This window comes from Natrix helvetica (genome assembly GCF_964273705.1).
Source record: "Natrix helvetica genome assembly, chromosome: 6".
NCBI classification, from domain to species: domain Eukaryota; kingdom Metazoa; phylum Chordata; class Lepidosauria; order Squamata; family Natricidae; genus Natrix; species Natrix helvetica.
Window position 1 is genome coordinate 46,258,736 of NC_138553.1, and position 134,938 is coordinate 46,393,673.

General features: G+C 37.9%; 1 protein-coding gene across 1 annotated transcript; it reads right to left on the reverse strand.

Annotated features, from left to right (window-relative positions):
* Nucleotides 1-6,621: 6,621 nt before the first annotated feature.
* Nucleotides 6,622-70,010, reverse strand: LGR5 (leucine rich repeat containing G protein-coupled receptor 5). Its single transcript, XM_081957328.1, has 18 exons — nt 69,312-70,010; nt 52,167-52,238; nt 46,649-46,720; nt 45,026-45,097; nt 35,113-35,328; nt 33,055-33,126; nt 31,783-31,851; nt 29,711-29,782; nt 29,050-29,121; nt 28,886-28,954; nt 28,267-28,338; nt 23,943-24,008; nt 23,451-23,522; nt 21,535-21,606; nt 20,209-20,334; nt 13,225-13,370; nt 12,726-12,809; nt 6,622-9,167 (listed from the first exon to the last, which is right to left on the reverse strand). The coding sequence occupies exons 1-18, from the start codon at nt 69,515-69,517 to the stop codon at nt 8,077-8,079; spliced, it is 2,721 nt and encodes a 906-aa protein (XP_081813454.1). The 5' UTR covers nt 69,518-70,010; the 3' UTR covers nt 6,622-8,076.
* Between the last annotated feature and the right edge of the window lie 64,928 nt (nt 70,011-134,938).

Sequence of the window (134,938 nt, forward strand, 5' to 3'; positions counted from 1 at the left end):
TCATACAGTGGTATATTCGTTCACAGGAGAAATTTCAATTCACCTTGCATTCAAAAGCCTTTAAAATGGTGTTTAAAACCCAAATAATGCATCAAGCCATTCTCTCAAAGGATGCTATTCCAGAGAAAGGTAATTATACCAATGATTATTAGCAAAGGAGCTAGTATAACATTAAATATGGTCCCACTGTAAGTAAAAAATAAACACCAGAAACTGTTCTATATGTATCTTAATTGAGTTGAAAACTCAGAAAATTTGGTTAAAAAATTCTATTGATTATATTTCCCAAAATTGATATATTTTCTAATGTCCTTTAGAGGTTACCTTTGACATTCCTAACAGAATTAGAATTTCTGGTTTGTTTCAAATTAGTGTAGAAAAGGTATGGAAAAAGTTTATTGAAGATACCAAAATACACTTTAAAAAGTTAAAATTATAAAATAAACAATGGAGTTTCAGGCCTAAGCCAGGACTAGAATTCAGTCTTCTGGTTTCTAGACCAGCACTTTAACACTAGAGCAAATTGACTCTATATTTTTATCAGGGACTAATGATGATGAGGTCTGACATGATGGTCACAAAGAGCCAGTTGGTTTAGTGATTAAGGCACCAGGCTAGAAAGCAAGAGACTGAGTTCAAGTCCCACTTAGCCATGAAAGCCAGCTGGGTGATCTTAGGTCACTCTCAGCCCTACCCACCTCAGCTATGATGGTTACGTTCGCCGCCTTGAGTTATTTGTATCTCTACGTGGGCTAGTTCTTCACATGCTGGCAAAATTAAGCCTATACAATCCAGGGGGAGGGGTGTTAATTAAAATGGGGGAGATCTGAAAAAATTAGACATCACTTTTCAGTCAACTCAAATTACATGTAGTCAGAATAGGTGGGAAAGGTAGAGTCACAACAGTAGACCTGTTGCAATGCTATTTTTGGTTTGCAACATTGTTGGTAATGTAAAAGCAAGTCCACATGCCACACACCAAAATCTGTGCAAGGTGACAAGATAGAAATCGAGCTATATTACCATTCAGGGTTGTTACAAAAAATAGCTGAGGGTTGCTACATACATCATGTTTAGCCCTGTACGATGGAGTACAATCTAAGAAACAAAAAAAATAGATCATTTTCAAGATCACTTAATTCTTTCTGAGGTTTGATTTTTGAATCGCCGGAGAAAACTCAGAATCATAGAAAAGCTGAAAAGAATCCAAGTGCTAGTTTTCAAAAGCAGATTTTCTTTGCCAAAGATAATTCGGGTTTACATTTTTAAAGAAATGGCTGTATTCTGATTTGGGTAACTTGTGAAGATGTTCCAAGTAAAGTAGAAAGATTTGGTGGGCAGGTGGTGGTTTTTTGTTTCTTTTTAGAATTTATTGCACTTGGGGATGTATTAACTCCCGCCTATCTTGCACAATAAAGCAAGATTATTTGTAACTGAAATCAATCTTTGAGCAATTGTTGGCAAGGTCCCTGTGATTTATTTACTTTTCCATTGAAGGGAGTGTTATCTCAGATCATAAAATCCTTTCATGTTTGCACCTGTTGATGCGGAACAAAACTGACCAAGAGGCATTTAAGAGCCTGCCTTTGTTTCCCAGGAGACAGTAGAAGAATTTTAGCAATACTCTTGCAAGTGTTATTTCATTTTTAAAGACATTCATCATTCAAAAAGCAATACTGTATGTGTTGAAAGAAATAATGACTTTATTGTTAATGTAGGATTTATATACTACCCAGTAACTTATTACTCAGCATACAGCCAATGTGAAATGAAAGCACTATACTTAAAAAAAACTGAAAAAAATAAAAATGTATTTCAGATTAAAAATATCTGCAGTAGAAAATCAAAGAAAGCACAGAAAGACAGTATGCTATTAAATATTACAGTTCAAAAATGTAGATTCTCACAAATTTCAAAGCTAGAAAATCACATAAAATGCCAAGCAAGCTGTTCTGTGTCAAGGGGTACTACCAAGACCCTCTTTCCAGAATAGCCTAAGGGACACCTAGAACCAAGATTTTACTTGAGAACGTTTCTTTGATAACTGACTTGAGGTAGGATTAGTATTTTAAAGTGGCCCAAAAAGAAAGAAAAATATAGGGGCTTTCTCAAGAGGAAAAGTGAATGTCTTCAAATTCTCTATAAATTTGAATGCAAACTTTATGTCTGGTTGTTTTCGGATTCATGATGAGAAAATAATTAGTTTTTTGGTCAGAACTTTATAATGCCACCGTTGGCAGGAATAGCAGTTTTCAAATATTTCCTATTGTTAGCTAAAATCAATTCTTGCTTTCTTATTTTCATTCCCTCTCCCCACCCCCACCCCGCTCAACTATGCAGAACCTTTCTAGCTCAAAATGAAGGTTTAGAATGGCATTCGCAGCCCCCAAATTTGAATATTATAGAAAGTGAGGAGATCTAAAACATCAGAGTTCCCCAACCTCTCCAGCTTTGTGGACTGGTAGGGTTAGGGTTAACCCTAACCCTAATAATAAATACGAATAATAATAAAACCCTAACCCTAATCCTAACCCTAACCCTCCTGTATCTTAAGCCTATCTTCAGGAGTGTTGGCTATTCCTGCTACCTTGGTATCATCTGCAAATTTGATGAGTTTCCCATCTATCCCCTCATCCCAATCATTGATGAAGATGTTGAAGAGTACTGGGCCTAAAACAGAGCGTTGGAGTACCCCACTCCATATTTCCCTCCATGTAGATGCAGTTCCATTGAGGACTACACATTGAGTGTGGTTGGTCAGCCAGTTATAACTCCATTTGCTGGTGATGCTGCCTAACCCACATTTTTCTATTTTATCTAGTAGTAGGTTAAGGTCTGCTTTATCAAATACCTTACTGAAGTCCAAGTAAATTATATCGATAACATTCCTCAGGTCCACTAATTTGGTCACTTTGTCAAAGAATGCGATAAGATTAGTCTGGCATGATCTGTTTTTGACACACCCATGTTAGCTTTTGGTTACTGTTAGGGGTCCAAATAGCATCCAAAAATAAAGGCAAAGGATTCCTCAAAGTTCCAATTTATTGAGGGAGCCACATTGGCATGTCTGGGGAAACCCAAATCTGAAAGCTTCCCAGTTTTCCCACCCAGTTCAAAGTTTAAGATCTTGCCCCCACACCCACAAGTCCATCACATGGTCCAATCTTCCACTGCCATGCTGGCAGGTCCACCCATCCAGTTCTGGCCATGTGCAGAGACAAAGGATGACATTGGCTTTCTAGAAAGAATTTTGTTATGGCTACATATCATCCAACTCTGTATAATTCCCCCTCCCATTTTCCCACAATATAAAATGCATAGTAGAATAATGGAAAGTGTGGCAGGCTTGAGATTGAAAAGAAAAGATGGCTGCAGGCTTGATAATTTGTTTGTTTCTAGGTGTCCACTGATTCGTTGCTTATCTTTTCCAGAATCTTCCTTGGTATTGAGGTCAGGTTGATAGGTCTGTAGTTTCCTGGATCTATTTCCCCCCCTTTTTTTGAAGATGGGAACTATATCAGCTTTTTTCCAATCATCTGGCAGTTCCCCAGTGCTCCAGGATCTTTGAAAGTTATAGTTCAGTGGTTCTGAGATCTCGTCTGCCAGTTCCTTGAGAACCTTGGGGTGTAGTTCCTCTGGCCTTGGTGATTTGAACTCGTCTAGAGTAGACAGGTGCTCACTTACCATTTTCTTCCCTATTTTAACTTGTGTTCCTAATCTGTTTTTTGTGGTGCTCTTTTTGATAGGTTGGACTGTTTTTTTTCCTTTGTGTAAAGACAAATGCTAAAAATGAGTTAAGCAGTTCTGCTTTTTCCCTGGTACTTGTCATCTTCTTGGCACTTTCTCCGAGCACTGGACCAATTATTTCCTTGACTTTTTTCTTGTTTTTAACATATTCGAAGAAGGTTTTTTTGTTATTTTTTACTTTTGTCGCAAGCCTTTGTTTGTGAGCCTTAGCTTTCCTCACTTCATCTTTGCAGGCTCGGGCTATTTGCTGATATTCTGCCTTAGTTATGTGTCCCCCTTTCCACTAGACTGGGCGTTTATAATCTCACTTTTCCAAATTTCCCAAGCTTTAATTGTTTTCCCCTTGAGGATTCTCATCCATGGAATCCTTCCCAAGCTCTAAGTTTATTGAAATTAGCTCTCTTAAAGTCCAAGAGACTAGTTTGACTTTGTTCTATTGCTTGTGCTTGCATAATGTTGAATTCCAATATATCATGATCATTCACCCCCAAGGTTCCTGTATCTTCAACACCTTCTATCATTTCACCTCTGTTAATTTAATTTAATTTAATTGTCTATACCTACCCTCTTTATGCTGGTCTATTACCATAATAAAGATTTGACATGACTGGTACTGCAACCATACATTCCTGCTGCCACCCATAACATTCTCTTTCCAGTATGACTTCACCCTATCCCAGCACCTGGAGGAAGAGGCAGGTCTTGAGTGCTCTGTGGAAGGTTAAAGGGTTGGGGCTTGTCAGCCCCCCAGGAGGGAGTATTCCATAGGGTAGGAGGATGCAACAGAAAAGGCATGTTTTTTCATATCAAGCTACTGATCATTTTGTTCTCTGACAAAATTGTTCTATTGTGCTCCCAATGTGGATTCTGTAATTTGATTTTGAGCAACGTCATTATTCATTTTGAAGATTTGAAGTTATTAACCACTTTGACAAAGGGGTGTAGACAACTTTCACGCAAAAAGGTATGGCTTCTTTTGTTACTTCTTTAACTTATTGGTCTCACTGATGCTAGGAGGAAAGCAATTAAATTCTGAAATGCTTTGTTTTTGTACTCATAAGATTTCTAGAGGCAAAAAATCATGGACTGCCACTTTTCAATTCACAGATATTAAGAAAAGTAAGAATCTAAACCCCAAGATTGGACCACTAGTTTTACCCCAAAGGAAAACTCTTCTTCCCCTGCAGCATCCAGCAAGGACTATAGGACTGAAGCCAAAAAATAGAATAAAACTGTAGACCAAAAGACATTGAATTGAATCATGAATGGACTTAGATCCCACTTTTCAAAAGATGGTGTACTGTAGTGTGCAGTGACGTGCGGTGAGGTTTACAGCTGGTGAGGCAGCAATTTTTTTAGACTTGTGGACTTCAACTCCCAGAATTCCACAGTCAGGCATGCTCAGTTGCGACCTGCCGCCCTCCGCCCTGGGATTCGGCCACGGCACCGCCTGACAGAGCTGCGTGGAATCCGGGGCGCACTTGTCGGGCGAGGGCAGCGCAGATGGGGAGCGGACGGAGCGGAGGAAGCTTCTCCCCCCCCCACTTCCCACACCCAAAAGAACAAAGGGAACCTCTGTCGCCGCCCGGGCAACCTGGCCGGCCTCTCTCGCGGCGGCTCTCTGGTGCCGAGCTTGGGAGTCCCTGGAGGAGCTGGCGGGGGCTGCAAGCACCGCAGGCTGGACTGGAGCCTCAAGTCTAGGGCAGCGAGTCATTCGATAGGAAACTTGCCTCTTGGAAGGAATGACTCGGCTTGGCTCCTGCTTTGTCTCTCCTGCCTCTTCACTTCTCCGTTCGGTCGTTGGGCGGCAGATTGAAAGCGGGAGCCAAGCTGGGTCATTCCTCCCAAAAGGCAAGTTTCCCATCGAATGACTCGCTGCCCTGATGATGAGAGGTTAGGCTGTGCCTCACTTGCCTCACCTGACTGCACGTCACTGGTAGTGTGGCCTCCTGCCGTTTGTGGTTCAGATAAATATATGTGCTTTTTCCAAATGGAAAAGTTTTACATTTTCATTTGTTTTTCTAGTGCCTAGAAATACACATCTGAACAGAAATATCATCTCATGTAAATACAACAATTACACATTTGCTTAATGTCTAACATAAATGTATAAACTGAGGCATTTAGAAGATGCAATTATGCACATGTAGTCAATCTCCCTGCACTGAAGATATCCATGAATATATTAATTAAGTCAAGAGAATGTTGCCTCTTCAGAAGCCAGGTGGCCTGTTATGCAGACCACAGGCAACTAAGCAGGGCAGCACTACAATGCAGTTGTATTGCTGAGGAGATTGCGAACATTTGAAGATTCTGCTCATTTTCAGGAAGTTTAGAATTGTTGTGGAGCCTTGGCATTGAAGTAAAAATGTGAGGGATAAAGGAAGATAGGTTTCCTTGCTTTTGAGAGATTCCAGTCATGTACTGGGGTAGTGTACAGGTTGGCGGTGTCTTCAAGGAAGATGTGATACGTTGTAGCATCTACTTGATCAGCACGTTAGTGAAGACCAACAACCTGTACTAAACTGAAACAAGCCCAGCTAAAGACCAATCAGAAGTGAGGTCATCTACTTATAAAAATAGGCAAATCAGTCCTTGCTCACTTGCCAAATAGACCACCTTGGCTCTGAAGATAACACAGTTGCCAGCAGGAAATCCGGTTTCCAGTTATTAAATCCTCAACCTCAACCCTGGCCAGCAGATATTGGCTGTGAAAATCTACACATGTTTATACTAAGAGAAAGCTTGTATTATTTCTTCTGATGGAAAAAGAAATCTTACAAACTTCATTTTGCAATTAAATTACAAGAATGTCAGAGAATACTCTGGAATTGCTGCGAAATACATCTGAGATTTAAAGCACTAAGTGATCCTTCAAGAGTAATTGCAAATTTTATTACAAATTACATGTTTAAAACATCAGTAGAAAAAACCAACAGTATTTACAATCAATAGAAATTTACATATTTACAGATCAAAAATTTAAACAGAAATGAGCTGGAAATAGAAATCTAGTAATTAAAGCAACATGAAACTACATGCCTTATTCTCATGTTTGAGTATGATTTTACTATAAAGATAAATAATTCTATATTTACACATTGTTTTAAAATCTCTGAAATGAATTTTAATATTTCCAAATTATACTTGAATTAAGCAATTTATACAATATTATGTGTTGTATTCTGATTTGTTATCTACTGTTTATTTTAATATGAAAATAATTTCTTAAGTGTTTTTCTTTCACTTCTTAAATTTGTATAATAATGTGAATAGTCATAAGAGAAAAAATTATATATTACCAAACCACTTTGAACAATTAAATAAATGTAGTAAGATACATTTTCAAAAATTGGCAGATGATCTCTAATTTGAAATGGTTTGAAGAACAGACTTCCAGCTCTAGGCTTTGCTGTTTCAAAATATGATTTAAATATATATAGTGCATAATTTCTTCATATTATTTCCATGGATGCATGTCAACTGGATAAAATTGACACAGCGTAGAACTTCATATATAAGTTATTCTGTTCATATCATTCCTATGACTTTTCTAAACAAGTCCACTAAGTTAATAGATATCTTAAGATTCAACTGAATCTCAGATGCCAACAAGTTATGCAAACATTAGAAGCCATTTCTATTTGGTATTTTCTGTTTTTAGGATTCCTTTATACATGTAACATTCTTGGCTTTCAGACATATCTTAAAAAGAATATTGAAAGCAGCTTAGCTATATACAGATAGTCCTCAAATTATGACCACAATTGAGCCTAACATTTCTTTTGCTATGCAAGAATTATTAAGTGAGATGTGCCCCATTTTATGACTTTTGCCAGAGATCTTGAGTGATTCACTGCAGTTAAGTGAATCATGTGATCATTAAGCGATCTGGCTTCCCCCAGTGACTTTGCTTGTTGGAAACTGGCTGGAAAGGTTACAAATGGTTATCACATGACTCCAGGAATGCATGCCAGTTGCCAAGCAACTGAATATTGATCACATGACCATGGTGATGCTTCAACGGTCGCTAACTTTTCAGTGTTGGGTTACTAACTTATGAAGTGCAGTAATTCACTTAACAGCTGAGGCAAGAAAGATAATAAAATGATGCAAAACTCACTTAACAAACGTCTCACTTAACAACATAAATTTTGGGGTCAATTGGGGTCATAGGTCGAGGATTACCTGTACTGAAATTTCACAATTTCAGTTTTCTTTCCCATAAAATCAGAGTAGTTGGTTGCTTCTCTCTTTATAAGCAATACATGCACGTTCATCTATTTTTTAATTTGTTTTGTAAACCTCACCACTACCTCTGAAACGAAGTTAGTGGCATGGGACAAATGTGATGGATGAAAGGTTACAGCTTTCACTGAATTCGCAGGATGATGGCACTACTGGATTGCTGGGAACAACATCGTATGATATTCTGGCATTTGCAAAGGTTACTAGAGCTTGAGTTGAATTACACGACTGTTTCTCTGCATCCTCTGAATTGACAGAGACCAAACTAGGATGTTTTGATGTTTTCCATCCAAATGAAAGCTTTTGAAACCTCCTCAAGTCCTTCCTGAAATGAGGATTAAAAAGTATGTAGAGAAGTGGGTTTAGACATGCAGGAAGGGGAACAATCACTAAAAGAATTGGTTTGATGACTTCTGGGCCAATAAAATGAAGGTTCAATAATGAGGAAAATGATAATATGGCCACAGGACAATAGAGAATGCAGTTAATAAAAAGTAATAAGGCTATGTGTTTGATCATGGAGCAATCCAAAATAATATCCATTTCTCCCTTGTCCAGACTACAGTAGAGTTTTGTGTATGCTACTGTCATTACAAGAAAACAAAAAGAGTTCATTAAGACCATTGCTACTGTATAACCCACACCTGATGGTCTTCCAAAAGGTAGTGGTATGCATAAGGGACAACCTCCATATTCACTGTCACTGAGCACTGGAATCACAGCAATTATTAAAGCCAGTACAAAACAAAAGACGATGGCTCTTTTTATATTAGCTAGAGTGTGTTTGGTTTCAAATTTTGTTCTATATTTCACAGAGAACACACGCTCAACAGTTGCTAAGGTGAGCAAGAAAATGGAAGCCTCTGAAGCAAAGACAGAAAGAATTCCAATGATATGACAAACAATTCCATCTTCCCACCAAGTTCCATATTGAGCAAAGACTCCATAGGTTACTGCATCCACACTAGCAAGCACACTGCTAGACACAATCATGAGAGTATTTACAATAGCTATTAGTCCAATTATAAACTTTATGGAAGAGATGAACAGGGGAACTTGGAAGACTGTTGCAATCACCAATATATTGCAAATAAAGGCTAAAAGTATTAAGGTCCAAACTCCAACTCTGATCAGCCAACTACCAAAGAGGCAATCACAGGGCTTGAAAGGTCCTACAAAGAAAATAAAGAAAAAGTAAAGTCATGGTAAGCTCATCTACGTCCAGTTTTCATTAATTTTTGTGATGAGTGCACAGACAATAGACTACAGTGAGTGTAATTAGCGAGAGACAGAAACAGCTTCACACTTGTCTATCTTTTGTAAAAGTGGGATGGGGTAGTGCATCCATCCTTATATTTCTTGACCTGTCACAGGCCTTTGATACCATTGATATCCTTTGGGGTCAGCTGTGAGATCTGGGGCTCGGCAGCGCAGTCTTTTACCGATTTGTCTCCTTTCTCCAAGGATGGTCACAAATGGTGTTGATAGGGAGCGAGAGGTCCATCCCAAGGCTGCTCCTTTGTGGTGTAGTACAAAGTTCAGACTCTCTCCACTCCTTGTTAACATCTACATGGAACTTCTGGGTGAAATCATCTGCTAACCATGGGATGAGGTACTATCAGTATGCTGATGATACTCAACTTTATATTTTCATCCCTGGTGACCCAATAATGTGTCACTATTTTTCCATTGTGACTGGAGACTGTAGGGATCTGGATGGGGGACAATAAGCTTTGGATGAACCCTGGTAAGACTGAGTGGCTTTGGGTGAATAAGGTTTCAGGATCTGGAACATCTGTAGTTCTGGATGGGTGATACTGCCCCAAACAGACCCTGAGCACAATTTGGAGGCTTTCTTGGACTCTCGATTCTTTCTCAATTAGCAGGTGGCAGTCATGGCTAGGAGAACTTTTGCACAACTTCGTGTTGTGCACCAGTTGCACCCTTTCCTGGATCATGAATTCCTATGCTCAGTGATTCAGGCCCTGGTCATTTCATGTCTGGACTATTGCAATGTAGTCTACATGGGTCTACCCTTGAAGAGTATTTAGAAGCTTCAGCTGGTACAGTATGAATAGTTTGTAGGGCCTATAAAGTGGTCCATGTAACACCATTATTGTGCAAGGTACACTGGTTGCCAGTTTGCTTTTGGGTCAAATTCAAAGTGTTGGTCATTTTCTTTAAAACCCTTTTAAGGCATCAGTCCAGGTTACCTGAGGAACCATCTCACTCCAGTGGGATTATCCTGTCCCATCCACACTGGCAGAAAGAGCATGCTGCAGACCTCACCAGTCAAGGAATTCTGGCTGGTGAGATCTGGAAGAAGAATCTTTTCTGACCTGCCCTCTGGAATATCATTCAGTTCAAGGTGGCATACCACACTCTTGCCTTCCATAGGGGCTATAAAATATGGCTCTGGCAATTCACCTGGTGACCCAATGGGGGCATGTCATACTGGTGGTGGTTAATGGACTGAAGAGGATTCTACCTCCACCCCATTTGTTCTTTCTTTGTGAATGTCAATGTTAATTTTGTTAATATTTATTATCTTAATTTTTAAATATTTTCTCTCGTTTTTTTTTCTTGGTTGTAAGCATCCCAGAATCACCTCTGGGTACTGTTAAACAGTTTCAAGCCTTATCTATGCAATTGTACCATTTTTATGCTGCACATAAGAAGTTTTTTGGCTAAAATACATATTGAAACCATATATCATGAAACACCACCAAATAAATCACAATTAAAAGTAAAATAAACCAACTGAAGAATCATTAGATATTTTAGGATATTCTAAATCCAGCACAGCTGGTTTATAGAAATAACATTAGATCTATTTTTACCCTCATTTTTTGAGAATCTAAATTGAAGGTACATGCTTAGAGGTAGACCTTGTTATCTCTTTTTCATCGAGCTTAAAGACAATTTGCTATTTCCTTCCTTTTGAGAATGGTCCCTGAACAGAAATAGCATAGGCAATGCTTTTATTTTATTCCTTACTATGTACTAATGGGAAACTAATCTTATCTTTAGGCTGCTTTCAAGTAGATAATAGGAAAAGGTTAGGTAATATTTCTCCAGGAATTCAGTTGTACTGAAATATCAAGCACTGTACCTTGGACCTTCTGATTGAAACTCTTTGGTAGTGAAATTTCCAGATAGTAAAAGTTGCAGTACTAGACTAGGTTTTCAAAGGTATATGAAGACTTTTAAAATTACAGTTATTTAATTATCTGGAACTTCTGTTTTGATACTGCATTTAAATGCAATTTTTTTTAAAATTTTGTCTTTTAAATTCATTTTAATTTATGCTTTATGTCATTATGTTTTGGTTTATTTTATTCATAGCGTAGACAACTAATACTGAGGAATTGATTTTTTAAAAAATAAATGAATCAGTAATAAAAATGTATCTGTTAGTGACTGGTTCTCTGAACTAATGACCAGCTGTGTAGGCGTGGCTTGATGGTCATGTGACTGTGTGGGTGTGGCCAACTCAATGTCACTCAGGTCGATGGGCGCTTCACTTTAGCTGTTACAATCTAAAGTGTTAACCAGAGAGGCAGTTTCTATAAGCCGGGCAAAAAAGATTAGGCTAGAAACAACACCAGAATGTTTCCTTCCTGCCTTCCTTACAGGATTAGCCCTGTAAAGTGGAAAAAAAACAAAACAAGATTTCTTCCAACAACCAGTTCTCCGAACTGCTTAGAACAGCGATGGCGAACCTTTTTTTGGCTTGTGTGCCATAAATGGGGGGAGCGCAGGGGGGTAGTGTGCAGGCATGCCACACCCATAATGCGATGCGCGACCCCCCCAGTGCGCATGCACACACTACAGGCGCTCCCCCCATTTTTTGCATGCTTTTTTTTGCCCTCCCCAGGTTCCAGAGGCTTTATAGGAGCCTGGGGAGGGCGAAAGCAGCCTCCCCCACCCCCGGAAGCCCTCCGGAGGCTTGAGGAACCTTCAGGACGCTTCCCTGAAGCCTCCGGAGCTGTCAAAACGAACCTCCGAGCAAACCAGAAGTGACTTCTGGTTTGCTCGGAGGGTCGTTTTGAGCGCTCCGAAGGCTTGAGGGTCCTTCAGGACACTTCCCTGAAGCCTTCGGAACAGTCAAAACAAAACTCCGAGTAAACAGGAAGTGACTTCCGGTTTGCTTGGAGGGTCGTTTTGAGCGCTCCAAAGGCTTGAGGGACATTCAGGATGCTTCCCTGAAGCCTCCGGAGCAGTCAAAACAAACCTCCGAGCAAACCGGAAGTCCGTTCCCGAACTTCCGGTTTGCCCATAGGGCCAGTTTTTTGCGCTCCGGAGGCTTCAGGGAAGCTCATGAAGCCTCCGGAGGGCCTTGGGGGGGGGCTCTTTTCGCCATTCCCAGGCTCCTATAAAGGCTCTGGAGCCTTGGGAGGGCGAAAAATGGCTTTAAAAAAGGGTGAACTCAGCTGGCCAGCACGCACATGCGCCCTGGCCAGCTGACAGGGCAGCACCTCGCATGCCCTGACAAATGGCTCCGCATGCAACCTGTGGCACGCGTGCCATAGGTTCGCCATCACTGGCTTAGAAAGTTAACAACCGGTTCTCCCGAATAGCTGAGAACTGGCTGAATTCCACCACTGTGCATATCCAAGTACTCCATGTAGCTTTCAAAAAAAAATTTCCCTTAGAAAGTATAATAAAATTTCACAGGAAATTTTTTTTCATAAATACTCACAATTCTGCTCAAACAATTCTATTATTACCTGGAGAAGGAGAACATCGAACTGAATGATAAGTTTTCAGATCTTCATTGAAGTCAAGAGAAAAATCCTCAAAAGCCTGTTCATCTGTAGGAAGGAAAATCACAGTATTTAGTTACTAACATTGATAACAATATTTAATATGTAGCTATAGAGAGAATTAAGAGTTTTTAAACCTTAATTAAACATCAAATTTGTCTTCTTCACAGATACTTAGAATTATAGAATTTCAAGGGTTATTTAGGTTACTTAAAATAATTCTTTTATTATCAAGCCATATATACATTGGGGGAAATAAAAATATTTTACCACCTCAAGTTTTTTTGCAACATGATTAGAATAAAAATTTAAAATATAGATTTACAGGAATTAATGGCATCTTGTACTGATATTCACAAATTAAAATGGTAAAATTAGAACATTTGATCATCAATTTTGATAGTCTCATTCTAACCAAATCCTTTTAAAAAAATATGTTTTAATGCATGTTTACAGTGCTTACCATTTGTATGGAAATTGCTACTATCTTTCCTTTGAAATTCATCAGCACTGCCATTCTCAGCTTTGTTCAATTGATTTTGGATTTTATAGTAGTTGTCATGGGCTCTAAAGGCACAGCATTGATAAGTATAAGGCATTTCTATCACCCTAAAGAATAACAGACATATTTGGTTACACACATTCATTTTGTTATTTTGATGTAGACCAAACTGTTTACATATATAAGCATGTCTAAATATATACTAATAATTTTTATCAAACTGATATTTAATATTACACTGAATCAACATACACTCACAATTTTAACAGATATATTAAATTTAGTTAAGCCATTCATTCTTCCAAATTCTATGCTTCAGAACATTGTATATATGTTGTCATTATTATTTTCAGTTTTGCTGCTATTGTTTTCACTGTTCTTTTGCCTCTTTCACACAGGATGAAGCTACCCCAGGCTTGAGAGAATCACAAAGTTTAATGTTATACAGAGATTGTTTAAAAGAAAAAAGTAAAGTGGGTGATTGGTCAGAAGAGAAATAACTACACTGCATTATCATTTGCTGACTGACTGTTAAGAACAGCTTATTTTCCGATGGTCACACAAGATTATGATGTTTGGCATTCATTTCCCAATATTTATGAACACATTTTCTTTTATGATGATTTATGTTATGGCAGATGTATAAGACACCTTTCCATGTTAGCTAAATATCCCTCATTGGTTCTGGATGTAGGTGTACTCTAACACAGTGTGATCTTGTGGTCTTTATCAACAGTTCTAAAATATGGTTAGTGTTGTGGCCCAGCAGGAGCCGTTGGAGTTGCCACCAGACTCCGACAGCGAGGGTCCCTCTGAGTCGGCTCAGGAGGATGTGGAGGACCCTGGACAGGGTTCCAACTCTGAGCAGGGCGCAGAGAGGCTGGTTGGCCACCACGAAGCGCCTGAGGCATGGAGCAGTGGTGAAAGCCAAAGGAAGGGGGCTCCTGATGTCATGCCTTGGAGCAGTGGGGAGGAGTCACAGGACAGTGAGTCAGACATCAGCAGTGAGCTATTAGATGCTCGTTACCGGCGTGCTACCCGGTGAAAGGAGCAATTGAGCAATTACAGGAGGTAATTGCTCTCAGCTGCTGATCATTAGACTCCTCTCCAGACTATAAAGGCACTGCTTGTGGACATACCCTTTGCAGGAATCAACTGATCATTGGAGTTGGAGAAGCTCAGATCTGTGTCGTACTTTGGCAGGCTGGATTGCTGCCAAAGGATTTACCTGGATTGCTGCCAATCTGTTCCCTGGACCTTGGCAGGCAGGAGTGCTGCTAAGGTGATTATCTGGAGCTTGGTAGCTGGATTGCTGCCAAGGGGTGTCGCTGTAGCTGGATTGCTGCCCAGAGTGCTATCTTGACCCTGGCAGGCTGGATTGCTGCCAAGGTGGAACCTGTATGTCAATAAACATCTTGAAGAGACTTTGTGTGTCTTGGAGTGTCTTGGTGACAAAAGGGGGGGTCAGAACAGGTTATGTTATATAAAATATGCTATATATTCTTAGAAACTGGGTCTGCTCAAAATAATAGGGTATGAATAATTTCTATCACTTTTGATTTAGTTATGACAGATTTTTTTAATTAAGTGAATATGACAAAGTATTTTACTCCTAAGAGTGAGGCAACTATATAAGAGAGATAGTTTTATCTAATGGTTAAGGCACCTGTTGTGGCCCAACAGTGGCCGGCTGAGCTGTTGGTGGAATCTGACAGCAATGAACACTATGGGACTGCCCTGGAGGCTGACGAAGACTCTGGGGGGTGCTCGGAGTTGGAGCAGGGACTAGAGAGGCATGTTGGCCACCAGATGCATCTGAGTCAGGGAGCAGTGAGGAAGAACAGAGGGAGGCTGTCCCTGATGTACGTATGCATAGGCCTGCGAGGAGGAGGGAGCAGCTTTGGAAAAAGGATCACAGAAGGAAATAGGAACAGGTGGCTACTGATTGGCCCCTCCCGGAGAGCTTATAGGTGGGGCGACGGGAGGGGAATTTTGCAGGAAACAACAATTTACTGATCCAGCTGTAGAGAAAGATTGGGAGAATTTTGTGAGTTCAAGCCTTGTTTCATAGAGATAGCTTTCTGGGCTCCCAGCCAAGGGGTTGCTTATCTCCCTCCTTAGTTGTGGCAGACAGCCAAGTCTTCATCCGTATATATTGTAGAGGCTTGGGACAGAACAGTTTGTTTCCTGCCTTTTAAAACAGATTTAAATATAATTTAAAATGGAGCAGCTTCATGCAGAAAACGCACAGCTCATGCAACAGGTAGCTGTGCTTGTCTGCCCAGGTGGCTCAGCTCCAAGTTCACACTGCTCCACCACTGCCTCGGAGGAAATGCCCGGTTGCAGTGCCTGATAAATTCGATGGCAACCAAGTCATGTTTCTGGCTTTTTTGGGACAATGCCAGCTGTTTATCAGTTTGAGAGCAGAGAATTTCCTCACTGACTGAGATAAAGTGGGGTTTATGATTAGCCTTCTCTCCAGCTCCGCAGCTCGTTGGGCTACCCCACTGCTGGTCCAGGCTAGCCTTTGCTGGATGACTTCAGGGGGTTCTGCGACCATCTCAGGTTAATGTATGAGGACCCCATTAAGAGGAGATGGCTACCCGACGTCTGAAGACTCTGAAACAGGGCCGGCGTTCCTTGCAGGAATAAATCAGTGAGTTTAGGCTACTTAGCCAGGATTCAGCTTGGAATGAGGCAGCCCTCATGGACACATTTCAGGATGGGTTGTCGGAAGAATTGCAGGATGAGCTGGTGCATGTGGATAGGCCACCGAATTTCAACACACTGGCTCATCCGTGTCTCCAGATTGATGCTTGGTTGCAGAGGCGGGGAAGTCGCCGCACATCCCAGGAGAACAGGGTGGTTCCGGCCATGCGTGAAGAGCCCATGGAATTAGGTGCAGCGTTATCGCTTGGCGATAACGGAGAAAAACAGGTGGTGCTCAGGGGGGTTGTGTTTTTATTGTGGGGAACCTGGGCACATGGCAACCTTTTGCCCCAAGAAGAGACAAGGGGCATCAGTTACTGCACCTACCCCCCCCCAGCCCCAGAATATTTTGTTCGGAAACGCCCCAAGCTCAATCTAAGGGAGACCTTGGGTTGGACGCACACCAATTCAGAGCCATGCTCAGACAGTGACTTGCGGGCCTCCCTGACACCTGATCCTGGCATCGTGAATAGTCCTGTCCAGTAGACTACAGGGGATTCCAACTGGTTGACTCCGGGGCTACAACAAACTTCATGGACGAGGCGTTTGCGACCAAGTATGTGATCCCTCTGTGTCCGGTAGATCCTCCTATGCTTGTGGAGACTATTGACCACAGCGTGCTTCTGTCTGGGCCAATCAAGGCCGCCACGCAACCCTTGCCCCTGATCATCGGGGCTCATGAGGCAGCCATTCAGTTCTACATTACCTCTGGTCTGCATTTCCCCATGGTCTTGGGCTTGGCTTGGCTTCTTTCCAGCCTTGAAATGTGTGAACCACACCCATCAAGTCTGTGCAGGCCAGTTGCTGAGTCCACCCGAGGTATCCTTGCCCTCCGACATAGTAGATTTTGCAGACGTGTTCAGTGAACAAGAAGCAGACCAATTGCCACTGCACGGGCCATATGATTGCTCCGTCGATTCGATTCCAGGTGTGCTGCTCCCCGAGGGTCATTTGTATTCAATGTCAGACCCGGAGTTGACCGCATTGCGGGACTTTTTGGACAAATACCTAGCTCGGGGTTTTATCTGACCCTCATCTTCGCCACTGTCTGCCCCGGTCTTGTTCGTCAAAAAGAAGACTGGAGATTTGAGACTATGTTGTGACTACCGTAAACTTAATTCTATCACGGTGCACAATCAATAGTGTTAGGGATGTAACCCTAGGCTTGGCTTGGCAATGTATATTAAGCTATGATTATGTTACTGTTACTTTAAATGTTAGAGAAATGTAATTGGCTTGTTACCTCAAGCAGCTATAAGAGGGAGCCAGAATGGCTGTTAGCTCTCTCTCTGTTTGTTAGAAGCTTGTCGATGTAAAGTGAGTTATTGTGGTTTATTACTGTTAGTTACTTTGTGGGTTAAACTGAGAATATTGTTAACTGACTGACTGAACCGTGTATGATTTGGACTGTTAACCGGACTCTGAATACTTCTATATTTCTACATAGTAAACTACTATATTTTTATACTATTCAGTTTCTCTGCATGCTGGTTTGTGCGTGTTATTCCATATCACTTTCATTACGCTTCTCTGCATACTCGCTCTTCTAACGGGGAGCTTAATTACAGATATCCTCTGCCTCTTATTCCTGAACTGTTGGAGCAGCTCAGAAAGGCTACGGTTTTCACAAAATTGGATCTGCGTGGAGCTTATAATCTTGTCCGGATCCGACCCGGAGATGAATGGAAGACGGCATTTGGCACTAGGTATGGGCATTTTCAGTATACAGTCATGCCTTTTGGGCTGACCAATGCCCCTGCTGTCTTCCAACATTTTATGAACAATATGTTCCGGGACCTTTTGGACCAGTTTGCTGTTATTTATCTAGATGACATTCTAATTTACTCATCCTCCTGGGAGAGTCGTCAGCAGCACCTATGCCTGGTCCTACAACGGCTCCATGAGAATCGCTTGTATGTGAAACTGGAGAAGTGCCAGTTTTGGCAGTCCACCATTGAGTTCCTGGGGCATTGTATCTCTCCTGAAGGCATTGCGATGGAGCCAGGCAAGGTGGAGTATTTGTGTAGTTGGCAACTTCCTTCCTTCCTTGGTGAGTGAAGGATGTCCAGCGATTCCACGGGTTTGCCAATTACTATCAAACTTTTATCCCCAGCTTTGCTTCCCTGACTGCACCCCTCACTTGGCTCCTTCAGAAAAAAGTTCCATTTCATTGTAATGCCCCTGAGCAACAAATGTTCCAGGCTTTGAAGCAGGCCTTCATAAAAGAGCCCATTTTGAAGCATCCTGACCGCCACCGTCCGTTTGTAGGGGGGGGGAAGCATCAGATATCACTGTTGGAGCGGTATTACTTCAGGCTCACGCCTCTTACATCACTTCTTGTATATGGTGTCGGCAGGCCAAGTCAGCGATGGGAGCACCCCCAGGACTGCTCCAGCCATTGCTGACACCCGAGAGACCCTGGGGGGCCCATTTCTATGGACTTCCTGACAGACCTGCCTCCGTCTTCTGGATTTACCACGGTGTTCGCAGTGGTAGACATGCTGACGAAGATGGCGCATTTTATCCCATGTCGGAGATTACCGACAGCCCGCACCACCACCCGCATGTTTATCCAACATGTTTTCAGGCTGCTCAGCCTACCTGACAGGGTCATGTTGGACAGAGGAACACAATTTACAGCCCAATTTTGGAATGGGCTGATGAAGGCCTTGGATGTAAAAATCTGCTTGTCCTCAGCGCACCATCCAGAAACCGATGGAGGGTCAGAGAAAGTGATCGGGATCTTGGTGCAGTACCTGCACTGTTTTGTGAACCAGCAGCAAAATGATTGGGCGGACTACCTGGCAGTGGCAGAGTTTGAGTTCAATAACTCGCAGCACACATCCATGCAAACAATGCCTTTCTTGGCCAATGTAGGGTATCATCCTCGGTTCTTTCCCCTCCACCAATCGACTCACCGGTCCCCGCAGCTAAGGACTTTCTGTTGGAACTACAGGCGATCCATCAAGTGGTGTGATGATATCTGGATAAAGCCAAGGAGGACTATAAGAGAGTCGCGGACAGATCTTGGCGCGTGATGCCAGCGTTGACCGTAGGGGATCGAGTGTGGCTGTCCACTAGACACCTTCCATCAGACCGGCTTAGACCACCGTTACTTTGGCCCGTTTCCTGTTGAAGCAGTCATCAATCCGGTCGCCTATCGCCTGACATTGCCACGTTCGATGCAAGTCTATCCGGTCTTGCATCAATCTCTCCTTGTTCCTGAATGGCCAGCTTGTCCTCTTCGCCAACCAGATCATCCCCAGCCAGAACCTCGTGACGATGAGGAGCTGTCCGAGTATGAAGTTGCCAGTATCCGGGATTCCTGATGGCTGAAAGGATGGTTCCAATACTTGATTAAATGGAAGGACTATGGGCTGGAAGATTTTACCTGGGAGGATGTGATCTCCATGCATGCACCTGCTTGGTGCAGGCCTTCCATGAGCAATTCCCATCTAAGCCACACCCTGAGCATGAGACCCAGGGGAAGGGCCCTGCCTATATATTGTAGAGGCTTGGGACAGAATAGCACCAGGCTAAAAACTAGGAGACTAAGAATTCTAGTCCTCCATGCTGGATGACTTTGGGTCAGTCATTGTCCTTTAGCTATGATGTCAGGCTCCAGTGACAAACCGGTGGGTCAATTTCTGTCACAACCAATGGAACAACACTATGCTGATCTGAAAAAGTGGACCCTGCACTTTCAGGAAGAAAGTAAAGAAAAATGAACTATCTATATAAGCCTTTCCCCCACTTCTTCTCATGTTTTCCATTTTAAAATATTTGTAGTTTATGAAATAACATTTAAGGAGGGGGAAGCATTCCAGAATAGAATAGAATAGAATAGAATTCTTCATTGGCCAAGTGTGATTGGACACACAAGGAATTTGCCTTTGGTGTATATGCTCTCAGTGTACATAAAGAAAAATAAAATACATTCAGCAAGTGTACAATATAATATATACAAAGTACTTGCAAGTATAAATATATTTGGAAGTACTGCTGAAAATAGGTGTATTTTAGGATAAGAAGCTACTAACTAGGATGTTCAAAATCAATTACATTTTCTCAAGATAAACAAGAATAATTTAAAGCCATAATTTTTGCCATGTACACCTTAGTTTGACTGTTGTGTATCAAATACTTCAAATAAGAAGTAACACACATTATACAGTCACACTTCTTCCATTGCACATGAGAACAACTGTGCCCTATTAATTGTAATGAGGTACTCACTTGAGTTCTGGAAAGTTTTCAGATGATATCAAACTTTGAAGTGGATAATTTCCTGTTAATTTTAAATGAGTTAAACCATGTAGACCAGTTATAGGAAAAGAAGACAAATGGTTGGATGACAGATCCCTGCAAAATAACAAAGTAACAACCAAAGAATCAGCTTTCAATGCTAGAATTTCCCCCCATATGTTTTTATCTTTTTAAACCAACAGAAATATTATTCCAGACAAATATATACTACACTTTCAGAAAAAAATTATCTGACAGTTTTTTTTCTGTCCCCCGTTTCTTTGCCAATAAATTCCTAAAGTCTCTAAGCCTCAATAAGCCTTCTCTCCCAGATCTCACTGCAGATTCAGTCTAAGAGACATCCAGACTCTGAAGTATATAAGCCTGCAAAGGTGATATACAGCAGCGGTAGGATTCTTTTTTTTTTTACTACTGGTTCTGTGGGTGTGGCTTGGTGGGCATGGCAGGGGAAGGATACTGTAAAATCTCCACTCCCTCCCCACTCCAGGGGAAGGTTACTGCAAAATTCCCATTTCCTCCTGATCAGCTGGGACCCGGGAGCCAGAGAATAGTTGGGTGGTTGAGGCCAGTCAGAGGTGATATTTATCGATTCTCCGAACAACTCAAAATTTCTGCTATCAGTTCTCCAGAACTGGTCAGAACCTGCTGAATATCACCTCTGATACACAGCACATTTAATTGCATCCAGAAGCTTAGTGGAAGCAATTGTTTTCTTAATAAAGGTGTTACTTATGCAAATATAGCCTATGATTACTTAGGGCATCCCCCCCAAATTTATTCTTCCTAGTTCTTATTCAATTTTTAATTAGTACACATTTGAGCACTCACAGGTTTTGTGGCAGCTCTCATGTAGAAAGTTCTCACGTAGAAACATTTATGCATTACACTTACACTATTAAATAGTCAATTATAAGATATAAAATATCTTACCATTAGCAGAGAGACAAAGAGTTTTTGGAATTTTTGGAAACAACCTATTGTTTGGCTATCAAAGATTTCATTTAGTTTGGAGCATTTCAGTTTGCCCTATCATATCCTAAGGTTCCTCCCATTTAGTCTTCATAAGGAGGGTATCAGTTTAATTACATCTCAAAAACACAATTTAAACATAAAAATAGCAAGTTGATGCTGACACTTTCTGATGCAAGGTTCTGATGCAGCACTAACTGAATTAAACAGCAGGGTAGAAATATAAAATTATTGTTCAGTTATAAAGAAAGAACTGATTACATATTATATTGTTTTTCTATTTTACAGTTATTTAGGATCAAACATTAAAATATGAAAAATACTTACATTTTAATAAGGGACAGTAAAGAAGAAAATGCATTGGCATGAATAATAGAGATTTTATTCCATGCTAAATCCCTACAAGAAATAAAATGTCATCTGCTTAATAATGTATAGTTTGAATATTTTTATTAAAATATTAACAGAAAGAAATTGCTTCCAACAATTGATTTTAAACTTTCAGAGAAAAATGTACTTAAATTAATGATGATATGGATTGAAAGTAACAAAAGCTTGTGAGAATAGATTTTTAAGGCACTGGCTTATCTATCTATCATCTATCTATCTATCTATCTATCTATCTATCTATCTATCTATCTATCTATCTATCTATCTATCTATCTATCATCCAGTGCTGCAGCCCTTCAAAATTATGTTTCCCTGTTTGTTTCTCTCATTTGGTTTTCAACCAAATTTTGGTTTTCAATCAAATTTTAAGGTGATCGATCAAATGCACACATTCTTTTCGTATTTTACACCCTTCCTACCAAATCAGGAATTGATGGGCAATCTCTACCCTAACTGCTGCTTCCTATAAACCACGCAAAGAAATCACAAGCTTTAGTCCTCACTCCTTCCAATCATTTTCCTTTCATATCTCACACATCCATGCTCACAGAACACTTTTCATTTACTAAATCACCTTTCTCTCTGAACTGAAAATATCGTTTAAGTACTGCTTACTTATCTGACTTGGTAGCCAGAATCAAAGTTATGATGTGCAATTATGGTTCACAACTAGTGTTATCCAGCTAAGATCATTAGTAAACCATGCAGGAGAATCAATGACAGGCAGCGGTGTATGTTATTTTTCAATAAGGCAGGTCTATTGATATTATCCACTGTTTCTGTTTCTCATTTTGGTCCATCTGTTTCTCTGTCTATCTCTGCCAATTTGATCCAATCTACTCCTATTTGCAACATTTTTTTTCACAATTTTTTGGACCTACCTCTATTATACACATGCTTATTTGCAGCAAGTTTACATTATTATAGGCATTCAGTGACATAAAAAGTCTACACTCACCTGTTAAAATGCCAGGGTTTAGAAAGGTGAAAAAATCACTTCAGAATATTTTCCACCTTTAATACAGGTAGTCCTCAACTTACGACCATAATTGAGCCCAAAATTTATGTTGCAAAGTGAGACATTTATTAAGTGAGTTTTGCCCCACTTTACAACTTTTCTTGTTACAGTTGTTAAGTGAATCACTGCAGTTGGAAAGTTAGTAACCTGGTTGTTAAGTGAATTTGGCTTTCCCATTAATTTTGCTTGTCAGAAAGTTACAAAAGGTGATCACATGACCTTGGGACATCGCAACAATCATAAATATGAACCAGTTGCCCAGCATATTAATTTTGGTCAGATGATCATAGGGATGCTGCAAAGGCTGTAACTATGAAAAATGGTCATGTCACATTTTTGAGGGCCTTTGTAACTTTGAATGGTCTTTAAACGAACTGCTGTAGGTAGAGGGCTACCTGTATAACATATAAGCTGTATAATTCAACTGAAAATCAAGCTAAAATATTTTATGGTGAAAAATAATAATAAAAAATTACAATACAAAGTCTATTCATTCTGCAATTTTATAGTCTGAAGAAAAGTTATTTCATTTTTCTATTCATTCAAGTAATAATAAAAGGTTTTACATGAATCATTCAAATTGCTTATTCTTCAGTGGTGTCTACAAGTTAAATCTACTTCAAGGATGCTTTTTTTTCTTTGATGTATGGCTGTGTAAATTCATTGCTGGAAATTGTCAATGTCAGAATGTTTGTTTCCTTTTGGCAAACCAAATGCAGCAATTTGAACAATCAAGGAGGAAAATATATGTAAGATCGAGCAGGCGAAAGGAATGTCAGCTTCCATGCCTCTCAATATCAAGTAATGTAAAGAACGATTTTATGGTGAAACTCACAGGGAACGGAGGGCAACCAGCTGCTGAAATGTACCGGCGTGGATTTCGTATATTTCATTGTGATGTAAAGCACTGAAATGGCAAAAAATGAATTTATAGACAAAAAACTTTTAAGAAAATTTATATTGATGCCCAAATTCCAAGAGTAACTATTATAACTACTAAACGTTAGCATATTGCAATATTGTTTTTGAAAATTCGCCTCAGGTAAGATAAAAAGAATAGCTCCAATATTAAACTCTTTCTCAAACACTTTTCTGACATACAAAGCTCAAAACATTGGAGTTTTTCCCCTTAGAGAGCTTATACTCAGCTGTACATGCCCAAGCAGTGACAGTTTGGTAGGCTATTCTAATTTTTAAAATATCAAAATCTGAATATAAGCAAACGAAGATTCAGATTACTACATCCATAGATAAATTCTTTCTACTGGAAAAGATAGGGAATCTTGCTCTTTCTGGGCATAAATACAAAACATTTTAGAAACCTTACATTTTCTGAAGTTTTTCACAAGCTGTAAAAGAGGGCAATTCTTCCAGATGATTATATGAAAGGTCTCTGAAAAACAAAGTAAAAATCAAAAATGGCATTTGGTTCTGCTAAAAATTAAAAACTTATTTTACAACTTCTTTTGCAGAGAGATTGATATTAGAAGACTATTAGATGCAGTTTTCTTATAAAACACACTACTTTTAATTGTTTTACATAACCTACTTCTTTTGGTTTTAGGACTATCCCATATTTTTAGCAGCAACCAAAGCAAAATTTTAAATTTTTCCCAGACTATACTTTAAATTAAGCAATCTTACATCCGACCTTTAGAATGGCTATATCTTGAGTTGAGAAAAGTGGTTAGAGAACTAGAAGTCACTTTGAAAATCAATCATTACAAGGGGGTGGGGGGAAACTCTTCAAATGTTTTCAGCCAAAACCTAACAGATTACAGAATAACTGAAACATCTGGACTCATTTATGGTATAATATAACTAATCAAAAACAAGCCATTGTAATTTTCAGAAATTGTAAAAAGAAGAAAGAAAAACGGGGAAATAGATTTGTATCCTGTACTCCTTTGTGAAGGGTAACCTCCTATAATCTTTAATAAGACATTTGTCTCTTTAAATTAAAAAATGAGAGTGGATATAGGAATATGCCTATTGTTTCCTTTTAAAGCCATATATGCTAAGATTTTATTCCTATACTAATTTTTAAATGATAAATGCAGTTGTCCATGCTTCAAATACCTTAGATAAACATTGTTAAACAGCAGTTATTTTTATACAAATGAAAACATTTTACATTTCCCTTCCCTTCTAACAAGATCCAGGAAAAGACTATTGAAAGAGACTTACTTAGTGAGTTGAAAGTGAGAATAAAAAAACCAAACCAAAACCGAACCAAAAATCCATACTTATAGAACATTACAAACTTTCACACAGGTAAATATTTCAGAAGCATGAAGCCATAAAGAAACACTTGGGGAATGCAATCCAGGGTGAGTTACAAAAATGGTCAATTCAGTAAAATTGAAAAGAGCATTAAAGAAAGGAACTCCTATTACTGATTTCTATATCTTGGCAGGAAAGACTGGAGGAAGGGTGTCGTTTAGAGCCTGGACAAGTCTGAGATTATGCATCTTAGTTCACTTAGAAAGCCAACCAACATCTATTAACTGAGACTTGGATACCTTTTTGACTAAGGGACAGGTGAGTAGGAAGGACTAACTCCAATCAATACAGTAGACAGATAAATGTGTAACATGTACAAATGGCTGATCTCCCCCCCCCTCCCTCTCTCTGGCATTTCAATAATACAGAGACATCTAGCTAACAATAAGTAATGTAGTTCCAGTAAATTATTTTCTTTTCTCGGAATTGTGGTTTTGTGACATATTTTGGGTGTATATTATAATTAATGTAGCTAGAATGTTGGCTGTGCAGACTAGTACCAGATACATTCATCATGATGTAATGGTAAACGGAAAATATGGTTGGCTGATTCACAAAGAATCAGACAGAATGATTATTTTTTGATAGTGATTAAACTACCTCCATAGATTTCTTGAAAGTTACAATATACTGGTTAACCATGATATGAAAAGAGCTCTCGCGGAGCTACTATTTGATGTTCAAATTGAATAAATATAAGAGGAAAAAAAAGTTAAGACCATGATGTTGCAAATGTGGACTACTTAATAGCATATCTAAGCAAGAACAGAGTGTGCACTTTATTTCAGTGTAAACATGTATTGACATGTTAAAAAGTATCTGTAAAGTATCCTGTCCTGTAAAAAAGATTTTGGAGTTTGGATTTGATATAAGGTGAAGAAAATAGGATATTCCTGTTATCCAGGGTGCTTTCCAAAAACTGATGACTTTTAAAAATAATTTGAAAAATAGGAAGAAATTTAAAAAATTGGTAAAATCATCAATGTACATATTCTTAATTTTTTCCCCTTAAAAACACTTATAAAGTAAATCAGGTTGTTAGTTCTAATCTGAACTCTTTACAGTATTGCTTGTTTATCTTGATCTACTAGAAGTATCCAATTCTAGTATTTGTTCTACCCTATAATACAGTGTTTCCCCAAAAATACAACCTTCCCAAAAATAAGCCCTAGCCTGATTTTTTGAGGGTGGCCCTTACACGCCCTCCCCCCCAAATAAGCCCTAGTGAAAAGGTAGTGAATGGCCAGCACAGGAGGCAGCCCTTCCCTTCCCCGGTCACCTCATGCATGCTCAGCCCCTTAATTTGGGCCATGGATCAGCTAGCATGTGAGGGCTGTGAGCTGCCTCTTATTCCTTCTCTCAGGGCACAGCCTGTCCCTTTCAAGCGATCAAATGTCACTTGAGAAAAGGATGCACATCCCAGGATTGCAATGCTGAAAGCTCAGGATGTCCATCTGTGCTGAGATTGAGAAAATGACGAGAGGCAGAAAAATCCCCCTCCCCATTTTCCTGCCAATTGCCCAAAAGTTTCCACCCCAAGCTTTCAGCATATTCCAGGATTGCAACGCTGAAGGCTCAGAATGGAGCCTTTTTTGGCGAACGGCAGGAAAATGGGGAGGGGGATTTTCCTGCCTCTCATCCTTTTCTCAAGCTCAGCACAGACTGAGAAAAGGATGAGAGGCAGGAAAACCCCTCTCCCCATTTTCCTGCTGTTCACCAAAAAGGCTCCATTCCGAGCCTTCAGCGTATCCCAGGACCCTGCAAGGCTTGTTGTAGTGTTGCGTATGCAAGCAGTGGCATCGCTGTGAGGTTCGTCACATCAGTGCAGCCTCTTGGAGCAAGACCTTGCAAGAATTGCTGTGCCATTGTGTGCGTGAACGGTGGCAGTGCCATGAGGTTTGACATATTGGTCCAGCCGCTCGTGGCAGGACACCAGCTGCACCAGTGTGATGAAGCTAGCAATGGTGCTGCTGTTTACAAGTGCAACACCACAACAAGCCTTGCAGAGTCCTGCTCCAAGAGGCTGTGATGGCAAAACGAGCCTCACAAAGACTAATTTCTGGCAGAGTTTGGGGGAGACAAAGAAGCCAGAGTCTCTGTTTCTGCTTTCCTTGCATGAAGCCACTGAGTGTGCACAAAACACCGAGCTGAAGACCGGGACTTGGGGGAGGGGTGGTTTCATGTGGGAGACAAGGCGTTGCAAGGGAGCCCATTTCTTGCATTGGCTGGAGGGGGAGAGGTTCAGTCCCCTTATCCAGTTCCCCTCGGCTGTTTCTCATCACGTGTGTGTGTGTGAGAGAGAGAGAGAGAGAAATGACAGAGAGGAAACCCTTTCAAACAGTGTTGTCTGCAATTCTTGTTACTCCCTCTGTCCTCTGTCCCCCCTCCTTTCTCTCTCACACACAGAGACATTTGATTGCTTAAAAGGTATAGAGTGCAATTTGCTTCTACTGTAAGCACACACTTCCCACAATCTTCCAGAATTATTCTTTTCTCAAGTAGCAGCAGCGGGTACAAACGCAAACTGTGGTTGCTACCTGCTCCACAGCCACAAGGTGAGCTACGGAAGAGGGACCCTTAGGCAGGGCTGGGGATAGCAAGAGTGCACTGGAAACATCTCCAGGCACCTGGAGAGACGGAACTCCCAGCCCTCGCTGCCTCAGCCGTGGTTTAGGAGCCCAGCAGCCATGAGGTGACTGCGCTTGCCACCTCCTGCACCTCAAAAAATAAGACCTCCCCGAAAATAAGCCCAAGTTCTTATTTTCAAGCCTAAAAGAAAATAAGACCTGGTTTTATTTTCGGGGAAACATGGTATTAACTTAATTTTTAAAAGCATCTTTTAAAAAGCATCCTAAAATAACACCCTCCAAATGGGTAACGTTCCCTAGAAATTTCTAAGAGTTATGGTATGTCACATCTTATCAGATAGTTCAGATACAAGACATGACAAGCTAAGCTAATTCTACTTCTACATTAACAGAATCTTGCAAGTCGAAAAGTACAATTTTCCTTCTGTCTCCTTTATAGTCTGAAAAACTAGAGAATCCCTTCTGAGCCTCCTGCCCTGTCCACTCTCCAGGTGTAGGCTGTGCCATCTCTTATCTGACTGTTCCCTAGGCCATACCTCTTCACCCCATTTTACAAGATCTTTCCCAATACTAGTACACATCTGGACATTACAAAGTTAGGGAGGATTGTTTCTTTATCCAATTTAATATAGTAAATGTATGGCTAATTTCAATCCAGATTTCCCTTAAAAAAAGTCTTTATACTATTGATATACTGTATGTATTGTATTGTATGTATAATACCGTATGTATTCTCTGAATTAATGGTATGATTTAACATTCTCTCTCCACTATACTTACAGTACTTGGAGATTAGGAAGGTGCTCACAAATTGATTCTGGAAGAGTTGTGATCTGAGCTCCTGTAAGGATCCTATTAAAATAATAAATTTGAAATAATTAATAACTGCAATAGGAATTAACTTAGTCCATAGCAGATTAATCTGAAGTCCTGAGTGATATAACTATTCGGTGCTATTGGTCTAATTCATAAGAATTAAGAAATGTTAATTCTCTCTCTGTTGAAGAACAACATATCTAAACCTATCTATAATCAATATTATGTGCATACATTTAAGAGGATAAGTACATAAGGCTGAGAGATAAAAGAAAACCATATCAGGAACATATCTCATGGATTTTCACCTGGTTCTCCACTATGCAATCAGTGAATCAACCAACCAACCAACCAACCAACCAACCAACCAACCAACCAACCAACCAACCAATAATGGCTTAAGCATATATAGATCAAACCATAAGCTAATTTAAATCCATCACAAATTTAGTATCAATGATTTTGTATAGTGGGTTACAAATATATTACTGATTAAAAGACAAGTCCTTTAAAGGAACTAGACATCTAAAATAATTGTTACCATCTATTTTTAAAAGTAACAAACTATAGAACTAATACTTACAAGCTTTCAAGGCTTGTTGCCCCAGTCAAATCAGGAAATTCTGTCATCTCTGAAACACCATTTAATGTTCTATAATTACAAACACAATGTATTAATGTTGTGGTTTAAGGAATGAAAGATTTTTTGTTTGGAGCTAAAGTATTTTTAAAGGTGCAAATACATACAGGGTTCTGAGTTCAGGTAAATGGTGAAAAGTAGACTTTCCCACAGTCTGGATAGGATTATCATAAAAATGGCTGTGAAGAAAATGAATTCAACACTGTAAGATTTAAATCTTCAAATTCTGATGCAATTTACTGATATTCTCATAAAAGGATTTATGACTTGCCTGCAATCTTTTTATTGAATGCTTATCTCCAGAACTATTTGCTTCCCAAATTATATATGCTAAATCATTTAAAAAATAAATAAAACTGAGCAAACAACAATGAGAGGCACCTCCCAGCCCTTGCTGGCTCAGCCAATCTGTGGGACTGCGATTTTAGGGCCGAGCCTCCATGAGGTGACCAGGGAAGGGAAGGAGCCACTGCGACTCAGGGATCGCTGCCCGTGTTTGTGAGGGGACAGGTGGTTGGGCTGACTCCTGTGCTGACCATGTCCATCCCCTTCACTAGGGCTTATATTAGGTGCACACTTTAAAAAATCAGGCTAGGGCTTATTTTCAGAGTAGATCTTGTTTTCAAGGTAACATAGTAAATTTAGTAATATTTGAGAAACATTGTTGAATCATATAAAATACTAAAAAACCAATCTATAATGGAATAAAGTAATTATAGAAAAATAAATAGAAAAATGTTCTAGAAAAAGTAAACTTTTATAACTTACACTGCTGTAAGTAATGGGTTGCCCATAAATGCTTGTTCAGGTATTGACCTTATGTTATTATTATGAAATCCGCTAGATAAAAAATAACAGAAATAGAGTACATGTCCACAATACATAGAAACAAAAATTTCTTTAGAGTTACCCAAAGACAAAGTTATTCTAAATAAATGACATTCTATAGAAAGGTACCAGCTATCACAATATAGGAGATTTTCAGTTCTCAGTAAGTTCCTCAAAACACTATAGTAAAATGTTTACATTGTCATTTAACAAAACCCTCATATAGAAATGCTATGAAAAGCCAGTATATACAGGATGCCTTGAAACTGTACATCTGTTATTCATATTCATTAAATGTTCTTAATTAAAACAAATTAATGGAAGTATATTATTTGCTTGCATAATAATCTAATACAAGAACAAAACACGAAAGTTTTAACAACAATAATAATGATTGCATGGGAAATATTTGTTTTTCCATTGAGGTACAAATAAAGTCACTCAAGTTGAAACTAAAATATTGAATGGTTCACTGTTTCATTGTTTTGGATGCTATTATTAGTGACTATATAATAGCTGTCTCTGGAAATTGATTGCATAAGAAACAATATATCAGTAGGAAAACAAAGTGAAAATGAACAGAGTGGAAGGCTGTCAGCATTTGCAGATACATACATACATACATACATACGTATATATATATATATATATATATATATATATATATATATATATATATATATATATATATATATATATATATATATATATATATATATATATATATATATAATGTTTTCGTAGATTTTCACGGGTGTAGGTATGCTGGTTTTGTTGTATTCGGGTCTTTTTCCGTGTAAGGTTATATTACCTTTATATTTATAATATAACCTTTATAAGGTTATATTAACCTTACATGGGAAAAGACCCGAATACAACAAAACCAGCATACCTACACCCGTGAAAATCTACGAAAACATATATATATATATATATATATATATATATATATATATATATATATATATATATATATATATATATATATATATATATATATATATATATATATATATATATATATATATATATATATATATATATATATATGTCTATTATTATCAGTTTCCTATTCACTTCCTATTGACTTACACAGTATTTTTTTAAAAATCAAATTTTACCTAAGATGATGTTTTTTCACAGACAAATTTTACCATCTTTTTTGCTTTTTCTTTCTAACCTCACAAGCATGCATTTCTCTCTCTTACACTTTCTATGTATGTATGTGTGTAGTAATGTATCCTGCACCTATTTAAACCATTTTCCCCTTAATAGATTCTGTGTGAATGAAAAAACATTGGACAATGTCATTTCAACAATCTCAAATTCAGGTCCTTGCACAGCAGAGACTTTGTAAGCATTGTCAGTCACACACAATTAGGCTAATGGAAATACTATGTTTACTCTTCCCCTCCTCTCCATAGAAAAAAGGAAACCTGGCCTGCTCTATTGCCCCACCACATTAAGCAGGACATTTTGGTGTATATTGTAAATAATGACATGGGGAAGAAGAAGTGAACCAACTTTGACCATCCCAGTTTCAGATATTAGAAAACAGATTCAGTTGGCAAAATATAATTTATCTTTTAAACTACAAACTGTAATAGAGAAACAAATATGCTTTAATAATGTAAATTTATCTAGAAATGATGTTTTTACTGTTTTATCTACTTTTATTTTAACGCACTTATTTAAAGACTTTAATAATTAATAATAATAATCTAATATTTGTATTACAATTTTAAATTGTACTAGCACATTAAGCAAGTACTCCACTATTACAGACAGCATCAGCAACATGTCAGAATGTGCTGCTTTTTTATAATTTATTCCTGCATTTTCATTTCAGACAACTATAATTACCAAGTTGAAAAAAACAATGTCTACAAAATAAAATATATATTCTGAAAAATAGGCAGTGATTTTTGAAATGGGATGATAAATATGTCAGGACTTAAATAAATCAAAATGACTGGAAACTGGGGAGCTGAAGACCAAAATTCTGTACTCACAGTTCTTTCAGGTTTCTGAGGACATTGACAGAAGTGGGAAATTCATTCAGATTGTTGTAATTTAAATCTCTGAATTGGGAGAAGAAGAAAAAGCACCCCACATAAGACACTACTAATCTTCATACTTAAAAAAAGGAAAAACTTTACCTGTTTTGTGCTGCACTTTTAGATGTATCCATTTATATAACTTTATTTATTTATGAAATTTATGTGCCACCCATCTAGTAACCAATGACTCTGGGTGGCGTACAACATAAAAAACATTGAAAAACATTAATATCACCCATTATAAAAACATAGCAGATAAAAACATTGATAAAATTATGTACACAAGAGGAGAGCTGGACACCGAGGGAGGGGGAGATGGGATTTAATTTTAATTAATCAACCACCTCTAGTATGAAGCTTTCCTATGGGGTCCCCAAGCCACCTCACAAAGTCAGGTCTTAAGGCTCTTACAAAATGTTAGGAGGGTGGGAGCCAGTTTCACCTCATAGGATAAGATGTTCCAGAGGGCGGGAATGACAGCAGAGAAGACACTTCTCCTCGAATCCCCCAGCTGAAATTCCTTGGCTGCCATTGTGGGTGGGGTGAGCCAGTCTCAGTGGGGTGAGATTGTTCCTCAAGTAATTGGATCCATGCCCATTAATGATTTTTAAAAATAAATATAATAGATATTTGCATTTACTTCATATTTTATTTATTATTATATTCTGCTGGAATAACTGTCCTCCTTAACTTTAGATCCCTATTTTTGATTAAGTTGATCAGACTAAGTTGTATTTTATTACCTTTATAATTTATGTTATTTACTAAATTAACCTTAAAGGAAAAATTAAGAAAAATGTTTTTTACAAGATCATCCCATGATGATAGACACTGCTAGTCTTTGCAATTTTAACTACATAAGTAAAACCTGTTTTTGCAAATATGAACAAAACTATAGTTTAATTTTGGCCAAATTTTTCAAATATTGATCAAGAATTTAATTAGTCACAGTGAGATATCGATTATTCTCTTAGTGTATATCCATTAGCCTTTTCAAATGCCCATTGTCTACAAAATAAAAAAGTTAATAAATAGCACTGCAATTCTATAAATTAAAGGAAAATAATATAAGGCAAACTGGCTTCCATTTAAATGTGGATTGGATTACATCCTTAAGAATTTAACAATAGAGTCAATATCAATAACTTCTCTAAATCTGCATTTAGGCATTTAAAAAAATGATTTGCAGAATGTCAATGGAAACATGGAAAAAGCTCAACTCACAAAGTTTCTAGGCTATGGAGGCCTTTGAAGCATTTCTTTCCCAAGAAGTTGATTCTATTGTTATGAAGATGCCTGAAGCAGACCATTCAGAATATGAGAAAAAATATGTTAAAAAAATACAGCAAAGAAAACATTTTAATGATTACTCCTGCTCTCCCATCATTTGTGAAAATCATTTTTACAAACATTTGGATAGTACAGAATGTATTTTACCAATTGCGCCTCTAGTTGCATTTTCATTTGGCTCTTAATCTGGTTAAACGAAGATTTCATATTTTTGTGGTTTTTCATATTGCTCATGTTCTTTTCTTACTTCAACATGTGATTACCAGTAAGTGCTTTCTTGTTCTTTACGAAGTTAATTTAGGTGCTCTTGAGTCAGGACTGAATCCCATTCTGTGTACAAATGCTTACATTACTTATCTACAATAAAAATTTCAGTAATCTTTATCTTCCTGTGTCGGCAATTTATCTAAAGTTTGTCAATGTAAAATATTTTCTAGCTCATAATCAGTTCATACTACATGCTCAAAATATGTCAGTTTTTATTTGTTGATCACCACTTCAGGAAAATAGTTTTTATTAGTTCCTTTTGTAGATATTTTTACTACCCTGCTCCAAATCTGTAATGTGAAGGTGGCACTGTTTACAGCTTTAGCATTGCCATACCATCATCTTCAAATGTACTCATGGAAATTTCATCCTCATTCTTATATAGAATATCCTCCCATCAGAGATTAGAATGGCCTGAAATCCTGTTAGCCTTTTGTACGGCTCTAAAAACCTGGCTGTGTTCCCAAGCCCAGGTGCTGAATTTATTAAGTGCCCCATTTCCTGTGTTTATTGCTAACTGGCAAGTAGTCCTCAGCTTACAACAGCTCATTTAGTGACAGTTGGAAGTTACACTTGATATACATTCAGTCACGTGATATACATTCAGATGCTTGTCAACTGGCTCACATTTATGACAGTTGCAGTGTCCAGGAGTCATGTAATCCCTTTTTGTGACCTCCTAACAAGCAAGGTCAATGGGAAACCCACATTCATTTAACAACCATGTTATTAATTTAACCACTGCAGTGATTCACTTGACAGATGTGGCAAGAAAAGTCATACTGTAAAATGGGGCAAAACTCACTTAACATTTTTTTTACTTAGCAACATAAATTTTGGTTGTAAGTTGAGGACTACCTGTATATTTATTTTGAATGCTTTGTACTATTTAAAATATTTTTATTGTAATATATGTTTTGAATTGCAAGCAGCCCAGACTGAGATGGGCAGCTATAAAACTGAGTGCAGTGAGTGAGTTGAGTGAGTGAATGAATGCATGCATTTTGATTTTTGTACACGTCTGTGTTCCTCAGATCCAATGCATGTAGACTCAGGAAGCATGATAAAATACAGATTCCACAAGTAACTTAGGCATAAAAGTCTTCAAGTCAAGACAAGAAACATGAGGATTCTTAAAACAATCCTCATGTTTCTCCATAAAGTTTCATCTTTAACTATTCATTTTAATTTTACTCCCATTCTCACTTTTTTTAACATGCAGACAGGACATTCCACTAAAAAAAAGTTAATATCCCTGCTCCAAGCCAATGCAGTAACCCAGACTAGGTTGATCCTGATCACATCAGTTCCATTTAACAGTTGGAATTCTTCCATTCTGCACATTTACAGAACTTTTTGGTAGGCTACAATCATTTTTGAAATAAAGTAAAAAAATGGCAAAGCTACTGTACCCCAAAATATTTACTTTCAAATGCAACTACTCTCAGGTTTAAACTGGCAATAAAGCTTATTTATATAAAAAAATTAATGCTCTACATATGGCCAAAATAAAATATACAAAAATAAACACCAGTATTATCAGCTTCAGGTTCTTTTGCCTCATAGTAGCATTCAATTGGCTTCATTAACCAGGTTTTGGACTTAAATATTTGCTGTTCTACTAAAAGAACTAGGTGTATATTAAACATATACTTTCATGAAGTCAGCAGCTGAAACTCTTGAAAATTAATTAAATTTTTTGTCTAAAATCAAATACAAACTTACAGCACTACTAAATTGGAGAGATTTCCAAAAGCATAATCTGGAATATAGTCGATTTTGTTGAGTGCAAGTGTCATTGCTTGCAGTGCTGGTAAACTTCTGAAAGCTTGCACTGGAATTTCAGTCAAAGAGTTATCATCTAGCCACAGATATCTAAGTGACATCAAGCCGCTGAAACAGTTGGAAGGTATGAAGCTAATATGGTTAGCATCAAGCCGTCTAAGAAAAAAAAACAAATATATAATGTCATTAAAAAGTGCTTCATAAATAAATGGACTTAGACAAAAGTAGTATTTTCTGCATTTTTTTTAAAAAAAAACCTTAATTATAATCAGTTCTATTGCTGAATCTGTATAATTTTTAATTAAATAGTCTAATTTTCATTTCTATTTCTGTAACTTCTATTTAATTCTTTAGTCATTCTCACTGTTTTTTATAGATTTGGTATATTCAATTGTATTAGGACATGGTTTGTTTAACCATGATTCATTCATAAACTATAACATATTGAGTTCATATAATACTCTAACCCATGAATAAACCACAAAGGCTGGCTTCATATGACATGATAAACCACAAATATATATATTTGGTTTAATATGGTGCATAAACCAGCCAACTGAGGATAGCATGGATTTTTGTATTATATGTTACAGTAACTGATGTTTGCATCCTAATAGGAGGTGGGTTGCCCCTGGTTGGCCCAGTTTGGGCGGACCGGTAGTAGCGGCGGTGGGAGGCTCTGTCCACCTGCCTGAACGCTTCTGTGCATGTGCGCCCAAACGGGTAGTAAAAAAATTGGCAACCCACCATTGGTCCTAATGCATCATCCAACATGAAACCATCTATGGATATAAATTATGCTGTGAGAAGAAGTTAATATGTTGCTTCAGAATTCTACAAGATTTAAAATAAACGTATAGCACAAACCACAAAGGGTGAATGTATATATTCTTTTGCACAATTCAATCATTAAAGGAGCTGTAACTTCTCAGTACTGTAATATATGAGGCAGATGACACAAACACTTTAACAGAACAGAAACTTAGAATTTGGCATGGTGTGTGCAAGTCCCATGGCTTTTTCGTTCAAATTTTCATCTTTTGCTACCATTATTTATATTTTAAAAATTCCTGCACTATTGTACAGAATAAAGACAAGATCAGGAATTACAATCCTGTATTGGCATTATAGTCCATTTAACCAGATCAGGTGAGTATAATGGTTAGACTATTTTATGAAAAGTAAATGTAATATTCCACTAAAAGCCCATTTTATGAATAAATACATTTATGAACAATATTTGTTATGCTATTATTGTTAGCAATAATTATTGTAGTTTTGAATTAAAGGGTAAACAAAGCTGAAATTGGATCAATTAAAAATCCCGAAACTAAACTTCACATTTCTTTCCTTCAAAGTAAAAAATTAAAGGAAGAAAAGCAAAGAAAAGTAACAATACAAAGAGAGTGAGGATGTTTGAGGGACAGTGATTGGTTGAAAATATAACCACAATGTTAGTTTAGATAACATTTCTTCAGAATTTTATCTAAACTAACATTGAAATTATAGATTAATTTTGTTGGCTTAAACTTTGCAGAGAAAAGGATAATTACAAATATGTTTAAATGTTCATTTTCACTGAATTAAAAAGAAAAATACAAGCAAGCATTTATGAGGAATTCTGCAGAAAGCAAACCTTATACATCTGAGAGAAAATGGACTTTGATATAAGCATGTTGATTTCTTTATTTAAAGCAGATTCTTTATTTTTTAGCACATAAATGTTAGGTCTTTTGCTACAGTTTTTCTATTATTGCACAAGGCAAATAACAATGTGCTAGAATGGCAAATAACTGAGACAAGGTCAGTTGGAACAAATTTGTAAAGTTCAGTGTCAAAGCCTTTTTATAAGTATTTTTTCAATATAATAACTGACATGACAAGCCACAGGGACACAGCTCCAAAATAATTCACATTTTGTCAACAAATCGGAAAAGCTGGAAATGTTTAGAAATACCCAGCCTGAATCTTTCCTTTCAAATAAGGGAACATATTTTGTGCTGTGCTTTCAAATAAAATATACTTAAAAAGAAAATGTGGGGTTCTTTGTGTTTAGTCAGAAATAAATTTCTTGTCCGTGTGATGTTTCTGTCTAAACCAAGGACTTTAGAGTTGCACTAGCTTGACAGTTACACTGATTAAAGCTTTTTGTTTTGTTTTGTTTTGTTTTCCTCTTTAATCAGTTCACGTGTTTTTCTTCCTCCAGCAAGATTAACAACTGCCTTGTATATGACCTAGTTCTTGCCACTCTTTCTTTTATCATTTCAGGGTTGCTGCTCATAAAAGATACAATGATCATACCCATAGAAAATAATAATGGCATAATTTATAGCATGGATTGAATGATACAATTTCATAATCTAAAATTAGATAATACATTAAGGAATGCCTGCATCTTGCATGTTGTTCCAGTGTATCCCTAGATTACAGGCTTTTTCAGACATGATGCCCCTGATATGTTCCTCTGATTATAAGCAGCAAGTTATGGTTAGCATCTTCAAGGTATATTATAATTCTACCATGTAATTATTTATTTTTAAATGATGGCCATGATATTCTGACTCCAAGAATAGCCCGAGTTGACTAAAGCTATGGATATCTGAAGTGGAAAGAGGATCTGCTGCTGCTTCCTTTGCAACTGTCTTTTTCACTGATATTTTTTCTTTGGTGGTTGTAATACTATCACACATTCCAACAGGTAGACTCCAACAAGAAATCACCTCTGCAGGAAGATCGTGATGTGATGGACTGTAGTGAGGAGGTGGATTCCCAGGTAAGAAGCAATTCAAATATTCTATGTGAGACAATGAGGATGAAGATAGCCCTTTCCTAATAGTTTACTAGGTATATTATAGATGTAGATAATATAATGCTCAGTTTGGCAAGATCTGTGAAACAATAAAATATTCAGCTTGGAAATATTGTCACATATTATTCTTGATTTTGGGCCCCATACAGGACTACTTTTATTGATATTAACTATAATGACAGACTCTTGCAAATCTGATTCTATTGCATCTTCCCCTATTTTTTTAATATATTTATACCCTATCTTTATTATTTTTACAAATAACTCAAGGAAGTAAATGTAACAAAACACCTTTCCCACAAGAGCAACCCTATGAGGTTGGTGTATTTGGCCCATGGTCATCCAACTGCTTTCATGGCTAAAGTGGGACTAGAACTCACAATCTCTCATTTTCCAGCCTGGTGATTAACCGTTACATCAAATTGGTTTATAGTCCAGCGAATAAGGGAAATATAATAAAGGAAATACATATTTAATTTTACATGTGGTCACAGCAGCTACAATTCCATATGCACAAAACTGGAAATTGATAATATACCTACAGAGGAAAATGTAATAAAGAAAATATTAGAATGTGCCGAAATGGATAGATTAACAATGAAAATTAAGGATAAGGAAGAAACAGATTACTTCTTAACTTGGGAACTATTCTATCAATGGTTAGAAAATAGAAGCAGAAGTTAGAAACTTAGAATGGAGGAGGATATGTAAATAAATGTGTAATTAAATAATGAATATTGAATAACCAGAATAAGTAAACATTATGATTAACAGAATTAGTGGATAACGGTTACAAATGTGGTTCATATGAAGTTTATAATGCCTGATATTATTAACCAATTATAGATAAAACTGAACAGAGTGTTTTATTAAATAATGGAAAATGTTTAATAAGGATAAGTGGACTTTGAGAATAGTAGTTACAGATTGTATGTATGAGGGCTGATACTTGTACTTAAAAGAGATTGTACCCAGACAGTACACTGCCACTGTAGATCTGGAAATTTTATATATAACAAAGAAAACTGTATAAACAACAACAACAACAACAACCATGACTAAGCTTATGTTTTCAGTAATATTTGTAGAACAAGTCTACAAACATTTTTCTTTTGGTGCTTTTAAGTCAATATTGACTTTTTACAACAACTTGGAGAAGCCCCTGCAGGTGTCTGGGCAAGATTTCTGAAGTGGTTTTCCATTGCCTGATTCTTAGAGCTGATAGTGTGTGACTGGCTCAAGGCTACTCAGCTGTATTTTTGCCAAAGACAGAACAGTCTTCCAGTTTTTAGTCTGATGCCTTGACAGTATATCAAACTGGTTCTGTTCTAAGAACATTTACACAAAAGCCCCACTATATTCAAATCTGCTCACTCTCTTAAATTAGCCAATATTATCTGAATTAGGATCTTAGTTCAGAATTTCTTACACATGACATGAAGTATTTTTAAATTGTCTACAAATCTAAAAAAGTCAGGAAAGAGTTTAGATATGTATACTACTTTTAAATTCATTTTCATGATGTTCATCTTTTACATTTAAAAAACCAGTATATGACAAATGTATATTGTACATTGATAAAAATATAATAAAGTTACATTTTATTCAAATCCAGAAGAGTTAATTTTCAAAATACCAGGCTAAGAAGTTACAATAGAATATATTACAAAATACATAACTCAGTTATGTGATTTATAAAAGTACTCTTAAAATTTATTGCCACAAATGTTTTCTGTCTATCTGATCTTTTATTTTATTCTTAAGAACATTGTTCTATTTGTAGATAGTAAAATATTTAATTAGTGATTGTGCTTCCTATCATAATGTAAATAAGGCATGCCAATCTCTAACGCATGCAACAGAACCTTAAGTTTTCTTTCAGTTATTTTAGCTGAGTTGATCAAAGTTTTGGCACTTTCAAAACTAAATCCATTAACTCATAAACAATACATTATATGCAATTTATAATACATGGCTGACATACAGATAGTTTAAAAGCTGTGTTATGTGCCAAAGACAAGCAACTTAAGAATCCAAAAATATTTTAGTTTTTTATAGATAGCATATAAAAGGGAATATTACATGAATTTTTTCATGAACTCACTTAAAATGCCCAAATCATTCAAGAAAAAGTCATGTAGTTTAAAGAATATAATCCAACATAATTTTAATAATATATTGTTAATGTTTTGACCATATATTCTATAGCTTAATAAAATATATCCCTGAACACTTAGTACAAGAACAGTCAGTATTTTAATACTAGATATAAATGTGGTATCTAGGATGAAAAAACACAAATTTATTGTAGTACAGCATTGCAATGTTTTTCCTGAAAATAAAACCTATCCCCAAAATAAGCACAAACATATTTCACATGTACGTAACATAAGCCCTACCACCAAAATAAGCCCTACTTGAGAGCCTGTGCAATTGCTTGCAGTGCTGCAACCATGAGGTGAGGTGAGTGGAGCTGCCCCACGGACCCTTCCCCAGCTTACCGCATCCAGTTTACCACATCCAAGCCATCCATGCCCTGACACCTTCACCACAACAGCAGCATCAGCAGCCGGCCACTTCTTCTGCTTGCTTGCGGCTGCAACAGAGCAGGAGTCCAAGTGGTGTGCTGGTGCCAGGTCCGTGAGGTGAGGCAGGTGTTGGGGCATGGATTGCCTGACTGCAGAGACTATAAAATAAGCCGGTGCAGCGCCTGTGGGGCACACTCCATCACCCCGCCTACTCCTTTTGTACATGCATAAATGTTGCACACCAAGGCAAAAGGTGCTACTATAACTGGTATGTTGATTTTTTGATATGCCACCCCCCTCCTGAGAGTCTTTTGTTTATAAGAACACACATTTATTATTGTTGGAAGAAATTACCAAAATTATGGTCTTAAAACATACAAATTACTTCAAATTATCACAAAGAAAGTATGCTTGTTGCTTTAGAATACTTTTTTAAAGCCATGCTTCATTTTAGTTAAAAGACAATAAGCAGACTAGTAAACATATGATAACCAATTATAATTCTTTGTAGACTGGGCTGCAGACTGAATAAAAATAAACAATTAGTTTGACAGCCATTGCATATGCCACATTAAGCAAAATTCTTCTGAGAGAGCATCAAGAGGCCTGGGCTTTTACATGCAAACTGCTCTTATTTTTACTACATGCAGGATCTATGCAGCTACAGCCAACTATCTATTAGGACTTGTTACTTGATGACTGCATACTCCTACAACAATAGCATTATAACAGTCTAAAGCTGGAAAATTCAGAGTATAAAAATTTGTTTCATGCTGTACAACAAATGAATATGGAAGGAAATAGTTTCCGGGCAAACACCAGATACATTTACAGTAGAAAGAATAGTGTGCAGTAAAAAAGCAGTAAGATTAACTAGACAACAGTAAATTCATTTATTTGCCACTGAATTAGATAAAGTGGTTAACAATATCCAGACCAAATGAATACTAATTATAAAGCTTGTAATTTCTTGAACAACCTTTATTTTGTAAGCTGATCTAATTGATTTTTATACAACTGCTATTTCCCCATGGTTTCAAAGTTGAAAATTAAAAAAGAGGAACAAACGTTTGAATTACTTTTTAAATAGAAAACCAAGACTAGAAGCAGACTATGGAAAGAAAATTACTAGGCTATACAGAACAAGAAACTAAATCTCAACAGACCTTTTCCAAGCTCATTTACAACAAAATAAATTGTTCTAATTCTTTTTGTTGAAGAGGTCGCATTTGCCCACTATCTTCTTTCAAATGGATAGTCCCTATTCTGCACATGAATGTATCACTTTATCTGGAGCCTGATCCACAGCTGTTTAAAGTTCCTGCTGACCACTCTCATTCTCTTTTTATTTTAATTCTGTTACCAAACACCAGTGCTTAGCTAGGGTCCCCAACTCCTCTGTTTTCTTACTTATTTATCTTTCCTACCTTTTGGAAAGATATTTAAAACCAAGAATAAAGGACAGTGAGATAGTTATTTAGAAATGGAACTGAAGTTTTAAGTATCTCTGCCTCAATAAAGGGCCCATTGTTTATATGAGCTATCATTACTACAGTCCATTTTCTTCTAATGGCAAATGTTAGACTGAAGTTTACTGTCATAAATGATCAGAATTTCCACTTCATAATTAATATAATTAAGTTTCATGGTTACTTTAGTATTTTCTTGCCGAATCTTTTCAGATTCAGCAGTACTTTCCTTTAAAAATTACATTGAAGAATAAATGGTTGCCATCACACATAAACATGCATAACTGTGATTTTTAGCCATCCACAGGTTATTTTAAATGCAAAAGAGTTATTTCTAAATTCAGAAATAAAGTAGTAAAATAGTAAAATAATTACATATTATTCTCAATTTGATTTAAAATTGTAAAAGTAGTTTTCCACATAATGGCTGAGCACTGGGATGACTTTTTCCCCCCCTGCCAACAAACAGTTGCTGCCAAAGCTGGCCCTTTGGCACCAGGCTCTCCAGATTTGAATGGAAGAACCAGGAATGACCCAAGATGATCCTTAAATGACCGTGTATTTGTCAAGGAAGAGAAATCTAGATGATTGCAATTCTTGGTAAGAGAGGTTGGAAGATTATCTTTTCCTGTCACTGTTTTTTTAAAGATACACCTTGGTTTTAAACATCAGCTTTTGAACCTTTTTTTTTTTTTTTTGCTTTTAACTTACATCTTTAATTCATTGGCTAGTTTAATGCTGATTTATTTTATACCCCTCTGCAGGACATAAAATGTAAATTTTACCCTTTTTTTACTGCTTTGCTTTGGAGTTATGAAACACTTTTGCTTTTGCTACATGGACACCAGTGGTGGAGAGACTTTCTCCTTACTCATGAAAGTGATTTGATTTACATTTGCATCAGATTTCTACTGCAAGGATTTTGTATTTTACTTTTAAAAGAACTTTGCCATTTTATTTTTCTTTTATATATCTCTCTGCTCTTTTTTCTTTTTTTTCTAAAGAGATTGGAATTTCCCTTTCTTTTCTGTTTACTCTCTATTATGGGAAATATTATTTTAATTTTCCTGTGGTCATTCTGTTATGGAACATGTACTTCTTTTGTCCTTGAGAGGACTTGCCTATGCTTGTTGTGAAAGTTTGGTTATAAAACAAATTTGGATTATATTAAAAATGAAAATAATAATACATTAAAGATATTGAACATTATATATTATATACTCTTAAGAATGCCCACAAAAAGAGACATAAAAAGGCTAGAGCCATATCAATTTAATGTCAAAGCCTCTGAAAACAAAATGCTTTTCAAATTATAAGCTGTGAATGAAAATTTCGATAAAAGGTTTGATGATTTAACAACAGTTATAAATCAACTGACGGATGACACTTGGATAACAGCAGCTAAATCACACTTAAAATTGTGTGGATTGGAAGTCAATTTATTGCTGATAGAATTGAAGGAGATTTGTTTGAGAACTGCAGGCTTGTTGAAGAAGGCTGAAAGGAGAATGAATTTAAAAAGCTTATTGCATATTGTATTGTGAAATATAATAATAGATTGCTAACAGAGGGCTTTCAAGTTTGTTTTTGTGGTTGGGTTTATCTGTTAAATGTTTTTTTTAAGAATAGATAGAAGGTCAAATCAACTGGGGAAATAATGATTTAGAAGATTGTAAATTGTAGAGCTGTTTTGCAAGGGGAACTATTATTGTTGAAATATATTTATTAAGGTTCAACTGGGGGGGCACTTTATGTGTATGTTTATCTCTTTATGCATATTTTTGTCTTGTTTAGTTTTGCTTTGTTTTTATTTCCCTTTTTTCGATTGAAGTTTGCATTTTAACTTTGAAATAACATTTATTAAAATTGTACATGTCTAGTCATCTGTAGTGGGCGCAGGGGGGCAAGTGACAAAACATGTGGCAATATCACACTGCAAATTCCATGATTTACATACTTGGATCTGATGTCATGATGCATTTACACAAGAGTGGGTCTGGCACAGTAATGAACCATCTTTAATATTTTTTTTTATTTTCACAGTTAATAGTGGCCACTACATTTAAATGGAAGGATTTGCCATATTGAAAAAGTTATATCAAAATGTTGAGGAAAATAAATTATTTATTTATTTATATTACATTATTTAAGTATTAAGCATTACAGTTCTGGGAGAAAAATATATCCCTTATAATTCAGATGAAATTTATATTTTTACAACTTCAGATGCAATTTTATTGATTTATTGAGTTGAATTATTAGTGCCCTAGTTTCAATGTTATTTTTTTTTGCAATTTCTTGAGTCTACAACTGCAACTGTTAGACTTACAGTAGGTTCTCAAAGAAGAAATCTAATAATAACTCCAACTTTGTATCCCACCCAGCCTTCCTTGTGGCAGAAATGCCACCATTAGGGAATTCAAAGAAGAGATATAACAGGAATCTTCTGCAACTGGTGCCTAAACCATTCTCCCCCCCCCTCCCATCCCTCCCCAGCTCTCTGATGTTTCTTAGACTCAGCAGATATTTATTTGGCCTGCACAGCACCCTAATGTATTACTTTTATGAAGCACCCATTTGATAGGGCCCAGTAAAATGGTCTCCTCTTTCTAGGTATTGCACTGGGTCACAGAAGCCACTTCTATAAAGTGAGGTAGTTGAACAAAGTTATTGAAGACAGTGTGGTTCTGTGAACTGAAGTAGCAAAGCTCTGCCAGTGATAACTCTATTGTTGGATTAAATTTAGAACAGATACCTTCCCTTTTGTTGTAATGAAAAGGAACAAAACCAAAGCTAAACAAAAAGGCAGTAAGAAGATAGAGCATTACAATTATTTCTTCATGTTTATATATTTCCTGCTATTGTAGGCAGAAAATGAGAACTGCAGTCAGAACTGCAAAGATCCAAATGTACTTTTCTACCACCTGAGCACTCTTCAAATATGTCAGCACAAATGGAGGCTCCAGTTCTGAAGATAGCTTGAATAATATATTTTGGGATTAACTCTAAAAAACACAAATTGACATAAAAAAAATGTGTGTACTTACAGAGACTGGAGAGAATGTAGGTTCTGAAGTGCTTCGGAAGGAACTTGTCTTAACAGATTGTTCTGAAGCATTCTATATTAGTACATAAAATAGGTAAACCAAAAAGATAGTTAATTTTGTTGTCTTATGCTAATTAGAACTACAAATATAAATTACATTAATAATTCCATAGAAAAATCTTGCTAATTACTGCTATACCAAACCTGTATTTTAGGTTCAATAACTGTTTTGGTATTGTGATGTACACTTTATTCAAGGGTTAGAATATTAGAAACCTAGATTTCAAGTTTCCACTGTCATGAAACTGTTTTTAAAAACTGCATCTGCTTTATCACTCAATTTAACCTTCCCTACAGAGCTGTAAGTAGCCCTCAACATTTTGACCACCAGGTATCAGTTCCTTGGAAATAGGTTTTTCCATAGACTGGAGAAGGCATGATTTTGTGTGCTGCCTGCATCCAGTGGATGGGGGTACACTTGCTTGAGTGGACCAGTTTCTGGCATGCTGCGGACCAGTGCCAGTCCATGGACTGTGGCTGGGGATTCTTATTGTAAGAGAGTTAAATCCAGTAGCTTTCCATTAGCTGGGTACAACAAGACTGTAATTACTGAGGAACCTGACTTGATTAATATTACCAAGAGCTGGATTGATTAGCTGCATATTTGACCTAGCTTTTGCTCATCTGATTTCTCAATGTAGGCTTTAGAATTAATGATCAAACGAAGTGATCCATAAAAATATAATCTTGCTGACCAGGAAAATTTGAGGCAGGCTACAATGGCATTTTGCTCAGCTAGAAAACTGAACCTAGAGGTTTTTTTTAATCGATCTTTTATTTTACTCGAAAGATTACAATAAAAAATCCAAAATATATATTTTAAAAAAACTAGACAAAAACATTGCATCTTTATTGTTATCTAGTAAGAAAATTGAATAGTGGTCCCTTCAAAGATCTGCTATGATAGATTTGTGAGATACATCTGAATTCTGCATTTGATATAACATTTACCAAGTATCAAATATCCAATGCAATTTATGAGATAATCTTCAGTAATGCAAGATACTTGTAATTGTTAGGTCTACATGATTTTTTTCCTTCTGTATTAGGTTAGATTCATAAATTATGACAATCCTAGGAAAGTGAAAAAATATTCTATAGCTTTAAGCAAAAATAACAATATTTTTTCCAGATTGAATGCATCTATAAAGAGAAAAAAGATACAATCTGTAAATATTAATAGTTACTATATAATAACTATGTTATTAATTTGTTCATTTTCTATTTTTGCCATTAAAAATGAAACTAGAAATAAAAATTAATATTTTCATCAGCAGAATTATCAATAGAATATTCTTTGGAAACCAAAACATGTCCTTTGTTAAAGTTAAAGAAGCAAGCATTTATATAAAATCAGATTTCCTCTGATATTATACAAAGATGCTAATTTCATTAGTAAATTGGTTTTGGAAAATTCTTTAAGAAAGTGAAGACATATTTTATTATAAAGAGCTGCATCAAAATAAATATTTTAGCTTTAAATACAGTGTGCTTTAATTACCATAAATTCCCAAATTTTAATACATCACCCAAAATATATAAAACAATACTATAATTTACTTACAATACTTTAAGTCTAAAGAGTCCAGCAAATGCTCCTCTGGGAATATATGTCAAGCTATTTCCTGCCAGACGCCTACAGGGTTAAAAGATAAAAGATAAACAGATTTCATCTCATGTGGAATTAATTTGGATGTTAAAATGTTCAAGACAGCAGTGTTGGAACAACCAGAGAGCCAGAAGTAGTTGTTTAAGAGCTCTGTTTTGTCATAATTAATGTTCTGTGCAAAACATCCTGTAACTATACAGTCCATTTACAAGCAGCTGGGCAAATGTAGTTTGCCTCAATAAATCTACTTTATGTTACATGTGTAATTGTTCAATCTGTTCTGCTTCAGTAGCAAATAATTCAACATTCTAGGCTGTGGATGGTCCACTAGTTGTATATCATTATGATAACTTTATAGTTCTTCCACAAGACACAAACATAGTCAGAGGAAGCACTTTTTCTGAAGTAGAAACTTCATCAGCTTTGAATTTACATAAGCAAATGAGCTCCAATCAATATATAAACACCCCCTATCTAACAGGCAGAAAGAGATAAAATTAAAAATAATCTGTTTTTAAAACTTCACAATCACTCTTTTGTTGTCTTTTTTATGTAAACAACACTGCTTTGGATTTGGATTGCCATTCATCTTACAGCTGTTCTTTCTTAATTTCCTAGTTGTTTTCTTTGCTAGAAAATGGAAGTGTGTCTAGTTGTCCTGCCCTGTTGGCCTGTCCTAGGTCTGTCCTATTATCTTCAAATGCCCATTCCTACTACAGTTGATATAACATTAATCAAGTTATCTCATTGGCTTATCTATGCCAAAAGGAGAAAAGTCTTTATGTCTACTTTATGCACCCATAAGAATCGTAAACATCAGCAACAACATTTTAGATGCACTGCAATTTATGCTAGCATGTTTTTAAATTTCTTGGAATAAACTTGATCTCTAGCCCTTGAATAGTTGAATGTGATTTTACAATCTATGGGTTGCAATAGATGTTATAAGAATAATAGCAAGAGTCTCTAGCCTGAAGAATTTTGAGATGTATTCACTTAAAGGCCACATTATCAGGAGCGATAAGACAGGATCTCAGCATTTGTTAGTTAATTTTATATACTGTCAGCTGTCAAATAATATGCATTGTTCACATAATTTTCAAGTATTATGAGAAACATAATGGCTGACCATGATTGTGCTCACAAGTTCCATTAAGCCACAATTGGCTTTAAATATGTTTTATTGACTAAGTTATAACTGGCTGGGTTCTCACAATCCAAAAAGTCAAGCAATTATTTAGAAAACAATGAATCACAGAAAATCAAATCACACTGAACTACTGGTATCTCTTTAAATTTCTCTATTGATTATTCAGTAAATGTATTATATATCGTACATATAATTTTTCTTTATTAGATTTATATCCATTTTTTTTGTTTCAGAGCTCAAGACAGATTATGTGGCGATCTCCCTTCATTTGATCCCAACAATTCTGTGACATAAGATAGGCTAATAATAATGATTGGCTCAAAATCTCCCCATTAAGTTTCATTAAAGGTATCTAGAACTCCTCTGTCTTTGTCCAACATTGGAATGAAATTGTTCTAATTATGTATTGATCTGGTTTCATTTTGATAGTGTTTTCATTTTATTCTGTTCTATTTTAAATTTATAAGATTCCAAATATAACAATGAAGTAAATAAAAGTTTGAAGTTCAATCAGTGTCTAAAAATGTAAACTTTATGCTGAACATCCATGTGTTCATTTCTGTACCCATGTGCATCCTTGAATGATTATTTACAATAGAGTCCTATTTACTTGCTGAGTTCATTATTATTTATTATATAGTAAGTGTTCAGAATGACTGTTACATTTTCTTGGATAAAATTTCATTAACTTTTTAATGTTTTAAACAATGACATAGTGTCCTTATTTGCATTATCAAGTCTGATGTATATTTACAATGTGCTACTGCCTACTTGGGACAGACATATCTTATATATATATGAGTGTACTTTAAAATATAACTAAATATTCTGCGCTATTCTGGTTTACATCCTTTGTAAACCAGAATAGAAAACAATTCATCACTACAGAGAAAATCATACAGTATTTTGAGAATGTATAATCAAAAGCTGGTATCTGCATTATAACCATGTTTATATATAAAAATAGACTCATATCATTCAGGAATCTGTTTTTGTTGTGACCAATTTTAGAATTTTCAATATAGAGAATATTGCTGGAAAATCAATTGTTATTTTTTATTTAGTTCTATAATTTATCATCTGACCACTTGACAAAGAATCCCATTTATTGTGCATTTTATTTATTTCCCACCTGCATTGTTGTTATAGATAACTCAGCGGGGAATATGTTTAATACTCATTTCTCCTACTATTTTTCCCATAACAACAAGCCTGTGAGAGAATGACTGGCCCAACTGGCTTTCATGCCTAAAGTGGGATTTATAAGCTCCTGGTTTCTAGCCTGATGATTTATCCATATTATCTTTTTATAAATTTGTTGCATATTAATTGAATCATGTTGAAATGAGAAGAATTGCTTTTAATTCATGGTAACTTCTACCAAACTCAAAACTGAACTGGCACCTGCTTGGTCAAATGACATTAACTAATTTTAAAAGCCGAGCTCCTTTTTTCTCCACTACCACTGTACTGCAGAATTCTGGGAGTTGAAGTCCACAAGTCTTAAAGTTGCCAAGTTTGAACACCCCTGCTGTACTATATCAAAAGAAAGCTTGACTTTCTTTTTCTTCTGCACTGCTGGAGTTTGTGGCAATCCATTCTTCTGTTGGTGGAAATTCTTACCTGTCCAGGCTATTAAGATCAAGCAAGCAATTCATTTTAAAGCAGTCACTGAAAACACTCTAACAGCCTGGAGCTTTTCATCCCCATTAATCTTTGTCAGAAAGAAGGAACAAACTGATAGAATGCTTCTCATTTTCAGTTTTGCTCTTTTGTTCTGGGCTGCTGTGCACTAAACAGGACTTACAAAGATAGATCTGCAAAACTTCCAAACAGCCTGGATCAATTCCCAGATATAGTTTCATGTTGAATTCCTGGAAACTGTCTGCATGGGTTAGGGCCTTTTTCCTTCTCCCACACTCCCGCCAAGTAGAATATTATGGTAACAGATATGGGACAGCACTTGCAATTACAACCTTATACTGCATGTTATCATTACAGATTAAGATACTTTTAAATGCAATATAGTGAACACGGAAAGCCAGTTGGAACCAGCCTTTCTTCCAAAGTGATGCATTTCTTCCATTTTAAAAGTGGCAGTATATGAAATCACAATTAAATAAAAAGAGTCATATTTATTTTTTAAATTTTTAGTTTTTGTAAACCAGCATTTTTCTTTATTCGGAAATTGTATTGCCTATTTTACTGAACCTAGTACTTCCCTACCAAATGTTGTATAATGTTATGAAGTTTTTTCTTAGTGATGGTCAAAGAAATGTTAAAAAGCACACAAGTTCTTCATCCCACTTTTTTTAATGGCATGAAACTTAGCTATATCAACTGCATTTTAAGGAACATTTGTCACTTACTCTGCACAATGGTTATTATCTAAAACCAGCTGCCAAATAATTCTTTTGGAATAGGGGAGGAAAGAAAGAACAAATCTCTCCTCAAGTGAATTTATCTTTGCATTATTCTTTTAATAGCACCTGTTTTAGTTATTGAATAATAGCAGTACATAAAAAACTGCTTGGACATTTGCCCATTCTGCTTTTGTTTGAGATGGTGATTTTTCAGCCTTAGAAAAGAAATCAGATACGTTTCTCTCAACATTGCCATGACTAGCTCCAATAACATTGCTGGTTTTCTCTTTCAGAATTGTAGAAACAATCATGCCTGCAAGTTCTACAGTACATGGTGTTCATATGCAGTTGTAGGAGAGTGACTGGCAGAATAATAGAATATACTGAGTTCAGCTCCCCAAGATTTCAGCAAATGGCCAGATTTCACACAGGAATGTTACTCAGTGTTCATAGAAGACAGTGAAGGTATTCATGTGTTTTAATGATAAAAATTGTATTATAATAGGATCGGGTGCCTATCTAATACCAGCTGCTCAAGTCTCCATTTGGAGGAAGATACAAAACAAAGCACCTAAAATGAGGAAAGGTAATTCCAATAGCACTCTACTCTTAAGTGAATAAATATTAATTCTGGCATTTTAAAGGGGAAATTAGAATGTGATACATTTGTTTCTTGTAATCAAGATTTAAATTAGAGATGGGTTTTTTGTGACTCATCAGTAATTAGGGATCATAGCTATAGATAATAACATTATGAATAAGAGCTCAGGTTATTTATATATTTATGTTTATTTACAGCCCAAGACCAAGTCACAAAATTTAAAATACAGAACACTCTTAATGCATACATATCTAGCAATACACACACACACACACACACACACACACACACACGGAAGAAACCTTGTAAATTAAACAATTCATTGAAGTTACCAAAAAATTTCTATAGACTAAGGCTATAAATAAAATTTGCTACTGCCTTCAAAACATCTGGATATTGATCATTTAATAAGAATACCTCAATCTTCTGACTATCAGTGGAGTTTATCAGATTTCAGATCTGTTGCATGACTGATCACCTTAAAAGGATGCATGAAACAAACTCAACCTCTGTGTTTGAGCAATACACACTTCATATGGAAGTTTGGCATATTGATCAGCTGTCACCTAATAGGGACAGCATCTATATGGGCTTTGAAGACCCTTCTATGTAGGGCATACAGAATCTTAAAGAAGTAATTAGTGAATATCCAAGGGTAGAATAACTTTTGTAAGAGAGATGAGAAAATTTGGCCCTGTCTACTGAATTTATCCAGAATACTTGTGATATCTCATTTCCAAATTCCTAATTTTATATTTGTTGAGTGTTTTCCAACATTCCACTTGTGATGCTGTGTTTGATTAACTTGGTTTTAGAGCATTTTTTTCCATTTAAGTGAGCAAATCACTGAATGAGAAACCTAAGCTACACAAGGTGCTATGAATGCATAGTTAGCCTTGAGAGATGCTAAAAGCTAAAGAGTAAGGAAACTATAATTAAAAGTGATTACAAGATGACTTAGTAGTCTCAAATATGAATGCCAGTGTCCTTGACAATCAGTGAGTTTTGGTTTTGATTATAACTTTACTTGCCATTTTAATAAACACGAGCCAGCATTCAAACTTTTAATATCCTGCTGCTTAAGTATATCCAAATAGCAATTATGTTTTTTTTTAAACAACTGTTAACAAAATTAATTTGTGGAGCTCTGTCTTCACTTTAAATTTTGCAGCCTCATGGCAACATTTTACCCAGCGTGGGTAGGAGTGGTAAGTGCATTTTAACTAAATGTTTCCGTATGTGTCAAAACTCACAGCTTTTTCATGTCATGTAAACTGATATTCAAAGTAAGTAGAAAAGAAAATCCCAGAAATATATTTAATTTTCAGCTATGCCAGTCAAGGATACAGTGGTACATACAGCTCTTCGAGGAAGCGGAGTTTATGCAGAGAGTTCAAGGGCAGTTTAGAGATATTATTCATACTGAGGTCACTGTAAAGGAAAAATAAAAAAGACTGAAATATAACTGCATTGTTTAGCTGATAAATAATACATCTTAAGGAATATGTAAATAGCAACAAATACAAATATTTCTTATCCTAGAGCTGATAGTATTAAGCTTTTTAACTTAGACAAACTCAATTATTTCTCTGACATATTATGCAAGTAAGTATGTTAAACCTCACCATTGTCCCGGGGATGTCCAAGGAGCTGCTTTCATGTCCCTAGTATATTCCCACCAAAGTGGTACCTTTTTATCTATTTGCATTTGCATGCTTTTGAACTGCTAAGTTTGCAGGAGCTTGGACAAATTGATGGGCTCCTCCTCAGGTTTTGAACTGCTGAGCTGTCAACCTCTCAATGGTTTTCTGACTTAGCATTCTAACCAGGTGAGCCACCGCAGCCCCCTATCTTAGACGGATTAACATAGAAGAGTGATTTTTTATTATATCTACATTTTAAAGATAAAGTGAATTTCACTTTCACTGTATTTTGCTTTACCTTACTATTCCAATCTGTAAAAATAATTCTTTGAGATATATCACACTTGCCATAGTGGTGAATATCTGTAGCTCAGGTGTAGGATGAGGGTGAAGGTTCATTCTCTGAACTTACAAGGGAATTCTGTAAATCATAAACCCTAAACTCCACTGAAGATGTTACCTAGCCTGGTAATGAAACATTTGGAAACAACCCACAAGCTCAGAGAACTTCATCTTCATATCACATTTCTTGGTGGGATTCTGCAGTTCATGTCATAGAAAACCAATAACTTTTTCTAGATCTCTCAACTTTATTTGTATGTAATATCTTGTTTTAATTGGTTTGTGTAGAAATTACTGCTTTTTCTACTGTATTTTAAGAAACAATATAATGTAATGATTAAGTAGGTTTTGTCCATTTAAGGCAAAAATCCATGGCCATGCAACTGAAGAAGCTTCTTGGAGGAAAAGCAAAATGTTTTCAATGAAACAAGAAAGTCCAGTTGGTGTTTTAAGAAAGCCATTTGGGACAACTATGACCTGGATGATTGAGAATCTCCATAGACATGATGGGCACACAATGTTGCAAAATTTACCCTGTACCCTCAATTATACTATAAGCATTCATTGAGGGTCCTAGCAAGTGGTGGGTTGCAGGCAGTACGCCCTGGTATGGGTGTACCAGAGCCTGCCCAGAGCACCGGGTACTGTTCCAGTACGGTGTTCCGCAGGCCCACCTGCCCGACCGTTCTCCTTACCTGTCTTTAAAGTCTTTGGCGCTTCCACGCACGGTGTGTACAATGCCTGCGTGAAGCTCCACTGAGCAGCTGGAGCATCGCAGAGGCTTGTGGAGGTGTCACTGAAAGTACAACATATGTGCGTGCACACGTCCATGTGGACGATGCCAGGCCCATTCCAATCGTACCTATTGGAATGGGATCCTGAACCTACCACTGGTCCTAGCCCAACAAAAGGCCGAATCGATCCGCCACTTTATCTCACCTCTTCTCTCCTTGACAAAGTAAATGTTAAATTTATTGGTACAAATAAGCAATATCTTCAGCAAGGTTTGTTATTGCAGCCCCTATTTTAATCCTTCCATAACCATCACTGCATCATTTTAATCATCGGAGCATCTCTGGAGTGATGCTTTATGGGAACAATAGTTACATTGTGAGCTGATGAAAACAATGGATGTAAAGCTCTTCCCTCTTTTTTTTCATTTCTTTCTTTTCTTTCTTTTTTATGCCACTGATTTCATTAAAATATTGTAATTATTTTAGTGAATGAAGAAAAGAAATTATGTTAGAATTTGGCAGCTGAGTTAATTATTTACATAACAATTATCTGCTTGTTCACTATATGGCTTATCCCTGTCCCAATTTAGACTTCAGATGGTTTACAGAAATTAAAACATACTAAAAATATTAAGAATTAACAATAATAAATTACAATGCAATGCAATACAATTACAGTCATGATATGGAAGTAGTTATGGTCCATCTACTGTAGTGTTGGTAGTGAGATATTCTAATCAGTAAACAATTTTCTATGCCTTAATTAAATCTTGTCTAGACTCTAGTGTGCTGTCCATAAAAGCATCTGGATTTTCTTTTCATACAAAATGCAACAGCTGGGCTACAGACTGGTTTATGGTATCATGATCATATGATAATGAAAGAACTATATGATTACTGATTATTTTCTAAGCTTATTTCAAGATTCTGGTAATTTTTAGAACTCTTATCTTTCTGAGTATGGTAACCCCTGCTGCTAACAACATACGCACAAAAGATATTTTGGTTTACAGCCCTATGTGTCAAAATGTTGAAAGATACCATTTTAATTTCACACTTGGAAAATTATTTTAACATATACATACATTATTACATGTTGTTTATTGAATGAGTGTTTTCTAATTCTGTATACAAGCTTAGAATAAATATATCAGTTATTTAAAATATAATATATACTTTTTAAAAACTCCAGGTTTATTATAGTAATTGTGGGCTGGGAAGGAAATAACCTAAAATGTACTGCTTAACAAGGACTCTCATGTTACAGAAAAATAAAACAGACAGCTATGAGAACGTTGAATATAATGGAGTATCCTTGAAAAGGTAATTATTGGTTAACTATTAGTAGTATATAAAATGAGGTAATTGTTCCAAAGGTAGCGCTGAATCAATTAGGAAAATATTAGGACACTTAATTTTTGATGATGAAATTCTAAAGTTTAGTTTTGTATTTGGGCTTCAAGGCTTGGCAGGTTTGACTTTTATCAGTCATGATATACTGTTAGATTGAAAATTACATACTGACAATAGGAGTTCTCATTGTCATCAGAATTAAATACGATCTGTGATTGCTGGACCAGTACATAAAATACACTGCTGAATGAGGGCAATAAACATAGAATAAATGTAGACAAAATGGAAGTCCTTGGGATGTGTAATTTTCAGAAGTAGGCAACCTATTCTAAAAAAATGCTGCATGTTTCCTAAAATATGAGCTTTATCGCTCAAAGCCAAGGTGGCTTCAGAAGCACAAACTGCCTTTGTTCAGGTACTAAATACATTGGCTATGTATTAACTAACCAAACTAATACATTGACTATGGCACCTCCTGGACTGGTATGCCTAATATGACCAGGAATAGAAAGAAATCAAAGAACTTAATATAGTGAGCAATAAATTATCAAAAAAACAAAACAAAAGAAAATTCATGTGTCAGACTTACATTGTATTTGGGCAATGGCGTGCAAGACATAAATCATGAATGGTCACACAATTTAGTTTTGAGAAAAATATGCAAACTAATTTTACATTTAGTGTTTCTAATTTTTCAAAAAAAGACTATATGATTGTTTAGTTGTAGTCCCACAGGTTGTATGATCTGTCACAAGTGTATGTGCTGGCATTGTTTCTGGGGGCAATTTAAGAACCTACATGTCACTACTCAACCCTTCCAGAAACTAATTTTATACTTCTTTCCCTTTTCTACAAAGGTTACTTATAGGTATCCTCATCTAAGGAAGACGGTAGTTATGTGAAATTTGTCTCATTTTACAATCTTTCTTCTCATAGTTGTTAAGTGAATCATTGCAGTTATTAAGTTAGTAACTTGATTGTTAAGTGAATCTGGCTTACCCACTGACTTTGCTTGTCACTGGGACATTGCAACCATCATAAATATTAGCCAGTTACTAAGCATCTGAATTTTGATCATATGACCATGCTGCAATGGTCGTAAGTCTGAAAAACTGCCATAAGTCATTTTTTAGTGCCATTGTACCTTTGAACGATCAGTAAATGAATGGTTGTAAGTAGAGGACTACCTGTAATTATAGCATAACCAGGCATAAAAAAGTCATAGTGCCAAGGCACTGTGAAAAGAAGTTCAAGGAAGGGTTAGATTTAGCAGATCACCATCACACGGTTCTCATTTTCTCTTCAAATGCTCATTATTCTATGAACTGAAAAATGCAACAATTCCAGTTTTAGGACAGTTTTGGTGAAAATAGGACAATATAAAAAAAGTATTACTTTATTAACTAGATCCAGTAGAAAAAGCTATGAAAGGAGAGTTTACACATTGTTACTACTTTACATAGCAAATATATTATATAAAAAGCAGAAATGGAAGAAAAGACAGGTAGAATTAAAACTGAAAGTCAAACACTAACAATTTAAGATATTACCATAAAATCACTTTATGCCTGGAAATAAAAAATGATTTTAAATAATTTAATATAAAAGTAGAAGAAAAAGTGAAAAATCTAGATTAATGTTTAAGATTTACAAAATAATTTACAGTTGATGGCTAAGAATGAAGGTGGTAGTAATCTTTTCTTGGCTATAGAATAGATTAAGACAGTGAGTTCCAGGATAAATAAAGAAGAGAGTAACCTAGCAAAGGACCGAATGTGGTGTTAAGGTGCTTTACTTGAAGCATCTTCTCAAAATGAGGGACAACTAGGTGCTTTTTCCAGCAAGTTGTTGGACCAGCTCTCTTGCAGCACTAGGCTGTAAAGGGCTACATAGGCTAAAACTACAGGTAGTCCTCTCTTAATGACTAACAAGCAAACGGAAAGCCAGCGGGGAAGCTTGTAAATTGTGGTCACATGTTGTCTCTCAATGATCATAATGATTCACTTAATGACTGGCAAAAAAGGTCGTAAAATCAAGAGTGGTCACATGATGCCTCGCTTAACAATCACACTACTTAACAGTTACTTAATTTTCTGGTTCCAATTTAAATAAATTTGTAGCAATTTAAATTGCATCCAAAAGCTAATAGGAAGCCAGGTATAACATGTGTTCAATTGGTCCATTTATTCTAGCATTTCCAGCTTCTACATTAAAAAAACCTATATCAAAAAGATTATTCAAAAGTTAACCAGGATACCAATCTTTTCTTAGGAACTACTCCATTCAGTTCTCATGGTTAACACAATAGTGGATTGGTATATTCAGTTATACATAAATGTATCTAAAAGGAAACTTACCCTCCCCTTTTCAAAGCCACAGCATTTTAGTGTTTCAAATATGAAACAAAGCTATTGATGAATATGGATGAAATTGTCAGATGAAAAAAAGAAAGGAGGGAAGAGGAACAATCAATGAGATATTTCAGAGCTGCCCTTTCTATTCTGGGGAATAGTTTCCTTTTAAATATTCAATAGGTTATTGATGGTTTTGAAATTTAAATGACATTTGTCAAGCAGCAGTATATCTTTTTTTCTTCAAATTATCCATATCTGGATCTCAATTTTATTGTTGTTGTTGTTGTTGTTGATCCTCACACAATCAGCCAGATATTTAGACTGGATTTGGCATTTGTCTATCTCTCAAATCCTTATCAAGGATCTGGGATAGGCAGATGTGGATATTTTTGATGGTGTTACAGATATCGTTGCAGGATGGAAGCTGTTCCTTTTGCAATTGACTGATGGCAAATTTGTCAATGCCAATGATGTTCAAGTGGTGCTGCAGTTGTTTTGGAATTACACCCAAGGAGCCTATTACTATTGGTACTACCCTTACTTGCCTTTATTTTGGTAGGTAGAGTCTGTCAATATTGCTGCATAGATAAATATTCATTATCAATATTTTTCTGGTCTTTCTATCCAGGGCTTTTAGTCCATTATTCTAGTGGTATATCTAATGATTGGAATTGCCCAGGTGTTTAGTACCTTCATTATATTTCCTCCAACAAGTTTGGATTGTAAGCAGAGATGGTATTCACCTGGTTCTGACCGGTTCTGGCGAACCAGTAGTGGAAATTTTGAGTAGTTCAGAGAACTGGCAAATACCATCTCTGACTGGCTCCACCCCCATCTATTTGCTGCCTCCCAAGTCCCAGCTGATGGAGTCGCAGTTGATCGGCTGGGTCTTCTTTTGTTGCCCTTCACAGGAGAACGGAACTGGAAAGCAAGTTAGTGGGGTAGGGTGGGAATGGGAATTGTACAGTATCCTTCTCCCAAGAGTGGGGTGGAAATAGATATTTTACAGTACCCTTCCCCTGAAGTGGGGTAGAAATGGAGATTTTACAGTATCTTTCCCCCAGGAGTGGGTTGGAAATGGAGATTTTACATTATCCTTCCTCCAGGAGTGGGGTGGAAATGGAGATTTTACAGTATCCTTCCCTTGAAGTGGGGTAAAATGGAGATTTTACAGTATCCTTCTGCTAAGAGGGGGGAGGGAATGGGGATTTTGCAATATCGTTCCCCTGCTACGCCCACCAAGCCACGCCCACCAAGCCAAAGTAAAAATGTTTGCATCCCACCACTGATTGTAAACTCTTCTTCACTCTCTTGAAATATTCATTTCTAATCTTTTACTTGACTCCATTATGTTTGATGAAATTAGCTTGAAGGATGCCCAGATATTTATAGTGATTGTCTTCATCCAGACTCTTGAAATTATTTCCACAGGGCATCAAATAAGCATGGCATATTTGTCCAATATCTTGGCAGTATATATGGACAATGTAGAGCAGTGATTCTATTTCAGATGGTGTTTTTCCATATAGCTTCAAATCATCCATGTAAAGCCTGGCCGATGTTTTTGATGTTTGGGAGACATAGTCTGAGTTATTCAGTATTGTTGACAGAGGAATCAATGCAATGACAAACAATAGTGGTGATAGTAAGTCTCCTTGGAAGATTCCTTTCTTGATGTTAATCTCTCCCATTCTATTACCATTAGCCAGTAACTCTGCCTTCTATTGTGCCATTAATTTTTGCACAGTGCTTCTGATGTTTCTACTGACCCCTGTTATTTCTGGGCACTTGATTATCCAATCATGTATCAGGGAGTCGAATGCCTTCTGTAATCAATGCATGCTGCATTCAGGTTGGTCATCCTTTTCTTGCAGTTTTCCAGAGTCATCTTGTTAATTAGGAGTTGATCTTTTGTTCTTCTGCCATTTGGGTGGTTTCCTTTCTGCTCGGGTAGAAAAGGCCTGACTACTAGATGCTGTTGGACTGCATCAGCTACCACACCAGTTAGTAAGGTTGTTGGTAAGCAGGTAAATGGCTGTAGTTTCCTGGTGCTGCCCCTTTTGTTGAATCTTTCCAACAAAAGGGTAGGTTCTGCCAGATGTTAGCCCCTCTTCAATTTCACCTCCTTGCAGTATGTTACTATATTTAGACCCATTTAAACCTCAGAATTCAGTTCCAGATTGAAAATAAAATTATTGACTTCTGTCACTTCAGTAGACAAAATTCAAAATGGTCATTGATAACTTCCTTTATTTCAGCAACAAGTGCTTATAACATATCAACTGAGTTGAATTAGAGTGCAACTGCAAGATTTTAAGGTATCACTGTTAGTTTTCCATTGAGACTGAAGATGTTAATTAAGATTCAGAGAGTACAACCCTACTAGCCTTCAATCAAAACAGTGGTCACTGCATTTTTCATAAGAAAAATAAATCTAATAAAAGGACACATAACTGACATGCACTCTGATCAGTTTTTTATTGCAATCTTGTCAAATAATCTGAATTTTTCCCATCTTTTAAAATTATTTGGGTTCGCCTGAAAAATAAATTCTGAAAGATATCTGTATGGGTTAAAATGTAATAACAGTTTACTTTACTGTTGAAAATTAATATCTTTTATAACATTAACTTATTTGTCTTGTTAAAACATGCTGGTCAAAACTATTTTGCAAGTACCTCTAACTTTCTTATTTATATTTACTTTATTCATATTTATATTTATTCTTAAAATACATGGCATTTAAAATAATGCATATTATAAATTTTTCAATAAAATATTAAAAGGTCTTATGTAGAGTGATGCTTGTGTTTTAAGTAGTTATATTTCAGATTTAATATAATTATTGTATATTCCATATTCAAAGATATCAGCATGAAGTTATTTTCTTTAATCCAGCATCAAATTTTATTAAAAAGAAGGAAAAAAACCTTCAGCATTGAAAAAAAATGTTTACTCTTGGCTGTCCCAATCAGGACAATACATTAATCCTGCTAGCCAGAAAAAGCTTAGTTGTTGATTTAAATCTAATGAGTTAAATGAATTTCCAAGACAGTCTGCTAAGTTGTCTGGACCATAAACAAACAATACGGTTTAATTTTATTTATATCAGAAACATTTGTACTGAATTCATAGTGAAGTTTCAGAAAACAAAACTTAATGCATAATTTGATAGTATTTATATTGTTTTGGTATAAAACATTAAGCAAAAAGGCTATGACTATATCTAGTGAGCCAAGTATTAAAGAAATACTGATAGTTAATAATATAAAAATAGAAACTATAGACAGCATTTGGGCAGAATGCAAAATTAAACTAATAAGTAAGCTGATATGAAGCTGAAAGCATTTTCAGTCTTTGAAAGATCAGAACATCAGTGTAACTTAATTTATGCAAATCACAGCTCAATACAATAACACAATAGTGATCAAAGTGATATTGACAATGTATTATATTTACAAATAAAATTTAATAAAACAAAATAATTATTATTGTTACAGTATTTCAGATATAATTGAAACAAGAACTAAGATTCTAAAATGTAATCTGTAATAACGATCCTTTTTATAGTACAATATATCCTTTATACCTAAAAACTCTTCGTAACATAAATATAAATAATTATTGTTGTTCATTAATAACTCATGCTTTTGGGGGTAAAATACCTTTCCAACAATAATGTCATATAATTTTTTAAAGTATTCCTGGGTGGTCTTTAGCTAGGGAGTTTGCTTTAGTGGAAAGGCATAAACTGAAAAATATGTTTTAACATGTGGCTGTCTGGTGGTGAAAAAGGTTTGCATTTCTTTTTCACTTTTGGAAAAAACTTTTATAGTCACTAGATTGGCTGACTAAAATAAGATTACAAGCCAAGAAAAAGCAGTGTTAAGAGAATGTTGTGATGTTTTAGTCCTTCATGTATAATAAAAATCAGAACTCTCAAGATTTAAAATTTATGGATAGGCAATTGTCTCTACTTGTCCCCATGATATCATTGGGAAGTACAGCAAGAACTACATTGATAGGGGCTTACATAATATGGCTATGGAAATTATACATGTGGATGGGACATTGGGACTGGATCTTTGGAATTATTTTTTCCCATGGTTATACATTTTATGGCACCTATTTTAGACTTAAGCTTTTTGTATGTTTCCCAGTTCAGAGTCACAAAATGTGTGACACAAAATTATTTCTCATTTAACTTCTATTCTTCTTACAGTTTCTGTTTCTATCTTAAAAGAGAAGAGTGACATTTAAATGTTTTAGATGTTTTATAAAAGCTTTGTTTCCATTTAATCCAATATATCCATCTATCTTCTATTCATCTATCCATCCTTCTATCTTTGACAATGGAACTATAGCAGCTGTGTTAGATTTCTATAAATATAAACTTATCCATCTTAAGGAGGTGACAAATTTAATTAGAGCCCCTCTGAGGGAGATGGGTGGTTAAGAAATATGATAAATCAGTCAATCAATTTGCCAAGAAGTCTGGGGATGCTTCTGACAAAGAAATCCAGTTAAGCAAATATTATAGCTTATATTATGTGTAGCTTAAGCATTTTTTACTTAATTGGAAGTACCTTTCCCCTCTCCATTGCAGGTAAAATTGGATTGTGACTTCACTTAATATTCCCTGTATTTTATAATATATAGTGAAAGATGTAATCTATTACTTTATTTCCATGATTATTTTTTTTTTGCCTCCTTGGATATTTGGGAAGCCCAGTAGTCTTCAGACAATGAAATAAATTGACTACTTTATTGGATTCAATGTGATTTGATCTTTGTTCCATTTATTATGGCTGAAAACAACATAGTTTAATGTCCATGGAGATTCTCAGTCATCTAGGTCATGATTGTCCCAAAGATGCTTTTTTAAAAAGCAACTAGTTTTTCTTTTTCCTTGAAGATGTTTTGCTTCCCATCCAAGAAGTTTCTTCAGTTCAGAACTAAAGAAGCTTCTTGGATGAGAAGGAAAATGTTTTCAAGGAAAAACAAAGTCCAGTGGCTTTTTGAAAAAAACATATTTGGGATAATATAGCTTAATCAGAAAAGTGATACATAGATTAGCAGAAAGTTGGTTTATTTTACATTTATGATAGCACAATCTTATGGTTCTTATATGATTTTAAAAAAATCTTTGCTAAGTTTGTCAGGGTTCTGAAAGCATGCAGGATTGGTAGAGGTAAAAAGAAGAAATTTAGTCTTGCAGATGGCTAGAGAAAAAGAGCATTATAGATTTGTGGGAGAAGAAGAATATGTGTGGAAAAGATTCTTTATTTGAACCTAACTGTTTTCTGATCACCCATTATTAAATACAAGAATGGATCCGTAAACGATAATGGAAATTTCAGTTTGACTTTGGTGGCACAATTAGTTCTAAAATGAAAAATACCCTCCCCACATCTGTTTTGTTCTTTTTTAAACTGGATCACAGATTAGGCTATGGCAGTGCATTGTTCCGGGACATAATGAAGGATCTGTGGGTAAGGATCTATGTGTGTTATATGCAATGAAACCAGATCAGGCTGACAAAATAATTGCTGGACTCAAACATAATGCTAAGTCAGGATTGTTTTTTTTGTTCAGGCTTGCTGAATAAATAAAAAAACAAACAAACAGGGTGAATCTTAGATATACTATTGACTTTTTTGGCTATTTCCTAGTTGGTTTCAAATTCTCATTTCTTGTAAAACAACAACACCCTTTCCCCCTCTAGGTATGGACTATTACTAAGTCAAAAACAAATAAAATATGGCTTAGTGTTAGGTATAAACAAGGGAAGTAATATCAGTAACTATAAACAAAGGTGACCAGTTTAATCACATCATGTTGAATCCCATTGTATAAACATGGGTGAATATCCTACATGTGCTCTTAAGTGTAAAGTGAATGGGAAACCATCATATTTCTTAACATTTATCTGTAAAAAGAAAAATGGATTTTATATTACCTGGCATTCCCAAATATAACAGAAACAAACCTTCTAGCTATGAACTTTTTACCTCCTGTTGATAAACAGATATATCATAATAACTAACAAAACAAACCCAAGAACATATAAAACTGCATAAATTTGAGTAGCATTTTACATGCTATATAATATGTCACAAACCTTCAGAAACTATACGTCCTATTAATATAAATCAGAAGTCCGTGCACTGATTGTAGCCTACAAACTCTCAGGAAATCAGACAACAACCTGGGTAATCCACTATTAACAAACTTAAATGCTGGATATATTATTCACACACATCCCAGTTTAGTGATATAAATGAGACTGCCACAATTGTTCACATATGCCATGCTGGGAATGGTGACAAAAAAGGCAGATAATTAAACAATCCTTATTAGTGATCTTGTATTCATAACACAGAAACATAGTGTTTGACCATACTGTGATTAATTTTAGACATCATGGGAAATCATTACTTGTGCTAATCACAATTTAGAGCCAACATTATTTTTTATGGTTTCGGACATATTAAATGCTGGAGTATCATTTAGAGATGATTTTATTTTCTATTGTCTCAACAATGATATAAATATATTCATTTTCCTAATGCATAAACCTTTACAAACAGAAGGATTCAGTACCCCAAGTATGATATGAAGGACTATGTAGGTATGTTAATTAACATTTGGAAATGTCTGAAGTTAGGACAAATCAAGGTGTACATTAATAAGTGAGTGGTCTCAGATGTAGGATATTGGCACAACTGAAGAATAATTTTCTCAATAGAAAAACAAATAAAGATTTCTTAACATACTTGCATATAAGACATCAGTAGATTAATAACCAAAGTGGCACAGCCTCACCTATTTCTAGCATTTTACATTTTGTTTACAGTACATTTAGCAATAGCACTTAGACATATACTGCTTAACAGTGCTTTACAGCCCTCTCTAAGCAGTTTACAGAGTCAACCTATTGCCCCCAAAAATCTGGGTTCTCATTTTACTGATCTTGGAAGAATGGAAGACTGAGTCGACCTTGAGCCTGGTGAGATTTGAACTGCCAAACTGCTAGCACTCAGCAGTCAGCAGAAGTAGCCTGCAGTACTGCATTCTAACCACTGTGCCACCACTGCTCTTCGCTCATTTATAATCATTTATTATCATGTTTAATTTCAAAGCGTTTAAATGTCTCAAAAAAGACAACAAACAAAACAAAAACATTTTAAACAAAAAATATCAATTTTGAATGAAGGCATTTCACTATGCAAAACATTAATATGTCTAACAATGTTTCAAATGAATGTCAAACCTGGGATAGAAAATGGATAGAAGTCAAAATATATAATATAGTATATAATATACTATAGTACAGTGATGGCAAACCTTTTTTGGCTGCCGTGCCAAAAGCGGGAGGAGCACAGAGGAGCTGTGCGCTGGCGTGCCAAACCCATAATGCTATAACACCTCCAGCGTGCACGCATGCGTGCGATTAGTGACCCCATGCTTTTGCCACTGTTTTTTTGCCTTTCCCAGGCTCCAGAGGCTTTCTAGGAGCCTGGGGAGGGCGAAAACAGCCTCCCCGCCTCCCAGATGCCCTCTGGAGGCCTCAGAAGATTCCCTGAAGCCTCCAGAGGGCGAAAAATGGACCTATGGGGAACCTGGAAGTTTGGGAATGGTGACTTCCAGTTTCTCCGTAGGGCCGATTTTCGACCTCCGGAGCCTTCAGGAGGCTTCCCTGAAGGCTCCGGAGGGCAAGAAACAGACCTACAGACTAACTGAAAGTCACTTCCAGTTTGCTCGTAGAGCCGGTTTTTGCTCTCTGGAGCTTTCAGGGAAGCCTCCCGAAGGCCCCTGAAAGCTCCAGAGGTCAAAAATTGGCCCTACAGACAAACTGGTAGTCACTATTCCCAAACTTCAGGTTTCCCATAGGGCCAATTTTCAACCTTTGGAGCCTTCAGGGACCTTCAGGAGGGCAAAAACCGGCCCTATGAGCAAACCGGAAGTGATTTCCGGGTTCCCTATAGGGCTGATTTCCGACCTCTGGAACTTTCAGGGGCCTTCATGAGGCTTTCCTGAAGGCTCTGGAGGGCGAAAAACGGTCCTATGAGAAAACTAGAAGTCCATTCCTGAACTTCCGGTTTGCCCATAGGGCCGGTTTTTCGCGCTTTGGAGGCTTTAGGGAAGCCTCCGGAGGGCGAAAAACAGCCTCCAAAGAAGGCCAGCTAACAGGGCAATGCCTCGTGTGCCCTGACAAATGGTTCCGCGTGCCACCTGTGGCACGCGTGCCATAGGTTCGCCATCACGGCTATAGTAATATAATAGTATGCATAATGTACAACACTATATAGCATTGTAACAATCTTACTACTTGTTTTTCCTACTGTTTCCCCTCAACTTTTTTCCAGATCAACTCACCGTTGACCCAGTTACTTGCAACAGAAATTGACCAGCCAGCTTGTCAGCCAAGTCTGACATCGTGGGCTGAGAGTGACTGACTCAAAGTCACCTAATTGGAGTTCATGGGTAAAGCAGGACTGGAACTCATCGTTGTCTGGTTTCTAGCCTGGTGCCTTAATCAATAAACCAAACTGGCTCTCTTTTAATAACAGTCCTACTTTGATGGGAATAAAATAAAATGGCTTGTAAATTTAATTGAAAGAAAAGGCAAATTTCTTAATTACTCATGATTTTAAAATATGTCAACAGATTTTAATTATGAGTTATATTTTTGTAATACAATCACATTGATTAGCTTAAAAGTCAACGGCTTAAAATTATCAAGGTGGAGTTGCAGCATCCCCTTCTGGTTGGAAGATCAGTTTTCATGTATCTGCATGCTCTTAAAGGAGTCTCAAGAATCAAGAAGTTATATAATGGTCATAAAAGGCAAACACTATCTTAGATCTTTCTGGCAGAACTTTCTAACAGAATATACCCCACAACCTGGGAATATTGGAGTTCATTATTCATTATTGGAGTTCATTATTCAGAGTTACATAAAGTGAATCTTGAGGCCACTGTTCTTAGAGATGAACTACCCTGCTCAATTTCAAAGTATTAGCAAATACCCAATGTTCCTTATTATTAATTTTACTCCATATAAAGTTAGGAAGTAAAAAGAAAAAAAAACAGGAAAAGCCAATGACAAACAGCCTATGAGCAGGTAGCTAACCTTAAGAGCTAAACTGATTGAGCCACTTTAGTACTTGGATCAATGAGTATCAGGGTTATGTCTAGACTGAAAAGTTGAAAAGCATTCTGAAAGGCCATAACAAATTACTTCAGTACAGTTGCCAAACAAATTTAAAAAAGATATATTCAAAATCATATATCAGCTCTTAGTATACGCTTGGGAAATTTCATGAGCTTTCAAACCATAAATGTTACTCATAATGAATCCCATTAAATGATTGTATTTTAAAAAGTTCTGAAGTGATCAAAGAGGGAAGATAACTATAATTCTTGCATCTTTATTAAGGAGTAAACTTCATTAGTTTGAGGGTACTTTATCCCAGATAATGTTGCAAACTGTAAAACTGCAGTCACAATTTCAGTGAAGAGGATACATAACTGATGCAAAAATGTGAAGCCCACTAAATTAGAACAATGCTGCGTAGTTCACAAATTAGTAAAACTTGTATCTTGTCACTTCAACCTTCATTTTTTTAAAAATTGATAATGAGCTTATTCATACCCTTAATATGTTCTATATAGTAAATCCAAAAAGACTTTGTCCCATATTTTTTACTCACTATTCACACTTCAGGAGCATTTACTCTGTTTTATAGACACCTGTTCTATCTTTCAGGATTAGTTAAAGATTAAATAATGTCATTCAAAGACTTAACTTGGAAGTCCTAGTAAAGATAATATCCAGCAGGTGTAATCATGTTTATAAAAGTGGTTATTTTTTATATACTTTATATATTAGGCTTTCTCAAAGTGGTACCCTCCATAAAAGTTGGAAGTAATTTCACACCAAACTGAGGATATCAAACTGGGAAAAATTGCTATAAATAAAATATGTTATTTATAAAAAAAATACTTCATATGTAATTTAACATCTCAGTAAAGTCTGTAAATGGCTTTTATCCCATTTTTGATAAACAGATGATCAAAACAATTTTTAAAAAGTAATACATTACATAGACCTGAAGCAAGAAATTATTTCTGTTTCAATGAAGCTGTTTCAATTCTTTTTTTAAAGTATTATCTGCTACCACCTAAATGTCCAGGCATCAAGCTCTCAAATGTGTTTGCACAATACATCTTTAATCCTTGACTATTGAAGGATTGTCTAGTTACACATATTAAGATAGTACTTCTGATAGCAGCTTCTCACTAAAAGTACAAAACCAATTTAAATCATATAAAATAATTATACGTTGCAAGTTAATTTTTGCATACTAATGCTTCCCATGTAGATATTTTTAACATTGCATTTCAATGCATTTGAAAACACAATTAACAAATTTTGACAAAATAGCAACATTACAATATGGCCACTTTAATATTAGTGTCAACAGCCCAAAATTAAAATATTATAGGTTCAATTACAGTTGCTGTATAAAACAATGAAATACAGGAAAAACACAAACTAAAAAGCCATTAGTGATCTATAGTAACCCCTCATTTAACCAGTTGTTTCTGATCTTTCTTTCCACTGACATGGATTTGGCACTGCCAAGCAAATTAGAGAAATTTTAATATAGATTTAGAATATATATTTTAACCAGACCTCAGAACACCATTCCCTTCATGATCCTTCAACAATATTAGTTCTGAATATAAAAAAAAATTGTGACATTGTCCCACTGAGTGTTGTAGAACAGAGTTCAGAGATTTGATGGAATTGTGGATATCCAGATTCTTAATACTATCCATACATTGTTACTACATAATCTGCAGCAGAAAATACCCTAGATCATATCTGGCACTTCCATGCATGGTTTTGCTGCACAGTGTTTTAACTATTTGTGAAACTGACTATATATCCACAGCTCCTTAACTTTCCACTTTGTGACAGTATATCTTATCTTTGTATCTGCCAAATGGGCATACAAAATAAGATACCCATAGAACTGCTTTCTCATTCCAACTCTTACAATAAGCACACTTCATCTGGAATGCCTTTGCTTTTATAAAATGGCCCCAATTTCCACATTTCTGTCATATTCTCAAGGAAGCAAGTTGGTGAGAAGCAATCTACCAACTAGAGTCAGTTTATACCAGATGCAAAGAAATAAATATATTTTATGCCCACTCCCTTCCCTCCTTGTTTGCTTTTGCTAACACTCAGTGCAACTAGTCATGGATGAAATGATCAAAAAGTACCAGATGAGACAGTGGAGGGATGATGCTTAGTGAACTAGCTATAACTTATGCTGTGCTGATTAGTTTTGTTGGATGATGAAATTAGTTGACTATGAAGTTTCTATCCCAAATTCCACTAACCTGTTGCTTCTCCATCTTTTACAAACAGCATATCCATTCCACTTTAACAGAATAATGGAGGGGTGTAAGTAATCCAGGACATTTGAAGGCACTATATGAGGGAAAGCATCTGACCCTTTTCTTGGCTTCAAAAAGCAATTTCCCCCTCCTTGCTCCCTTCTGAGCCAATTGTACCATATTTTATAACATGGTAACTGTATTATAAATAAAAGTTGTAGGGATTCTGGAAAGAGTGCTGAAAAGAACAACAAAGATGATTAGGGGGCTGGAGGCTAAACATATGAAGAAGCGTTGCAGGGATTATGTTTGTCTAATCTAATGAAAAGAAGGGGAGAAGTGACATGATAGCAGTGTTCCAATATTTGAGGGGCTGTCACAAAGAAGAGGGGGTTAACCTATTTTCCAAAGAACCAAAACAATGGTTGGAAACTAATCAAGGAGAGAAGTAACCTGGAATGAAGGAGAAGCTTCCTAACAATGAGAACAATTAACAGTGGAACAGCTTGCCTTCAGAAGTTGCAGCAGCTCCATCACTGGAGGTTTTTAAGAAGAGACTGGACAGTCCCTTGTTGGAATGGTAGGGTTTCCTGCCTGAGCAGGGGATTAGACTAGAAGACCTCCAAGGTCCCTTACAACTCTATTCTGTTATTCTGTACTTACAGGTAAGAGGTGAAGACGCTGAGGTTGGCGGGAATATCTGTGAGGCCCAGGTCGGCGCAGTCCACCCGCAGGAGCATCCCGTCTGGCTCACAGTGACAGAAGCCCGGGCAGCTTCTTTGGCGCGTCCCCAGTCCGGACGGCAACCCGAGCAAGCTGAGGAAAAGCAACACGCGGGCAGGGACAGCGGCAACCGCGGCGGTGTCCATGGTGCCAAAGCAGCGCGGGGGCAAACGGCGACGGCTGCAAAGTTGCTTTTCCAGAAATGGAAGGAGCTTCTGACATCCCCCCTTAACTATCTAAGCAGCCGGAGCGCGTGCCGGCGAGGGAAAGAGAGGGGGAGGCGAAGGCGGTCGGGCAGAAGCTTTTCGGGACAAGCCTAACTCGAGGGCGAGGGGTGGCGGAGCGCGCGCGTGCCAGCACAGCTGTGGGTGAGGGCGCTGGAAGGCCGCCCGCTGCCGTAGCCCAAACGACTGCTGGCGCACGCGGCTCTCTATGGGAACATCTCAGTTTACACGCCGTTTTTAAAGAGCTGGAGTCTAAACCGCGCGCCCCTACTGACGTAGCCCCAGCGCTGCCTGTTGCTCGCTCGCAGCTCCCGCCGACGCCGGAGGTTGTGTTTGCTTCAGCCAGCGAAAACTCGCGAGCAGGGCTGGAGCCGGGAGGGGACAGGGGAGGGCTGCTGGCGCTGTCGCGGTTCGTGTCGCTGGAGCCCGCGAAAACAAGTGGGGACGCTGAGAGGAAGAACGAGCAGGTTTCCTCCCTCTTCCCTCCCTCCCTGCCTGGCGGCTTTTTGTGCCAAACTGGAAAAGGTCGGTTTGGCTGGCAGCAGCTCAAGTGTCCGAGGCGATGGCCATTTGCACAATTAAGGCGGTTGAGATAAACGGTTGTTTTCTTCCCGCTCCCCACCCATCTCTGCAGCCACCTGGAGTAGTTTGGGCTTACTCGGATTGCCAATTTTCCGCGCTCTCTCGATAGAGGCGTTGCGTCTATAAAAGTTGGAAGGTGGCGCGAAGTCAGCAGGTGCAGCCACAGTGCAGTACAGAAGAAGCCTGCTCTGTCATCCAAGGAGATCCCGGTGACAGAAGCCCACTCTAGCTGAATGTTAGGAGACAATTCCTAACACGAAGTGTCCTCGACTGAACAATCATTTAGCTAGAGAAGCGGTGGGCTCCTTTACTGACTATGTTCAAGCACAGGGCGGCCACTTGCATTTATTTGGATTCCTGACAAAACATAAAGTTGAGTTCTGTGGCCTAAATAGCTTTTTTTACTCTCAATACTTTTATAAACCTTTCCAAATTGTTGAGCTGAAGTGTTTTCCACTCACTGTCTTGACATGGAAATTTGTTGTGTCTATTGCCAATTTGTAGACAGTCTCTCTTGCCTTTGTTTTGAATAGAAATTGGCAATAGCCACAACTAATTAAAGTTACCTGACTTGTGCCCAAAATAGCGGGTGACAAAACCTAACAGATTTCAAATAGTTCAAGTCTGGCTTGGGTGATGTTTAAATAATTGGCAAAATACAACTTTACTACCTGTATGGCTTAACCATTGCCTTATTCAAAGGTTGGGACTGAAATGGAGGCGACATTTAAAAAAATGTGGTTTTTTTGGCAGTTGCTTATTTCTTATGTTGTTAAGTGCAAATGGAAAAAGATACTGTAACTTTGATAGTGTGATAGATGAGGCTTCCTTCATTTGCTACCCTCTTCAACTTGTGTTGGCTGGGACTGAAATTCAATTTATTTGAAACATATTAGGCTGGGAATTGTAGAGCTAGTTTGGGGAAATGATTAAGGCATCAGGCTGTAGTTCTAGTTGGGCCTTAGGCATGAAGCCAGCTGGGTGACCTTGGACCAGCCACTTTCTCTGAGCCCTAGAAAAGAGGCAATAACAGACCTTATTTAAAAAACCTTGCCTAGAAAATGGCAAGGACTTGTCTAGGCAGTCTCCAAAAATTTGACCTGATTGAGTGGAAGGGTGTGTGTGTGTGTGTGTGTTGAAGGTTAGTGGAAGATACAGGTAATATTTCTGTGGTTGGTTGGTTTTTTGTAGTTAGTCTCTGTTTTCATCCCAAAGAGCCAGTACATCTTGGGGATATCACTTTCACAGCCAATTTATAGAGCTAAGGTAATCCAATAGATGATACTTGAACAAACTGAATGTCTTATCAGATGTTTAAACATTCAGTGATCCTGACCATAACCAAATATATGGATTAAATCAGATTTAGAGTGCACTGGGTAAAGATTAATCTTATATTTTGTATTACACTGTTTACCACAAATATGCTTTTTTCAGGAATTCAAGATGTTTTTTTCTTCTCTAACTTTATTTATACAATATTTTGGATAGATTAAGTAGATTAACTGGTCAAAGGTGAAATTCATAGTTGAGTGATACTTTGAATATAGATGTCTCCTGTTTATCATTGGTGATTAAATTGAAATAACTTTTTTCACTTTCTTCCGCTTCCATAAATCTATATATTACTAAAACACATGTCTATAACCTTTAACTTGGCAAAACAATGCACTACAGGACAGAATGTTTTCAACCAAAGTACCTCAAATGGGCTACCTTACAGAATGCTGTAACTCCTGTGGAAAATAAAATTTTGGAAAGTTCTTGCCATTTTAGTGCCACAACTGCCCTGCTATGATCATGTGATCCCCATTTACAATATTCCCTGACACCTTCTTACAAACTATCCTAGATCCTTGGGAAGAATCTGATAGCCAAGAATACAAAATCCAGTCAAAAATATCTGACAGACAGAGAAAAGGAGCTGACGTCATGACGATACGGACGTGCCATATCAGAGCTCCGAGATTGCAGCCGATATTTTTACCGCTGGGTGGTCCATCTGGACCTAAACCGTCCCAAAGAGACGGTGACAGGGAAGAGTACGTTGCAAAGTCCCTGATTGATCCAAGAGAATCTATTCTAGCCAGCGATAGAAGCTCATCCCAAAGCTGCTGAAGTCGGGACAGCTCTGCAACCGGAGGAAAGTGGAAAGAGAAAGTTTGTCCATCTGGTGAGGAAATTTTATTTTTACAAAAGAGACTGCCCAAAAAAGATTAAAACCAAATCAAACTTATAAAGAAAAGAAAAGAAAAGAAGCAGCGAATTTAAGCTATTTTGGACAGTGTATTATCTTTTGTTTTTAATTGTCTTCTATGGATGGAAGTTTTGCAAACACTTCCTACTTTTTAAAGTGAAAGTATTGGCTTTTCTTCTACTACTTTTTTTTTTTTTACCTATGGATTAAATCTTTTTTTTTATTTTCACAATACTGGCTTGGATGGGGTATTTTCTTTTTATTTTGTTCTATTTAAGAGCCTTGTTTCTTTTAAGCTTGGAATATAAAGAGGATATAAAAGGAATATAAATAGAGCAGTAACATCAGAGGGAAAAGAAGTTACACTGCCACTTGGAGGTTGGAGGCTGAGTTCTGGAAATATTTTTCTTTCTCTTTTCTTTGATCATTTTGACCTAGCACTTCAAAGGTTTTAGCTTGCAAAGAGATAAGATGGGTTGTTTATGCAGGTGCCCTTTGGATGTCTCTTTGGCAGCGAGAGAGAAGTGAAAAACAAAGCTTTGTTTTCCAACTAGAGTGACAGTGTTTATAAATTGGACAATGACACAATACCAAGAACAAACCATAACATTACAACAGATTATGTTCAAAATTCAAAAATTATTAGAAACATCAGAGAGAATTGAGAAGAAATTGGAAAATATAGATGGTAATATAGCAAAATTTGATGAAATTGAAGGTACCCAGCTAATGGAAAAAGTGGAGGTTAGAGTTTCAAAAACCCAAGGGAAAAATAAACAAAGAGGCAAGATAACTGTGGATATTGACAGTGATCTGTGCGTGGTTGGAAATGGAAAGAATAGAACATGGAAAGGGAAGAAAGATGGAAAGAAGCTCTACCCCAGATTTCAAGGTATAGAAGGAGAAAAAAGAGAAGAATTGATGGATTTAAGGAGAGGAACTTTGACAAAAGCACTACTGATAACCAAAGATAAGCTGATTAAAGAAGCTGATGGAAGGTTTCGAGAATTTATAAGACATGCAACAAGCAACAAGGTCCACACAAAGTTGACAAAAGCACTACTGATAATTAAAGATAAGCTGATTAAAGAAGCTGATGGAGGGTTTCGAGAATTTATAAGACATGAAACAAGCAACAAGTCCACACAAAGTTGTTTAAGGAAATAACCAGAAGATGAATCCCACATAAGGCAAAAGAAATAAGACTGTACTACTGTCAGGCCTGCAGAGGTTCTTTTAAGAATCTTTGGCCTGCCACACTTTCTTATAATTTCCTATGCTGTGTCATTAGTGTAGTAGTTGGGAGGAGGGAATAGAAAGGAGTAGATTTGTGGAATGTATTGTTGTCATTCTTACTAGAAGCCAAGGTCATCTTTTGTCTCCGCACCTTGACACCTGACCAGAACCAGCGGGGTGGAGTTGTCGGGGTCGAAGAAGAATATTGGACCATGTGATGGATTTATGGGAGTGGGCATAAGTTTATGAACTTTCAACTGGGTGGAATTCCAGGAAGAAAATCAGAGTTGGAATTCCACAGACGTGCTAACATGCGTGTATGATTAAATTGGAACTTTAAGGATGATTCTGCCATTGACTCTGATTGATTTCATGCATGGTATTTGGAACGCCGATATTATTTCAACTTTCATTTTACTTTTATAGGGGTACTGAATCCCAGTTCTGACCCAATCCTGGGCAGGACAAAATTTCAGTGAAGATGGAAGAAGGAAAAAATGCAACAGAGAAGGCTAAGGATAATGGATCGCTTGCATTTGTCGATACTATCTATGCACCTTCTAAAGAAAGAGTTGAGGCTGCTGAAGCAAGGGGGAGGGAACTTCAGCTGGGCACCCGGCGAAAGGAACCAAAACCCAGGCTTCCCTCGGAGATGGAATTAGACCTGCGAGATGAAGCTTCAGGATTTATAGCTTCTCAGGAATGCCTGCTAGAAGGAGAGCCCCCCCCCCAAGGGAACTCCGACAGACGGCTGGATGATGGCCAGAAGGGCTAATGAATGGAGATCTCAGCCGCCCTCATGCAGCCATTCTTTGATGGGTCTCCAAGACCAATTCGGATGGCTAAAAGTGAGTGAAATCCAACACCTCGGCCCCCCAGGACCACCTACATGGAGCCTGGCAAAGCCCACATTATCCTTCCCCAGCAGAGAAACTGCTGCGCGGTGGAGTGGACATCTTGGCTCCTTCCACACAGCCACCAGTGAATCAGCACCCCCCCTCTTGGAATGCAACAAAATTGGGAAGTTAAAGTCAGCCAGCAAAAAGGGGCCTGGAACACATTCGCCTCCCCCCCTCTGCAAAGTGGTGGCTCTGAACCCATGAATCAAGCCACTCCAGGTTGGGCTTTCTTCCCGGGTCATGGATGGGCTCAATGCCAGTGGATGCCTGCCCCTTCCCAACAAATGGCGCCATCCCAGATAGCTACCCCTAGGCAGAGCCAGGGACTGAGACCACCACCAGGTCCAGCCTCCCCCCAATGCCTCAGCAGGCTTTTGCCCAACTGATGGGTGTGACCCAACAAAGGGGCTTACCACCCCAAGCAGCAGGCCAACAGGTTGTTCCAATTCAACCACCAGCATCCCCTCCTCCAACACCCCCATGTTTTCGTGCAATGTTCAATGGGACCCAAGACAAGCTAGCTTACTTCATGAATCGAGTATTGGCATAGGTTGACCAAGTAGGCCCACAATACCCGACGGATCGAGAATTGATCCAAGAAATAGCAGAGGGGATGAATGAAGGAGAGGCTGCATAATGGATAGCAGAACTCCATGAAGAAGCAGCTCCCGAGTTAGATGATGTAACAGGGTTCATCCAACTAATGCGTGCCCGATTTTACAATGTAGCCCATCAGGTGGATGCTGAAGACCAGATCCAGGAATTACGACAGGGTGGTCATCCGGTAAAAGAATTAGTTTGAGAGTTCCGAAGAATAGCTGAGAGACTACAATACTGGCCAGAAAGACTCTTGGTCTATACATTCAAAAAGGCCTTAGATCCCAAACTGAAAGAAGCTTGTGCCGTAAGGGGGACCCCAGATCGTCTCCAAGATTGGTACACCACTGCAATCATACTGGACCACGAGATTAACACCTATCCAAAGCCTGGTACCAGAACCCCTGCCAAAAAACTGTTGGCCCACCGAACACAGAGGCAGCAAACTGAAACCCCCCCCACCAACCCCTCATTCCTGGGACCCCAAAATAAAGTGCTACCATTGTGGTCAGCTTGGCCACCAGGCATCAACATGCCAGGCTCCAGCCCCAGTTCCACAACCGCGCCAACCACCTGCCAGCACAATCAAGAAAACCCCCAGAAAACCACCAGAGAAGAGTCATCTGGTACAACAGCCAGCAGAGGCGGAGAGCCAAGCCACTGAAAACACCCCTGCCACCTCGGAAGAGGAGGAGGAAGGAAATCCAGAAGATGACCCAATGGTGAGTGCACCTATCCGCCCCTTCCAGATAAAAGCCAAACTCCAAATACCAAAAACGGGTAGAAGGGGAAGTTGGGGTGATTATAGATACCGGCTGCACCCGATGCTTAATCAGCATGTCAATAGTGGAGCAACTAGGTATATGCACCAGATCCCTAAAACATCCCATTCCGTTTGAGCAAGTAGATGGAACCCTAATTGGGGGAGCTCCGGCTACAAAGATCACTGAGTTAGTAAAGCTAGTGATAGGCCGCCACTATGAGTTCCTCAGATTCATCGTGGCCCCTGGAATGCAGGAGTCAATTATCCTGGGACTTGCATGGTTGGACAGGTGGGCACCTACTATAAAGTGGGAGGACGTCGTTAGAAAGGTGATTATTGGGTTTGGGCCGTTACCACCGGTGGAACCAAAAGGCCACCCAGGAATGTTTGAACCCAACACCCCAACCCATCCAGAACATGCAGCAACAGCAGCAAACCCTAAACCTCTGGGAATCCAACGAGTCCCAAAGGCCTATTGGGATCTGGCGGAGGTGTTCAGTGAGGAAGATGGAAACTACCTTCCACCTCACCGCCCCACAGACTGTGCAATAGACTTCAAACCTGGGGCAACCTTACCAAAGCCAAAAATGTACTCTATGACTCCTGAGGAGATGATAGAATTGAGGAACTACATCGACACCAATTTGAAAAGAGGTTTTATTGAACCAGCAAAATCAAAAGTAGCGGCCCCGGTGCTCTTCAGAGAAAAGATCACGGAGTTCGCCTCTGTGTGGATTTACGAGCTTTGAATGCGGTATGCGAAAAGAATACCTATCCTCTCCCTCTCATGAAAGATATGTTGAACTACTTGGCTAAGGGCAAGATCTTCACCAAGCTGGACTTGAGAGAGGCGTATTACCGTATACGAATCCGGAAAGGGAATGAGTGGAAGACCGCTTTTAACACTCCCCTGGGAAGCTTCCAGTATAAAGTCATGCCTTTTGGACTACAAGGAGCACCCGCAGTATTCATGCAGGACATAAATGAAGTGCTACATGACCACCTGAACCGTGGAGTACTCGTTTATTTAGATGATATCTTGATCTTCTCTGAGACCCTGGAAGAGCATGTGAAACTGGTACGGCAAGTCTTGAAAAAACTTCTAGCTGCCAAACTATATGCAAAATTTCAAAGTGTGAGTTCCACAAAACCTCGCTAGATTACCTGGGGTATCGTATCTCCAATGAAGGAGTAGAAATGGATCCAGGAAAAGTGAAAGCGGTGTTAGAGTGGAAACCTCCAAGCACTCGCAAACAATTCCAAAGCTTCCTGGGATTTGCAAATTTTCATAGGCAGTTTATTCCGACATTTGCTGAAATTGCCCTACCATTGACTGAACTATTAAAGACGGGGCCTTCCCCAACTAAACCAAAAGCAAACCAACCATTAAAATGGACAATGGACTGTCAAAAGACCTTTGAGAAATTAAAACGCCTCTTTGCCCAAGAACCCATATTGCAACACCCTGATCCAGAGCAACCTTTCATAATCCAAACGGATGCCAGTGATGTCGCAATAGCTGCGGTGCTACTGCAAAAGAGTAAAGAAGGCCACCTTTTGCCATGCGCTTACATCTCCAAGAAACTCACCACTACGGAGAGAAGGTGGGCCATTTGGGAGAAAGAGGCATTCGCGATCAGGTGGAGCATGCTCACCTGGAGACATCTCCTGGAAGGGGAGGATATACCATTTGAGGTATGGACTGATCATAAAAACCTCGAAGCTCTCCTTGCCCATCGAAAGTTATCCCCCAAACAAGTTCGTTGGGCCCAATATTTCCAAAGGTTCAAATTTGAAATTAAACACATCCCCGCAGGAAAGAACTTGTTAGCAGATGCGCTGTCGAGAAAACCCCAGTTTGAAAGTAAGAAGGAAGAAGTTGTACACCCCATCATATCTCCTTCTCACCAAAAGGCAGCTCAAGTCACCACTCGAAGCCAAGATAAGCTGAAAACCGAGCTGAACCGGACAGACTTGTGGTTCAACAACAACAAGGACATCCTAATGATGAATGATGGCGCAGCCTGGAAGGGGTCCAAACTGTACGTCCCTGCAGAGATGAGACTCCAAGTACTGCAGCGGGGTCATGATGCGAAACTAGGAGGTCATTTCGGATTCCTGAAAACTCTCCACCTCGCCAGGCATCAATTTTGGTGGCCAAAGATGAGATCGGAGGTGGAAGATTATGTAAAAAGCTGTGCTACTTGTGCCACGATGAAAACCCAGCCGGGAAAGCCCCCTGGACTACTACAACAAGTGGCCAACCCTAGTCGACCATGGGAAGAGATAGCAATGGACTTCATCATCGAGCTTCCAGATAGCAATGGTAATAGAGTAATCTGGACAGTTATTGATTTGTTTTCCAAGCAAGCACACTTTATCGCTTGTTCAGGCCTACCATCCGCAAAGAAATTAGCGAAAATGTTTGTGAAACACATTTATCACCTGCATGGGGTACCAAAAAGGATCATTTCAGATTGCGGAGTTCAATTCACCGCCAGGTTCTGGAGAGAATTCCTAAAATCGATTGGGTCCACACAGGGACTCAGCTCAGCATTTCATCCCAGCACAAATGGGGCAGCAGAGAGGGCCAATGCGATGGTGGAACAATACATCCGGTGTTATGTGGACTATCAGCAAGACAATTGATCAGACTTGCTACCCTTTGCCGAAGTAGCATATAATAATGCGGTCCACAGCAGTACCGGATTAACTCCTTTCCAGATTACCAGGGCATGAAATTCGTTCCCTTGCCTGAACTACCTAAAGAACCTCCCTCCTCCATGTCTCTGAATGAATGGCTGGAGGCACTTAAGAAGGGATGGGAAAATATGAAAAAGGCCCTAGCAGATGCAGCAGAAGCCTACAAGAAGCAAGCTGATAAACATCGCTCCCTCCAACCCCCCTTTCGAGTGGGGGACAAAGTTTTTGTGTCTACTAAATGCATAAAATTAAGGATGCCTAGTAAGAAATTAGGTCCAAAATTTCTAGGTCCTTTCCCAATATAAAAGATAATTAACCCAGTTACAGTTCGACTCAGCCTACCCAGACTCCTAGGGAAAATTTACCCGGTATTCCATTGTAGCTTATTGAAACCAGTAATGGGATCTAGCATAAGGCCATCCACCCAAGCTCCACCTCCTCCTCTAGTGGTAGAAGGGGAAACACATTATGAAGTGAAGAAAATCTTAGATTCCAGGCTGTATAGAGGTCGCTTACAATATTTAGTGCATTGGAAAGGGTACCCTTTGTCTGAAGCTACGTGGGTGAAAAGTTGGGATCCGAAAGCGGATAATTTAGTGAAACAATTCCATGAAAAGTTCCCTGATAAGCCAAAGGGTCCCCCTGGGGGAGGCAGAGGTGGTTATTTGTGTATAGTAATTTCTACTTTTACTTCTGTTGCAGGAAACATGGGTTTTTTGAAGAGAGGCCGCCTGTCAGACCTGCAGAGGTTCTTTTAAGAATCTTTGGCCTGCCATACTTTCTTATAATTTGCTATGCTGTTTCATTAGTGTAGTAGTTGGGAGGGGGGAATAGAAAGGAGTAGATTTGTGGAATGTATTGTTGTCATTCTTTCTAGAAGCCAAGGTCATCTTTTGTCTCCGCACCTTGACACCTGACCGGAACCAGCGGGGTGGAGTTGTCGGGGTCGAAGAAGAATATTGGACCATGTGATGGATTTATGGGAGTGGGCATAAGTTTATGAACTTTCAACTGGGTGGAATTCCAGGAAGAAAATCAGAGTTGGAATTCCACAGACGTGCTAACATGCCTGTATGATTAAATTGGAACTTTAAGGATGATTCTGTCATTGACTCTGATTGATTTCATGCATGGTATTTGGAACGCCAACAAGACACTGGAAAGACATGAAAACTATTAACAAAATACTAGCTAAATAGTTAAAATTAGAGCATTATGTTAAAAATGAAGTGATAATGGATATAGCTAGATAGATGATAGATAATGATATAATGTATACATATGCATTGGTTTGACAAGAAAAAATTTGGTATAAATTTTTAAATGGTGACCATGAAAGGAAGTTTAGAAATTTTGTTATGTATGAAAGCCTATAATATTGAAATTGGATTGATCATGGATATAGTTAGATAAATAATTGATAATGATATAATGTATACATATATATTGGTTCGATAAGAGGAAATTTGGTATAAATTTTAAATAGTGACCATGAAAGAAAGTTTTGAAACTTAGTTATGTATGAAAGCCTATAATATTGAAATTGGATATAAATTGTAAACAGTGATTAAGAAAGGAGGTTTAGAAACTTTATTATCAAACATAATTAATTTTTATTTAGAACGTTTCACGAAGATAGAATGTTGTTGGATGATATTGAAAATAGACAATGGAATGCCATTATGTGGTTTTGCTTTGAATTTTGGAATATTTGTTATAAAGGGATGTTAAAACAACTATAGTCATATGAAGGATGAGGTATGATGATAGTAATATATATAAATATATTTGATGTAAAATATATAATTTGATTTGGATTATAGGTGATGACTGGAAGGGATGCACGAAAGTTCTTTGTAACCAATTGACACACTTTTTATAATTTGTAATGGAATATGTTTTTATGGTGTTTGTTGTATCTTGTTTGTGTCTATTCAAAAAATAAAAAAATTAATAAAAGAAATATCTGACAGACTGGGTAAACAACAATAACAACACAGTAGTCAAGTAGTTTTTAAGTAACATATTCATTGTTTCTTTTTTTTATACTAAGGTAATAATGAGTTAATGTATATATATTTACTTCCTTTTGATAAATGCTGTTTGATTAATGTTTGAGAGGTTGGAAAATATATTTTGCTTGAACATTATTTATTTTTCATGCATATGTTTGATTAGCTAGGAGGACAGTATAAAATATTAACATGGTGTTATTTAATTGCCAGTAATATAAATATTAGCCCTAGAATTTAAGTACTGTGTTTGTTTTTACCTTATTAAGAAGCAGGATATGATATGATTTGAATTATTTATTTTGTGCTGCATGCCAAATATCTGTACTTTAAACCAGACCCTTCAAGTTATTTGAGAATTTCATTTATGTAAGATCTCTCAACACATTCCATATATGAAATCACAATTACTACTCCAAAATAGGATATGGGGCTAGATCAAAATTTAGGCATGCGCACAGAGCTTTAGGAAATAAAGTAGCCCATACTTCCCTCCCTCTTCATGGCAGCTCTGGCAATATGCTGTATGAATGTATAGGGACACTGATTTGTGGATTAAGAACTCAACAGAGGAACTTAAATGTGACCATTCTTGTATATTTTGAATTTTTATGCTTGCTTAATACTACTCAAAAACATTGACTCAGACTTTCCATTATGTTTGTAGTTTTGTTTTGGATAAGATGGACTTGCTAGAAAATGCTTTGGGAATTATTTTTGTTCATATGGTCTCTCTACCCCTGTACCTAATTAAGGAGACATGTGTACCTTCTCATTAAATTGATGGGAACAGGAACAGTAGAAATTTCTGCTACACCTCTTATTAAGAGTCACACTTTGCCAATAAACTTATGAACCTTTAATATGTCTGATCTACAGCCCTGTTGTGGAAAAGAATCCAACTGTGAAGCATGAACAGTATCCAAACTGGCAAAGAATTTTATGGTATCATTTGACTACTGTTGCAATACACAAGTATTTCTTTTGTCTTTAGCAAGCTGTCCTTTTTAAAGGGAAAAATAACTTTTCTGGACAAATAGATCAAGAAAAAAATAGATCAAGAAAAATAATAATTGCCGAGGCTCTGAAATTAGGAATTAAAAACCATAGTAATTATAGTTGAGATAATGTAGGTTGAATGGGATTTCACAGAAACAAAAAGAATCTTGGATTGCTTTTACGTGTGTATGTTTGTGTTTGAGTGAATGAGTGAGTGAGAATGAGATAGAGAAAGATCAATGTGCAAATAGGCTGCAAAAACAAAAGCCAAGAAAAGAGACCATTGTTTAAATTTAATACAGTTACAGGTTTTCTAAAAGATACGTCTTGAATCATGAAAAGTAACTTGGAGTCAACTTGATTGTTTACATAACTATTTAATAGTGTTCTAATTCAGGCCCACACAAAATTCAATCAATTCATCACACACAAGTATTGGCTCTAAGACTAAAGAGCAACACTTATTAGATATAAACAAGCTATTCAGAAATTAATGTTCTGTTTTTCTTTTTTAAGGGTATATTCATCCAAGAATTGTGTGACAGTTCAAAAGCAGATCCAAATGTCTGTCATCCATGATACTGGCTGTGTTTAAGAACTGGTCAAATTTATTTCTTCCTTAACTGTGGGATACTTGAGCTTGAAATAAAACTAGAAATAAGAGCCCCATCCCTCTATTCAGAGGATCTCATGACTCAATATGCCTCCTGTCCCCTCGTCTTTCAGGATTTCAAATTGCCTCTCTTAGGAACTGCTAGAATTCTTTATTACATGATCACACAAATGCACACAAAGGAATAAGCATGTGGAACATTTATGAGTAAAATTATTTCTTTTTTGCATGGATTGGGATTAAGGAGATTCCTGTTTCTGAAGGACCTGCAGTAGCACAGAATAGAAAAGGGTGTTTTCCACTTGTTTTGTGTTTCTGCAGTATCGGGAATGAAGACAATCATGGGTCATCTTCAAACTGTTTTTAAGGAAATAAAGAATGGGAATTGTGATAATGTGGAAATAGCCTATTGATTTTAACTCCATGCTCTCTATTTTCCCCAATAACTACGGTACATTTCCCACGAGTCTCATCCAAATGTATGCTGGTCCCTAATATCATCTTCCCTGTCATCTTTGTCAAGATTACTTCACTTCTGTCCTCTCTTTAATTTATCTTATTCAAGTCCTCAGGCAGCATTTGAACTCTTTTGGAGCCTCTGGACCACCGCAACTATTTTGATAGTTGCTGAAAATCAGCATTCTGAGGCCAGCGTCCTATCAAACCACATGAAAATAATTGAAGATATTTACAATTCATACCTGAATAAAACTAAGCTACCAAACCCGGAACCTCTTTCTCCAAAATCTGAGCCCTGGTCACATGTATAACATAGCCCTGCCCCTTATGTATGATGCACCATCAGTTGCAGCTTTTACCTTTCCTTATGTTGCTTAGCACTCAGCAACCAAAAGTTTGCCTACTTTTGATACAGAACCCCTACATTTAATATACTGACTCACATATTAAGTGATAGAAAAATAAATCAAACTGGTTTTAACTCTGTATATATGGAAATAAGGAAATGATTTCCCTTTTCCTATTTACTCGAGTTTACAAAATTACCTTATTAATTTTTTTAACTGGTACCTGTCTGATATAATTCTTTTGTCTTGATGTGATATAATTATTTTGTCCATCTTGATCTGTTGTCATCATTTGACAATTTTGAAATATTTATATAATTTCCTCACATTAGGGAGCAGAAATACCTGTCTTCACAAAGTAGGTACATCAGATGTAAAGTAAGCTCCAAATCCACTCCTCAAACCCTTTAACGTAGAAGCGCCTCCCTCCACTCATTTAAATGATATGGCACTATCTCCTTCACATAATTTTAAGACTTTCTCTTCAAAAATGTTTTAGTGAGTAGTGAGTTACCAAAAGATAGCATATCTGGCTGAACAAAGTGAAATTCCATCATGTTAAAAAGTTTCACTATCAATGAATTTCACAACCTAAGAATGTGAACCTGTTATCCAGAAAACTGATATATTTGACTATACACTTTATTTAATGATTTTATATCACATAGTATGAACTCTGATATCAGAATTAGGCTCTTAAACAAAGTGAGTGATTCATTTAGTTATTCAATGAGTCATTCTATTTCCTGTTCAAGCAAGATTATCACTTCAAGCTGGTATGACTATTTGGGGGAATGCCAAATAATGCCAGTGATACTGTAAGAAGTTGGGCTTTGGTTTAAGATACCCTTCTCTGATATGTAAAAAGTACTGAAAACAACCTGTTGTATAAAGTTCTAGAAATAAAAGGAATCAAGAAACTGCCTGCTTAATTTCAAATGTATTTTATGTATACACTGAAACTGATAAGAACTGCATGATATGATTTGAGTTTAAGCTCTCTTTTTGCTACTGTGAAATTAACTAAAAAAATCATCAAATAAGCTGAGAAGACAAGGGGACAGACTCTTTGAAAGCCAGGATGAATGAAGGTTTGGAATCTTTGCCCATTTCTCCAACCATGGTTCCTCCAACCCATTGTTTATTGAGGAACTATATATGATGAAATGTGCAGGCAGACATATAGAGAGTTGGTGGCATAAGTCATGAAATAAACATAATCAAGCACAACTTAGAACTCATTAGTCTCTGCTGGAAATTAGCTAGGAAAGTATTTTAAGGACTGAAGCAGCCTGTGGGACTGGTCTGCAGGTGCTATAGGTAGCAACATTTATGATTTGTTTTACTTTTTGATAGATAAACCATTAGCAATGATAGTAGACAGGAGGCTGGCACCCCGGATTTTCCTGTGCTGAAGAATCAATTTCAGCTAGTGCTTCTTAAGGATAAGGATAGATTATTTGGGTAAGTCTGTACTATTGCACATCTTTAGATGCAGTTTCTTGGATGTACTGCTTGGAAATAATCAGTTGAAGGAGTTGTGGTGCATCTCATCAGGTCTTTAAATCAGTTCTTTTTTAATAACTTTAGATCAGTACCAGAATTTTGAGAGCTACTTTAGTTATTGGTTAAAGCTACCATTTATATACTGTATCAGAAGGATGCGAACGATAATCCTGCTTAGGCACAAAGTCAGTGATTCTCTCTCAACTCTAGAAAGAAGAAAATGGCAAGTCACTTCTGAAATAGTTTCCATGAAAACTGCACAGACTTTTTCAGGAGGAGGAGTCAAGAATGACTTGAAGGGGGAAAAAAATCCCATCATCAGAATTTTGATTCTTGGCCAAAGAGTTTGAGAGGGTGGTGGCCAATTTGATGTGGACCTGGATAAAACTGTTTTTTAGATCAATTTCAATTAGGTTTCTGACTGGTCACACCCTGGAGATAACTGTGGTTGTTCTGATAGGCAAGCAATTGAAGAATTGCCTTTACTAGTGATATCTCAATGGCTTTTAATATCATTGACCACAATGTCTTCTTAGACAGCTGATGGTTGAAAAGATTTCAACAAATGTGAATGTTCTATGTAAATCTTATATCTTAGTATATTTACATTTATTTTACATTTTTACATAAAGATGTTGACCTGCATTTTGATAAGATCAATCAACTAATTAATAAAAGTGAGTTATGTAGAGTCAATGCATACTTTGGTTAGAATGTCTTGCATTATCTTCCATGATATCCAAAATAGGACATGATGTTGAAAATTTTGGGAATTTGTCATTCGTATAGTAGTTTTACTTGATTCTGAAGTTTTATTTGGGTAAACCATGGTATTAGCCTTGGAATAAAGAGACCAGAACACAATTTTTATATAATATTTTATATAATAAATGCCCCTTGTTTTGGGGTTTGGAGGTGGTTAGGGTTGACAGGTTGAAGAAACCCCCCCAGAAATATATAGTTTAAATCCAAAAAATGTGTCCAGAATGCAGGGATTTCTGTGTTGTAGTTCTTTGCAATCAAGCTATTAAAATGCCTGTAACATTTGTACAAATTTGTTCTAGTGATTAAGGCTCTAGGCTAGAAAGCAGGAGATGATGAATTCAAGTGTTTCCTTGGACATGAAAGCCAGTTAGGTGATTTTGGGCCAGTCACTCTCTCTCAGCCCAACTCATCTCATAAGGTGATTGTTCTGGGATAATAGGAAGAAGAAGGTATTTTGGATATGTTTGCTGCCTTGACTTATTTGTAAACATTCTACATGAAGTACATAGATGTGAGGGGAGAGAATAGTTGATTATGCTTCCTTTTAAAGTAGAGGGAAAATTTGCTGCAATGCAGGATTGTATAGTGATTTTTGGTTCTTCTCAATGTTTCTGGGTTAACAGAAGAAAAAAAAGCAGTAGCATGCCATCTTCAGGGCCTGTTGGCATGGAAAGAGATTATGCTGTGGGAATGTCAAAAAAATACCAAAAACAAGACAGTAGTGCAATTGTAACACACATTGATATTCATTGGGATATGTTCTCCATGTTTAAAACGTATGTGAACTTTTTGTTGAAAAAAGAAAAGATTGAATTGTTGATTTCTGGGTCTGAGAACTTTAAAGGATCAGAAAAGATGAGAAAAACAATAAGGTGCTAGTTATCAATAGAAAAAAGGATGAGAGGCATAACTATGTGTTATGCATGATTAGTCAAGAAACTTCTCATATTTTAACTATGTTTGTAAAATATAAGATGCACTATTCACTCACTTAAACTTTAATAAACCTTTAATATTGATTTTTAATCATCCCTGCCTCTTTTAAAATTTTATATGCTGTTTTTATGTTTTAAGAGAATAGGAAGCAGAAAGAATATATTAATTTATACCCTTTTGTATGATATGATAGCTTCGCTCTCTAGTTATTATAATATATACCTTATACAAGTCTGTGTTTCAAGATAATCTCTAGGTCAGCGATGGTGAAGTTTTTTTGGCTCATGTGCCATAAGCGGGGGGAGTGCAGGGAGGTCGTGCATGGGTGTGCCACAACCATAATGCAATGCGCAAACCCCCCAGCGTGCATGCACGCATGACAGGCACTCCCATTTTTTGCATGCTTTTTTTGCCCTCCCCAGGCTCCAGAGGCTTTATAGGAGCCTGGGGAGGGCGAAAAGAGCCTCCCTGCCCACCCCGAGAGGCTTCCCTGAAGCCTCCGGAGTGCAAAAAACCGGCCCTAAGGGCAAACCAGAAGTTTGCGAATGGACTTCCGGTTTGCTCATAGGGCCGGTTTAAGCCCTCCGGAGCATTCAGGGGCCTTCCGGAGGCTTCTCTGAAGGCTCCGGAGGACGAAAAACAACCCTACATGCAAACCGGAAGTGACTTCTGGTTTGCTCGTAGGGTCGTTTTTTGTCCTCCGGAGCTTTCAGGGACCTTCAGGAGGCTTCCCTGAAGGCTCCAGAGGACGAAAAATGACCCTATGAGCAAACCAGAAGTCACTTCCGGTTTGGCCATAGGGCTGGGTTTTTGTGCTCCGGAGGCTTCAGGGAAGCTCCTGAAGCCTCCGGAGGGCCTCTGGGGTGGGGAGGCTGTTTTTGCCCTCCCCAGGCTCCTATAAAGCCTCTGGAGCCTGGGGAGGGCAAAAAATGGCTTTAAAAAAGACTGAACTCACCTTGCGTGCCCTGACAAATGGCTTTGCATGCCACCTGTTCGCGTGCCATAGGTTCGCCATCCCGGCCCTAGGTGTTTGCTTGGGGAAAAAAAAGTAGTTATCATTTTCCAAGTGCAATTCAAGGCACTGCTGTTGGCTTTTAAATTCATATTCTATTTTGAGATAATATCTTCCATTAAACCCTTCCAACATAGCCTGCTCAATTTTTGTGATGTGCATCAGGAGGAGCTGTATCTATAGATATCTGAGACAGTACATTTTTTGAAGGAACAACGTGACTTTGGAAATTTATTCTGAGTTTTAAAATTACACTTAAAGCCTCGTGTTCCTTTTTTACCCGCCAAAAGGGTTTTTCTGCCAGTGAGTATTGGGTGCCAATTGATTGTATCTGCCTATTTTGGCTGTTTTACACTTTTGCTGGCACCAAATGGTTTAGGTTTGTTGATCAATGGTTGACAGTTACCTCTGTAAATTTATGTATTCACAATCACAAGAATGATGTTTATTCAATCAAGTATACATCCATGGTGGGCAAACACTTTTTGAATATGAGATTTTAACACTAGTAGCAGGCAAAATAGGGGGCAACAATCTAGTTAGAAATCTATCATTAATGCTTGAGTGGTCCAATGTACTGATTATTATTATCTGGACTTATTTAATTTTTTTGTCTGTTTGCTTTTCAAATTTATTTCAATGTAATTACAATTTCAATTTAATTGCAATATATATTTAAAAAAATACATGATATACCTGCAGTGACAGAAGCATGAACGAAAAAAATGAATATCTTTCTTCCATATATTTGAGGTCATAAGGATTAAGCTAGTTTTTAAAACCTATTACCTTCTGGAGCAAAATTGCTCACTATGAAGTTATATGACATTTTAACTGGTATATCAGTTACAGATGCCCATCTTTAGGAGTTTTATATTATCAACTAATTTTAACATATTGCCAGGTTTGAGAGAGATTATTCTGGAAAGATTTGTCTAATTGAGAATCACCACTGGTTTGGTTCCTCCTCCTCCTCCTCCTCCTCCTCCTCCTCCTCCTGCTCCTCCTCCTCCTCCTCCTCCTCCTCCTCCTCCTCCCTCTTCTTCTTCTTCCTTTGTCAATGGTCTGTCTTTTAAAATACTAGAATAATATTTATTGTAATTTTATTATTGCCTTTTCTTACTTAAAATGATGATTTTAATCTATTGCAAATGTACTACTTTGTACTTATGACATTATGACATTAAGTAGAAGTAATAAATAATCTCTTTACATTCTTAGTTATGTTGGTGCTAGGATCTAAATAGTAGACTTGTGCTATGCTTTAATTTAAATTAAAGGCAAAACATTCTTCTGAGCTCACAGGTTTAACATCCATGCCTTTTTTCCAGGATTACACAGCTGTCCTCTATTCTATAACATATGCACTTTTATACGGTACGAAACCTTTTGGTAGAATGGAACAGCCTCAAGTATGAAAATGATTTATTTATTATATATCTTGACACTCTCTCACAACTCTAAGCAATATTCAAAATATGAGAAAATATTTAAAACGATCATGAAACACACAAAGTAACCAAACATACCATAAAAGATGATGAAGTAAGTGGAATGTAATTATATAGGGCTATTTTGTCAATAGGAAATTACATTCACTCCCTTATCTTTTCTCACAATAAGCCTGCAAAACAATTAAGAGATAAAGCAATGAAAAAAATGTGAATTAGAAGATTACTTTTTATCATTATTAAGAAAGATTTTTACTGTATAATTTCATTGGTGAAAAGAAAGCGGTGGTAACAATACAAGTATCAAGAATATAATTATTTTAGCAATTCAAAAGTCTGTTTCTCTTCAGTAAATGACATTACAGTGCCCAACTATACTGAAGTTTCACTTCTAGCCACAATGGAAATATTGGTACTGAGAAATGCATTTGATAACATTCACAGTCCAGCACATATGTTGCATTAATGTCTTTGGAAAACATTTCCCCAATCCACTGATGATTCAAACAAAGCAAAGATGCTTTGCCAGATCTGATAAATATATCAAATGGATATAGTCTAAAAGCATTACTGATCACTTTCCAAGGTACAGTTGCTCTAGTACAAATATATACATGTACTACATGTATTTGGGATTCTTTTTTAACCTTATTTGTGCCTTGTGTCTGGGAAATAAGATGTATTAATTATATCCCATCACCAATTCACACCTAAACTTCTCAAATGGGCCATTGTTGTCATGGGAACTATAAACAAAATTAACTGAATCCCCCATTCATTCTCAATAGGAATGTGGTTATAGAGGATAATCTTCAACTTTATGGAATACTTGGGAGAATATTTTGCTTATATGACGGGTTTAATGATTGGAATTTTAGTAATGTAAAAGGCATTTCTTAAGGGTGATATATGGAATATTCTGGAAGATGGCTACAGAAGATTATTTTTTTCTTTTATCTTGCTTGACATTCTGAAAAAGAACTCTTTTCAAAGACCTTCCTATACACAACACATCACCTAGTTTTTATGCTATAAAAATAAAAGGGTGAACTGTAACAAAATATTGCAGGAAAGAGAATAGAGTGTTTGAATAAACCTCATTCTGGTGGACACTATAATGTTACCTGGAGGCATCATCAGTTACCTGCCTGACTCAGTCAATCTTTATCAGGTGTAGGAGAAGAGCAAGAGGAGCTGAGGGGCAGAGTTAAATGCATCATTAATTTAGAGTCATAGCATTCCCACAAGTGTTCCAAGCCTAACCTCTCCTGAATTATGTTGACCCATATCTGGTGCCAATTTTGTGTTAAATTTTAGTTGAGCAGATTTTTGTTTATAGGCCTGAAAAAGTCTTCTATGTTGCAAACTTACAAAAGGTCCAAATTCTTTGTGCATGACACCACTGAAACCAGTCAATGCTCTTATAGATTTTTGTCCAGATATCCAAACCTATCCTTACTTAAAAAAAAAAAAAAACTTGAGAAAGTGGCATACTGCAAAACAAAATACCCTCAACAATAAAACAATATTATATTTGTCCACTAAGCATGTAAACTTTTCATTTTATCTCCAATTGTTTTTGGAATACTTCTGCAAATCTGAAATTTGCCTCCTTTTTTGTATTGCATTGCTTTAGAGATGGATGTATCTGTATGTTGTACATACATATGGACCACAAATTGAGAGAGTGATGGTGCAAATCACTTAATTATCAGTGAACTTAATTTGGCAAGTAATGCCAAAATGTTAAATACATCTAATTTAGTGGAATGTGCACAGGTTACTGAGTCCATCAGCATATAATTTTTAGGGTTAGTTAAATTTCTTTTTAGAAGGGATTTTAATGTATGCACTTCAAAGGCACTATTATTTGTCATGAAACAGAATTTTTGTTAAATATACTCTTAGATCCACATTAAACAGCAGTGCAAGTTTATTGAATCATTTGTGAAAGAATATTAAAATGTTGTTTAGAAGAATTTTAACATTCTTGATTTAGGCTATAATCATATATTTATCAAACAGTAAGTCAATAGAAATGCATTGACTAGTTTGTATATAAAATGAGCTCATGTATTCTAGATGTTATTGCATTCTGATTGATTTGCAACATGTCCAAAGATCACAATCGGGATGGAAATGTTGAGTGAGATCTCCAGGATAGTGTCCCCAGTCCAGTAAATCCCCTAAAAGACAAAATGGTGGAGAAGCTTATTACATTTAACTATTACCTCCAAGCTAATTTATTTATTTAGTGTATGCCATCTACAGAGATCATGCAATCACTGATATACAAATTACAAATATACAAAATATACTTATACAAATATACAAATCACTGATGTACAAATCTAAGTTAAGAGATTGACTTACGGTACATTACAGAGGACAAAATCAAAATAACTTCAACAGAACAAAACCGTGGTTATGAGTGTCAGGTTCTGCAACTGGATAGGAAAAGCTCCCATGCATATTTAAAGTTTTGGGGAAACTTGGATCAACAACAGTGTATGGCAAGGATCTCAGAGTACTAATGATGTTAAACTTGAATGAGCAATATAATGTAAACAGCTAAAAAGGTCAGTGCAATCTTTGGCTTCATTCAAAGAAGCACAGTGTCCAGACCACAAGATGATCATAAAGTCCCATTGTAGTCTGCACTGGATAGATCCCACATGGAGTATTGTAGCCAGCTGTGGTCACAATTCATTAAAAGGAACATGGAGAAGCTGAGCAAGATCAGAGCTACCAGGATGATAAGGAGTTTAGAAACCAAGAGAAAGAAAACTAAAAAGAGATAGGACAGTAGTCTAAAATATGTTTTTTTTTAAAAAAACAATTACATGCAAGAAGGAGCAACCTGTTCTCTGTAAAAATTGTAAGCAGGGATTTTCTGACAGTTAAGAATTGATAAGCAATGGGACTTTGTTCAGAACAGTGGTGTGTTTCACCTCATTTAATACTTCAGCCTGAGACAAATGGTCATCTGTCAGCACACAGAGCTTAGTCTAGATGATCTATTAAGATCTCATATACATCTACTGTTCTAGGTCTAGAATCACAGTGTATAAGGGCTCAAGTTGATGAAGAGTAAATAGCATTGCTCAGGCTAGACAGAATCATTGTGCAAACAACCGGTACATGCCTTCCAATCATAAGAAAAAGAAAGGCCAAGGTTCTTTGCCTCAAAAGAGCGGGAAGAAGAGCATCAGATTCATATCCTGGGCTAAGATGTACAAGGTTTGATTACTGTCTTTTTAAGTCAGTAGAATTATTCATCTTCTGTTAGATGGCAATCTCAGAGAGCTGAGACCTGGAGGGAGTAGACCTTGCTTAATCTGATTAAATGGCCAGAAGGACCAAGAAATGAGTCCTTCACATGACCTATGTAGGGCCTTAGAAAGGATATACAGTACTTTGAAATTAATTCAGAAGCCAACTAATAACCAGTGATGCTAGTCATGAAGAAGTGGAACCTCCTGAGGAAAACAGGTAAAATCCATCATCTTCTGAAATACTACCTTTTGTATCAGCTGCAATCTCTGTGTGCATTCTAAGGCATTTCCATGTAGAGCACATTATTGCAATACATTGTGAGCATGGTTTCCAGATCCAGGAATGGTTGCAATTGGTATAGAAATGTAACTGAAAAACCTGTTCTGACCACAAGTGTAATTGCTCCTTGGGCAATCGCTGTGACTCCAGGAGTTGTCCCAAGATGAATAGAGTAATAAACTCCCCTTCTGAGCCAAAGATGATGCTACTCTGGAATTGTTTGGTCCACAGATGCAAAGTCATTCCATCTTGGACAGATTCAGTTTCAATCTATTTGTTTTAATTCAGAGTCTGTGAGTTTCTGGGTCAGCATTAATACAGTATCTCCTGTTTAGCATAGGACCAATATAATAGGCCTGTTAATGAATTACCCCTGTACAGTTTCATGTAGACATTAAAAGAAAAACAGGGAAAGTAGAGAGCCCTGCAGCATTCCCAGAGCAGAGATGTCTCTATATAGATAGTCCTTGACTGCAGCAGTTCATTGAGTGGCCATTTGAAGTTACAATGGAACTGATTTATGATTGTTTTTCACACTTATGACCATTACAGCGTCCCCATGGTCATTTGATCAAATTCAGATTCTTTTGCAACATTCTGACAAGCAAGGTCAATGGGAAAGCCAGATTTACTAAACAACCATATTAATAACAACTGCAGTGATTCATTTCACAACTGTGGCAAGAAAAGTCATAAAATGGGACAAAATGTGCTTAATAACTGTCTTCTAGAGCAACCAAAATTTGGGGCTTAATTGTGATTGTAAATCAAAGACTACCTGTATAATTCTTATTCCCCACCCTAGGAATGGAAACAACCACTTTGGAAATAGGGGCACACTAAAAAACAGCATTAAATATCACTGATGAGGGGAATAAGGAGGGTTGCACTTCTCTACTTCTTATGTCTCCAAAGACCTCCAAAAGGTATGAGCAATACATTTTCCACGCTGAATCCAGACTTGAAAACCTCAGGTCCAGACAATCTGATTCTTTTAGCTCCTCTGAAGTACTACTTTCCGCCAAAAGGAAAATTAGAACTTGGTCTAAAGTTGTCCAAGATGGTTGCTTGAGCAGGAGACACAATGGCCTCTTTGAAAGAATATGTCAACTTAACCAAGAAAGTATTGACTGTTGTTCAGTTTCAGTCTCTTGTGACCTTGCAGGAGGCATAGAGATGTAGCTAAAAAATAGTAGATATAACACTGCAGAGAACTCTAGACTGCTTTGTCAGTATTCATACCAATCTCAGATGCTTTTTCCATATAAAATCCCGGTCAACTGCAGCCAAAAAGTAAGGGGTGGGTGGGAATCTATAGTTCTTGATATCTTGATACATTTCAAATACTGTACAACTAAGAAAAATATTTGTATTTTTTACATTTATGAACAACCCATCTCCCTCAGAATACATCTTTAATAGCAATTGTTCCAAAATCACATTAACAATCCTATTGATATTAGCTCATAACAATAGAACTAAATAGCTCATATTTGTTTATTTTATAGCTGTTATATAAGAATCATACACTGAATAATGCAAAAAGTAAAATAGACAAAACAAAAAATAATGAGTTTTTTAAAAAAGGAAATATCTTTTAAAATAATATTAATGCTAAACCAAAATAGGATAACTGTAGAACAAGCTCTATCATATGCATAAAACATATTACATTTTCAGCAGGAGATTGAAACACAACACTTCCTATTTACTAATATCTAATTAACATAAAAATATTTTGATAAAATAATCAATTAGCATTTTAAGAAAAATATATAATATTCTTTAAAGCATAAAAATTGTTAAAACAAAAATGTCTTTTAAAAAAATTCCTTATTCTAAAATATTTGCAAATTCCCAATATATCTGTCTAATATTCTTCAATTGTCTTTAAAAATACTCTTTGTTTAAAATCTTCCAAAGCACTGTCCAATAAATATAATACCTTCAGTATTAGTTACATAAGCTTTATAAAAAGAAAAGTTTTATTTGCAACACCATTATTACACTTCTTTAACAATAAATGCTGCTTATTTTACTTTCTTCACTTAAGAAAAAGAGGAAGACGAAAACCACAAGTTTCATAGTGTGACTTCTACCCAGTCCTGGGAAGCCATAGAAAGTCTTTACCAACGGCTTTACTCTGAATTTAGAGGTATTTCAATATTCCTAGGAGTAGAGTAGGACAACTAATGCAAGGTGTGGCTGAGAAGAAGGATACCAAGTCCGACAGGAGAAGAAAAAAACCCCAAAATCTTTACCTCAGAATTTGCTGAAACTATTTAGCTATTGCTTAATTCTCAGCACTCCCAGCCAGTAATGAGGGATGCTGGAATTCCCTATTGTTGCCCAAAAGAGGGTTTCTAACAGCCCAGACACTCCCACCACTTTCCCTAAGGCAGGGGTGTCCAAACTTGGGAACTTTAAGACTTGTGGACTTCAACGCTGGGGAATTCTGGGAGTTGAAGTCCACAAGTCTTAAAGTTCCCAAGTTTGGACACCCCTGCCCTAAGGGGAAAGATAGGCATATCTTTTAGAACAGGTTTATCTGAGAATTTTATAAAGTGAAGAATGTGCAGTTTTATTCAGAATAAGGACTAATATACAGTTAGTCCTTAGCTTATGACAGTAATCGAGCTCAGAAGTACGATCTTAAGTCATTACAATTATTAAGTATATTTGACCCAAGCATGCTAGTTGTGCCAATGTCAGTATATAAAGCAGTACTGCTACAGCTCTCAGTCTTTTGTCACTTTCCTCTCCAGAAGATTGATGGATATTTAAAATTGCTAAATGAACTGAAAATTTAACTATCTCAATTTGTCATGACTCTTGACATGACCACACTCCATTTTAGGACGTTTTTTTTTTTTTTTGCAGCAGTTCTTAAGTGAATGCTGTGGTGTCATGGATTTTCCTCCAGATGTAAGTTTGGAGGAGGAGGATGAGTTTGAGTTGGCAGAGGAAAGCAAGGAGCCGTGCGATGTCCCGAATCAGAGCTTGGAGAATGTTAGCCTGACAGAGCAGTCTCGGCTGGGTCAATTGGATGAGTGACAGTCTGAAACTGAGCAAGGTGAGCCGCAGCTAGAGTGAGTTGACCACTAGGCTTCAGGTGAGGACTAGGAGCAACTGCTGATAGTTAATGACAAGGAGGAGAGAGAGCCAACACCTTTTCCCAATCAGAGGATACATAGGGTGGAGAGAAGACAGGTGCAATGCTGGTCAGCTAGACTATTCACAAGGAGGCTACCTCGCCCCTCATGAAGAGCTGCACCAGTGTTGCCTACTTAATCCCACCCTGAGGACTTGAGCGTTGCTGGAGCAACATGCCGAGTTCTTTGCCTTCTATGTTCGTGCTGTGTATACTGACCCATTTGACTCGTATATGCCCCTTGGACTTGGTTTACCCACTGACTCTTGTCGTGCTAAGCTCAGAATCCAAACCTGTGCAAATGGTGCTTTCTGAGGACCTATTTGGGGTTTGAGTAAACAGCTTTAGAACCTGTGTGTGTGTGTGTGTGTGTGTGTAGGTGTGTGTGTGTGTGTGTGTGTAGCAGCATATATGGTCATTAAATGAACACAATGGCTGTTAAGCAAATCTGTTTTATCCAATGGGTATTTTTGCCCAAAAACAAAAATAAATGCCAGAAACAGGCATAAACCAACACAAATTGTGGTTAAGTGACTGCAGGTCACTGCAAATAGCCATAAAGACATGCCAGTTGTCAACATTCATAATGCAATCACTTGACATGGGGAGGGAGTGCGGCCATCAAAAATTTGAAATTCAGTTTTAAGTACTTTTTGGGGGGGGTCTCTCATAATTTCTCACTTTGGGAATTGATATTCTGGAGAATCTAATTACATTTCCTAAAGTAAACAGTTCTGTTTTGATATTTCTACTAAATTATTCCAAATTTTCTGGGTTAAATTTTTTGTAATATCTGATTTTTACAATAAAAATATTTATTTTCAAATAGTTTAGCTTTTAATAGCAATTAGCAAGTACTTTCCTCCTCCTACAGATGATACTTTTTACTGTATTGCTCAGTTTTCTATTGTATTCCTGTTTCTCAGTTGGGGAAAATTCTTTTCTGAAATACTAGAACAATGAATGGCAATCAGTGTGGATTTGTGCCAAACTGGAAAGACTAATGGCATGACTCAGTGAAAGCTGTTCTCTGTGAAGTTGCCACTTCTGATCTCCTCATCCTACAGTGCCAGGTAAATCTAAATAATATTCTTCAAATGATCTCAAAATTATAGCTAATAATGAAAATCTAGTGAAAATAGTACTGCATTCAGAAACTATATAATGTAGAATTTAACTGTGATATTGAAACCTTTGTATAATATCAGTACTAGCAACTTTTGAAAATGTTGTAAAATATATAACATAATATATTAACATAAGATAATATAAATAATATTATATAAAGAATATTATATTCTAAACAATATATAAATTAACAGTTTAGATAGCACTTGTATACAGAACTTTAAAAGGTGCAGATTATTATAAACATTGATGTCACATATTTGTATATCATTATGTATACTCACAATGAGTACTCACAATTATGCAAGGCATATTCATACCAAAATAAAGAAACATTTTAGACAGGAATTGCAGTTTTCTGTACAGGAACCTTCTTGGGAAATACATACTATATTAAGCGCATATTGTGATATAACAGGACATCAATGTGCAGAAAACAAAATGCAGCCTACCATTACTTGATTAAAAGTTCTATGCTGCAAGAAAATGCAGTTAGAAGTGAAAGCAAAAAGACCAAAAAGCAGTAGCCATTTTTCTCAAGAAAAATATGATTTACTTTGACACAAACACATTATCTGTGCCAATGTTAGTATATAAATCAGTATTGCTATAGCTGTGAGTCTTTTGTCATTTTCATCTCCAGAAGATTGATGGACATTTAAAATAGCTAAATGAACTGAAACAATTTAACTACCAAAATTTCTCACGAGTCTTCTTTAGTGAAAATATAAAATATACTACATAAAAGTATTAAAAGCAGCTAAGATTTTGAGAAATTTCTTGTGAATTACCCAGGGATTTTCTTTCAGATTTGTTGGCAATGAATTACATCACTTCTAGAAAATATTATAAATAAAGCATGCATAGTCCTTGATGGAATAGCTACATGATGCTGTGATACTCTTTTAGGAGGAGTCACGACTATTTTTTTTTAAGAAATAGCAACTTAAAAATCGTATCTTTGTTTATTCAGTTCTTAAAAGTATAATCTGGATATTAGATACAAATTATATTGAGAAAAACATGTTCGGCTTCTTAACTATGAGCATCGTATACAATTAATTATAATCAGCTAACTTTGAATTCATGCATAACTCTTTTAAAAATTAATTTGTGTTTAATATGGTATTATGCAATCAAATACAAATATAGACCTGTCTTGTCTTCAATGCCCCAGAAACAGGCATGAAACTAGTAAATGAATCTATGAGGGACAATTGCTTTCTTTATTTAATATTTACAGAGATTTTAGAAATGCTATTCGACTATCATATTTGCTAATGAATTCTATTTTGATAGTTTCATATTGTAATTATGGCTACATAATTGTAAGTTCATTCCTACAACCTATTTGTCCTGGATCTGAGTATACTTTTTATAGTGTTGACAGCCTCCTATTGAGGCTGAGTGAAGCCAGATCAAAGAGATCTGGAAGCAAAGTGTTATTTTCCAGTGCAAGATTCAATAACATCTCTATGCAAATATCATGCATCATATGGAGGAGAACCCTGAGAGAAGATGGTGATCTGTAGAGCTTCAATAAGCTCATTTCAGGACCATCCCACTCCTATCTGGCGGAGGGATACAGCCTGTCCCGTTCCATTTGATTCCGTTCCCTTTTTGTTTTTAATTAATCAAATATCAATGCTATAGAAGTAAGACTTCCAATAGGCTGACATTTCTAAATGTACAATCAGGCCACAGGTTGGGAGGAGGATTGTCTCTTGAAAAGGTAGAAAAATCCTGATAACTTGCTTGTCATTTTTTAATACATATATACACCCTCGGCTCACATTAACATGCTTGTGGGATTTTCTGTTTCCATGTTAAATATCTTTGCTGATTTTTGGTTACTGGAAAGAAAAAAATTGCAATGGGCATGCACAAAATGGCATTATCTTTCTTTTGTCTTTTCTCTATATGCATAATGGAAAAGATATATGCTACTTTTTCCAGTCATAAAGGGAGAAGAAAAATAGTGAGTCTGTGTGGAGGGGGTTGGCTGCAGCCCACATAGCCCTTGTTTCTTCTAAAATGGGAGAAAGTAGCACAGAGCTCTCTCCCAATGCAAGCGCTGTTTTTATTTTCCCCAGCCTAATAACAACTAACCATTGCACAGAAAGTAATATGTATTAACTTTTGTGCAGGTAGCAATTGTAGTAGTCTTGCAGCAAGAGGCATGATAAAAAGACCACTCAGGGATAGGAGGAAAACACATCAATGTATGTGTGTGGAAGAGCCCACATGTTTAAATTTCTGAAGCGTTGAGAACAGCCACGCGCTGATGGAGCAAAGTTGAATCTCTCCTTGTATCATGGGATGACACACAGAGGCAGTCTTACTCTATTTCATCTCCAGATTCAGCCCCCTTGATGCATATAATCTATAATACAATGCAATAGCAGATTTGGAAGGGACCTTGGAGGTCTTCTAGTCCAACCCCCTGCCTAGGCAGGAAACCCTATACCGTTTCAGACAAATGGCTATCCAACATCTTCTTAAAGACTTCCAGTGTTGGGGCATTCACAACTTCTGGAGGCAAGCTGTTCCACTGATTGTTCTAACTGTCAGGAAGTTTCTCCTCAGTTCTAAGTTGCTTCTCTCCTTGATTAGTTTTCACCCATTGCTTCTTGTTCTACCCTCAGGTGCCTTGGAAAATAGTTTCACTCCCTCTTCTTTGTGGCACCCCTGATATATTGGAACACTGCTATCATGTCTCCCCTAGCCCTTCTTTCTATTAAACTAAACATACCCAGTTCCTGCAACTGTTCTTCATATGTTTTAGCCTCCAGTCCCTTAATCATCTTTGTTGCTCTTCTCTGCACTCTTTCTAGAGTCTCCACATCTTTTCTACATCGTGATGACCAAAACTGAATGCAGGATTCCAAGTGTGGCCTTACCAAGGCATTATAAAGTGGTATTAACACTTCACGTGATCTTGATTCTATCCCTCTGTTTATGCAGCCTAGAACTGTGTTGGCTTTTTTGGCAGCTGCTGCACACTGCTGGCTCATATTTAAATGGTTGTCCACTAGGACTCCAAGATCCCTTTCACAGTTACTACTGTTGAGCAAGGTACCACCTATACTGTACCTGTGCATTTTGTTTTTCTTGCCTAAAAGTAGAACCTTACTCTTTTCACCATTGAATTTCATTTTATTAGATAGTGCCCAATGTTCAAGTTTGTCAAGATCCTTCTGTATCTTTAGCCTATCTTCTGGAGTGTTGGCTATTCCTGCCAGCTTAGTGTCATCTGCAAATTTGATGAGTTCCCCATTTATTCCCTCATCCAAATCATTGATGAAGATGTTGAAGAGTACTGGGCCCAAAACAGAGCCTTGGGGTACTCCACTGCATACCTCTCTCCATGTAGATGCAGTTCCATTGAAGACTACACGTTGAGTGCGGTTGGTCAGCCAGTTACAAATCCATCTGGTGGTGATGCTGTCCAACCCACATTCTTCTACTTTATCTAGTAGTAGGTTATGGTCTACCTTATCAAATGCCTTACTGAAATCCAAGTAAACCATATCGACGGCATTCCTCTGGTCCAGTAATTTTGTCACTCTGTCAAAGAATGCAATAAGATTAGTCTGGCATGATCTGTTTTTGACAAATCCGTGTTGGCTTTTGGCTATTACTTTGTTTGCTTCTAGGTGTTCACAAATTCGTTGCTTGATTATCTTTTCCAGAATCTTTCCTGGTATTGAGGTCAGGCTGATAGGTCTGTAGTTTCCTGGATCTGTTTTTTCCCCCTTTTTTTGAAGATGGGAACCACATCAGCTCTTTTCCAGTCCTCTGGTAGTTCCCCGGTGCTCCAGGATCTCTGAAAGATATAGTTCAGTGGTTCTGAGATCTTGTCTGCCAGTTCCTTCAGAACCCTGGGGTGTAATCCATCCGGTCCTAGTGATTTGAACTCGTCTAGGGTAGACAGTTGCTCACTTACCATTTTCTTCCCCATTTCAACTTGTGTTCCTAATCTGATTTTTGTGGTGCTGTTTTTGATAGGTTGGACTGTTTTATCTCTTTGTGTAAAGACAGATGCAAAACATGAGTTAAATAGTTCTACTTTCTCCCTGTTGCTTGTCACCTTCTTGCCACTATCTCCCAGCAATGGACCAATTGTTTCCTTAACTCTTTTCTTGCTTTTAACATGTTGGAAGAAGCTTTTTTTTGTTTTGTTATTTTTTACTTTTGTTAATTTTTGTGGCAAGCCTTTCATTGTGAGCCTTAGCTTTCCTCACTTCATCTTTACATGCTCGGGCTATTTGCTGATATTCTGCCTTAGTTATGTCCTCCCCTTTCCACTTTTTGTACTAATCTATTCTATGTAGTTTCCTCTTCGGCAATTTAAGAACTGTGTAGTTAATTAGTATTGCCACTCTTTTAAAAAGCTAAATATTCAGTGGTAATTTCTCAAGATAACAAAGTCAGAGGTGGTAACTATGTAAAACAGAAGTTTGTGTCCAGGAAAAAAAAAACTACTAAAAGAGCAAAAAAGATTTTAAACTGAAAATATTTTTAAAATAATTTAGTACTCATTAAAGGTTTGGCAATTTCTAATTTAATAATTACATATCTCCTTTCATGCTCTCTTTGATCATCCAGAAGAAATATATTTGCAAATTAGCAAATTCACACGACTTTGGTTTTAGGTGAACAGATCACTATGGAGATACTCATGAAGTTAGCTAAGACTCCCTCCCCCTCCCCCCAGCAATATATCACAAAACTTGCCCTTCTTTCATCCAAGAAACCACTTCCAGGAAAATGTTTTCTCTGCTTTTAAAATGAAAAACAGATACAGCAAAAATGTCACTGAGAAACAATAGACTGGTTGGCATCAGGTACTGCTTTTCTCGCCAACTTGCTCGTTCTATCCTCTGGCTAGAGGCTTAGCTCTTTCTGTTCTCGAGATGAGTTGAACCACCTTCCTGACAAAGCATGAGGAGAATATTACTCAAGAAATTGCACCTAAATCGTCGCAACGTCCGCCACGGCAAGGACTCCCGCCAGGCTTTATCCAGAAAAGACACCAGCTATGAAAACACCAGTCCCGGAGAACCCTTCCCGCCAGCCATCCCCTGACCTCAGCGGTCCTTCGAGAAGTACCGGAGGAGCTCGCGAGGGGGCTCTGTGGGCCAGCGCGAGAAGGATGCGACTCCTTCGGAAGCAACTTCTCTGCACTGCCGGGTTTACCGGCCTCGCGTATGCAAGCCTAGGCAATCCCGAAGATGCTCGGTAGGCAGCCGATTCTTGTAGTCATGTCCGGTAGAAGCAAAAGTGGGAAAGCTGCGAGCTGCAGTGCTGCGCGCTCAGGTACCGAAGGAAGGACCGCGGGCGGTATGTTCTAGAGAAGATGGCGTATTTTATTTGTTTGCCTATTTTTCAAATTAAAAAAAAAATTAAATATCTTTAAATTGACTTAAAATTGGCTTAGGTGGTATTATTTGCTATCCGTAATACTCTGGACACTATTATTATTAATAAAAAGGAAACAATGACACAGTCTTGCTTTGAGTGTATTTCTCTTTTGGGGAAATAATTGTCACAGACATTCATGAGAGAGTTATTTTCTGTCTTTCTCTGAGGGAGGGACAGGATAAAGAAATACAAGAACATTCCATGTCACATTATATTCCTATTTTTAATTAATCTTTGTTAAATTAATGTCTGCACAGTTTTATTTCAAATGCTTAATTATGAGATAGAGTCATTGCTGATAAAAAAAGAGTATTTCAGTCTCTTTGCATATGTGGTAGATCTCACTTTTTGGGACCTTGCCTGAGTTTTTAACTCTAGCACTGAAATCTAGATAGAGTTCTCAATGATTTACTTATCAGTGAATTAGTGTCATGTTTTATGTGAAATAATATCATGTTTTTTTCCCATTTAACTATTGTATTCAAATATTGGTAGAAAAAAACAAGCAACCAAAAAATAACTTGATTATGCAAAGATATTTTGCTGCTGCAGTCAGAGAAACCAATGTTACTTACATCCCAAATCAAAATACATAATAATCTAAATCAGCCAAGGTACTTTTTCACATTCAGTATAACAACATCATAAAACATCCACAGGATGTCTGACTCTTCCAAACATTTAACAGTAATCAATTATTCCTTTTAATTTCATGTTACTGTGTGCTGCCTGAGCTAATAGTGTTACCCTGTTTAGTGGTGCAGTCAGCCCATCATCTCTTGATCGCAAGGTGCTTTCATTCGTTCTCCTTGCCTTTGTTCACATTATATTAGTCTTTCCAAATGGGAAGCCCTCTCTATGTGTTGGAAGTTAGCCAACACATAATAATGGAAATCTGGAGGACATGGAAATCAAGAAGATCATGTCTTCAGTTCATTCTTTGGTTACTCTCTGTAAATGTTTCCTGTACATTTTGATCTGGATATACTCAAAGAAATATTCTTCCTGGAAATAAGCCAGATCATTTTGTCAATAGTTCCCACCACCACCACATATATCAATTGAAAGATTTGGGTGGATATAATCACATGGTGAATCATAAAATACCTCCTCATCTTAGTTGTTCTTTGCACTTTTTTCCAAAGTCTCAACATCTTTTTTGTAATGTGACCCAAACCGGATGTAGTATTCCAGGTATGGTCCTACTAAGGATATATTTTATAAGCTCAGATGGAGAACAGAAGAAATAGCATGCTCTTTAGAGTGATTTGGACGGTAAGCAAACTGAAGCAAGTCAAAAGCTGGAGGGAAGCTGGATTCAATAATGTCCGTTATCAGCCTCTCAAAACATTTCATATGGATGGATGTAAGTGCAATAGGACGGTAATAATTAATACCCATAACTTTTGGCACTGGCAAAATAATATCAGTCTTAAAACATGAGCGACCACTGCCGATTGCAATGAAAGATTGAAAATATCTGTAAGAACGCAAGCCAACTTGTCTGTACATTCTCTAAGAACATACCCAGGGATATTATCTGGGCTTGCTGCTTTCCGAATGTTAACTTTCCACAATGTCCTCCGGACAGAGATAACATCAAAACTAAGTGTTTGCTCATCAAGATGGGGCACAGCTTTCATTACAAGGGTACTATTTAATGCCTCGAATCTTCCAAAAAATGTGTTCAGCTCATTTAAAAAGTTTGTGTCACCATTACAATACCATGGAACCACCTTATAGTCTGTAATGACCTGGATGCCTTGCCACATGCCTAGGGTTTGTTGGGTCCTGAAAAAAGTTCTGAACTTTTTGATAATGGGCTTGCTTTGCTTTTCAAATTGGCTTTGGCAGTCCTAAGTGCCAGAATATTGCCAAATTTAAAAACCACATTCTGTGCTTTCAACATCTTGCGAACCTCATATATCCATGTTTTTTCATTAGGTTTAGGTTTAGGTTTTATTAAATTTATAGACCGCCCCCTCTCCCCGTAGGGACTCGGGGCGGTGTACAGACCGTTCGTGTATAAAACAACAAAACATAACATAAAACGTCAGACAAAACAACGCACACATACCGTCTGTATATACGACCCAAACTAATTAAATAATTAAAAACAATTCTAAAACCAGTTTAAAACCCCAAAATTTAAAATTTAGAAAGCCATCCAGGAAGGTCAGTAGTAGATGTTCCCTGTAAGTACAATTACAATTACAATTAGGCCAGGCCGGCTAGTCGAAACAGGTGGGTCTTGAGTTTCTTGCGGAAGGAGCGGAGATCCGAGGTGGTTCTAATATCGGGGGGGGGGGGGGATGTTTTTAAGGAGACAGACATCCTCAATGCACTTTTGAATATATGCAGATACAGTGGTGGCACACTCCTTTACACTCCTTTACATTTATAGGTTGGTTATTGGTTACCGTTTCTTTAAACATACTCGATCCGTGCACTCAAGGCAATCTTATAATGCTTCTATAGCTCCCTCTGCCCAAACCCTCATCTGCTTCACCTTTATAATAATACAGTGGGGCGTAGGGAAGTGTTGAAAACATTGCACAGAAAGTTGAGACTTGGTGGACTAGAGTGGCATCAAGGACTATGTGTATCATCTTACCACACCTACAGAAGGGCTAAATCTCACCACCAGAAGCCAGCAAGACTGTTACAACCCTTCCCTGGTCTCCCTGGATTTTATTACTGATCTACCCCCCAGTCTGTGGCTATACATTCATACTAGTTGTAGTGAATCTTTTTTCCCAGTTGGCTCACTTCATCCCTTCCAAGGGATGAAACAGCTCAACCTTTTTTTGGACCACATCTTTTACTATAGAGCAGGGGTGTCAAACTCAAGGCTCAGGGGGCGGATCTGGCCGACAGGGTGCTTAGATCCAGCCTGTGAAGGACTGGCCCGTGGTGCCCCTGCCAGCAAAAATGGAGCTTGTGAGGGCCGCGGGCAGCCCTCCCAAGCTCTGTTTTCGCTGGCGGGGTTGCAGGAGGCCATCACAGTCAAAAATGGAACTTGGGAGGCTGTTTTCACTGGCAGAGTGCTCGAGCCACCACAAGCGCCCCAGACACAAGTGACATTGAGCTAGCCATGCTCACCCTGGCCATGCTCATTCTGACCCCTGAGGTCAAACACAATCCTGATGTGGCCCTCAATGAAATTGAGTTTGACACGCCTGCTATAGAGGCATGGTGTCCAGACAAATCTCCAACAGGGGCAGTCAATTTGCCTGCCAAGTTTTGGGGGGCTCTATTCTAACTTTTGAATATCCATGTTCGCTTATCTTTGGGCCACCACCGGGCCATGAATGGTGAGGCTGAAAATATTAACAAGATCATCCAGTAATACAGCCAAGAAAACTCGCCTTCATAGTTAGCCTTGGCCGAATTTTCCTATAACACATTAATTGCTATGACCTCGTTTTAAGCTTTGTGCTGAACATATCTGAGAGTCTTAACAGAGAACCTAAGAGAGGAAGGTTCCATCCCAGGAGCTATAGAATTTTTGCAAGAGCAGTTTGCTGCCCAAACCCTGTTGAAACAGCAGCTGGAACAGGCAGGCAGTTGCGCAAGAAGGCTGTTTACACCCATCAACAGGAAGGATAACTGAAGGAGACAAAGTCTACTGTATTTTTTGGAGTATAAGATGCAGCAAGGTTTTGAAGAGGCAAATTAAAAAATATATATTTTGCACTCTGCAAACCTTCCCAAACTGGCCCGTTTTTTTGCGAAAACGGGCCAGTTTTTTGTAAAAACAACAACAACAAGGGGGGGCATGGATAGCCTTTAGGAGGCTTATAGAGTGCTCCTGGGGGTGGGCAAAATTTAACAAAAATCAGCCATTTTTTCACTCATTTCTACCCTCTGCAGCCCCCAGGAGCACTCTGAAAGCCTCCTACAAGTTATGCATGGCCATTTTAGTGAAGGGGGCAGGGTTTTGGGAGGCAAAAATTGCCGCATTCAGTGTATAAGACGCATCCAGATTTTCAGCCTCTCTTTTGAGGGAAAAAGGTGCGCCTTATATTCCAAAAAAAGGGAAGGCATGTTTTAAAGATCCTTAATGGAAGAAGGGAAGAGTTCTTTTGAAGGGGAGGTGATGTAGGAGAGACACTGGCAGAGTTCAAGGCATTAGTTTAATCCTTACATAGTCACAAAAGAATGAAGTTCAACCCCCCACTCCCCAATGCCAATTAGACTTATCCAACCAGTGTTGATTGTTAGTTGAGAAGTTAGTTGTGCAGAGGATTTCAGCAACAAATCAGTTAATTTGAACTTTCATGTGTGAACCTGGTTTCTCACACCTAATAGGAACTGTTTCACTACTTCAATATCTCCATTAAGAATTCTAAGGCTGGCTGTTGTTCTTGTCAGTTTTGTCTTTTTTATATTTAATTTTAGTTCCATTTTTTCACTGAGTTCTTTGACATTTATTACTAGAGCTTACTGGGTCTTTTGTATTTTTTACTATCAGAGTAGGTCATCAGTATAATCCTAATTTTTGGTTCAATTTATATTAAATGTTATATAATTACAATTAAATATGCTGAAAATTTTACAATTCTAGAAGCAACAGCTTGATAGATAATTCTGTACAAAATTTTCAGATGATCTAGAGCAGCGGTGTTCAAACATGCATCGTCATGGCATCATTCATGTGATGTATTACAACTTTCCCCCACTTCATTAAACCAGGTGTTGGTGTGGCCAACGCATGATGCATCAGGGCTGCGGGCCGCAAGTTTGACACTCCTGTTCTAGAGAATATTTTTGTCCACGTTCCCAAAATAGGGATGGTATTATCAAATGGCTCTCAAGACAAATTTAGAGGGGAAAACATAATTGACCTCTGAAAATTTCTCTCATGGAAGCCATTTGTGTATTGTCAGCAAACATTCTTTCTAAAAAGCACAATTTTTTTTTGCTACCCAGCCAAAATCTTATTGATGTCAAAATCTTATTGATGTCAGTGGGAGATTGAAGCCATTACTTTGCCTACTGTCAGGTCCTCATAAATTTTTCTTAGTATTGTGTAAAGCAAGAGTAGCAAAATTAACTTTATTGGAGCAGAACTGTTCTTTCAATTAGCTTGAATCTGGCACATCTGGAGTATAATGGCAAAAATTCATATACCTTTTAAATTACCTATTGCTGTATAAAACTATAATGAGTCAAATTCATGTGAACTATTCTGTTTTATCCTGCAAACATTCATTTCCAATCAGAATATGGCTATAACGCATACATTTTCTTGTACTATTTATTTTTCTTTAAAACCATATGTCTGTCTATATATTTTTAAAAAAAAACATGTTCCAGCTTTATAGGGAATTAAATGTTAACCAATTGTCACAATAGAATATTTTAGCCAAAGTGTTTTAAATGTACAACTTTACAACAGCTATAAAAATAAAACCATAAAAGTGAAAAATTTGTTTTGAACACATCTGCCAATGATAAGGGTATTCAATTAAATGTATCATACAGCAGGGAAGCAAAAATTGTTCCTGGGATGTAGCCAGGAAAATCCTTTAACATTTTGATAACTTCATGTGGTCTTGATCAAGCAGTTCGAACTTTAGAAAATCCCAAACCAGAACCAGTAAAAGTAGTATACTCAATACATCAAAGAACCATTAGTTGGATTTCGTATGTGAAGAATCAGTCCTAAATTATGGGTAGTCCTTGTTGAAAAACCACTCAATTAATTCAGCAACTGTTCAAAGTTACAATGGCACCTGACTGATGAGTCTTCAAAATTACACTCTGCACAGTGTCCCTGTAGTCATATAATTGTAATTTGGAACATTGCAACCAGCTTGCAATTACAATATCACAACAGTCAGCATGATCATATGATATCTCACTTTGTCAATCCCAATGACCAGTGTAAAGCAAAGACTATCTGTATGGTGTTAAGAGCACCTTTAAAAAGCTTCCAAACTGGGCTATTCTATTCTGTTGAGAACCTTCAGTACCATCGATCATGATATGCTTCTGAACTGTAGGCTCCAAGGAACCAAAAATGACACAAGGAGTTACTTCAGAGTACCGTGTTTCTGCTCTGGACTACCCAAGTGATGCTATCAAGGTTGCTTCCCAGTACCTGGAAACTCTAAATATCTGGATGGGGAAAAACACATTTCAACTCAACTCTAGCAAAGCTGAGTGGCTGTGGGAATTTAAAATATCTCTCAGATCTGTAGATCCTCACTTGGTAACAAGCAGACAAACAAGTTGGTGCATAATATGTGTGTCTGTGGAGGAGGGAGGGTTCTCCTGTTTTCATTGCTCATGCACAAGAAGAAAATGACAGCTTGGCCAGGATAGCTTTTGCAAAATTCCATTTAGTGCATTGATTACTCTTGTTTCTGGATTAGGAGACTTTGCTCATGGTCACTATGTCTTAGTCACTGCCTGTTAGGACTATTACAATGTGTGCTATGTAGAACTGCTCTTGAAAAGCACTGCACTGTGTTCCAGTAAGCTTCTGAGTGCAATTCAAGAGGCAAGGTTTCCAGTTTTAAAATCTTGCAAAGAGTCAGGTTACCTGTAGAACTTCTTATCTCCAATGGTTTTATTATGTCTTGGCCAAGCAGACACAGTCTAGGTCCCTTCTGTGAAACAATGTCAAACCTTAGGACCAACAATTGTACCTTTATCACAACACCCACCCTATGAAACAGCTCTCACCCAAAATTTAAATGATATCAAGTCTCTCAGCCTTCTAGGCCCGACTTTTTTCTCAGACTTTGCGCCAGGATATTATTGGAACCCCCTAAGTAAACTATGCTCTGTTCTATGTTGTATGACAGTTTTGTGAGGAGACTGTTTTATGAGAAGATTTGTTTTCTAAAGAGTTGCTTTATAGCTTTTATGTTGTTTTATGTTGTCTATGTGTTTTCTTAGCCACCCAAAATTATGTAGTTAAGATAGACAGGCAAATAGATTAAGTAAATTAATAATAATTTTGATCAGCAAAAATGGAGCAGCGTGGAACAGAAATGCCTAATTCTTACAGCTGGGTTTAGACAATTTTCTACTCTTCCAATCATAATCTACTGACAGATTCTTTATTATTGTAATCTACAATAATTGTGTACATTTAATAAAATGTATTAAATAAAATATTTCAAAATATTTTCTTAAAGCCACTATGCAAAGGCTAGATTATGGGTTAATATTTATTTAATTATTATAACATTTGAAAATAGATAAGGCTGACAGAGAAAGGGAAAACCATTCCTGGTTAACTAATATTATTGACTGATAGAGCCATCCAATTTTTGAAATTTTCTCCTAATGTTCCCATCATTAGCTAGTTTATAAATAGGAAACAGAAAAGTCCATTTATTGCCCAGGATCAATTAAAAATTTCCACACAGCTAAATAATCAGGTAGTCCTCAATTTACAACAGTACAGTTCAAAGTTACAACAGCACTGATGTGACTGATGACAGTTTTTCACACTTACAACTAATCTGGCATCTCCAAATTCATATGCTTGGCAACTGACTCATATTTATGATGGTTGCAGTGTACTAGGGTCATGTGACCCATTTTGAGACTTTCTGACAAGCAAAGTCAATGGGGAAACCAGATTCATTTAACAACTGTGTCCCTAACTTAACAACTGCGGTGATTCAACTATGGCAAGAAAAGTCATAAAATGAGGCAAAATTCACTTAACCAACATTTCACTTAGCAACATAAATTTGGGGCTCAATTGTGGTTGAGGACTCATAGGTTGAGGACTACTTGTGAAGCTGAATATCTACATCCTTATTTATAATGTATTGGTCACGGGGATTATGTAAACATCATGAAAATGTTAAGTGTGTATATGTTTAGTGATTACTGCAGTTTTAGTATAAAAATAAAGTGTTGCGATAGGTTAAGTATAAATTGTGGATACTGGCCTTACTTTATCCAGTTAGCAAGCAAAGAGATTTCAAAGCCAAACTCTTTTCACACACATCTAAAATTGAAGGAAATAATGTCTGGGTGATGAAAAGTTGCTGCAAAAAATGAAGGGTATGAGATTTCAGAGACACAAGAATTTTCTTGGTAATCATCATTTCACATAAATCATACTAGGCTCTTGAGTTCAGTATTTTTACCTCATTCCAACTAGGCTGAATGGTGGAACCCTTTGCAAACAGTCTCATGAGAACTCCAGAGAGAAGCGAAAACACAGTTAATGAACTCATGGTTCTTTGAAACCGTTAGAAAACAACTCTGTGGGGTCAAGATTTCTTCCAAAACATTCACTGGCAGTAATGCAATTTCAACAATCCCGTTCTGCGAGGGAGATGTCAAACATCCTTTTGCCAGAGTTTAAAAGAATGCTGGACTGGCTTTCAAAGCCTGCAATATATCCTACAATAGATACATCACATATTCTGAAGTAATAGTCATAATGATTAAAGACCCAATTTTGGTGGTGACAGCCTCTAAAAATGAGGCCCAGAGGTACAAATTACTAGACCTTATGATTTGCATACTTTGCATTATGACAGTATTTGTCCTTTAGCCTCTGAACCACATTTTCTTAAATTAGGATTATACATTCCATACTGTAAATCTAATGATTTGTAGATAATATGCTGGTTAGGAAAAATGCCCACATCAACATTGGTTATATAAAGTTGATTATCTGACTGCAACACTTTTATTTGAATAAATAAAATGTGATGCAAATTAAAGAGAGAATAACAAAATTTCCAAAATATTGTATAATGTTAAGTTTTGAATATGCATGTCTTAATCCAATCTTTACAATATGTAAACAAAGGTTTAAACAAATGTGTCTATGGTTATATGAACCCTCCATTCATGTGGAGTCTGGTATTCTGTGAGTGTTTATTCTCCTTTACTCTTACCCAAACATCTCTGTTCCTATATATGTCTATTTAGTAATATGTCTCACTGAATTTATAGGGATTTATTCTAAATAAGCATGGGTAACTGCAATCCAGCCCTGGAGTAAGTTAGAAATTTAAAGTCTTCTTTGAGTTCAGCTTCACTGCTGCAGACTGTAAAGATATACCACCTGGTTTTATTGGATTATATGAGCCATGGTGGAGCAGTGGTTAGAATGCAATATTGCAGGCTGACTCTGTCCACTGTGAAGGCTTTGATCCTAAACAGCTCAAGGTTGACTCAGCCTTCCATCCTTCTGAGGTTGATAAAATGAGGATCCAGATTGTTGGGGGGGCAATATTCTGACTATGTAAACTGCTTAGAGCAGTGATGGCAAACCTTTTTGGCACCATGTGCCACAACCCAGAAGAGGAGCTGCTGAGGGGGCATGTGCATGCCAGAAAATGAACGTCTGGTTTCCGGTGCATGCATGCACGCCAGCTAGCTAGTCTTCCAGTTATTGGCATGCATGCACGACAATCAGCTGCTGGCGCACATGCTTACACTGGAAAATGGAAGACTAGCTCTTGCGGTTTCCGGCACTGCCACACACATGAAGGACAGCTGATCATTGCGCGTGCATGAGCATCAGAAACCCAGAAGAGGAATGGGCAATGACGCACATGCCAGGTGACATGGCTCCACGTGCCACTTCGGGCACGCCTGCCATAGATTCACCATCACAGGTTTAGAGAATGCTGTAAAGCACTATGAAGCAGTATATAAATCTAAGTGTTATTGCTATTTCTATATGAAAGTGGTATGCCATTGACTTCTTCCAGGAATTTTTTTTTTTTTACTTTTTAGTTTGGTCCAAAGCCCTGGGATTTTCTGGTGGTTTCCAACAAAGGTCATGTCTGCATAACTCTTTCAAGATCAGCCAAGTTGGGAGAAGATGTGCATCTGGAGAAGGAGTTGTGGAGGATCTTGGCTTTCCAGCAGGGAGGTAGCAGGGAGATTGTCCAGTTCTGAACTGAATGGGGGAGGAAAAGGACCTGGGTTGCCACACCTGGAATCTCCCATTGTGTATCTATTCGATTAGAAGATTATTGCTTTAGTCTGACAAGATTCTGTCTATTAGATATAGGCAAATAAGCAACTGAAGTCAACTGGATTTCACTGAGTCATGTTTGAACTTAAGCCTGACAGTAGAGAGAGAGTATAGTTCCTATCTAGTTGTGTGAAAAAGAATCATCTGCATTTTCCCCTATATGTCTAATTTTCTCACATCTCTGATTAATTAAGACAAGTAAAATATGTTAATTATTTTATATTATATTCCCTTCGGTTAAGAAGGCCGACATAAAACAATGTATTCCTTTCTCAGTTAAAACTATTATAAAGGATTTTGATGCAACAACCTGGAATTTGAAATTAATGGGAATTCTATGTGTAGTTGTAACAGTCTTAATCAAATATGGAATTATAATATATAGCATGTTAATATAATTGTTTAAAAGATTAAAACATCTGTAACATAAAATCCTCTTCCTCCCTGAGTGATGTATAAGTTTTATTTCATTCTTCCTTTTTAATTTTCAATAAGGACAAGAAAGCAAAATAGATAGCTTTGTGGTATTTTTATTGGCCTATCTGAAACAAAGAGGGATTTTCTTAAAAGAGAACTACATTTCGCAAGTTTTAGAGACATTTGAACAATCAAAAAGATTGATTTTGATACCCAATAAAACATTATTTAAAAAAATAATAAAGAGATTCATATGTCTAGTATATCAATGCATTATAGTGGAATTTACTTAAATAATCTTACCCTGAAAATAGATTTCTCCACCCCACCCCTCTCAAGCTATGCTGGACAAGGATTTCCATGATTCCCAGATAGGACCATGCTTATTGGGGAACACTGAATTATAATCCAGCCCAGTGGAACAATTTATATTACTATTTTTTCTGTCCCATGGGCAGAATATACTACACAATGTTAGGAAAGTCTTGAATACCTACATATTAAATGAAAAATAAGAATATATTATTGATATTTTTACACATGTAGCAGCAGGCAAATTAACTGAGGTATAACATATACAGTATGTGCTCTAGTTTTCAGTCCTGAACTGACAAATGTAAAAACAACATGATTATGTAAACAAATTAATGCTCATTTTCTTTTCTTTTTTTTAAACAAAATTTTTTATTAGTTTTACAGAATTTTAAGGAAAAAGGGTAGTGGGTAAGGTTACAAATTTTGACAGCTACATTATGCAGGAAATGGTACTCCCCCCAGTTCTCATAACTTTCACTGTTAATACATTAGATAATTACTACTTAGCAATTTTTTGACAGCATATCTTTACCTTATATCTTCCAATAATTTCAATCTATTTTATATCAAACAGAAAAAATTCCCTGTATCAGCAATTGCATTATTTTTCTAACTCACTTTTGTGATCTAAGTTTTCTCAATGTTGCCTCTTCCCCCCCCCCCCCCCCCCAGCAAGGCTCCGGCACCTCCTGTGTCTTGTGTGTCTCGTGTAGTGTCATCAGCTTTATCTAGGAGAGCTTTGTTTTTTTCCATGAAGGCCTCCGCCTCCGTGGTTGTATTAATTCTAACTCTACTGCCCTCCCAGAATATCAGCATACCTTCTGGCAGAAGCCAACGGAACCAAACCCCTTTTTCAAATAGTTTTTTCGCTAAGAGCGAATATTTTTTTCTTTTATCTCTGACTTTCTTTGGGATTTGTTTCAGAATGACTATCTCTCTATCCTTGTATTTTAACATTTGCCCCCTTTGTGCACTCAGAATCTCATCTCTTGTAGTCTTTCTAAGAAATTTAATGTGAACCTCTCTTGGAACATTGTGTGTTCTAGCATAAGCTGAATTAACTCTATAGACCAGGTCAATATCCCATCCCAGCTGCTGTCTGTCTTTTTTAATATATTCAGCCAATAATTTTGTCATAATCTCCCTCAAGTAATAATAATAATAATAATAATAATAATAATAATAATAATAATAATAATAATAATAATAATAATAATAATAATAATAATAATAAGTCTTCATCATCAGCCTCAATTACATTTTGAAATCTAAGGAAAAAAGACATCCTTTCAAATTCCATTTTTATCTGATGTTTCTCAAGTTCTTGGTTTCCTCTCTGGACCCCCCTCACCTCCCCCCTCATCTCAGCTGTCCCCTCCTCCAAAACTTCCAGTCTCTGTGTATTTTGAGCCGTTCGGTTTTGGTTCTCTCTGAGCTGTTCATTCATTTCTTTCAGTTGATTTTTCAAGTCCTCCTGCCCCTTTAAGATCTTTTGAAGCAACTGCTGAGTTAGGTCCTCCTCAGGGGCTTTGGGTTGTAATAGAGATGTTAGTGTCTGTTGTCCACTGGGGCTGGACATTGAAGATGTTGGAGCAGAGCCAGCAAAGCCTGGTTTCCCAGGTGGCGGTCTCTTCGGTGCCATTTTAATAAAGAGAACTCAGAGGTGTCTGTGTCAATATGATGAAATGGCAATTATGGAAGGGGATAACCAAGAGAGATCACGAGGCAGGCAGTCCAGACAGTAACAGGGACCTTTTCTATAGTTCAAATCCAGACAATAAAGTCCATTATTTCAAGTCCAGGATACAGTATATCAAGAGATATTTCTGAGTGTCACGGGGACAAAGACAAAATGCCAGCAATTTCCATGGGTGGAGTCAAATTTCAAAGTGCATAAAGACAGCGGAAGTGTGCCATCTTGCCTTGCCAGCACCGGGATCAGAAGGCAACAGACCAAAAGTTTTCAAAGTTTTCAAAGGAATCAGATCATCACTTCTCTTTCACAATTGCAGCAGGGTATTCATCTGCTTGCTTGCTATGAGTGTGATTTCATTCTAGAGCTCTCCCCTCTCCTCCTCCGAGGGCAGAGAGCAGTCCAAAGCCGCTTTTCCAAGGGGGGGGAATCCCCCTCCCTCCAATCGCACTTCCCAGGAACAGATTGAAAACCTTTAAAAAGCTGCCAATCCTTCATTAGACAATCAAAAGGGGAATCGGGGAGAGTTTCCATCTCACCACATTGTAGCTGTAGCCTTCAGATCGTCAAGTTCTTCCAGCAGCCTCGAGGCGAAAGCGCGCGGAAGCATGGAAGCTCCCCGTGCACCCCCTTTCGGCTTCTGGCTCCTAGGGCAATGCCAGGAGCCCCCCTGCGGCTGCTGCCGATGCAGGGGACCCCCAGCTAGCTGCCCCTTTGGCAGGGCACCCCTTCAAGGCTCCCTGTGCCCCCCCGATCATGGGGAGGCCACCAAGAGCGCGCAGGACGAGCGAAACACGCCTGTCGCTCTCAACAGCCGGAACCGGAAGCCAAATTAATGCTCATTTTCATAGATTGCAAGAAAAAATAGATACTCAGACAGCTATAGTTACAATTAGTGTACCAGTTACATAATTATGCATAGGGATGTGCAAAATAGTCTATGTTGTGAACTATTTCATACATAGAACATTTAGTTTTGGATGGTGTGTGCAAAACACACACTGTGGTGTTTTGTTCTGGACATAATCTGGAAAGCAAATATTTTGTTTTCATTGCTTCAACCGAATATTGTCTTTCTCTTGGAGTTGAAGAGTTTTCTTTTTATTCTTACGTCAGAGACAAAGCAGCAGAAGGTGACATCCATATCCCCATTGCTATTGGTTTGGATTCTGAGGTGGGATGATCTCGGTGGAATTCAAAACAAAACATCAGGCATTTAGAAAGCAGAAGTTTTAAAAGTAGAATAGAAGCACATTGATTTTGTGGAACTCATTTTGACAATTGGGAGGGCAAAGAAACTCTGTTACTTTACATAATCATTGTTTTTCAATAAGCAACATTGTATTGACACATAGAAACCACATGGATGATGTTTTCCTCATCTGGTCCTTCAACTAACGGTGCATCCATCACCACTGAACCCATTCACATATGTATCTTTTCGCTTTCCCTCCATCTTTCCCAGCATTAGAACCTTCTCCAGAAAGCTAGGTTTGGGTATATTAACTAATTAATAAACATAAGACTCGGATCAATCTAGTAATCTGATTTTATAGCAATAGCGTTTAGACTTATATACTGCTTCATAGTGCTTTTATACTTGTACACTGCTTTACAGTGCTTTACAACCCTCTCTAAGCGGTTTACAGAGTCAGGGTATTGCCCCCCCCCCCAAAATCTGGGTCCTCATTTTACCCACCTCGGAAGGATGGAAGGCTGAGTCAACCTTGAGCCTGGTGAGATTTGATCTGCCAAACTGCTGGCAGCTGGTGATCAGCAGAAGTAGCCTGCAGTACTACACTCTAACCACTGTGCCACCACAGCTCATTTATTTGCAATACTTTTAAATTATTCAAGTATTATTTTAAAAAACCTCCAAAGTAAAGAAATATCATCTTGTGTTTTACACTTTTACGTCATATTCAGCATTGTCCAGTGATATTTCTGAATATTAGCTGTGAATAATTTGATCCTGATCTCACTGTAAGGTCAACATCTTTTTAGATATGATATCAGAAATTAATTTTGGGCTTTATAACATATGAATGTGATCTATTTGACAAGAATTTAGTGATATCTCCAAAGTCAAAAGTCAAAGTTGAAAGTTTCTATTCAGTAGAAAATATTTGGAGATATAAAATATAATTAATTTGCAATTTAATATATATTTGTATTGGCATTTCATCTAGATATGAGTGGTAATTTTCTTAGATAGAAAAATAACAGTTTGAAAAATAATGCATTCAAAATTTCAATTAATATACTGCATAAGAAATAGGGAAGTTGCAAATTGTTCTGAAGGTTTTTATACTTCTCTCATGACAGCATGGTTTTCTAAAGCTTATGATGAGTAAAATATGATACATGGATGCTGATCCTGGAAAAAAGAAAAAAAATGTCCTTTGAAATTTAATACACTATTTGTGATTCATCCAGATGCAATGCAGATTTTCTCTTAAACTCTTAAGTGGAAAGTACTTTTCAAATGATCTTTTGTACTTACATGTAGGGAGGAAAAAAAGGAACCACAATTTGGAATGTTAATCCCATAAAGCAGATGTTAACCTGCAATGGTCCAAATCAACATAGACTGTATTTTCTAATCTGAACTTTAAATTTTGAAATGCTAATCGTCTATACCTTGAACATAAAAATAGATACTATGTAAAAAAAAACTCATTAAATTACATGAGCAATAGAATATATTAGTGGCCTATTAAATGCATTATTGAAATTATCTCTCAAACTAAACAGTTTATAAGATCGTAAGTAAGCAATTTTGCTATATGCTGCTCTGTTGACATTTTAGGCCACTTTGCTCTGTATCTCTAAAGATATGGGTACAGGTTTATGATTTTCAGTTGTGTAAAAAAGCAGATATTTAGCAGTAACATGACTATGCATAGTAGTGTACCATAGTGTATAAAAATCATTTCAATTCAAGGTGGTACATGGACATATTTTTTCTACAAAGGTTGGTAGGAAAGCTTTGTAAGAAAGTGTCAGTAGGTAAGCAAAGTAAATAAATATTTGTAAGTAAGCAAATAAACTTTCAATAGAATTGCAAAGTATTTCAAAGAGTAAGCAAAGTATTAAGTAAAGTATTTGAAAGTAAGTAAAGAAACTTACAATAAAGTTGCATGCTCACTCATCCAGTGACTAGCTGCTAAGAGAATGGAATCAACCATCTGGAGACCAGCTGTGAGATCAAGGGAAGTGTGTTGTCTTCCTGGTGTGAAAATTCAGGCTAGGACAGAAAAGCTGATTTTACTAATCAAACAAACTGATCACTATCACTTTCTTCTGTTTCAAATTGGCATAAATGACACCACTAGAAGAGGTCTGGAAAGAATATAAAGAGATTTTGAAGATCTAGGAGAACTCAAAAGAGTTTGAAGCAATAGTGAATACTGAAGTTCATGGACTGAAGAAGGAGCAGAGTGCTCTAGAGGTCAACTACTGACTCAAGGGGTGGTGGCATCAAGAAAAGTTTGAAATCCTAAAATGACAAAAATGACCAGAATAAGATCAAGGAGATCCTTAGTCCATGGGTTGGGAAGATAACAATAAACAACAGAAAGTTGACCTTCTTTATTCCTATCATGCATTTGTCTTCTTACAAAACTAACAGAGAGTCCAGATATCAGATATGCACTATGGAGATCAGGAAAAAACATCAGATGAAAATTAGAGTTAGAACTAGATACACATGAAAGGACAATTTTAGAAATGATGGTAACAGACGAGATGCTCAACATATTTGCAGATGACACCAAGTTGTGGGGATTGCTGACACTTCAGAAGACTAAAGAGACTAAAGACACTTCAGAAGACTAAAAGTTCAAGGCTCTTGATGGAATAGAATATTGGGCTTAGTGTCATGGTTCTACATGTCTGTAGGAAACTCTGGATGCATAGTTACAAATTAGGCAGTATGTACGAGAAGGATCTAAGTGTCCTGATAGATGACAGAATTAAATATGAGACATTGGTGTGCTGCAACTGCCAAAAGAACCAATATAATCTTGGGATGCATAATTGAGTTATAATGACAAGTTTCTAGGAAGTTCTGCTCTAAAATTGTACTGGTCAGTCTGCACCCAGAATATTCTATCTTGTTTTGATTACAATCCGAAGAGAATAGTAAAGTTCTAGAAAAAGTCAGAGAAGAGCAACATAGATGGTGAGGGCCTCGTAGTTTAAATTCTGTAAAGAATGGTTAAAGAAACTGAATGTGTTTAGTCTAAAGAAGAGAAAGCTAAGACGAGACATGGCAGCAGTCCTCCAATGCTTGAAGAGTGATAATAAGGAAGAGGGCATGGATTTGTTTTCATTTTAAGTATTGTGCTCTTCAGTTGTGCTTTTATATGCTAGTTTTGGTCACCCAGAGCCATATGGAAATTAGGCAGTCTATAAATTTAATAATAATGCCAGAAGGATAGAAGAAAGTTTTACAGAGAGATCCACAAGCAGTATAAAAAGTGATCAATCTGTCTCTGCTGAAGAAGATTACACTGTTTCGGAAATAGTAACCACAAAATTCAGGAGTGCTTCTATATTCAAATCTGACTTTTCAAGCCATGGCCAAGAATGCCCTTTATTAGCTTTGATTCATACACAAGATGAATTCCTTTTTTTAAACAAAATCACCATAAAACAATGGAAAACAGAGCAGTAGCCTCTAGACTTTGACTGTGATAATGGACTTGAACACTAGTATTGCCTTTGCCTTTAATCTAGAAACTTAATTTGGTACAGAAGCCAAATTGATTCTTGGAAGGACACAAAGACCACATTACACATGCTTAAAGCAGTGTTTCTCAAACCCAGCCACCTTGAAAATTGTGGATTTCAATGCTAGCTGGGATATTCTGAGAGTTGAAGTCCACATCTTAAAGCTGTTGAGATTCAGAAATACTACATAAAGCTCTACACTGACTACAGGTAATTTCCAGGCAAAATAAAAAGTTCAAATTATTACCTCAAAATCCTTACATGACTTAGGTCCAGGCTATTTAAGAGAATATTTCTTTCTGAGTGAATCTCCACCCTCATGGAGAGCATGTGAGGATTGCGTACATCTGCTGGGGGTTGATTTGGTGATAAATGTAATTCTGCCAGCTCCTTAGAATTACTGGAGGAATCTAAGTACTTAATAGTATTTTAGAAAGTTCTAAAAAGACATGTTTTTGAACATGATTTAACTGTAATATTTTTTTGTTTTTTAGGTTTTAATTATTCTAACAGTTTAATATCTTATTTTTTATTTTTTATTGTAAATTACTGAGACACTTTAGATCAGGGGTGTCCAAACTTGGGAACTTTAAGACTTGTGGACTTCAACTCCCAGAATTCCCCAGCCAGCTGCTGGCTGGGGAATTCTGGGAGTTGAAGTCCACAAGTCTTAAAGTTCCCAAGTTTGGACACCCCTGCTTTAGATTATTAACTATCTCCTGAGCTACATAAATATTTCAAGACAAAACACAAATATATAATCAAAACAAATAGCAAGAAGTAACATAACCAGTAACCTAACTTGAAATGCCAATTAAACTAAGAAGTATATTCTATATGAATTGTTTAAAAGGTCTGATTGAACAAAATTATGTATGGTTGTACTGTATATAATCAATATATTCAATTCAGTCTGAATGAATACATATACAAACACATACAATCAGATCTTTAGATATATTGGCACTTAGAAGTACACCAGAATGCTAGGGAAATTTGCCTGGAAAAGTGGTTCCATATTCTTGAGAAACTGTATTGCACTATTAGGCTCATTTTATAAAGAAATAATGCATTTGAAGAAGATTGTTAGTTAAAAGTGTTACATATTTTAAGAAAAATATTGCAAGCCATTTCAAGAACTGTAAGTCAATGTGAGATAAGTCAGTTTTTCATATTTATCTATTACTGCATGAAGGCACATAAGGGAGAAGTAGAGCAAGTGCCTCTGTGTAACCCACCAAGCCATAAAGTGATTTTCTTGAATCTGACATGCTACAACTCAAAACACCATCCTTTATATTTATTTGCAAAAAATATACTGGGATACAAAAAGGCTTCTAATGGATGATAAAGGACATACTGGGACTGTTTTTCATTATGATAAATGGCTTATGTTTTATGGCTGTTTTATGATAGCCAGGCAGGGGCAACCATTTTGCTAATTGGTACCTCCTATCCAGAAATTTTATGCATCCACTGCTGTCAAAATTTTATCTGTACTCTCTGTCCAGTTAGACTGATTATTCCTTTGTTAGAACTTACTTTCTGTTGCTGTGTCTCTGATCCAAAACATCTCCGCAGTTCCCCTCCATGCCCAATATTTGCTTTCATAAGAAAAAAATATTAAGAGATTGAACCACAGATCTTCTAACCTGTGAAAGTGTTAATAAAATGATAGAACAAAATTCTCTTTTTGTTTGACCGTGTGAAACTGATCTCTTTCAGTTGTCCTATATTGCTGAAGCTTTACTGAATCCAAATCAAATTCTAAAACTCAAAGTGAAAATGGGAAAATAACTGTGAATGTAACTTCAGCATATTCCGAAGCCCGAGTTGGACACCCAATGGCCAGTGAGAAAAGGACAACTGTGAACTTAAGTGAGGAAAATCAATCAAAGGAAAGCCTACCATAACATGCATATGCTGTGCTAAGTTCAGAGAGTGAGAAGGAGGAGAACTCTCTTTTTCATATTGGCCACGGGGTGGGAGGTGGGGAAACTCAGTATGAGAATGAAAGAGGGTTGTCCAGTTTTAAAAGGTCAGGGTGATCTTGGTAAGGATTTTTCTCTATAAAAATTAACAAGCTCTTCGCAAAGTACAAACTGGTAGAAGTGGGAGGCACATGTGACTGCCTGGAATATGTACCTCTGGTACCTTTCACAAGCCTAGCCAGTAAATGTAATGTCTTTTTGAACTTGCTGAGTTGTAATTAAAGTAGGGCTTATTTAGATACTATAATAAATGTCAGAAACAATGAATCTTATTAGACCAGAGAGAGAGAGAGTTATTAAAAACATTTCCTCATCTCCTGAAAATTTTAAAGGCAAATGAATTATTTTGGCATAGCTAATGTCCAAATCAATTCCATGTTGTTTTTCCTTTACAAGCAGATAGGGGGTCCTTCCTAGGACACTAAGCTACCACGGGGTTGTTTTCTTTTGACTTTGCTTGGTATGAGCCCAGCCTTGTGCTTTGCAAATATTCTAGGCAAGATGGACAGCAAACAAATCTAATAAATGTTTTTAACCTTAATGAGAATGTGAACCCAGTCAATTGCAGACTAACAAACTAGGATAAGTAAAAGCATCATAAAACCTAAAATGTCAATATATCCCAAAATGGAATTGAACAGGGTTCAAGGCATCAATTATCTGAAGGTATTCTGCTGCCCAAAATGGAGCAACAAATGATACTCCTCTCCCTCATTTACTCAAAATGCATAATGCTTCAAACTAGCCAAATTATTTTGGCACATGAGACAGAAAATATGATGAGTACAGTTCTCTTACTCCAGCAATACAATACAATGCCAAGAAAAAAATGTTCAACAAACCAACCCTCTGAAAAACATTGCTGCTTTTTCCAGCTACTTCAGAACTGCTGTTTGAGATCATATTCTACTTAATGGTATAACTGGATCTATTTGTAAAGCCAGTCAAATTAGCTGTTGGCAGTGCTTCTTCAATCCAGGGGCAGATAAGAACAGAACAAGAGAAATAGATTTGCTTGAAATGAATGTAATACAAAGGGTATATGATACAAATAAAGCATGTTGCAGAAATGTTTAACACTGAGTATAGAATAAGAATATTGCCCTTGGTTGTTTAATGTTTTTATGTACAAGGAATGTTTGTGCTGGAATTAGAGTTGGGTTCAACATGGTTATGCACATATGTGTGGATGCAGATGCTATGTAAATATCTGAAAATAGCATTCAGTGAATGTTAGATAGTATGATGCAGTGAGGATTATGGATTTATGAAAGACTATGAAAGCTCCCCATCCGTTGAAATGCTTATCCTATTGCTGCGATAATTACCAAGGAAATAATATTTGCATTATATTCATATTGGAGAGAAAGGGATTACAAGAGAGTAAGCAGATACATAATGGGCAATACATATAGAAAGGAAGAAGCTAGTACTGGCTGTTTGCCTAGCCAGCCACTTAGGAGACAAACTAAAGTCATTAGTGTGAAACTAATTACTGTCTTGTCAATTTCAGGCAGCAGCTGTGAGAAGAATGTAATAAACTAATGAATGTTATAGAGCTGAGCTTGTTAACTTGCATTTAGCACTTTTCAGGAACACCTGCACTGTGGAGAAAAGCAGTTCGGGAAGAGATAACTTGTATAGGTACTCTTGCTAATCTGCAAAGTGGGAGGGGAGGGGAGAAGAAAAATGGTCAGGCACTAGATGTGTGGTAACAGTAAACATGACACAGAGGGAGATACTACAAAGGTCATAAATATGGGAATTGGTCTCAAAATTACTTTCTCATCACAATCATAACCGTATAGTTGCTAGATCAAATTTGGGTCAGTCATCAGGATGAAAGATTTTCTCTTCTGAACTTTTGAAGAATAAATCTCTGGTCCCAGTGACCGACCCAAATTAAATCTTACATCAATATCCTGGGACATGTATATTTGCCTTCATTTGCAAATGGTTGCTGTCCAAGGCAATTGCTATATGAGGACTACTGTAACTGAAAGGGAAAAGAGATTGCCATGTATGTATATCTTGAAATCATTCAAAATGAGAAAAAGTAGACAAATGTATATACCCGTATTTATCGGCGTATAACACGCACTTTGCCCCCCGAAAAATAGGGGGCAAATGATGTATGCGTGTTATACGCTGATATACGCCAGGCGATATACGCCAGGCACACAGAAAAGGATCGCGGAGCGCTTCGCCCCAAAAGCAGCTGCTTTTCTGTGCGCCTGGCATTTAAAACATCCGGCTATCTATCTAAACGCCAGGCACACAGAAAAGGATCGCGGAGCGCTTCGCCCCAACAGCAGCCGTTTAGATAGATAGCCGGATGTTTTAAACGCCAGGCGCACAGAAAAGCAGCTGCTGTTGGGGCGAAGCGCTCCGCGATCCTTTTCTGTGCGCCTGACGTTTAGATAGATAGCCGGATGTTTTAAATGCCAGGCGCACAGAAAAGCAGCTGTTGTTGGGGCGAAGCGCTCCGCGATCCTTTTCTGTGCGCCTGGCGTTTAGATAGATAGCCGGATGTTTTAAACGCCAGGCGCACAGAAAAGGATTGCGGAGCGCTTCGCCCCAAAAGCAGCTGCTTTTCTGTGCGCCTGGCGTTTAAAACATCCGGCTATCTATCTAAACGCCAGGCGCACAGAAAAGGATCGCGGAGCGCTACTCAGCAGGGTGTGGGCGAGAGGAGGAGAGAATGGATGAGCCGTCTCTCCTCTCCCCGACACCCGACTAAAACGCTTTCTTTCGCCCGCGGAAGAGCTCGGGCGGGCGAAAGGAAGCGCTTTAGACAGCGGGGGTGTGGGTGAGAGGAGGAGAGAATGGATGAGCCGTCTCTCCTCTCCCCGGACTCCCGACTAAAAGTTAATAAAAAAAGGAAGGAGGGAAGGATGGAACTGGAAGGGAGGCAGGGAAGGAGGGAGGGAGAAAGGAAGGATAAGAGGATAGGGAAAGAGGAAAGAAGGCAGGCAGGCAGAAGGGAGGGAGGTGCAAGGAAGGAAGGAAGCATAGATAAGCAGGAGGGAAAGAAGGCAGGCAGGCAGGAGGAAAGAGGAAGGAGGGAACTGGAAGGGAGGCAGGAAGGAAGGGAAGGAGGAAGGGAGGGTGGAAGATAGTAGCAGTGAAAGCAGCAGTGTTCATAGTTGCTTTTACTGTCCTTTTACATTATTTACCTTATAAGTGGTAATAATATTAATAAAAAAAAGTTCTGAGCTACCCTTATTTTGCTTCAAAGTTCTTTATTTGAAATTTAAATTTTTTTCCTGAAATTTCCCTCTTAAAATGAAGGTGCGTGTTATACGCCTGTGCGTGTTATACGCCGATAAATACGGTACATTAATAGTAAATTTACTAAAGAAAGGAACTTGAGGACTATTAAGATGATTAAGGCTAAAAACATAGGTCATATGTGGTTGAATGAACCCTGAAAACTACAGTACAGTTCTATACATTTTTGTTTAAATATGGAAGCTCTATGGCAAATTTTTAAATAATAAATTGTCACAATTTCTAGAAAAACGATAATCATATTAAGCAGCCTTCAAGAAAGTCCACTCTACTCTGAACCATTATTTGGTCCTGTTACATATCATATTGCAGAAAAATATTCCAGTCCCCTAAGGCAATGTGTCTCAACATTCCTAATGCTGAGACCCTTTAATACAGTTCCTCATGTTGTGGTGACCCCCAACCATAAAGTTATTTTATGTTTTCCGTATTTTTTTTAAAAATACGTGTTTTCCGGTGGTCTTAGGCGACCCCTGTGAAAGGGTCGTTCGACCCCCAAAGGGGTCCCGACCCACAGATTGAGAACCACTGCCCTAAGGAGAGAAACCATTTGCTGTGTTTATGGTGCTATGTTGACTTTGTTCCAGATACAAACTCTGGCAAAACCCCAACAAAATGGTACCTGACCAATGATTAATCTTCACATAAGAACTCCTATAAGATGTAGCAATGTTCATATTTTTAAACAAGCAACATCTCTATGAATAATGGTGTACTCCAGAGCTGTATTTTGGCCCCAGCACTTCATTAATTAGATAAAGTTTATTGGACATAAGATTACAACATTTGATTACTATACTGTTCTCTAGTTCATTTAAGCATCTCTTATCAAATACCTGGCATATGGCCTTACATTTAACCAATCTAAGTCACAGTACTTATAAGATAACTTTTGTAATGACATTATGAAACACTTTCCCATCACTGGCTCTGCTCTGAAGATTTCTGGGAAAACCTCTTCTAGGTCATGATTCCTATAAAACTATTCTATAGTTTTCTGTCAATAAAGTGATTCATTTGGAGACTGTTCTAGGATCCAGAGTTTCCAAATGCATCACTTTACCTTCCTCTTAATAATTCTCAATGAATTATTGTTTTCCTCAGTCCTGCAACTAGCTCCACAGCTTTCTACAGGTGAAACTAAAAAAAAATTAGAATATCATGCAAAAGTTCATTTATTTCAGTAATGCAACTTAAAAGGTGAAACTAATATATGAGATAGACTCATTACATGCAAAACAGGATAGTCCAAGCCATGATTTGTCATAATTGTGATGATTATGGCTTACAGCTCATGAAAACTCTAAATCCACAATCTCAGAAAATTAGAATATTACATGCAATCAATAAAACAAGGATTGTACATAGAACAATATCAGACCTCTGAAAAGTATAAGTATGCATATGTACTCAGTACTTGGTTTGGGCCCCTTTTGTAGCAATTACTGCCTCAATGCGGCGTGGCATGGAAGCTATCAGCCTGTGGCACTGCTGAGGTGTTATGGAAGACCAGAATGCTTCAACAGCGGCCTTCAGCTCTTCTGCATTGTTCAGTCTCATGTCTCTCATCTTTCTCTTGGCAATGCTCCATAGATTCTCTATGGGGTTCAGGTTAGGCGAGTTTGCAGGTCAATCAAGCACAGTAATCCCACAGTCATTGAACCAGGTTTTGGTGTTTTTGGCAGTATGGGCAGGTGCCAAGTCCTGCTGGAAAATGAAGTCAGCATCCCCATAAAGCTTGTCTGTGGAAGGAAGCATGAAGTGCTCCAAAATCTCCTGGTAGACGGCTGCGTTGACCCTGGACTTAATGAAGCACAGTGGACCAACACCAGCAGATGACATGGCTCCCCAAATCAACACAGACTGTGGTAACTTCACACTGGACTTCAAACATCTTGCAGTGTGTGCCTCTCCATTCTTCCTCCATACTCTGGGTCCTTGGTTTCCAAATGAGATACAAAAGTTGCTCTCATCAGAAAAGAGGACTTTGGACCACTGAGCAACAGACCAGGTCTGTTTTTCTTTAGCCCAGGTAAGACACTTCTGATGTTGTTTGTTGTTCAGGAGCAGCTTGACAAGAGGAATATGATATTTGAAGCCCATGTCCAGGATCCGTCTGTGCATAGTGGCTCTTGATGCACTGACTCTAGCCTCAGTCCACTCCTTGTGAAAGTCCCCAACACTTTTGAATGGCCTTTTCCTGACAATCCTCTCCAGGCTGTGGTCATCCCTGCTGCTTGTGCACCTTTTTCTTCCACACTTTTCCCTTCCACATAACTTTCTATTAATGTGCTTTGATACACCCAACTTCTTTTGCAATTACCTTTTGAGGCTTTCCCTCCTTCTGGAGGGTGTCAATGATGGTTTTCTGCACAACTGTCAGGTCAGCAGTCTTTTCCATGATTGTGATTCCTACTGAACCAGACTGAGACACCATTTAAAGACTCAGGAACCCTTTGCAGGTGTTATGGCTTAATTAGCTGATTAGAGTGGGACACTTTGAGCCTAGAATATTGCTGTGAAGGTTCCAAGAGTTGCCCTAATTAATTTACGAGCCCTGGGACGAAATTCAAAGTAAAACCATTTGTTTATTAGGACTAACATCTTAGCATGGACTTCTGTGTAGCTGAAACTAAATCACATTTAATGGCGTCTGACCTTTACCCCTCCTCAAGAAGCCTTCCCTGGACCCAGCTTCTTTAGCCAACTATCGTCCGGTCTCCAACCTTCGCTTTGTAGCAAAGGTTGTCGAGAGTGTGGTAGCACGTCAGCTTCCCCAGTACCTGGATGAAGCTGTCTACCTGGATCCATTTCAGTTGTGTTTCAGGCCCAGGTACAGCATGGAGACGGCATTGGTCGCATTGGTCGATGATCTCTGGCAGGCCTGGGACAGGGGCTGCTCCTCTGTCCTGGTCCTATTAGCCGTCCTATCTCGGCGGCTTTCGATACCATCGACCATGGTATCCTATTTCGGATGATAGTTGGCTAAAGAAGCTGGGTCCAGGGAAGGCTTCTTGAGGAGGGGCCTCACCACTGCCTCCTTCAAGGCGGTGGGAAAGAACCCCTCTCTCAATGAAGCATTGGTAATCGCCTGGAGCCAGCCTCGTGTCACCACCCAGGAAGCCGAAACTAACCATGCCCTCGGGGGTCACAGGGTCAAACTCATCCCAGATTGTATCCACAAGATTCATCCCCGTCAACTCGCCTGAATCTACCCAGTCAGAGTCCAAGCCTGTCCGGATCTGAGCGATTTTATCCTACAGATACTGAACAAATTCTTCAGCCCTACCCTGCAAGGGGTCTTTCCCAGTTCCTTGGTTAAGTAAGGAATGGGTCACCCTAAACAGGGTGGCTGGGCAGTTATCTGCAGACGCGATAAGAGCAGAAAAATGTTGCCGTTATAGGGAATGGTCTCATAAACTTTGGCCCCAGTTTCTTGCTAGGCAGTTTTAATCTCAAATATTTTGTGGAGAGATAAACCTTCTCTCCCACCCAGAATGGCCATTGCGAAGCCCGATGTTTGTCTGCCTGTTTCTTATAGGTTTGTGCTGCTTTAGCCAGTGCTTTTTTGACATTTTCCCAGGTCGCTTTCAGCATCGACATCCAGTCAGCCAAGCTGACTGAGGAGGGGGGATCCCTTGGATACTCAGGCATTGGGACGAAGTCCATACCACTCACTATTTTGAATGGCGTGAGTCCTGTGCTACTGTGGACAGCATTATTATATGCGACCTCAGCAAAAGATAAAAGGTCTGCCCAATTGGACTGCTGATAGTTCATGTAACACCTCAGGTACTGCTCTACCATGGCGTTCAGTCTCTCTGCTGCCCCATTCGTGCTCAGATGAAAAGCTGAACTAAGATCCTGAGATGATCCAATGGACCGCAGGAACTCCCTCCAGAACTTAGCCGTGAACTGGACCCCTCTGTCTGAGATAATTCTTCGAGGTACTCCATGCAGTCGGTAGATATGCTTCATGAACAGTTTAGCCAGCTTGTGAGCTGAGGGTAGTCCGCTACAGGGTATGAAGTGTGCCTGTTTGGAGAACAGGTCTATTACATTCCAAATCACTGTTTCCCCCACTTTTTGGCAAGCCTACTATAAAGTCCATTGCGATCTCCTCCCACAGCCTCGTTGGCTCTGCTACTGTTTGCAGTAGTCCAGGAGTTCTGGTGGCCTGGCATCTTTCTTCATGCCAGGCCACCAGAATTGCCTCCGGGCTAAGTGTAAAGACTTTAGGAACCCAAAGTGGCCTGCTGGTTTGGCATCATGACTCCTCTGGAGAACTAGGGTACGTAGGGATTCTGGGACGTAGAGTTTTGTCCCCTTCCATGCAAGGTCATCTCTCTTTGTCAAGATGTGTTGGTTGGTTGGAACCAGGGGTCTGCTAGAAGTTCAGTTTTGAGCCTCGTGGTTAGGTCGCTTGCACGTTGGTCTTGCCGGTCACGGCGTTGCTGTCTGGTGGTCACTTGGGCAGTGGTTTGGGTAGAGGGAATGATGGCATCCACTACATGCTCCCGTTCGCATTTGTACTGAGGCATGCGGGAGAGGGCATCAGCTAGAAAGTTCCTACCGCCTGGAATGTGCTTTAAGACAAAATCAAAATGGTTGAAGTATTGAGCCCATTGGACTTGTTTAGGTGATAGTTTCCGTGGGGTCCTAAGCGCCTCCAGATTTTTGTGGTCGGTCCAGACTTCGAATGGTTTCTGGCTCCCTTCCAACAGGTGTCTCCAGGTTAGCAGTCACCATCTCACTGCGAAAGCCTCCTTTTCCCATGCGGCCCATCATCTCTCTGTCTGTGAGCTTGCAGGAGGTGTAGGCGCAGGGTTGTAAGCTTCCTTGATTGCTACTTTGGAGTAGCACCGCTCCCACTGCCACATTGCTGGCGTCTGCCTGGATCACAAATGGTTGCTCAGGGTCAGGATGCTTCAGCACTGGCTCCTTTGCAAACATTTCTTTTAGTGTCTCGGACGCCTCTTGGCAGGTTAGGTCCCATGGTAGGGGTTGTCCCGGACGAGGTTTCGTTCCTGGGCTCCCTGTCTTCAGGAGGTCTGTCAGGGGTTTGGCAGTCTTCGCAAAGGAGAGGATGAATTGCCTGTAGAAGTTCGCGAACCCTAGGAAGCTTTGTAGCTGTCTGCAGGTGCGAGGGGGATGCCAGCTTAGGACGGCTTGCACTTTGGCTGGGTCCATCTCTATTCCTCATTTGACACTCGGTAACCCAGGTAGTCTAACCGTGCATGGTGGAATTCACATTTTTATACCTTGACGTACAGGTTGGCTGCCAGAAGTTTCTCCAGTACTTGGCGGACCAGGGGTATGTGGTCGTCCATGGTCTTCATGTAGATAAGGATGTCATCTAGGTAGAAGAGGACCCCCTTGTAGAGGTGCTCGTGCAACACCTCGTTTATTAACTGCATGAATACCACTGGGGGCCCCTGCAGTTCAAAAGGCATAACTTTGAATTGAAAGGTCCCTAGGGGGCAGTTGAATGCTGTTTTCCACTCATCTCCCTCTCTGATTCGTACTTGGTAGTATGCTTCTCTGAGGTCCAGTTTGGTGAAGACTTTTCCCTTGGCCAGATGAGATAGCGTATCTTCATGAGGGGGAGAGGGTATAGGTTGTGTACACACACACCCTTTATCCCTCGAAAGTCCACCCACAGCCTCATGGTGCCATCTTTTTTTTTCTTTGAAGAGGACTGGTGCCACGACCCGTAGCTTGGCTGGCTTAATGAACCCCCTTGCTAGGTTTTTGTCTATGTATTTGCGCATTTCTTGCATTTCCCGGGGTGTCATGGCATACAGTTTGGGCTTGGGTAGTTTTGCCCCGGGGATGATTTAGATGGCACAGTCTGTCTCCCGATGGTGGGGGCAGAACATCACACTTGGCCTCGCTGAATACTTCCGTGAGGTCCTGATATTCTATCGGAATCAGTTCGGCCTCTGGGGTTTTGTCGGATGTGGTTGCCAGTTGTTCTTTTGGGCTTTCTTGGGGGGTTTCCAGCATGGGTGGTGTTTCTGCTTGCTGGTGTGGGTGGGGTTGGGGGCCCCTTGCCACCAGATGGTCGGTCCCCACTTGTCTAGCCAGGAAAGTCCCAGTATGACTGCGTCTGTCATTTTGGGGGCTATTATGAATCGAATTACTTCCCAGTGATCTGCTAGTTCTAGCCTCACTGGTTCAGTTAGGTGGGTGGCATAGGCTCCTCCCATTAGGGACCCATCGACCTGCTCGAACCGGATCTGGTGGGTCAGTCTTTTTGCTCTGATCCCCAGTTTCAGGACTGTGGTTAGGTTGATCAAGCATCTTTTGCAGCCTGAGTCTATTAGGGCTTGAAAATTCCCCTGGTTTCCTGTTTTTGGGGCTGTGAGGCATATTGGAAAAAAGGAAAGGGTGAATTGATTCACTCACCATTGGGTCATTTTCTCTCTCGTCCTCACTGTCATATGACTCGGGTGACTGGTTGTCGCTGCCTGGGGTTTCATCACTTTCACCTGAGGGGAAAGGGGCCATTGCAGCCTGGAGGGCTTTCCCGGATGTGTTGGTGGTCCGTTTGGACCCTCGGTGTGGTCATGCCCTGGGCTGTGGGTCTGGCCTTGGTTTTGGGGCTGGGGTTGGGCATGCAGCTACCATGTGGCCCATCCCCCCACATCTGTAGCATTTCAGCGGACTTCAAGGGAGGGCTGGTCTCAGAGCCTGCTGTGGTGCTGTGGTTTCCTGCCAGCTGGGTGGTTTCAGGTCGGGTTGGCCTCTCTCTTGTGTGTCCAGTTGCTTTGTCATGTTGTTGGTGTGCAGCCCACTGTCGACTTTTGTTGCTACTCGGAACCACTCAGAGAGTTGATTTGGGATGTCGCAGTATGCAGTTACCTGGGTAATTTGCTTGTCCAGGCTTGTTCTGAAAAAATGCACCAGCAGCCGCTCTGGTAAAGGAGGTAGCCTTCCTATGACCCTCCTAAATTCACGGATGTGCTCTTTGATGGGGCGGCCCCTCTGCTTTAGGTTGCTGAGTTCCTCTTCTGCATATGGGTCCTCCTCCTCCACCTCCTCAAACCTGGCCTCCAGAAGCTGCAGGAAGTCATCTATGTCCTTCACCCCTAGTTCGGTGAGAGAGAGAGGGGTTTGCCTGCTCTTGGCAGCCTGCCTGCTGTGTGGGAGAGGCACTGGTTGCCGTTCTGGGCTCCTTCTCCTTCCATCAGGATGGGGAGGGGGGCTGCGCTCCAGTCTGCATCTCTTCCCTTCAACAAGATCAGATGTCCCTCCCCCTACTTCCATCCTCGTTGCTCTTTTGCACTCCCTCGGGATTCCATCTGGGGCTTTGGACTAGGGCAAGGGAATTTCCACCACTACTTATCTTCTCTTGCTTCTGCTTCTGAGAAAGTCATCCCTGTTTTGCTTTGCCACATACCTGATTTTCCCTCCAAGCAACCCAAACATTGGGTGGGAGTACTCGGAGAGGCTGGGCTTCAGGAAACCCGGAAAAAATATATTTTAAAAGTGAGTTTCAGCTATCTGTGAAGGTTCCAAGAGTTGCCCTAATTAATTTACGAGCCCCGGGACGAAATTCAAAGTAAAACCATTAATTTATTAGGACTAACATCTTAGCACAGACTTCTGTGTAGCTGAAACTAAAGCACATTTAATGGCGTCTGACCTTTACCCCTGTGCCCCCTCCCCTCTGGCTGAGGTCATCAATCACATTCTCCAACAGGACGTTATGGCAGGGTTCTGGACATGAGCATTCACATCCCAGTACAGAAATATGAGACTTTTAGTCTAGCCAAAAGTATGCATGGAATTTCCCTCCCCTTCTCAAGGTGATAGTAGTCATGGAAACGCCTTAGGCATTGACAATTGCATCTTTTCACAATATTCTAATTTTTTGAGCTTGTGGATTTGGGGTTTTCATGAGCTGTAAACCATAATCATCACAATTATGACACATCATGGCTTGAACTATCTTGCTTTGCATGTAATGAGTCTATCTCATATTTTAGTTTCACCTTTTAAGTTGCATTACTGAAATAAATGAACTTTTGCACAATATTCTAATTTTATGACTTTTACCTGTATTTTCCTGACTTCAATTTTGGCCTCCAGGAGTTGTACTTCACCCATAAAGTAGTGAAATGTCTATTCACTCACACTTTCCTACCTTCACTGATTGGAAAAAAGAAAGTGAAACACAGTCAAGTGTATTTTTGTTCTTTCTGAGAGATTATCCTCAAACCATTGGTCCTTATGCTGTTAGTGAAAGATACTAGTGGACTCCTTTGGGAGAAGTCTATTTATCTAACAGCTATGAGGAAGATTACTAGACAAGATATGTTGTCTTAGATGGAACGTTTAGTGCTACCATATCTGGGTTGGAAAAAAAAAGGTAGATGACAGTAAAAGCTATAGCTGTTTCCTGCTATCTAACAATGGCCGCTTTGGGTTCTTTTTTCAGCCAAATATGACAGCTTTGATGGAGCTAGAACTAAAAACTCAGCTGATCACAACACCAGGTTAAATGAATTAAGTGAGAGTGTCCGCATTTCACAAAGGCAATGGAGGCATGACATTTAGGTTGAAGTTCTCTTGGTAATGACAAGAAAGCCTGCATTCATACATGACACTAGATATTAACATAGTCATCATCTGATGTATTGTGACTTCCCCCCCCCCTACGCTAAACCAGGGGTGGGCATGGCCAGCACATGACACATCTGGCTCACAGGCCATTAGTTTGACACCCCTGACCTAGACCTTATATTTTCTAAATTGTGGTTTGCAGCTTAACACATTGTGTGAATTAACCCAAAGTTCATTTGACATTCAGAGTGATAAGTAAACTACACAGCAGGTTTAGGACAGGACATCAAGTTAATTCAGAGTCCTGTGGTCCAAGAGTCCAAGAATCCAATTTAGACAGCTGAATAACAATCTGCAGCACACTTCATGAATACACCTGAGCTATGGATTAACAATGTTTAAGCAAAATTGGCTAGTATTCTTACATGCAAAACTCTCCATCTCATATCATGTGCCAGTGAGGCAAAACCTTGTTTACTGTTAATTGAGGGAAGATGACCCAGGGCACATTACATTCTGCTCTATCAGATAACTGCAAATGAGGTATGGGGCAATTACTTATCAATAGGTGACAACACAAAGGTTCCTACACAGCTTTGCAACGTTTCAGCGAGATCGCACTTGCCATCTTCAGGCTGTGGTCTTAAATATATTTCATGCATTTAGTAAAGAATCCTCTAGTAATAAGATCTAGCATTAACCTATTGTTCAGGGTGGAACAGTAGACTAGTAGCTTCTAGTACACAGTATTTTACTGGTATATTTCTCTCTACTGTTTCAGGTTCAGATATATTATTTTTCTGAAATGTGATTGGTGCTTCCAAAAGGTCATTGGGCTTCCAAGATGCCAGTCTCATCTTGGGTAGGTCATAGGCTGGAATTGCACATTGTAAAATCATGACTTCTTTAGAAGTTTAGTTTTTAGTCTATATTTTACAAAGCACATAAATAAAACTGTTCTCATAATAGACTTGTGCAAGTTAACTCTGATGAATTGGAGATTTCAGATATGAAAAAGGTATGTGTTGTGTATTACTGTTGGTCCAGCGATGGCTTCACTTCCCGCCGTCTCGACCGCTCAGTCTCCAGCAGTTCCACAGGCTCAGCCAGCAGAGACTCCTCCTATGGCTGATACCCCTGAACTAAGACGATCAGGGCGGATCCGACGTCGGCCTGCATACTTGGCGGACTACGCATGTGCCAACTGGGAGGGGAGAGGTGTTGTGTATTAAACTCTCCTGCCATAGACTTGCCTGCTAACTTCTCCTGCCATAGACTTACATTGGTCACTCCTGATTGGACAAGACGCAGCAGCCAGCCGGTGGGAGAACCCAGCCACCTGATTGGACTATCTCCTGACAGCTCGACTATAAAAGAACTGTCAGCTGTCATTTGCTTGCTGTTTGCCTATCTGAGATTTGCCGTACTTCTGAGCTGTTTGTCACTGTTAAATAAAGGTTGTGTTAGCTTCAACCTGCCTTGCCTCAGACCCTGTCTGCCTCGTTCTCCCTACAGAACAGTATGATTTCATTCAGATGTGTGATTCCTGTGTAATATCACTGATATTACCTAGCTGGATAACGAAATGTCTGCAAGAAGACAACCGAGCTCAGAAAGCACCAACGTCACCATAGATTTGTGATTTTAGATTCAAAGACATATGGATTTAATGTGAACTGCATTGATGAGGTTACATTAAAAATACATAGGCTGTAATATGGAAACATTCAAAATCTTGTAATAGCTTCATTTTGGAGCAGAACTGGACAAAAAATAACATGCACATTACCAGATATTAACCCTGTCAATTTTTATGTTTATGATGCTTTTCTAAGAAACAGGCAGCAGGGATTGAAAAAAAGAGTCATAATCTTCCACTTGGTTCACCAAAATGTCTTTTCTGAATAAATACAGAAATTAACTCCATCATCTTAAACAATTGTTTGGATTTTTTTAAAAAAAACCTTTTTAAAAAAATTAGTTCTTTTATCTCAGCTTGCATGAGATTGAAAACAAATCATTGATT

Excerpts from the sequence above, each read along its gene's own strand:
- LGR5 (XM_081957328.1), bottom strand. The coding sequence starts at position 69,517 with ATGGACACCGCCGCGGTTGCCGCTGTCCCTGCCCGCGTGTTGCTTTTC. Across the intron at positions 35,329-45,025 it reads CTACATTCTCTCCAGTCTCT|ACGGCTTGATGCTAACCATA; the intron begins GTAAGTACACAC and ends TTTTTTTCTTAG. Across the intron at positions 23,523-23,942 it reads TGTGAAAAACTTCAGAAAAT|TGCTTTACATCACAATGAAA; the intron begins GTAAGGTTTCTA and ends TTGCCATTTCAG.